At 33.8% G+C, this 121,896-nt stretch overlaps 4 protein-coding genes and 2 long non-coding RNA genes across 17 annotated transcripts in view; 4 read left to right on the top strand and 2 right to left on the bottom strand.

Moving 5' to 3' along the window:
• Window positions 1-1,578: 1,578 nt before the first annotated feature.
• Window positions 1,579-41,488, top strand: LOC143245249 (cilia- and flagella-associated protein 157-like). The gene is made up of 9 exons (XM_076491399.1): window positions 1,579-2,028; window positions 10,431-10,702; window positions 18,350-18,503; window positions 21,067-21,334; window positions 23,704-23,820; window positions 27,987-28,151; window positions 31,073-31,221; window positions 31,632-31,743; window positions 37,166-41,488. The coding sequence occupies exons 1-9, from the start codon at window positions 1,886-1,888 to the stop codon at window positions 37,250-37,252; spliced, it is 1,467 nt and encodes a 488-aa protein (XP_076347514.1). The 5' UTR covers window positions 1,579-1,885; the 3' UTR covers window positions 37,253-41,488.
• Window positions 14,965-42,350, bottom strand: LOC143245250 (uncharacterized). Of its 4 annotated transcripts, none has more exons than XR_013025535.1 (3): window positions 41,668-42,350; window positions 31,593-31,720; window positions 14,965-15,264 (listed from the first exon to the last, which is right to left on the bottom strand). It is a non-coding gene; the product is annotated as an uncharacterized LOC143245250 (long non-coding RNA). The 4 variants fall into 4 exon arrangements; XR_013025533.1 differs by having other exon boundaries at window positions 31,593-31,717; window positions 41,668-42,346; XR_013025532.1 differs by lacking the exon at window positions 41,668-42,350 and adding an exon at window positions 40,859-40,996 and having other exon boundaries at window positions 31,593-31,717.
• A 3,343-nt stretch (window positions 42,351-45,693) lies between these two features.
• Window positions 45,694-65,383, top strand: LOC143245248 (eukaryotic translation initiation factor 3 subunit G-like). The gene is made up of 10 exons (XM_076491398.1): window positions 45,694-45,822; window positions 50,453-50,493; window positions 50,976-51,064; window positions 52,052-52,111; window positions 53,971-54,075; window positions 61,057-61,213; window positions 62,212-62,352; window positions 63,183-63,316; window positions 64,436-64,542; window positions 65,265-65,383. Exons 1-10 carry the CDS (start codon window positions 45,803-45,805, stop codon window positions 65,281-65,283), a joined length of 873 nt encoding a protein of 290 aa, XP_076347513.1. The 5' UTR covers window positions 45,694-45,802; the 3' UTR covers window positions 65,284-65,383.
• A 7,148-nt stretch (window positions 65,384-72,531) lies between these two features.
• Window positions 72,532-74,630, bottom strand: LOC143245247 (uncharacterized). The gene is made up of 2 exons (XR_013025531.1): window positions 74,335-74,630; window positions 72,532-73,191 (listed from the first exon to the last, which is right to left on the bottom strand). It is a non-coding gene; the product is annotated as an uncharacterized LOC143245247 (long non-coding RNA).
• A 232-nt stretch (window positions 74,631-74,862) lies between these two features.
• LOC143245246 (caspase drICE-like) lies at window positions 74,863-85,957 on the top strand. Of its 9 annotated transcripts, none has more exons than XM_076491392.1 (4): window positions 74,886-75,019; window positions 80,416-80,506; window positions 80,783-80,967; window positions 81,409-85,957. In XM_076491392.1, the coding sequence occupies exons 3-4, from the start codon at window positions 80,950-80,952 to the stop codon at window positions 82,300-82,302; spliced, it is 912 nt and encodes a 303-aa protein (XP_076347507.1). In that variant the 5' UTR covers window positions 74,886-75,019; window positions 80,416-80,506; window positions 80,783-80,949; the 3' UTR covers window positions 82,303-85,957. The 9 variants fall into 9 exon arrangements, with proteins under 9 accessions (XP_076347509.1, XP_076347507.1, XP_076347512.1 ...); XM_076491389.1 differs by having other exon boundaries at window positions 74,921-75,140; XM_076491395.1 differs by having other exon boundaries at window positions 74,923-75,140; window positions 80,783-80,898.
• An 18,996-nt stretch (window positions 85,958-104,953) lies between these two features.
• LOC143245245 (uncharacterized) overlaps window positions 104,954-121,896 on the top strand; it is a 141,558-nt gene continuing 124,615 nt past the window's right edge. The window contains exon 1 of the mRNA XM_076491387.1: window positions 104,954-105,774. The gene's annotated coding sequence lies outside the window, so the exon portion shown is untranslated. The remainder of the gene's footprint in view (window positions 105,775-121,896) is intronic.

The raw sequence follows: 121,896 nt of genomic DNA, 5'->3' as shown, positions 1-121,896 counted from the left end.
AGCTTTCTGAAACAATCGTATAAAGCCACACAAGGTTGCCTTTAGGATTCTTATGAAACTGAGTAAATTATGCAGAACTATGTGTGTTTTAAATAGCAAAGCCACATCAGACTGTCTGTTGTGTCCATCGAGTGGAATCGAACTTCTAATTTTGGCGTTGTAAATCCGAAGACTTATTGCTGTCGCACCAGGAGGCCTGAAAAACTGAACCATTCGTATTTCGAAACGCCGTCTTGTCCAGTTTGACATCTTCTTTCAAGACTTTTTGTGGCTTAAGAGACTTTTAAAATTATTTCATTTAGCTCAAAAGATACAAGAAAACAAACTGATATTAACTGACTATATTTTATATGTCACTTTAAATTTATGTCAGGAGAAAGGTGGAAAAATTAAATGGCTTATGATTTTGATTTCAGTTATTATTTCATGTTATTTATGTTTTATATAATTATGTATACAGTCAAATCTTTATTTTCTGGCGTCTTCCGCACTTGGGCAGTGCCAGATGAGCGGACTTTTCGGTTACAAAAGAGTTTCCTTTACAATATTCCAAGGAAATTGCTGACATCTTGTTAATATTCTAAAGCAAAGTATTCATACGCCTATAGAAATAAGTTTTAAACAGAAAATGATGTAACATTCATAAGTTCAATATGTAGAAAATATTTAGAAATAAAGTACATGGATTAACACCGGAAGTTTACCGGTTGGATTTTTTTTTTTTAATTTCGCGCAAAGCTACTCGAGGGCTATCTGCGCTAGCCGTCCCTAATTTAGCAGTGTAAGACTAGAGGGAAGGCAGCTAGTCATCACCACCCACCGCCAACTCTTGGACTACTCTTTTACCAACGAATAGTGGAATTGACCGTCACATTATAACGTCCCCACGGCTGAGAGGGCGAGCATGTTTGGCGCGACTCGGGCGCGAACCCGCGACCCTCAGATTACGAAGCGCACGCCTTAATGCGCTAGGCCATGCCAGGCCCTGGCCAGATGGGTTAAGGCGTTCGACTCTTAATTTAAGGGTAGTGGATTCGAATCCCCGTCGCACCAAACATGTTCGCCCTTTCAACAGTGGGGGCGATATAATGTGACGATCAGTCCCACCATTCGTTGGTAAAAGAGTAAGTCTGAGAGTTGGCGGTGGGTGGTGATGACTAGCTGCCTTCCCTGTAGTCTTACACTGCTAAATTAGGAACGGTTAGTGCAGATATCCCTCGGGTAACTTTGTACAAAATTAAAAAAACAAACAAACAAACTAACATTATCTAAATCTCTCAGTATGTCAGCAGTAAGTTTAAGGTCTTATAATGCTATCTAAAGCAGATAGTCCAGTATGTAACTTTGCAATGAAACAACAACATTAAATAAGATAAACAAATATTGCTCCCTAGTGGAATGGATTGGCTTATAATGATAAAAAAAGAGTTTAGAGAATGGGGTAAACACAACATAAATAGACCTTTGTGTTCTTTTTCACTTAGCAACATCAACAATAACAACTTTTCTTTTTCTAAACATTTTAAAACTTAAAGCTCATAGAAATAATAAAACCAGTAGATGGCACAATAATCGTATTGTCATGGTAGCAAGTGACGCTATGAAAAGTTAAAGAAGCGAGTCTGTCCGCTGTCAAAATAGTCAATTTTTACGCTCCGAATTAAAAAGACAAATTTCTTAAACCGAGCAATTTGAAATTTTACAGAATAATTCAATGTAGAATAACTTTGAATTTGAATACAAAAAGTAGCGTCTTCTTATAATTTTAGTAAATAAGATATCAATACAAGTAAGACTAAGGCTATTTTAATCTGTAAGTGTAACTTAACGTCTTAAGGAAGAAGTAATTACACTTAAAAGTGAATCTTGACCTCATGCACAAAGAATGCCTCCAAAAAAAAAGGGAACATCTGGAAAAAGACCAAGGAAGCCGTTGGGGTCTGCAAAGAGTAAACAAGAAGAACTCAGTGAAGTCGATAGGGAAATATACACAATACAGATAAAAGATTTAAGCAGCAAGCTTGAAAGGTGAAGTTTAAATCAGTCATAAGTTGAAATTTGTATAGATGCTGAGTGGGATGGACAAATCAAGTTAATACATAACATTCAGTGTTACAGTTTAAAGATGGTTTACAAGAATGATACTTGGTAAAAATCATGTAAGCAAATATAACTTTGTAAGGAAAGACCTAAAAGTTTTTTACTAGTTTTCTCAGTAACTTTTAAAGATCAGTGATAATATAATTCAGGTAGTGATTAAAATTGTTAAAAGTTTGTGAAATAACCCTATGTATATTGTATTTAAATGGCAGTATGAAAGTTTGGGAAATACAAGCTTCAATATTAGGGGGAAAAATAGGTTTAATCTTTGAAAGTTGAGTAGTCTACAGTTAGAGCCTAAGAATTTGTTCTCAAATTCTTTACTTTATATATATTACCCAATAATAATGATCTATTTAAATGGTTGAAATTTGCTGTTAAACATTTTTGTAGGATCTTTTCAAGGATACAGTGTTTCATAGTTTAGAATATTTTGTCAAAATAAATGCTTATCTTACATGTAGAGAGTGTAAGGTACTAGCATGCATTTGTTTTATTTGGTCTGACTTTGTATGGCATGCTGTTTCACAGTGTTGGCAGATTATATGTGTAATAATTATAATGTACAGTTATTATGAGATATTTTAATACATTTGAAACTTGTAACAATATTAACTAATGGATTAAATAACTTTTATCTTAGTCTTATAAATTTTAAGTAATTTGTTTGAATTCATTGCATGTGAATGATATTACAGCCCTTGAAGATAATGTTTTTGTATTACATATGAAAACTGTAAGGTGTTGGAATATATTTAATTTGTTTTCAATGAATTGGAACTTCAGTACACACTAGACATTTTGGTAATGCAACTACAGGGTGGTTTGGTGTTTAAGTAATAATTTCAGTAGAATCAAGAATTGTACATTTACTGACAGTTTTGTGTGTGTGAAGATAGGTGTTTTATTGAAATTTACTCAAGGATTTCATCTTCACACTTTTGTTATAAGTATCATGTAAATATAGTCTTATGTGCACTTGTAAACCATTATTATTACTATTTTCATTTTAACATTTTTATGTTAAAAACAACAATGACCTTGAAGCCAGCCTTTATCATTCAAAGATTTGTCAAGTTTTTCCTAGGATTCCCTTAAATCAACTTCATCAACCATATCTTAAGATAACCCATTTCAAAATCCAATCATTCTGTTAGGAAAATAAAGTCATCTTAGCTGAAGATGAACCACTGTCCTGCCAAAATGTACATTTGTATTCCCTAGTATTACCATTCTCACTGTCCTGCCAAAATTTACATTTGTATTCCCTACTCTTACCATTCTTACTGTCCTGCCAAAATGTACATTTGTATTATCTAGTCTTACCATTCTCACTGTTCTGCCAAAATTTACATTTGTATTATCTAGTCTTACCATTCTCACTGTTCTGCCAAAATTTACATTTGTATTATCTAGTCTTACCATTCTCACTGCCCTATCAAAATTTACATTTGTATTATCTAGTCTTACCATTCTCACTGTTCTGCCAAAATGTACATTTGTATTATCTAGTCTTACCATTCTCACTGTCCTGCCAAAATGTACATTTGTATTATCTAGTCTTACCATTCTCACTGTCCTGCCAAAATGTACATTTGTATTATCTAGTCTTACCATTCTCACTATTTCTTGGGAAAAAGGTGGTGTGTCGACACTGTCAATTCCCTTAACAATATTAAAGTCCTAAATTAGATCCCCTCTAACTGTCCTTTTTTTCAAGAGTAAACAAGTTCAGAGGTCTTAACTTATTCTTGTATGACCACCTTTTCAACCTAGATGTCATTCCAGTAGCTCTTTTCTGAACTCCTTCCAACAATTAAATGTTCCTTCTGAGGAAGGAGCTCAAGGCTGAACACAGAACTCCAAATGTGACCTAACCATTCACCTCTGCAATAACATTATAAAAAGTCTTTGGATGTTTAATCAATATTCCTGATTTTCCTACCACTAAGAACAGTACTTTGTTTGGATGGCCCAAGAGACTGATGAACCAGAACACCAAGATTTTTCTCTTCCATAAAACTGTTAAGATTATTTCCATTAAAATTCTATTCATAATTCCAATTGTGATATTACACATGCATTTAATATAACCAAAAGTCATCCGCCTTTTAGTACCAGACACACCAGATAATTGAAATTATTTTACAGAGCAGTAACATTCTCCCCAAAGCTTTTAATGTCATCAGCATATTTAAATAATTGCATTCTCTTGTCCATGTCAATGATATGAGTCAAAAAGAGCAAAGGTTCTAACACCTGAGTCTTCTAACACCTATATTAAGGTCATGACATTAATTCAGTTTGATGAACTCCATTTATAATAACACTGTGATTTTTAGAAAATGAAACTTACTGGTGATCAGTAGATGTAAACAAAAGGTAGTTAAAAGAGTTGTAAAGACAGTAAATGAGTTTGACAGTGTGTATCTTGTAAAGATAGTGAATGGTTTTGAAAGTATGTGATGCAGAACTTCAGATATAATATTTATAGTACACCTAAAAGAAAATGTAAAGCCAAACTGGGTTATCTTCACCTTTGTTTTTTTATGGAGAGAGTTTTAAGAAAAAGTGTTTAAAAATTTTCTCAAGTTTTTATGGTTGAAAGTGAAACGGAGAATTATTTCCTGTACCACAGTGGCTATATACCTAGCCAGGAGAAATAATCTTTCAAATACTAAATAGCTGATAGTCCAAAGATTTGTATATTGATGGGTCACAATAATAATAATAATAGAATTAATGATAATTTCAAAACAATTATATTATCACAAAATATACACATAGATATCAAAATGAATAATGTAAATTATCATACTGGAAGATAATCCATATTTATTTTTCCAATGAAGAGGTTTTATTCAAATCGTTTCTTTGAGTTGAAGACAAATCAGTTCCATAGTTTACTATAACTCTTTCTCTAAGTCAGTGAGAGATGATTGTAGCTCATCAATATTTAAATTTTTGGACTGCTGTGTATTTAGTATTTGTTGTTTGTTCCCAGCTTCCTGATACCTAACCACTGCATTTCTGTACATTTATATAATGAAGGCAGAAATAAATAAATAAAGTGAATATCTTGAAATTTTAAGAAAGAGCAATTTTATGTTACAAGTGCGAAACGTATGAGAGGGTAAAGTTGTATAAGATATATCCTAAATAGGTCAGCTTTAATATCAACACTTTCCTTGCATTAGGAAAAATATTGGAGAACACACATTTTGTAGTATTTAATAACATTAAGATCAGGGACTTTTGTGGCCATTAAAAAAAACAAGAAAAAAGTTGTATATTTTTAATAATTGAATAACATACATCATTATGATATAGACAGAGGAACTAATTCTGCAGTATTTGTTCTTTCATATGTGGTGATCTGTTGTCCAATAATTATCTGTAACTTTCACTCATTATCACTATCACATACAAATTACACAGTAAATTAAATGTATATTAATAATCACTTAGTATTTACCTTATTGGTCAATCTTCATTTCCAAGACTTAAGCCACTAGTACTAGTCAAACTATGATGTCCAGTGGCAGATATATAGTTGTATAGGCCTAGAGGCTAATAATTTTTGTGTGCCTTACATCCCATGTAATTTCACATAGAATAAAATTATCAATGGGCCCCCATTAAGATCATGGGCCCTGGGGCTGAGCTGCCTCTAGCTTCTACCTAAATACACTACTGATGATGTCATATCTTAAATTAAGTAGTATAATGATAGCTGATGTTGAGGTTGGTCATGTAATATGTGTTTATTGTTGCTCTAGTCTTGTAACAGAGATATGTGAAGTACTATAAACATACGGTGATATGATACATATAGATATTTTACTAAGTAGGGAAGCTGTATACGTCACATTGTAATTACTGTTATTGGCAGTTTTAATAAGTAGCCTAGATTAATATGCAAAGTGTAGAATTATAAAATATTTTATCAATCAGTAAACATATGTCATTTGCTCAATGTATATATGAATTGTGGTTTGTGTAACTTCTTAATAAATAGTTCCCAATTCTTGATTGTGAATCGATGTTATCACTTCAGGAGTCACACATGTGACTAGTGCTACATAACAGGCCTCAGGTGTGGGTGACTAGGCAGAAGATATATCAACGTTTATTCCTCTGAAGACTGAACATTACATGGGTCAACATCTATCTTTGGATCTCTTCCCATTTCCTCTTGAGTGCACTGAGCTTGTTCAGGCTGACAAGAACTTGGACTGCCAATTTCCACATCATAATTTGCTGTGTCTTCACATGCCCCTCCTAAGGATTCAGTTAGGCCTACTGTGGTCTCTTTTGACTTTGTTTCTCATGGATTAACATGCCTTGCCCCCACGTACTTCAGTTTAGTTTGATATTGCATATCGTCATGCAGATTGTCCTTTTCTAGACCTACATTTGTTAAGTTCTGTTTCACCAGTTTGGGGGTGGTTCCTGAATCTCCTGTAACTCTGACCCAAGCCCAATTCTGTCAACTTTGTCTTACCCCCACAACTCTCTTATGGTGTATCTCTATCCATATCCTCTCTGAGGCTCTCTACTGATATCCTGAGAGGTTTTTTGGGGACACCCTCTCCCTTCTTTCCTCCTCATTGTCTTAAATCTAACCTTGCATATGTAATTTCACTGTTGATAGAATCTTCTAAGTTGGGATGCAACATTAACTTGTATATGTTTACCAGATTCTTATCTTTGGAATTTACATATTGCCCCATTTTTGCAGTGTCACATTCCTAGAACCCTTGGGGTGTAGAGTTATATCACTAAAACAACAGTCTACCCTTTCAATTTTGTTGCCTGTTTGTCTAAGTTGGAAGCCAGTATGAAACCTGTTCTTGTTTGCTGTTCTTTTCCCTTCCAAATCTATACTTGTCTCTCCCTTTTGGGGAGCCTTGTCTCGTTGTTTTCCTTGACAGCACATCACATTGCCAACAGTATCAGAGACTATGCAGTGGCAGCTTGACTTGCCAATTTTCTTCATCACTAGTGATTTTTATGAATGATCATTGGACTTAAGTTTTATCACAAGGATTTGTGATCCCATTTATTTTCCCACCTCCCACATCTGTTCCTTCCATTCTCTTCAAGATTCAATATCCAGCTGATGTTTATCATAGGCGGTTCAAGACCAACTATCTCAGCTGGCCATTGAACCTGTTCTACATACCTCACTAAGTTTCTATACCAGACTCTTTGTTGTTTCCAAGAAAATTGGGAACTGTAGTCTTGTTATCAATTTATCCCATCTCAATCACTTCGTTCAACTTCCCTGTTTAAGCATGGAGTCATTTCTCACTTTACAGTAGACATTTTCTTTGGGCTTATGGATCACCAAGATGGATGTCACCAATGTTTTTCTTCACATATCTATCTCCTCATTGTTTTTGTCCATATCTTCAGTTCATCCATCACAGAGTGGTTTACCAATTTTTGTGCCCTTCTGTTCAGGCTTGCTTTTACCCCTTATGTTTTCTTTTGTGGGGTCAGAACTTTTGCTTGCCATCTTCATGTTCTGGGGCTGCTACTCCACTATTATAATTATATGGACAACTGGCTTCTTCTGGCTCATTCCAAATTGGAGTCAACTAGCCATACTTATCAACTCCTTCAAGTGGCTGCTCATTTGGGCTGGTTAATCAAATTGGAGAAGTCCTTCTTTTATGCTACCCAATATCTTGTACCCTTGGGGGTATTTTTGAATACTCATTTCAGTTGAGCCCAGTATTCTCCTCTGCAACATCATTCCATGGAATTGTCAAATTGCCATTCCCTTTCAGCTTCCTCACTTTCTGTTTGTGAAGTTCTATTGCTTTTGGGAATTTGATCTTCAATGATGGCACTGATCCTCCTCTGTTGTGCACATATACTATTCTTCCAGTGGGCTCTTCAGGATCAATGGAACCATGATTGGAATTTCTTGGCAGCTCCCATAACCTTTCTTTTTACCCAGAAGGATAATCTGTTTTGGTGGTTGGAAAAGGCCCATAATTGGAGTGTGTCCTGCTTCCTCCTCTTCACCTGGATTTGTATATGTTCATAGATGAATCCATTCAGGGCTGAGGTGCATGAGTCAATCACTAAGAGGCTTTAGGTTGTTGATCTGTCAAGAAAAAGTATTTATATATCTACGTCCTCGATCTTCTCATGGCCCATCAGGTTTAGATTCACTTTTTCTCTCACCAGACATTGTCTGGAAATGATTCATTCCAATAATTCTATGATGGTAGCACATATCAATCATTAAGGAGGCACCCAGTCAAGATCTTTCTGTTTTTGAATATTGGATCTCATATATTGGGCCCACATACAACACATTAATATCATTGTGTGTCACATTCCAGGTTATTTCTTTTTAGAAACAGTCTTTACTTTCCTGCAACATTTACCCAACAGCATGGTCTTTAGACCACTTTATATTCTAGTGGCTACAGTCTCTGTAGACTTTTCCTCCATGTAGATGCATTTGCCACAGTCTTCAATCACAAATTACCACTCTTTTGGCCCCATGGTACATCATCCTCTGGCTGTCGATGCCTTCAGCCAGGATTACTCCCACAAATTCCTTTGTATTTATTCTCCTGTACAATTAATTCATCAGGTGGTTTCTCTTATCCTTGCCACTCTTTGACGAGTCCTTCTCACTGTTCCTTATTGGCCAGCTCAACCATTGTTTCCAAATTTATAACAACTGCAATTTTCTCTCTAGTTTCTTCTTTTCTTCTTTATCAACCTAAGCCACCTGTTCTACAACCAGTCATTCATGTACTTTGTCTTCATGCCTGTTTTTTTATCCAGTTCTTTGTGAGTATATCAGGTTTCTACCAAGGAGTAGTTTTCCTTTTGGCTTATTCCATACACCATTCTTCAATGGGGGTGTATCATTGCAAATGGAAATTATTCCACAGTTAGTCTGTGACTCGTATGGTGAAGTTTCTCTCATGGCTTTTTGACTAGAGGTGTTTTGCCTCCTGGTATTGGGCTACATTATTTTGTACTTTTCATTTTTTTTATACCAGTCTGTACAGTGTAATTGCATTCCTTCATGATTCATTGCCCCTCCCCCCATACTTATAGACTTAGATCTTAAGGTAGTTTTCCATTTCCTCCTTTGAACTTATTTCCTTATGCTCCATCTTTCCTATATTTATCCTCTTAGCCTATAGAGGTTGAGGGTTTGGTATAATTGCCATTGACATTTCACTTGCACTTTACAATCCTGCAACTTTTTCTTTTATCCAAAGACATCAGTGGCTGAGGAGGGTAACTTCTCCTTTTCACCTATTCTCATTCCTACTGTTTTTCATCTCTTACCTCATTTAAATCCAGATAGACTTCTGTATTTGGTCTGTATCTTTTGTTGTTATATTGCTGCATAGTTTCCTTCTGTGGTACCTGTTCCTGACTCTTTATCCCTTTATGGTTTACTTCTGTACTTTTTCTTTCCCCTTCTACTCTCACCAGTTGGGTTCAACATTTGATGCAATTAGTTTGTTCTTCCTTGTCTTTTTTTTGCCAGAATTTCTTCAGGGTGTCTCTTCATCAAATTCAGCATCTCATCTTTTCCCTCGCTTCTAGTTTTCATTGTTCACTGCAGTTCCTCTCATCAGATCTTTCAATGTGGCAATCTATGATTTCCAGGGGTATCCTCTGGATTCTTTTGGGAATTACTTCTGTCATTCCCATGTACTGGTCCTACCTTCTATTCACTGTGAGATTCTAACTAATCTTGTGAATGGCAGAAATTACCATGTCAGAACTTACAACTTCCATATACTAAAAATGTGTTGTTGACAGATACTTACCTCCCCTCACACTTCCCACTCTTCTGTCCCACTTTCCTCTGGTATTTATGTTTTTTTGCCAGACTTCAAAGTGATAGTTTAGTAGAGGCATATATAGGGAGCCACATGTGTCACACAGTAGGTCATGTTCCTATTGGTGAAGAAGCAACACATTTATTTCCATGAGAAACATGTTGGAATCATCTTATTCTAATGGGGTTGTGGGAGCTTGCAGAAGGCTTGAGGTATGTGTAAAGAAAAACATTCAAATATAGAGGGCAGCACTGGACAAGAATAACTAATATTGTGATAGGAAGTAAGTACTCATCACAGATACATTTTCAGAGTAAGAAAAAATTCATTTCCATGACCCACAAATAAGTCTGTATATAATACAGTTTTCTAAATTTGTTACACTGTGATATAGAGATATACATGTTTAAAATTATGCTATTTTAGCATAGTGTGTAATCAAGTGTATATTCATAGTATTTCTGAAGTACTGAATCATTCTTTTAACTATCCAAACAGACAAAGAGAAGAGTGTAGAAATTTATTTGCTTCTAATGAGGAATACCAGTATCAGTATGAAAAGGAAGTTGAAGAAAAACAAGATATTGTTGAGTTCTTGAAAAAGGCTTTGCAAGAGAGAGCCGTGGAAGTGGCAGAGCTTCAGGATCGTTTGATTGGACTTCAACAAACTCATGACTCCGAGAAGGAATCATATGAGAAAAAAATAACAGAAATGGAGGCAGACTTTAAAAAGACAAATGAAAACCTTACAGCTGAGAATCTCACTTTAAGTAACTATGTGTCTTAGTGAATAAGACATATTTAATAATTTACTTTATATAAGATATAAAATTATTTTATTAATTTTGAACTGACCACAAATGACATTAAGCAGGTTTTACAGGTTTAACTGTGTAGAATGATTACAAAAATTTACCTTCACCTTTCTGCACATCAAAGAATCATTACTTCATGTCACTGTTGTGAAGATTTTTTGTGCATGCCACAAACCTTGTGCATTATGTGTACTGTGCCAGCGTATTGTTAGACAGTAGCCCACCACCAATAACAATGTGACGTACCCCCTACACACAGTAATATTCATAAGTACAAACAGTGAAATAAAAGCCCATTCCTTCCTCAGTGCTGGTTGTATTCAGACATGTTGAATTTGTTTCTTTGTATTTAGAATTATAGGACCTTTAAATTACATTTGTTACTTTAACTTTCTGTTACATTTATTGTCCAACTCTTTTTGTTTTGCACTTGAGCAGTTTTATTTTTAACCGAAACTTATCACAATTATAACAAAAAAAAACAATAAAACAAAATAAAACCAAAATAAACAATTTTGTGGATAATTTCGAAAATTAATTTCATAGCCGTGTTTCTGATTTCCTGAGGAATTTCTACTCTGCCATGCAATTTGTCCTCTCCTGTTTAAGTGACAACTGGAGGCACTCTGGTGGTTAGTGATGTCATTGTTTATATTTCTACCTGATTAACCTCACATCCTGTTTTTGATGCTACAGCTGTACTTGTCTTATCTGTCAATAGTTTGAACCATTTGTTCTTACCATCTGCCTTTGCTTCTGGTTATTCTCTTCTTGATGAGATATAAGTAACTCCACATTTTCTTTTGCTGCTTTATTTACTCAGGTATGTAATATTTCTTTTATTTATTTAGTTGTCACTGCTTAGTCTTGAGCTATCTAATAATGATATCACACTCTGTGGTGAATGTTGCTTGGTCAAGTATGTTTTACCTCAAACCTTCATTATTTATTGATTGAACTATAATGCTCACTGTACCAATGGGAAGTTTATGCAAGGTTACTAGTGGCATACAAAGTGGTTTATATATATATACTAGATATCAAAAATTTTCTATCTCTAGTGGACCATCACTCATTGATTTCTTGATTTAAGCAGATGATGATTTCTGCCAATCCTTTAAGTTAATAAATCAGATTTTGTCTACTCTTGAAAATAGGGAATTATGGATATTAATTGCAATTTCTGGAATGTGACATCCTTCTGAACTCCCCAACACATTTATTTGTATCCCCATTTTCGTCTAGTGGAGTACAGGAGCCCTTGCCACTTCCCAGTTCTCAATGTGCTGGACCATGGAAGCTTCCTCCTGAGTGAGTTTAGAAATTTTCCATACATACTTATTACTATCCACACAGTGATAAGAGGGCACAGCTGATTTCTCTCCTTCCCTTGGATTTTTTTTATTAGTTGGAGTGGGTCCAGCCTTCATAGGATCCTCCTCATAATTGTAGGTTTGGGATAACAATGTCTTGTTTCTACAGTTGCGTAAAATAGATATCTTTCTTCTTGACAATTTCAGTTGCTGGAGGTTCTATCCCTGTTCCTGTGGTTGAGTTTGAGAGATTTCATCTACCTTATTGTGCTGACAACAATATGTACAAGCTATGTTTCCATGGTTGGCCAAATGCTCCAAACCATTCTCATAATTCCAGATGCAGGATATCACTGCTCTGAATTTATGGTTGGATAAGTTATTATCTTGCCTGCAGTTACAGCTCTTACTCTGTTCTTACAGCTGAGTTGAGGCAATGCTGTGACCCCATAAAGCTAGGTTTGATTTGTCATACTTCTTGCTCTTATGATTGTTTGAGAGTTTGTCTAGTTTCATCTAAAAGCTCACTTCCTCTTCATAATTCTAACTGCTTGATATATGGCACTCTGTTTACTTGTGGCTGGTGTTCAGGGGTATATGTGCGTACATATATGTATATAACACAGTTTAAGTATCCTAATGTTGAGGAATAATTATGGATCTTCAACTGTATAGTTGATGCTGAATATGTACTTAGCTATTTCTGTATGTGTGTATTTTTGCTACAGCATGCACCTTTCAGAATGCAGTACATTGGTGCAAGTATATCACCTTTCTACTCATTCAGATTAATATCCTACTTCATGGGCAATGCAATGAGCATACCTGTACCAACAGTAGTGTAGTACTCCATGAGTGTGCTTTATTTTCATCTCTGAGCACATCCATTTATTCTAGGTTGTTGCTTTCTGCTTGGTTTCATATTTGTGTGCCTACACCAGCTCCTTCACCTTTACAATGTAGGATTCTACCTTTGTAAGAGCTTGGTAAGACCATATTGAAAGTTCATGCATTTCTGATAGGTATTTACCTCCTCTTCTAAACTCCCCTTATTCCACCCCACTGCTGTTGTTCTTTTGGGGCCCTTTGCAGATGATTTTTGGACCATACAAGTGTTTACCCAGAGGTTTACCCTGTTTATTTACATTCAACCTGCTCTTTCTCATGCTTTTGTTGTTTTTCCACCACCCTCAGGTTGCTTATGTCTTTTGCACCTGGAGGAGGCCATCTCTTCTTTCCAAGTTATAAATCTTGTGGAACAATCCCCAACCACCATGAGGTTTCACTGCCATCCTTTTTATTCCAAAAAACATAAGAGTGTGGTAACCTGTCATAGATCCTTGAACTAATTTCTTACCATCCCTCCTATCAAGGTCAATATTTTTCTCAATCTGAGGTGGATGTTCTCTCTCAGGAAGTGGATGAGTAAGGCTGATGTTTTAGCTACCTTCATCCACATTCCAATTGCCATCCCCCTACTCATACCTCTAATTCATCCATGAAAGTAAGATTTTCCAGCCCTTTCCTTTGGGATACCAATAGCCCCATATAATTTCAACTGAGTCCTGAGAGTTTTTGACTGGAGAACACATTGTTGTGTTGTATTTCCATTTGCACTAATGATGAATGACTGACCCCTTTCTATGACATCCCAGGAATCATCCTTGGCTATCTTGTTCGAATTGGCTGATAAAGTTATTGAAATCCATCCTGATACACCCCTCAGTATTTAATTCACTCCTTATCATGTAAATACTTCTGCAGTACTTTATGGCTTGACATTTTTTCTCGGCCAAACTGTTCACCGACACTAAACCAACAGCCTAAAAAGTAATACATTTGCCCAACTATGCAAACCTTTAGTACCACACAGAAGATTCTTTTACCCATTAATTTTTGCTCTGTCTTGTTTCTTGACTAAAGGATATGTCTTTCATGTGACAAGTTCAGTCTCCCACTAACTGATGCCTCACTAGGCTCTGACTCATTTATGGATGAAACATTCTGTGGGTTTTCCCTATCATATGCTCTGATTCAGAAAATAGTTTATCTTTTGAATTTCTATACCTGCACCAAACTTTCCAACATCTTCTCAGTGTGATATTTTAGTTTATGTTTAGGCAGAGAGGTGTGTATATTTTTCTGAAGTTACACCATTTGTCTTACCAGGAAACGTATTTCAAATAAAAGCCAGTCTCTCTACACAGCCTTTCATGATTCCTCCTCATTTGTGGTCTGTCTTCTGTACTTTACCAAAAATGAACCATTGTTCTCACGCTACTACCTTAAGCAGTAAAAATTAGCATGAAAATACTAAATGTTCTGTTTTAGAATTTCCTATAAATGAGTAAGATTATGAAACAAATGGTGTTATTGTAGCACATTGTAAGTGTCTAAATCATGGTATTATAGTTTTGTTTATATTTTTGTTTTATAAGAGACCATTGACAGAAAGGTCTTAATGAAGTGCCTCACATTTATTTGGAATATGACCTTAGAGTTGCATTCATTTTTTATTAGTTTTTAAAACATATTTTGAAAATAAAATTTTAACTTATTAATAAAAACGTTTAGGAAGGACCTATCTTTGTTAAATGTTTCTTTACAAAGTAGTATTGTCTATGTATCACAATCTCTACAGTCATGAGGGTGTAGCAGAGAAAGAATATTTGTTTATAATGATGTGGAGATATGTTGTCTACTGAATACCATATATGGGAGGGTTTTAATTTTGCCAGAGAAAATTATAAATTTTAGAAACATTGACTGTAAAATTCTCTCAACTGTAAGAAAATGGCATGCAATTATTTTAAATTCATGTTCCAAGTTACTGGATTCTTTACAGTAGGTGTCTGTGACTTGTTGGCAATAAATTTGAATAATAAACGAACAACACACACTCTGCCTGTTTTAGAATGATATATTCAAAACAAGTCAAATGTATATACAAAAATTCTTTGCATTATACGATATCACAGCTGTATCTAAAACTCTAAATAATTCTTTTTTCTTTTCAAAAGTCAACATTGGCAAATTCAATTATTTTAGAACCCAACCGACAAGACAAATTATTTTTCTGTTTCTTACTACACAGGTTATGATAAATTCACTTACATTACCCCATGAGTTACTACTGTTGTGTCCTAAACTTTAAATAATTGTCTCCTTTTCATCAGTGTCTTCACAGAGGCAAGTCCAGTTACTCTAGAATACATTTTGACATTACAAATTATCATCCTTATCTCTATTAAACTGTGAAACTCACTTTAAAATATCACCTGTTACAGCTAAACACACAATCTAACTTCAATTTCACTAATATTTTATGATTTAACTTCTTTAGAAATCTCTCATTGTGCTTAAACTGCCAATCGCTCAGTCGAGATGGGTCTAATTATATCTCATTTAACTTTCTTTCTTCATGGGTCTAATTGTATCTCACTTAACATTCTTTCTTCATGGGTCTAATTATATCTCACTTAACATTCTTTCTTCATGGGTCTAATTATATCTCACTTAACATTCTTTCTTCATGGGTCTAATTATATCTCACTTAACATTCTTTCTTCATGGGTCTAATTATATCTCACTTAACATTCATTCTTTCTTCATGGGTCTAATTATATCTCACTTAACATTCTTTCTTCATGGGTCTAATTATATCTCACTTAACATTCTTTCTTCATGGGTCTAATTATATCTCACTTAACATTCTTTCTTCATGGGTCTAATTATATCTCACTTAACATTCTTTCTTCATGGGTCTAATTATATCTCACTTAACATTCTTTCTTCATGGGTCTAATTATATCTCACTTAACATTCTTTCTTCATGGGTCTAATTATATCTCACTTAACATTCTTTCTTCATGGGTCTAATTATATCTCACTTAACATTCTTTCTTCATGGGTCTAATTATATCTCACTTAACATTCTTTCTTCATGGGTCTAATTATATCTCACTTAACATTCTTTCTTCATGGGTCTAATTATATCTCACTTAACTTCCTTTCTTCATATTTTCTCTGTATCTACACATATTTATAACACATGACAAAATAATATTGAAATCTCTAGCCATATAGTAGCAACAATATTACACACAACTAGAGAAACTTGGAAACTGGAAGTAAGATAACATCAACAATATTACTTGAGTTTAGTACAACACTTTAACTGTATGCACAACACACCTTATCACAACTATCATTTTTAAAATAATTAACTTCTAACACTTTGGTATGAAACCTACAAGATCATTAAATGTTAAATCTAAATTAACTATATAAAAACTCTTATGCTAAACAACCTTGTGTATCCAACAAGGCATTTGTAGTGGAATCTTTCTTGGCACCTTAAGAAATAGAATAAAATATATGTTAGAATGAGGAAAGTAATATTTTGAACAAAGATGCTTCTGATGAGGACAAGAGAAGATGGTAAAAGGAAATATTTGTGTCAGGTCATTGCAGACTTCTGTTAATCTCTGCTTTACCTGAGTAGTTCTACACTAAACAACATATGGCCTGGCATGACCAGGTGGGTTAAGGCACTTTACTCGCAATCTGAGGGTCGTGAGTTCAAATCCCTGTTACACCAAACATGCTTGCCCTTTCAGCTGTGGGGGCATTATAACATAATGGCGAATCCCACTATTTGTTGGTAAAAGAGTAGCCCAAGAGTTGGCAGTGGGTGGTGATGACTAGCTGCATTCCCTCTAGTCTTACACTGCTAAATTAGGGATGGCTAGCACAGATAGCCCTCATGTAGCATTCCACAAAAATTCAAAACACAAACTGAACAACGTTCTTCATCTTAGAATCTTTTAGCAAGTACTCATCACCACAAATGAGACAATTCACCCTGAAGACAAGCACAAGAATATCTAAGACACTGTAGCAAATAACACTTGTTATGAGAATATGTAACTAAAATCATGAAAAGTTCAGGTATTTATGAAAAACAGTGTTAAAATTAGGATGTTATATCTTATTTCAACAGATCTTGTCGAGTGCATTTTGGAAACAAATAGCTTTATATATTTTTCTGTTATCCAATAAACGATATAACAAATTAACAAGATTTATTAGGGGGGCACTGTGTTTTGTCCACACCCTGTATATTGTGCAGTTTTATTGTTAGTTTAAGATCTCTTTCTGATCCTTCTTACAGTTCTGTATGTAGTTGTCTTTTTACACATTGTCAGATGCAGTGGTTTGCTTTATCCTTTTTTCTGTACTAGCAATAATGAACCAGTCACCTGACATTTAAGGAAGCAGCTGGATGGTGTTTTTGTAATGTTGAAGTATTAACAAACATGTAGTTTTCAATAATTACAGTTTATTTTGATACTTATGACATCAATAATATCACAGAATTCTGGAAGCAGCTTTAAAGTATTTATCAGTGGAATCGGTTGTCCATGAAATTCGTTGAACCTTCGATGAGACATCCAAGTGGACAATATGTGTATTTTCTTTTAGAGAACAGCTTTTGTTCTTCACATCTCTTTGCATACATAATTTACTTGAGTGTAGAAAGAAATGCTCTACCATATGTCCACTGGTCACCGTTCAGAATTTTGAACAAGACATATTGGAGGACTCATTTCAGAACAAAAAAAAGCCTTTATTAGTACACTCTTTTGTGCTTAGCTCTATATTAAGGCCCTAATACCCAACTATTTGACTGTTTTAGATTGTTTTTAAGACACTTCTAATCAGAGAATGTTGATGTTGAATATATTTTATTCTATGTATTCTTTCATTGTGTTTGCTCTGCTCTCATTACTACTAATGTTCTTAATTTTGCAGGTTTATAGCAGTAAGCTCAGGTACCCTCTAACTTAATTCTCTGTTCTATTTGTTCCATCTACTATTTGCAGTTTTGCTTATTAGCCAGATTTTTTGTAAGCAACCTCATAGGTGGCATGGAAGATCATTGTTTTTGCTAGTCTGAAAGAAATCTGAGATAATTAACCAATGAGCAAATTACTTTTATGTGGATCTTGACCATTCTTTAGAAATGGCAGGTCCAGTCTTTGATATTTCTTCATTTAGAATTTGAACTTCCATAATTTTATCTGTCATACTTACTTTGTGGAACATACAAAGGTAATTGGTTATTTTAAATTCACTTCATAACTAAAAATGTTAAGATCAAATATTTTTAAAACTATTTTGTAGCCAATTAAAACCCAACATTAGTTTGGAATCAATATACAATGTAATGTAACTGCTGCAAAATAACCAGGTTTTAGTAACATACTAAATTCGTTTTCAATATTAGGTAGTAAACTATCGGCTTTAGAAGAGTTCAGAATGCAAAGGGATGAAATGACAAAAAGACTGAAAGAACTTGAGGCAAAGCTTGAAGAAGAAGAGAGAAAACATTCTGAAACACTTAGTGAACTGGAACGTAAAGCCATTATTGACAATGACAGGTGTGTAGTTATAGTATTATAAAGAAATTGTGTAGTAAGTTTAGAATGTGTGTCAAAATAATTTTTGTGTACTTGAATTTTTTTAAACTATTATGTACATTTCTTACAAATGTAGTTTTGCTTCCTTGGACAACTTAGTTTGATAATGTTTTACAAAATGCTTTGTTTTGTTTTTAAAGTTAGAAGTCACATTAGTGATGCCTTGTTCCCAGCTATTTATAGTAAAATTATGATTAGCATATATATATAACTGATGTTGTAGTGATCCAGAAAGAAAGAGTATATTACTAAGGATTTTTCATAAATGTTCTAGTACGTTATTTGATACTATGTTTTTAATATTTTATGAAAAAAATTAATACTAAGTCAAATCACAATATACTTAAACTTGTAAATGAATTAAACACACAACAGGTTTGTGTAATATGAGCTACCAAACCTTTTGTAGTAATAAATATGCAGTATTTATCTAGAGGACTGAAGAATGACGGCCATTATTTTAAAGTGGAATACTTCAAGGAACAAAATACTGATGAATATATTTTTTCATAGATAATCAAATAATATATTTATGTATGTATTTGTTTATGTATGCTTGCCAAAATTTATTGAAATTACTAACTAATTGGCTTGCTTTGTTTTCAGAGGTGTTAGTTACTAACTAATTGGCTTGCTTTGTTTTCAGAGGTGTTAGTTACTAACTAATTGGCTTGCTTTGTTTTCAGAGGTGTTAATTTCCTTCTTTGAAAAATGAGTTAATATCGTGTGTGTTTTTGCCATGTTATTATATCAATGCTTTATTATTACAACTTACAACAGAACCTCTCACCTTTGTAGAGAGTACCCAAGTTATTTACGAATGTAAAATAGAATTAACTGTGATGTATCAGGTAATTTTTTAAGCACTGTAAATACAGACTTGGTCATAGTAAAGTAACTGCAAGACAATGAGTAAGAACAAGGATATTAAAAGATTATATTAGTGAATACTCATTTAGCAGAGATGTTATTATTGAACACCATTTTTTTTTACTGGATGTTCAAAGGCATCTTTCAATGGAGTCTAATTAACAGTAGCAAACTAAATAGAATGTATCTTGCTACTAATTACTGGAGATTGGTCAAGAGATAACACATTTAACAAATGTTAACCTCTGTTCAAATTGATCAATTCTTTCAATATTGGTCAAGATTTGACTTTTTGTAGCCATACTATACAAAATACATCACAAAACTGTCAGTTGGCATCTGACAATCATTATAAAAACTACATACCTCAGATAAAAAAACAGAAAACTCTGGCTTCAGTAGTGCTAAAGTGTAAACTTTAGATTGCTAAAGACTGGAAGCACACAGAATGTTATAGTGTAGGGTCTTCCAATCTGTAGGTCACAACCTAATATTGTGTTATTAGAATGTGTGAAAGGGTTATAAGTATACTTTGAAAATAGATAACAGTTTAAACACTAAGAAGAAATCTTATCTGTTTAGAAAGTCAAATATTGCTTGGAGTAAAGCTGTTAACTGAGTTGCAGCTGCTCATTGGTGTTTACAAATAAGTTGTGAATGAAAAAAGTTGATAAGCCATTGATCTGATGTCTTCCATTTTACCCTTTTATTTACTTACAGCAGAATAAAAATATGTAGAAAACCATATGAGGTATTTACTTGGCTTGTGGTGTTCTGACAGCACAAAATACAGGAGGTAGTATAACAGTATATAATTACTTTGAATAGTGTTGTTGTCTTGAATTAAGCACAAAGCTACACAGTGGGCCTTCTATGCTCTGCCCACCACGGGTATCAAAACCTGGTTTTTAGCGTTGTAAGTCCGCAGACATGCTGCTGAGCCATTAGGGGGCTTGAATAATGAATAAGGTGTAAGAATCTGCCTCAATATTATTGCTTATTATATTAACCCTACAGTCTTGTATGCTTGATTTGATGGAGAAGCTCTTCTAATGAAACACTTGGGTTATTTTAAATTATGAAGAGAAAGCACAGTCACAGTGTCTGAAGTTGGCATGTTTCTAATCAGCTTGCTCTGTCAGCACAGTCACAGTGTCTGAAGTTATTTTAAATTAGTTTGAAGAGCATGGTTAAACTTCAGTCAACTTGCTCTGTCAGCACAGTCACAGTATCTGAAGTTAACTGAGCATGTTTCTAATCAGCTTGCTCTGTCAGCACAGTCACAGTATCTGAAGTTAACTGACCATGTTTCTAATTGTCATGAACATTTGCATTGTTATCCTCTGTCAACACCACTGAACCAATTGCAGACCAATTTTCTTCACAAATGAATTATGATTAAACAAAACACCTTCTCACATGTTATAAAGTCTATAGTGTTCAGTATTTAGGTATATATTATTATATTAGTTAGAGGTAATAAAGTGAGTAGTTGGTATAAAAAATAGCAGGTAGCACAAAATTTAATAATCTTTTATTTCTCTGGTAAACTATAAAAAGGAATAGCAATAAAATATTTATTACAAAAAAGAATAAGATATTCAATAAATCCAATCAACAGTTGTAAAATATAATGAGGGCTCTGTTCTCTTAGATTAAGGAAAGAAATGGTTCAGAAAGTTTCAGAGGTTGCTTCAGAATTTCGCAAAGTTTCTAACAAACAAGTGGCTGACACAGTTAAGAGAGCCATCAAAGATACAGTTCATATGACTAAGGAACTGAACAAGGCATCTGAAAAAACCCAAATACTATTTGAAGAAAACAGTAAACTACAGAAAGAACTCAGAGACCTTAACCAACAACTGCAGGTTTTACAAGATACGGAATCTGGATTTGCCAACAAAGTTGTAGCTCAACAAAAAGTAAGATACTTACTGGTCTACATTTCCTGAAGATCAAAATTTTATTAAATCAATGTTTTAAATTTCGACATCAAAACTGTAAATACTTCTGCAAAGAAATATAAATGTGTAAGAAACACTAAAAGCAAAAATAAATCAGTGATGAGTTTATATATATATTATAATGTTGCAAAACAGAAAATTAATTAATTTTGAAATACAGTGCATGGAGTGAAGTACTTAACCCTAGAATTCCAGTGTGGTTAGCTTAGTAAACAAGTTTAACTTCTATGGAGTGATGATTACTCTATGTTGACATTCTAGGAATAACAGAATGCATGACACAGGTGATAGTAAAACAAATGTTTGATTAGAATAGTGCAATAGAATATAGTGAAGTCTGTTATCTATTAAGATTGATGATGAATAAAACTCTGTTGTGATTATAATGCACTAACATGTGCAACACTGACATATTTGTTAGTTCAAAGTCCCAGTAAAACTGACATTGGTAAAATAATTTTTCTTCTTGACATTCTGACAGAAATAAAATAGTAGAACATTTTGTTTTTCTATCTATGTAGAACTTTGTATGAGCTGAAGAAACTATAGTTTTAGATGAACATTGTATGAGGTTGAAGATAAAACAATGGTGATGATCAGCTGATGAAAAAGAACACCTCAAACAGTCCTTTATGTTACTTCTGAAGATTTATTTCAAGCAGAAATTTGTCATTAGCATTAAATAATTTATTTGATTAGAAAATGCCTTGATAATGCCACACCTATTTCCTGCTAGTCTTCAACATACAGAAAGAAGATACCGTACTGATCTAGGGATCCCAGCTTAAATGTATAATATTGTTCTAAATATGAAAATTAACTAATACAATAATAAACAAGTTGAGAATTTACTCTTAGACCAGAAATAAAAAACAATTGCATGTACACTAACAATGATCTGAAATTCAGAACTGAGCTCTTAATTGAAGCCTAGAGTATAAATATAAAAGGATATCTTGCATAATACTATTTCATGCAGAAAGATCAATAAAAAACATAATTTTCAAACTAAACACTTTCTGAATAATTTTTATGATTATTGAATATTTGAAGGTTGAAGTAAAAAATGTGACTTACCACATTGAGGTAATGTAGTAATAGAGAGGCAAAGAATGATTTATAACTGTAGGGAAGAGTTTTAATCATGGTGTAATTAGGCCTTGCATGGCCAGGTGGGTTAAGGCATTCAACACACGTAATCTGAGGATTGCGGGTTCAAATCCCCATTGCACCAAATATGCTCAGCTGTACTAATCATACATTAAGAAGTAATATGTTCCATCATTAATAAAACATTTTATTTTACTTACAAACCCTTGTTTGGCCACCTGTTACCATAAATGAGTTACCTGAGATTCACTTGAAGAAAGAAAACCATATTTGGAGGGTTATTTTTATTTGTTATCATTCAAATATAATATAGTTTATATAAGTTGTAAACCTATCACATTCTTTAAAAAAAAAAAAACATTTTCCAGTGACTAAGTTAACATGATAATGATAGAGTAAAGAGATAGAGGTTGTTTGTTCACAGTTACATATGACTTTTGATGCCAAACAGGGAGTGATAATACAGCTTAAAAACCATTGAAAAAATCTGGTAACTGTGAATGATGGCAAAGAATGTTTCTTTAAATCTTCTTGGAGACTGTGCTACTACCCCAAATAGTAATTTAATTTTAAAGATTTGCAGTCATATTTTTTGGTCCCACTTCAATCAAGTTCTAGACCTGTACTCTTCAGTTTTTGCCCAACTCTTGTTCAATTTGTTATTTTTATTATCTATTTTTAGGCTTGAATCTTTAGTTTTATTACACGTAGTTTCTGTTAGGTTTTCTATCTGCTACTATTTTATTGTATCTCAGTTTATTTTTTGTCTGTTTTTTCCATGTGATTTGTTTCCATAATAACTAAATACATATTCAAATTAGGTTTAACTGTAAATTTGTATTAAATTGTTTAGTAGTGTAAAGCTAGAAATAAGTGTTGTAGGATTTCTAATATTATTTTAGTTAGTAAATACCATAGACTTGAATGGGGAACACTTTTCTATTTGGATGGATTTCCAGTGATACTAGCACTTTATTAGTAATTGTTTAAATAATAATTTGTTTAATTTCCCACATTAGCACAGATTCAGTTATTTACAAAACTTCACTCTAGTGTAAGGTGGTCTTTCTTTACCTGCATCTAAATACCTACTTGACAAACTTTTTATTGGTTCTAGGAACTTCGTTTAATTGCAGAAAGAAACATCCTGACCCATTTGAGAATGGTAAGGTCACAGAATAAGTAATTAAAACACAGTAAACTGTTTTCTGTTAAAGGTTATCACGTTATTAAAGAAGAAGTGTGAAGATTATGAGAATCTAACTGCTGAGACAAAGATGCTGGAACAGCTAAACACACAGTTAAGAACAGAAATTACTGCTCAGAATCAACAGGTAAGTACTTTTCTCTAGAACATTTCAGAGGTTAATAATAAAAAACACCAGGCTGACTAACAAATAAAGATTTATAATTCATGATTACTTTGTAATTTTGTAAGTGTACAAGTGTTGCAGAGATATTATATATATTTGTGTATCATATGTTCAATATCAGAGCCAGACTTATGAATATTATTATTCTAACAGTTAAATTATTTTCAATGATAATAATAATAAATAAGAGGAATGTGATAGTTGTATCTGCTTTTAGTGCTCTTTTATAATGCAATGTTTAATTTTTTGGAGGAACACATAGTTTTGTGTCTGTCTTTTGTGTCTTTCAATGATAATAATAATAAATAAGAGGAATGTGATAGTTGTATCTGCTTTTAGTGCTCTTTTATAATGCAATGTTTAATTTTTTGGAGGAACACATAGTTTTGTGTCTGTCAGTGACCTACAGTGGTTGCTGTATAAGTTTGTGCTTAAGCTAGGTTTCCATCTATTACCTCCTCTTTGTAACTCCAGCTTTTTGCTAACTTTTCACTAAATTCAATGGGTTGTTATAAAGTGGAAACAAGTCTTTAGCCTTGGGCCTCTCATGGAGTTATGCTCTCACATCAATTTTATGAGAACTGTGTGCTCCACTTTCTGAGTTTGTCATTTGCAGTCAAAGATTAGAAACCAAGTGATATTACCTCATTGCATCAATACCATTTTGATCTCTTATGTAAGCAAGCAGGGACACATACTTCCAAAATGTACATGCTAATCTTTTTTATTTGTGATCCAGTACTGGAACTTGCATGTTTTCCAACCTTCGTGGGTGATCAGTATTACTGCCAATTGACTTTTTTTTCACTGAAACGAGAATTTGTTCAACTGAATTCACTTTGTTTCCACAGGTCTTCATATGGATTTATTAAGTAAATATCACCTTGATCCCTCTAAGTATCAACCTTTAAAATCCTTTCCAGATAACATATCAGAGGTGAGGGATGCTCTGTCATTGTATTAATTAGATATTTATCTGTATGTCCTTCCTCTTGTTACATGTGAATTGACAAGGCATCAACCAGCATGAGCCAACTCTGCAACCATTTGTGGCAAAACAAGAAACTGACAATCAACACAAATGAAAGTATACAAGGCCTGTGTACTCAGGACTCTGCTATATAGTAGTGAGGTATGGATGACCTACACAAAGTAAGAAATGAGTCTCAATAGTTTCCACAAATGGTGTCTTTTCTTGATCCTGAGGATAACATGGTGGGACAAAATTATTGACACTGAAATGCTTGAGTGCACCAACATGAAGAGTATCTTCCCAGAGGAGACTGAGATGGCACATCAAAGATCAAAGATGAACGATTCTCCAAAGATGTCCTGTATGGGGAGCTGGTGACAGGAAACAAAGATCAACTGGATGCCCTCAACAAGGACATTTACGAAAGGGATATGATAACTCTTGAAATTTGTGTTGACAACTGGGAAAGCAGAAAACTGGAATTCTTGGAAAAGCTGTGTGAAAGAAGGCATCAAAAAAACAAAAAAACTCAGCAAGCAGAAAAAGAAATGACTATCAGAAAGTATTCAGCACAACAGTCTTCATGCCCAACAATGACCGTTACCAGCAACAAAATGTGTTGGTCCCAAATAGGATGATACAATCATACAAGTGGCTGAAGATTTAGTTGTTTTTTCTTTCTTTTATTGATACCTACACTATAGTCTTGTGAGACTTACAGATGTTTACTGGTATGCCTTGTATATTTTCTCAAGTTGGCCATTTTCTTTAGATGAGACTTCAACTTCATAGTTTTGGTAGGTTAGTTGAGTATAAAACTTTTTGCTAGTATTTTTGGTCAGATATGTGGGAGTTACCCATTCCATTTTGCTTTCTGTTCAGTTAATTCCACGCCATAACTTAAACAACTATTCATTAACTGCTACTGTGTATAATAAACCTAAATTCGCTGGTGAAAGCTGTCTTTTCTCAAGACTACAGTTGCTGTAACAGATTTGTTCTGTACAATTTTTAAGTGAATAACATGATGTGAGAGAGGTAAAACAATGAAATGAGAGTTATCAGAAAATAGTGTGGCAAGTTTAGCTTATCACACAAGCTTTTATGTGTATCATTAGGTATGCCTAGTATAGAAGAGACCTAAAACCTAATGCCATAGCCAAACATTTATGTTCATGAATAGTTTACCTGATGAGGTAATTTATGTTGTTACTATAATTATTTTCAAAGAATTACCAAGAAAATTTGATATGGAAGAGAAAGGTTTAATTTCTTTTTGAAAATGGTGTTGTTGTTTATTTCTTTGTTTTAAAGGCTAATAGTTATCTTTGTTTTGGACAGTTTGGTGGAAGGGTAATGGTCTTGTTATTTAGAAGGATGAATAATTTGACCAATATTTCTTTACGGCCATTTAACCTTGTGCTGGAGATCAAAGTACGTTTGCCTTTACCTTCTGCAGAGTGTCATTCAATGTGATGTTATTTTTATTGGTGTTGGAGATGCCAACTACTCCGATTACCATACAGTGTTGATATAATGATAGTTTGTGGTATAGAAGAGCATATTTCATATGTATTATACAGAGACACTGAAAAAAAAAAGAAATGTATTCTGAAGGTTATGTGTGTGCAATGTGCAAACTGTATGATGGTTAGAAGTATATTTACTTTTCACCCGAACATCACGTTGCTCTCTGACTTGTCAGAATCTGTGTCAAATTAATGTTATCAGTTTACTGAGGTATTCTGACTACAAATATATTTGTAACCCATCTGATTTTTTGTCTACAGTAGACATCTAAATTTGACTAACTACTTACCACATTTCATATAGATACGTATAGTAAATTCGGAGCTGTAGTAACATTCTATCACTGGACCAACCCTATGAACATTTGATTAATTAAAAAAAAATGGTTGTATTTGGCTTTTTAAATAGATGATGGAAAGATTGTTCAGAAGGTTGAAAAAAAAATTTCATAATTGTTTAATGATAGAAAATCTTTTTGTTTTTGTTTTGAAGGGGTAATGGATATGTTTTACCTGAAGTTGAACAATATATTTTTTAAACTGGTTTTATAAACAGATGAGGTATAGGCTGTTTAGAAGGATGACAACTACCTTTTTTTGACATTTTGTGATGTGGATGAAAAGAAAAAAAGTAATTCTGAAAATGTTTTAATTAAACAAACAAACACAAAAGATGTTTGTCATTATTTTCAAGGTCTAGGTCACTGGAATAAACCTGTAATTGGGCCCATGTCCTGATACGAGACCACAAGAGAGGAAACAAAGAGAAGTTAACTTGTATGTACAAACTAAATCTATGTAGCAATGAAGTTTGCTTAAAGTATTCATGACGTTGTTGTGAACTTGATGGTATATGTGTGGCAGTTAAGCTTAAAGGTGGGTGCAAGTCAGATGAGGGATGAACTTATTTAAAGATATCACAATCAATTTGACATGGCAATTATATACGAGATTTATCGATTGATAGCAAAACATAAAACAACAGGCACAATAGTATTGCCATCTTCAAAAAGGGAGGATTGGAACCATATATAAGAAATCATTAGTTTCAATGTTTTGTCAAACTAACAGCACAGTAAAACCAAGTGATGCAGTGTTGAAGTTGGAGCAGATGCACAGTGTACTACATATTTTTGCCCTAGTAATCAATTTTCCTGTTACAAATGCCATTTATACAAGGAACAGTAAATATAAAAAGCATAGCATAATGTCCAGTGTGGCACCACCATAGTGCAATACATATTAATTTGATCATTTTATATTTTTATTAACGTTTAATTTTATAAATTCTTCTGAACTTCATTCAGTCAAATCTGTTGAAATATCCCTAAATGACCAGTTTCTAGATTGATCTCCTGTTGACCATCCTAGGTTCAGTAATAAAAGATGTTCGGGGGACTCCTGTGGAAGGTGTTAACATACTGAATGATGACTTGTATTGGGTGAATTGCTTTCAATTACTCTATGGATTTTGTTTTATGTTACAAGAAAACTGCCATGTTTTCACTAATAAAATATTTAAGATCTGAGATTATTGATGAAAAGCAAAATATTTTATCTTATTTTCAGCATCCGTTGTAAAGTAGCTACTTGTATATTTGCTTAAAGGAACTTTCTCTATTTAGGTGAAAGAGAAAGAAGAAACAATAATCAAACTAAATATGGAAAATGATGAGATTAAGAATGAACTGGAAAATCTTGATACAAAACTTGCACAAAGTGAAGAAATGAAAAATCAGTTAGTTGGGGTTATCACTGATACTGCACAAGCTTTAAGATCTGGAATTATAGTGAGTAATTACACATGTATTGGATAAGGTTTTCTTCAATCAGTTAAAAATATGTTTAGAAAACAAAATATTTCTTGTGTGAAAAATAAACTGGCTTGTAAACTAAGCTGAGAGAAAATAGAGGATTAATTTAAAATTATTTCCCTTTTCTGATGTTCATAGTTTAAAATCTTGTTAGTAGAGAGCTCTCTATGTTTAGATGGTGAACAAAAAAGAACAGAAGCTTTAATTTGAAGCACGTGTCACACGTGCCAGTTGTGTTTGGTATTTACAAATGAATGACACTGTTTATTGTATAGGAATTGCGCTTGGTGTCTACATGTGCTATATTTTAAGCTTGTATAGATAGTGGATGTGCCATAGTACATCAGTGACAACAATGCTACAGTAATAAAATCAGCAAGGTTAGGATTTGAAGGCTGTTCTGGCCATATGTTACTTGGCCCCCAGAAACATATCCCAGTAATACCTTGGTGCAATGCGATATAAAGGTTTACTTTACACAAAGGGATTCTCTTTTCTGAGGTGTATAAATAACATTTACACTATTAAAAACTATTATTTGTGTGTTTCTCAAAGAAACAGGTCCTGGTGATGACCTTGATTAAATATCCAACTCATATTCATCATATTACAATCACTGAACAAAATCACATGAATTATTTTCTATCTCAAGTGATACAATTAGTTGGAATTGTTAGCATCATCACTCCATAAGTCAGTCAGTCAGTCAGTAGTTTAGTTAGGAATTGAAGAACAAGGTCTAGCCATGTGTGTGTGTATGTGCAACTCCTAGTAGTAGTTCACGTCTGACCTGTAACCTGTAGGACTACAGCCTCAACATCTTACAGATGACCTTCCATACTGCTGACTGTGGAAGTCCAGTGTGATAGGTAATTTGTTTGGTGTTGTATACTTCATAACGATTTCTTTCTCCACTATCCAGCCATAACAGTCCTTTGTCTTAACTCCAGCACAGTTTAAACACGAGTTGTGTGTGACTGTTATGAATTTAGCAGCACATAATTAAAAAAAAAATACCATATCAGCCTTCAGTAAACACCATTACAGTAGGGTGTTTTTCATTCTCTACTTTCACATCAGCATAACCTCAATGCTCCTCTACCAGTATAATTTCTATTGATAATTCTGTTATTTAGAAATAACCTTTCAACAGCACTTTCTAAAGGAATAATAAATACCAATATGTTTTGTTTTTCCATAGTCTATAGTATAAAAATATTATGATTAATGCCTCCAGGAAACAGTTAATTTTAGCACTAGAATCATTTTTGTTTTATTGTCTCATAATCTTTCACCAAATTTTAGTTTTAGGGCTAAGAATTCTAAGAAATTATGAGTGAAAAAAAAAAAGTAATAATATATCTACCACACTACATCCAGTGCTAACAAGGCTTTTTGGTACATACCAAGAGTCATCATGCCAACTTGAATATAAATGGTCTATTAGTGATCTAAGTTTTAATTGTAGAAGCAGCAAATGTTATGTGTGAACTAGATTAAGTGAAATTATTATACATTTTATGTAAGTCATTAACAAATCATAATTACTGTAAATATTAATAACAATATTTGTTGACATTTGACACTAATTACTTATTGTTATTTTTACTCAAACTAACTGTAGTGTCATTCAAAATAACTAGCAAACCAGTTAGAATAGACTAACAGACTTCTATAAGGACTTTGTATGTTTAACCTTCTCTGTCTTTTAAACCTGCTACATGTTGTAAGGTTTTTCAAAAAGGTTGTAATTTAAAGCACATTACAATTTTGTAGGATTGTCAAGAGAATAAATCCCTGTAAACCTCTAAATTACTGACTTATTTTTTGTAGTTTTTAGTTCACTGCTAGTAAGATTCACATATTGCATTATATCAATTCATTTTGTTTCTGACTGTTACAATAATCACTGTGAGAAAGCTGAACAAAACAACTTGAGTGTCATCCTCATTTTTGTATTTAGGAAAAACCATAACAATAATAATTGGGGTAATGTAATTTTTGCAATGTCTTTGTTTTCAGTGTTTGAGTGTGACCCATATGTCACTGAGACCTTATAACCTACAGATATAAACCCACAAGCAATTTGATGAATAAATACTTCAGCAAAATGTGTCTGAGAAGACAATGAGGTCCCTAGCCTATTTTTAATTCTGGGGTAAAAATTATTTTTCTAGGTTTTAAAAGAAGTGTCTTTTACAGTAATTTTTTGTTGTTTTGTTTAATTTCACACAAAGCTACACGAGGGCTATCTGTGCTAACCGTCACTAATCTAGCAGCATAAGACTAGAGGGAAGGCAACTAGTTAACACCACCCACTACTAACTCTTGGGCTATTCTTTTACCAACGAATAGTGGGATTGACTGACACATTATAATGCCTCCAAGGCTGAAAGGGCAAGCATGTTTGGTGCAACAGGGATTTGAATTTTTACAGTGAAATAAGAATGAAAAATAAAGGCCTTGTTTGTTTATTTATGACAAAGCAACTAAGGCTGTTAACCACAAATAAAGTTTCTGAACAAAATTATCTCAAGATATAATTATATGTATGTAATACTATACTAGCTGAGCTTGATATAAGTGCAAACTATTTTTAAGAATTACGTATCTGAATCAATGAATAAAACAATAGATATTTGTAAGCTAAAACGTCAATACGTAAAACACCATATGATTGATATTTTATTAGATGGTGTATTAACCACAAGAAATACAAAAGAATATTTTTATAAGTATAAAATCTTATTACTAAGTGTAAGAATTATGAAATTTATATGTGGCAAGCTAGACTATACAGTATATTTATTGTTTGGGTCATGGTCATCAGCTTCAAAATCTTAATATAAACACTAATGAATGTGCAGAGAAATTAATTCAATAATATTTCTCACTAGAGAAAACCTCAAGAGGAAGAAGAAACTCCAGAGAGGGTGCTTTTACTTAACCAACTCCTAATATTATTAGATAGAGCCACAGAGCTAAATGTAGAAGAACTTCATATGATGCCAGATGATGAATTGGCATCACAAACAAGTTTTCAAGGGTTTGTTCATTGTGATTAATCTAAAACAAAGTTTGGATAGTCAGTTTCTTTATTAGAAGGTTAATTTATGAGGAACAATTTTATATCAGTCATTAAACTTTAAAATTTTAAAACTTTAAAACATTAGCCTTTAAAATATTTATTAATATTTTACAATTACTATTATTCTCAGTTGTCTTGACATATTAAAAAATGTGAAAATATTGAGTTATTGTAATCTGTTATTTGAACTTAACAGTTGCATGTCTTTCTTAACAAATGTGTGTTTTGTGTATTCAGTAGCATTTCAAGGATATTTTATTGTTTATTTTCCCTTAATAATCAGTTTGTACGAGTATTATACACAAAGTATTATTTTCTAATTTCCATACCTGTTAACAGAATTTGTTTTGTGTTGTAAATCTTGTTAGATGGTTTCCAGAAGAAACTTTTCTTAAATATCAGGCCGGATGCTTAGGTTTCATTCCCAGTGTCAAACGTGTTTCTAGTGGAACACCTACTGGAGAAAATAACCAGAGTGAGGTGAGTTCCGTTAACATGCCAGTGTGTGTGTATAAGTAAATTTGGAGTTTGTGGTTTGATGTGTATTGTTCAGTTGATTGCTTTTATTGTGGCTATAAACTAGGAACTTTTCTAACCAAACTAAGATGTTTGTTACCATTTGAGAAAAGTTAAATCAGATTACACGTACCTGTGTGAGAAGTTTGGTGTGGTTTCCAGTTGCAAGATAACAGAGAGATTCAAACTCCCTTTTTTGTTACAAGTGAAGAGTATATAAAATAATGCTCTATGATATATATTTTCCCACCTCAAGACATAACATTAAAATGGGTTCTTTTCCTTTTGTATATTTAGTTAAGCTGATGAGGGCTCATACTGCCTCAAACTGTATTTTCTATGGTTATAAAATTTACTTTGACCTAACTGTTTCATTTTAAATTGCATTTATCAATAAAACAAATACAACATGATTATCAGATCACAATGAATAGTCTTGAACCCCACTTTAATTTTACAAGTGGCACAATAAACAAAGCGAGAGAAGTGAGTTACAAGCTTATATTTCTTTTCTTATTTGTTCATTTTATGTTTTTTCTATCAACTTCTTAAACTGGTCAGTAAGTAGATGAACACCTCTTATGAATCATTACCAATGAAACCACAGCTGTTTACTGTGAAGAGACTGATGTGATCACAAAAGTCAGTGACACAATACAAACAAACTAAGTTTGACAAGTTGATTGTGACCTTGGAGGTCAGCAGTGAAACCAGAAACTGATGAAGGAATCAGTGATGTGAAAAAAATGCACAACATCAAAAATATTAACCCTTTTGGTGCTGAATAACAACTTTTAATGTTTGGCATGGCGCTGAATATATATGTTTGATACTTCAACTAATTATGGTATCAGTACTAAAAGCATGATATCTCGGCAATAACTCAACAAAAGTCCCTGAAATATTCAGTGATTGTACCCAATACTATATAAGTTAATTTCAATACATAAGCATAACAGGAATAAAGGAAGGTCACCTGCTGTGCTGACCCTTCAAGTTGACTGAGGTCACCAACTGTGCCGAAAGGGTTAAATAATTTGGAACTTAAAATACCTACCCTCTTTTTAATTCTGGTGAAACTGGGAGACACCAGAAACTGATAAAGGAATCAGTGATGTGAAATAGGTGCACAACATTAAATAATTTGAAAGTTAAAACCCCAACCCTCTTATTACTTCTGGTCAAACTGTAAGACACGTGTATGTTTTTAAATAATTTGAAAGTTAAAACCCCAACCCTCTTATTACTTCTGGTCAAACTGTAAGACACGTGTATGTTTTTAAATAATTTGAAAGTTAAAACCCCAACCCTCTTATTACTTCTGGTCAAACTGTAAGACACGTGTATGTTTTTAAATAATTTGAAAGTTAAAACCCCAACCCTCTTATTACTTCTGGTCAAACTGTAAGACACGTGTATGTTTTTAAATAATTTGAAAGTTAAAACCCCAACCCTCTTATTACTTCTGGTCAAACTGTAAGACACGTGTATGTTTTTAAATAATTTGAAAGTTAAAACCCCAACCCTCTTATTACTTCTGGTCAAACTGTAAGACACGTGTATGTTTTTAAATAATTTGAAAGTTAAAACCCCAACCCTCTTATTACTTCTGGTCAAACTGTAAGACACGTGTATGTTTTTAAATAATTTGAAAGTTAAAACCCCAACCCTCTTATTACTTCTGGTCAAACTGTAAGACACGTGTATGTTTTTAAATAATTTGAAAGTTAAAACCCCAACCCTCTTATTACTTCTGGTCAAACTGTAAGACACGTGTATGTTTTTAAATAATTTGAAAGTTAAAACCCCAACCCTCTTATTACTTCTGGTCAAACTGTAAGACACGTGTATGTTTTTAAATAATTTGAAAGTTAAAACCCCAACCCTCTTATTACTTCTGGTCAAACTGTAAGACACGTGTATGTTTTTAAATAATTTGAAAGTTAAAACCCCAACCCTCTTATTACTTCTGGTCAAACTGTAAGACACGTGTATGTTTTTAAATAATTTGAAAGTTAAAACCCCAACCCTCTTATTACTTCTGGTCAAACTGTAAGACACGTGTATGTTTTTAAATAATTTGAAAGTTAAAACCCCAACCCTCTTATTACTTCTGGTCAAACTGTAAGACACGTGTATGTTTTTAAATAATTTGAAAGTTAAAACCCCAACCCTCTTATTACTTCTGGTCAAACTGTAAGACACGTGTATGTTTTTAAATAATTTGAAAGTTAAAACCCCAACCCTCTTATTACTTCTGGTCAAACTGTAAGACACGTGTATGTTTTTAAATAATTTGAAAGTTAAAACCCCAACCCTCTTATTACTTCTGGTCAAACTGTAAGACACGTGTATGTTTTTAAATAATTTGAAAGTTAAAACCCCAACCCTCTTATTACTTCTGGTCAAACTGTAAGACACGTGTATGTTTTTAAATAATTTGAAAGTTAAAACCCCAACCCTCTTATTACTTCTGGTCAAACTGTAAGACACGTGTATGTTTTTAAATAATTTGAAAGTTAAAACCCCAACCCTCTTATTACTTCTGGTCAAACTGTAAGACACGTGTATGTTTTTAAATAATTTGAAAGTTAAAACCCCAACCCTCTTATTACTTCTGGTCAAACTGTAAGACACGTGTATGTTTTTAAATAATTTGAAAGTTAAAACCCCAACCCTCTTATTACTTCTGGTCAAACTGTAAGACACGTGTATGTTTTTAAATAATTTGAAAGTTAAAACCCCAACCCTCTTATTACTTCTGGTCAAACTGTAAGACACGTGTATGTTTTTAAATAATTTGAAAGTTAAAACCCCAACCCTCTTATTACTTCTGGTCAAACTGTAAGACACGTGTATGTTTTTAAATAATTTGAAAGTTAAAACCCCAACCCTCTTATTACTTCTGGTCAAACTGTAAGACACGTGTATGTTTTTAAATAATTTGAAAGTTAAAACCCCAACCCTCTTATTACTTCTGGTCAAACTGTAAGACACGTGTATGTTTTTAAATAATTTGAAAGTTAAAACCCCAACCCTCTTATTACTTCTGGTCAAACTGTAAGACACGTGTATGTTTTTAAATAATTTGAAAGTTAAAACCCCAACCCTCTTATTACTTCTGGTCAAACTGTAAGACACGTGTATGTTTTTAAATAATTTGAAAGTTAAAACCCCAACCCTCTTATTACTTCTGGTCAAACTGTAAGACACGTGTATGTTTTTAAATAATTTGAAAGTTAAAACCCCAACCCTCTTATTACTTCTGGTCAAACTGTAAGACACGTGTATGTTTTTAAATAATTTGAAAGTTAAAACCCCAACCCTCTTATTACTTCTGGTCAAACTGTAAGACACGTGTATGTTTTTAAATAATTTGAAAGTTAAAACCCCAACCCTCTTATTACTTCTGGTCAAACTGTAAGACACGTGTATGTTTTTAAATAATTTGAAAGTTAAAACCCCAACCCTCTTATTACTTCTGGTCAAACTGTAAGACACGTGTATGTTTTTAAATAATTTGAAAGTTAAAACCCCAACCCTCTTATTACTTCTGGTCAAACTGTAAGACACGTGTATGTTTTTAAATAATTTGAAAGTTAAAACCCCAACCCTCTTATTACTTCTGGTCAAACTGTAAGACACGTGTATGTTTTTAAATAATTTGAAAGTTAAAACCCCAACCCTCTTATTACTTCTGGTCAAACTGTAAGACACGTGTATGTTTTTAAATAATTTGAAAGTTAAAACCCCAACCCTCTTATTACTTCTGGTCAAACTGTAAGACACGTGTATGTTTTTAAATAATTTGAAAGTTAAAACCCCAACCCTCTTATTACTTCTGGTCAAACTGTAAGACACGTGTATGTTTTTAAATAATTTGAAAGTTAAAACCCCAACCCTCTTATTACTTCTGGTCAAACTGTAAGACACGTATGTATGTTTTAAATAATTTGAAAGTTAAAACCCCAACCCTCTTATTACTTCTGGTCAAACTGTAAGACACGTGTATGTTTTTAAATAATTTGAAAGTTAAAACCCCAACCCTCTTATTACTTCTGGTCAAACTGTAAGACACGTGTATGTTTTTAAATAATTTGAAAGTTAAAACCCCAACCCTCTTATTACGTGTATGTTTTAAATAATTTGGTCAAACTGTAAGACACGTGTATGTTTTAAATAATTTGAAAGTTAAAACCCCAACCCTCTTATTACTTCTGGTCAAACTGTAAGACACGTGTATGTTTTTAAATAATTTGAAAGTTAAAACCCCAACCCTCTTATTACTTCTGGTCAAACTGTAAGACACGTGTATGTTTTTAAATAATTTGAAAGTTAAAACCCCAACCCTCTTATTACTTCTGGTCAAACTGTAAGACACGTGTATGTTTTTAAATAATTTGAAAGTTAAAACCCCAACCCTCTTATTACTTCTGGTCAAACTGTAAAACCCCAACGTATTACTTCTGGTTTTAAATAATTTGAAAGTTAAAACCCCAACCCTCTTATTACTTCTGGTCAAACTGTAAGACACGTGTATGTTTTTAAATAATTTGAAAGTTAAAACCCCAACCCTCTTATTACTTCTGGTCAAACTGTAAGACACGTGTATGTTTTTAAATAATTTGAAAGTTAAAACCCCAACCCTCTTATTACTTCTGGTCAAACTGTAAGACACGTGTATGTTTTTAAATAATTTGAAAGTTAAAACCCCAACCCTCTTATTACTTCTGGTCAAACTGTAAGACACGTGTATGTTTTTAAATAATTTGAAAGTTAAAACCCCAACCCTCTTATTACTTCTGGTCAAACTGTAAGACACGTGTATGTTTTTAAATAATTTGAAAGTTAAAACCCCAACCCTCTTATTACTTCTGGTCAAACTGTAAGACACGTGTATGTTTTTAAATAATTTGAAAGTTAAAACCCCAACCCTCTTATTACTTCTGGTCAAACTGTAAGACACGTGTATGTTTTTAAATAATTTGAAAGTTAAAACCCCAACCCTCTTATTACTTCTGGTCAAACCCTGTAAGACTGGTCAAACTGTAAGACACGTGTATGTTTTTAAATAATTTGAAAGTTAAAACCCCAACCCTCTTATTACTTCTGGTCAAACTGTAAGACACGTGTATGTTTTTAAATAATTTGAAAGTTAAAACCCCAACCCTCTTATTACTTCTGGTCAAACTGTAAGACACGTGTATGTTTTTAAATAATTTGAAAGTTAAATCCCCAACCCTCTTATTACTTCTGGTCAAACTGTAAGACACGTGTATGTTTTTACCTCATTAATTACACTTAATTAAATTGTTTTTCTGTTAGGTTTACGACATTTTAAGAGGACTTCTGACTAATCAGGATGTTAATTTGTTGTTTGTTTCAGAGTTCATCTAAAGATTGTAGCAAATCCATCTGTACAGAAGAATTAAGTAAACAAGATTTACAAATGTCAAATTTTTATGAAATATGAAAACATAATATTTTTAATACTGTTTTTTAATGTAATTATTACTCCAATGAATACTTCTTTGGTTGTTATGTAAGGTCATATAAGAGATATGAAAAAAATACACGTTTCAGGCAACTAAAATGTTTTTGTACTTAGATCTCTATTTTAATCCATAGCTTTTAAATTACCTGAAATTTCATTTTTGTAAGTCTCACAATTACATTTTTGTTTAGAATACATAATAAATTAGTAAGTAAAACTTCCAAGAAGTATGTAACATAAATATGTACAATTTTATTGTTATATATTAAATATTCATGTTTTAGTTCAGTGTTACATTTCACACAAACTGTTCAGACTGCATACTTGAATTTAAAGCTAGTAACAATATACCAGAAATAGTAACATTTAAAAACTAAATGTTTTAAATTTCTCTGAAAGACATTCCTTTAAGCTCATCAGATTTTACAGAAAAGAAATCAAAGCAAATGTCAAAAATTAGACTTTAAGTTCTTATATCTCAAAGTAACAACGTAAATATATATATATACACATATACTTACCTAATCCATGATGGTTTTATATCAAAGGTTTTAAATACTTTGTTCATTACAAAGAACACAGCTATACCAGTTTGTTAATTATGACAGCCATACTAAGAGAAATTAATGAAATGTTAACTGATTAGAATATTATCCATAGATGTTTCATAGTTGAAATAAATTCTCAAATTTTAGTATAAGCTACTTGTCTTTTATTATATTTGTCATATCACTTGTTGTAATCATTTTCATATCTAAACTTCACAATTTGATATCTACATAACGTCCATCAAACATACGAACGTGTGTCACCTGCTCTTTTACTATCTCTCTCTTTTAAAAAAAACATTATATGAAGCTGACAAAGTTGAGGTTTAACCAGATACAGTGTACCTCTAATACAATGTACATCTACTACAAGTACCTCAAAAACCAGGGCAAATTACACATTCACTAATCCAAAGATTTGTGCCCCAGTATTGGATAGTTGTTTTATAATTGCATTTTTATATTTCTAAGTGTATTTTTTCATTTATTTAGTTATTTTTTTCTTTCCTTCTCCAGAAAATTAGATATATTTCATCTGAGGTTTAGATATGCTGTGTGAAATCCACTCTGTCTTTCCTTTTGTTGTAACATGTTTAAACAGTATTGTAGCTTACTTAAGTATCTATCTATCTATCTGTGTGTGTGTATAATAATCTTACATTTAATCCACACCATAAACTTTCCATCTGTAAATCACTGTCTGTCAGTTATCTTCAGTTGACCAGTTAATTTCTAATTAAAACATTTTTGTTCAACATTTAGAAGACATCAATAATTGTAAGATTCAAACCAAACTATTTTGTCTTCAAGTTTCATTATCTTAAAACATTTTATAAAAAAGGAATGTTTGAAGTTTGTCTTCCTATCCCAACAGGGCTTTTCTTATTCAAAATAAATCCTCCTTTGTGAGATGTTAACATAATTTTTTTTAACAATGTTTAAAGCTTCTTATGTTCTGAATAATTCTAGACCTATGATAGATAAAGAATGAAAGTAATACTACAATGTTATTTACTACTGATCTTTAACACTGAAAATGTTATTTAAAAGTGTATTAATTTTTTTAAGTTAAGGATAAACAGTTGCTTAATATTTGACATAACCTATAATTTAGAATATATTTTGTAATCTAAAGTAAAATTATTTGTTGACAAAAAGACTTGTATGAGCATAAATGTTTCAAAATGAAACAAAATACACATATATTGAATGGAATTAATAAAATTTATCTACAGGTTTGTTTAAATGTTATTTTTGCCAATTTGTCATGAATTCAGTAATTGTAATAAAGAAAGATTAGCCATTTAAAAATGTCTCTTTATATTATATTGAAAATTATTGAACACTTAATGTGGTTACAAAAATTTTTTACATGTTCATTTATATTTCATTATTTGTTGGACAAAAGTTTGAATTATGACAGAATTGCGTGAGTTTATTACTCCAATAATTTTATATGTGTGTCTTTATTAACAGTATTTGTATTATTTTAGTAAACACCAATCTCTCCTTTGTTTAATAATAAGAGAATGTTTGTAATTAATTAGTTAGAAGATAATTTTAACATGCTATAGTTCTGTTACTACTCTTTATAGAAGCTTAAACTATATATAAACTACACAACTAACTGGGCAGTATTATTAACTCCTTTTAAATTTCACTTTCAAACTTATAAAATACTGCAGTGCATTTAAAGTTAATGGATTATGTTAGCTTTTCCCCTAATTATGATTTATGTACACCAGTTGAATACATAAAAAGTTTCAACTTTTTTAAGCTTATGGACTTATAACACTAAAATCCTTTGTTCAGTGTCCTTCAACAGACAGAGTGCAGATAGTCCTATATTTAGTTTTAGTTATTTTTTAAATCTTCAAAATAAAATAAAAAATTCTTTATGCAACAGTAATGATGAATAAATATTTCTTTCAGTTGTAGAGATGTCATTGTTCTTAATGTAATAATTAATGATGTAGTATCACAGTAACTATTTTATTTTTTGTACTAAAGAATGCACTTAATATATCATTCTTGAGAGAAATAAATAACCTGTGGTATTTTCAGGTGAAACTGATTTTCACATACGTATTATATACTTTCATTATTTATAGAATATTCATTTAAAATAATTAGTGTAAATCTGAATGTAGCTACATGACCAAGTTTATGTTATGAAAATAACAGAGTAGACACATAAAGTGAAACTTAATCTTTATTATATGCATAAGCAAACCCTAGGACTATGGCTCACATTCAAACCCTGGGACTATGGCCCACATTCAAACCCTGGGACTATGGCCCACATTCAAATCTTGGGATTATGGCCCACATTCAAATCCTGGGACTATGGCCCACATTCAAATCTTAGGATTATGGCCCACATTCAAATCCTAAGACTATGGCCCACGTTCAAACCCTGGGACTATGGCCCACTTTCAAACCCTGGGACTATAGCCCACGTTCAAATATGAGGCCATTATAATACAAACTGAATGCTTGAACTACTGTCTTGCATCTATTCAGTTTCATAATCCTTACTGTTGAAATACAAACTTAATTTCTTTAACATTTGCTGTAATGCAAATCAATGAAAGATTCGGGGGATTACACTTCTGAGAAATCCCTGTAAAAGTGTTTTTATCAATACCCAGATTCTCCAAGGGGTTGGGAGAAAAGTTTTATCTTTGTATGTACAAATTTGTGGTCCTGTGCCCCACATTTACAGGGCTACAATTCATATAGCTTTCTCTCTGTTATAAATGCATCTGTTTATAAAGTAAACAGTTGATTCTCTATAATGCCTGGAATGCATCTTGTTTAATATTTGACTTATACATTTTGGTCAAGTGTTAAACTTCTTTTATGCATTGATGTGCAATAAGATTATATATCTTGTTGTTTTAAAGCACTTGAAAGTAGCTTAAAATGCTTCATTCCTCCCATTTTAAGGAAATTTTCATCCTTAATAAAAATGTCTCCACCAAACCTGTGTTCTTTTGTTCTCTCATTGCATCGACCAACGCTTGCAATAACCTACCTTAAAATATTCTTACTCCAATGTACGTCATATTCTAAACCGTAATATCGACCAAATAATTGTCATTTTCACTGTTATATAATGTAATAATTTTATGTTTACTCTCAGTAGTGTTATCTTTACTAGCCCTCTCCTTGGTTATTCAATACCCAAACAACGAATCAAAACATAATATTGTTTGGTTGTCTTGATATCATGCACAAAGCTACACAAAGTGCTATCTGGAACCGGTTTGTAGCAGTATAAGTCTGCAGACGTGCCACTGTACCAAATAATAATATCATTAATGTCTTTAATATTAATATAAAATATTAATATTACTCCATAACTTTTAGAAAGGTTATTATAATTTTTATTTTTACTTCTAACACTCAGTTTAAGCCATAACCCATAATATCAAAAAGTAAAATTAAAACACAATCAAAAGGTTCACAACGTATTCTGCCATATTTATGAACTTGTAATAGTCATATGTAAATTAACTTCATGCAACTAATGTAAAACCATAATTCATATTATTTTCAGTAGTCAACATTTTACAGTTAAGCCTTAATTATTAAAATAAATCACTGAAATACAAATTTCATAACATAAGTTCTTAACCCTTATTAAACTACGATTAACATACAATTAATAATCAACGTCAGTTATACCCATCACATAATATACAATTAAAAAATTAATATATCAAATTCTTAAATATGTCATTCTGTTGTCTAAGAAATACAAGCTTTTAACTTTATGTTGTTAATCGTTTGTTTTTAGTTATATAAACTATCAGTGAACTGGTAATAATAAATAAGACTCACTTCAAACTTAACTAGAGTAAACTGAAGACATTGTAAAACAATCAGTCATGGCCTTGTTTCTTCTACACTTTTATCTTCTTTTACTTTAGCCTGGTGGTTAAGGCGCTCGACTCGTGATTCGAGGGTCCTGGGTTCGAATCCCCGTTATACCAAACATGCTCGCCTTTTCTAATGGTCAATTCCATTATTCGTTGGTAAAAGAGTTGGCGGTCTTTACACTGCTAAATTAGAGATAGCCCTCCTGTAGCTGTGTGCGAAATTCAAAAACAAACAAACAAGTTTTGTATCTGCAATAGTTGGATTTGTTCGTGCAGATAAAGTAAATAAATGATTCTCAATAACATCTGGAATGCATCTAGGTTTATTCTTCACAAACACATTTCCTTTGTTTGGTCAAACATCGTTGTTAATATAACTTAAATTCTGGAAATGCTTCATTTTGGCATATAATTAAGCTTAAGGGAAGACGCATCAAGATTCTTATCAGTAATAAAATCAAATTGTTAGGCCTGTCTCTCTTGCTTAGCTTGTTTGTTTTTGGAATTTCGCACAAAGCTACTCGAGGGCTATCTGTGCTAGCCGTCCCTAATTTAGCAGTGTAAGACTAGAGGGAAGGCAGCTAATCATCACCACCCACCGCCAACTCTTGGGCTACTCTTTTACCAACGAAAACTGGGATTGACCGTCACATTATAACGCCCCCACGGCTGAGAGGGCGAGCATGTTTGGCGCGAACCCGCGACCCTCAGATTACGAAGCGCACGCCTTAACGCGCTAGGCCATGTCAGGCCCCATCTTGCTTAGCAGCACAGAAATTCATCAAATAAGGAGACAAATAAGTATAATATATTTTTATTTTAAAAAGATAAGTGGGGACAGATACGTATATGTATATATAAAACCTAGCTAACAGTAGTAATACAGAAAGTTTTAATGATAGAAAATCTGTGGAAAATGGAAGTCAAAACTATTTAAAAACTTTATCCCTACTTCCACAAATCTCAGTAATTATATTTAGTTTGAATTTCGCGCAAAGCTACATGAGGAGTATCTGTGCTGGCCGTCCCTAATTTAGTAGTGTAAGAATAGAGGGAAGGCAGCTAGTCATTACCGCCAACTCCGGAGCTACTCTTTTACCAACGAATAGTGGGATTGACCGTCACATAAAAACGCCCCCACGGCTGAAATGGTGAAGATGTTTGGTGTGACGGGGATTCGATCTTGCGACCCTCGGATTGCGAGTCGAGTACCTTAACCAGCTGGCCATGCCGAACCGGTAATTATGTTAGTCTGAGCCACAGTTGGTACAATTTTTTAAACTTGTAAGTAACTTAGTTTCTCCCCAGTGGTACATCGGCATGTCTGTGGACTTACAACGCGAAAATCCGGGTTTCCATAACCGTGGTTGGCAGAGCATAGATAACCCATTGTGTAGCTTTGTACTTAACTTCAAACAAACAAGTAACTCAGTTTTTGTAGTTTTGACTTTCTTGTTTCAGTACACTTGTATCATTGAAACTTTCTTTATTACCATAGATAGCCCCCCGCTAGTACAGCGGTATGTCTACGGATTTACAACGCTAAAATCAGGGGTTCGATTCCCCTCGGTGGGCTCAGCAGATAGCCAGATGTGGCTTTGCTATAAGAAAAAACAAAACAAACAAACCATAGATAGATATATCGATTCTTATTTGTCTTTACATAAAATTTTAAAACGTTTTATTACGTTGTTGTATAGATTTACAGCTAAAACAAATTGTCCTTAGATGTTCAGATACTGGATGCTCACTTCCTACCCCCGATTAATTAATGGATCTGTTAGTAGCATTTGTATCTCAATATTTCAAGTTAACTAACTCGTGTTACGTACAAACGAAATAGAACTGATGCCCACCTATTGTTCCAAAGTAGCAGAAAATACTACAATATAATAAAGCTTGTTACTTCTAGATATCATGTACTCGACCAGTGAAGAATACTGCAGTTGTTGACCTATTCTGATAAATATATAAGTTGCGGTAATATATCTGCGCTTAAAGCACGTACTATCTGTTAGAGAATAATACAGCAACAAAGGTAATTTAGAACAAAAACAACACATTAGTTTTCTACTTAAGTACCTCGTGTCTGTGCGAAAAATGCTTGGAATAAGATTAAAAGAAACATTTTGAGATTTTCTGTATTAGTAAAAGAATCCAAGTACAAATCCAAGGAAAACTAATTATCAATTGTTTAGATAGCCATGTATTTTAATAATAATTTATGCAGCCAATAAACTACATGGAAAAGTTAATATTGTTACATGACTTCAGCTCATAAAAACTCTTGTGGACACTAATTTAAATATGAATATTAAAGTGCTCAATAGTTTTAATCTCATAAATGGTCAGGATCGAATTTAGACCCTTTGAGGCCCACATTTTGGAGACCCTCTTACCAGGCCACTGTGCAATTGCATAAGTTGCACTCTCTCTAAATCCGCACTGTAAATACCCATTCTAAAATATCTTTGCACCAAACTGTGTCACTAATTTGTTGTTTGCATAACTCGCTAATAATATAATATAATAAGTCAAAAAATGCAAATAAATATACTGTCATATTGCAGTCACCTCTATAACGTGCTAATGCAGATTACAAAGTCTGTTGCATAGAAAATGAGTGATTTCATTCATTTTTTTATACATTATGCGCAGTGAATGCTGTAAGAAGTGAAAACATAAAACGTATTTAATCTAATACAATATCTTAACCATACTGACAGTGAACGGTATGTATAAAAGTTAGTAATTTGAGGATTAAACAAATTGCATCTTTTTCTTCTTAGTTTTTATAAATCTTAACTAAAAGCATGCAGTTATTAAATTGAAATTATCATAATAATTACATTTCAAAGGTTATTTGTAGATTACAAAGAAGTAGTTAAACTGATATTAACAAACTTGTGTTTATATTAATAAGTATATTACAAAGTCCTTAGCCGTCCCTAATTTTGCATTGTAGGACTAGAAGGAAGGCAGCTAGTCATCACCACTTACCACCAACTCTTGGGCTACTCTTTTACCAAAGAATAGTGAAATTGCCTGTAATATTATAATGCTCTCACAGCTGTATAAGGGTGAACTTAATTGTTTTGTGAAAGGTGTTTACATACGAGGTAAATTCTTTAATGATTCAAAACCCACTGTTTGAAAGAAAAATGTGTCATTTATGCAAAGTCTCCACGTATGAGGTATTACAGGGCTTAATTGTAAAAGTTGGTTTTCAATATGACCACGGCAGCTCGGTATGGCCAGGTGGTTAAGGCACTCGACTCGTAATCCGAGGGTCGAGGGTTTGAATCACCGTCACATTAAACATGTTCGCCCTTTCAGCTGTGGGGGCATTAAGTGACGGTCAATTCCACTATTTGTTGGTAAAAGAGTAGCCCAAGAGTTGGTGGTGGGTGGTGATGACTAGCTGCCTTCTCTCTGCTAAATTAGGGCCCGTTAGTGCAGATAGCCCACGTGTAGCCTGTGTGCAAAATTTAAAACAAACCGAATAAATCAGTATGACCAACGATCATATTTATATGATCGACTACATTTGTCTGAAAACTACAGATAGGGACCTTTTTGGGACCGGCATGGCTAAGCGTGCTAAGGCGTTCGACTCGTAATCCGAGGGTCGCGGGTTCGAATCCAAATGCTCGCCCTTTAAGCCGTGGGGCGTTATAATGTGACGGTCAATCCCACTATTCGTTGGTAAAAGAGTAGCTCAAGAGTTGGCGGTGGGTGTTGATGACTAGCTGCCTTCCCTCTAGTCTTACACTGCTAAATTAGGGACGGCTAGCGCAGATAGCCCTCAAGTAGCTTTGCGCGAAATTCAAAACAAACAAATTCGGGGCTTTTATTTTTATGTTTTAAAAATCACTAAATACTGAAGGATTTCTTGATTGTTGTAATATTACAAAAATGTTTTTATCAAAAATAAAATGCATTTCTTTTATTCTATTAAGTAACTTCAATTTTTATTTGTGTTTTATTTTGCCATATTTAACAAAAAATAAACACAAGAGGTCTCTCCCTTCAACTATCTAATTTTGCCACATTTTATAGTAATAATTAATGTCTGTGAGTGTGTGCGTTTTATAAATATGCCATCTGTGGATAGTGAGTAAGTGTTATTGTGATACATTATTGAATATTGATGTTTTTTGTATAAAATTCTTAGTAGACTTTTCGGATAGCAAATACTTGATTTTACAAAGAGAGATGATAATTTTTTTTTGTGCTATTCACACTGCAATGGCACTTTAATTAGTTCAAATTAATAATACCTACAACATTTTAGGTCTGGAGCCTTAAAACAACTTTTTAAATTTCGGTATTTGGCTTACTCTTTGATGTTGTTTATTATAATTTTTCCTATGTGTATGGAAAAATACTGTGAAATTAAAATTATTAGACATGAGTATCTAACGCTAAAAGTTGAACTAATTGATTAATTAGGCTGCCACATGATGGCATGTTAGTGGAAGACTAGCAGCATTCCTGAAAGTATAAAATTAAAATTAAGCTTGAAAGTTCAAGGCAAAAGCACGAAAATTTGAAATTACAAATTAGTTTCCACAATTATTTTCATTATAAAAACCGAATGGACTATTCACCTTAATCCTGTTAATTAAGTTATATCAGTAATAAAACAATAACCATGAGTACATTGTAAATGAATTGTAATCCTAGTTTTTCATTTTTTTTCAACATTTTATATAATTGTAACTAGACACACTGAACAGAAAATAATTAGGCACTACATGAAGCCTAAGACATAATTGAACAGGTGAATTGTTAATATCTAATTTGCAACTGAATTTTTATTCTGTTTTTGTTTTTCCTTTTGGCTAATTTAAATACCAAATTATAAAATAGAAAATTTTAGGGAAATCAGTAAACTCAAAAACATTTACATTTTACTGTTTCTGCATCAAAAATAAGAAACTGCTGCCCTTGAAAATCTACTACAGTGAATAGTGAGGTGCTTGTTATTATCATCTTTACCAAAATAATTAATATTTCCTGATATTAAAACATTTGTCATTCATAAGAACAACTAATTATTCATCTTCTGTATTAATTTAACTTGTAGCTTTGCATGTATAACCTTTTTGAATCTTCTTACATTTGTGTTGGGGATCCCAGAAGCAGGTGTTTAGGGTTGATGAGCCCAAATGTGGCATCAGATTTTGCATTTTTGGTTCCCCACAGCATTCCTAAGGCATATCATTATTTAATTTAGTAGTTATATGTATATTTGGTCAACTAATCCATGTCACAGGGTGGAGGCATCAGAATCATGCTTGACAGGTTGAGTTGATGGAATGAGGATTGTCCATATTTGTATTCTCTCTGTGTGGATTCCTGTACGTGGTGAGGGGACCTCCCAGGGAAGATTCTGTTCTTTCAGGATTGGAAAGAGGAAGTTGTTCTAACTAGATTACACATTGGTTACAGATTTTAACTCATTGTTTTCTTTTGTCTGGAACTGATGCACCAGTGTGTAGTCTGTACAACACTGAGATTACAATAAGCCACATTTTACTTTCTTGCTGTCGTTATGACTCTCAACAATGGCATCATTTTAAACATGTTCTGTCCCAAAGTTTGCTCATAACGTTAGACAGTGTTATTGGTGATGGTGACACTGTTCACCTTGGAAATGTTTTTGGTTTTTTAAAGGCCACCAGTCTTTTTAATGCCATTTAAGTTTTTTTATTTATACATTAAATTTTTTTTAATGTGGTTCCCTTTTAAGAATCAAAGTCCATCTAGTTCAATTTGAAATTAGAAAATTGCCGTAACATTAAAAAACTCGAAACAAGGACTGGAAAGGCCATCTTCAGGTGACTCACACTGCTGTTTGAATTACCCATTAGTCATCCTGGTGAGTTATTATTAAAAGTTTGTTACAAGTCTTTTAAAACTTTTATTACTTTACTTTTTGAAAATGGCCATAACATCAAATAACTCGGAACCAGGACTGGAAAGACCAACTTCAGGTGACTGACAGTGGTTTTGTACTTACCTGTTAGGCTTGCTGGTGAGTTATGATAATTACAGTTATGCTACAGAAAGTCCTTCACAACTTGTATTTCTGTAGTTTTTTCTTACAACTGTAGACAAGATGTAAACATTGGTTTTATGCTATTTATGTTTGTTTTACCTTAATTTCCTTTTATGAATTTTACTAAATTTACTTTTAACTTTTTACCAGATGTTTGACAGATAGCCTAGCTGCTTTGTGCCATAAAACACTAAATCAACCAACCAATCATATTTATATGATAGCTCTTTAGTAGAACATGCCTGGAAGAACACTAGTGATGATGGAAATTCAATAGTTTGTTTTATCCAAACCTGGGATTAAATTCCGGGTTCCTTGCTTTTCTTAAGAACCCAGGGGTGCTATGTTTGTATTTCCTCTCACAAGGTAGCAGGAACAGTTTGACATATATGCTTTGATACCAAGAAAATATTTTGTTTTTTCATATACAGACCGTTCTTGAGATAGTTATAGAAGTAACTGGGACTTGATTGGTACTTTGGGGCTTTTGTGAATTGTGAATCCCTCAGTAGAGCACGAATGTTTTATTCTAGTAGGTATAGATATTGGTTTTCTTCTATACAATTATCTAAATAATAGAAATAATAATTATCAAAACATCCAAATACCACATAGCAACAGAATTGTTTCTCGATATGGATTTTTACCGAACACTGATAATAAATCTTACACCACACAATGAAGACTGCCTAAAAATATAATTCAAAATAGAGCTTATAAAAGTTGTGAGTTTATTTTAGTTGAAAAATGAATAAAAGTATATTTTTCAAACATCATGTAACCACATAATCAAATATTTTTTCTGCATATTACAACTCTGCAAAATATTGAAAGACAAAACCCAATACATCAAGACAATTAATGCTTTTATGTAGGGTTTATATTTCCCTGAGTATAATTTTTTAAAAGAACATTATTCATTTAGTTTATCAAAACATTTTGATTTAAAAAAAAAGGAAATTAAAGGAGTCCGAATTTACTCAAACAGTCGGACTGTATTCCATTCAAACAGTCGGACTCTATTACATTCAAACAGTCGGACTGTATTCCATTCAAATATACTTATTTGATGATGTAGAAAGTGAAACAAATAGTTATCTTATGATGCATGTGTGAACAGAAGTTCCATGAAGAACAGAAGATATGCAAGATGTAGGTTATTAATTGCAGTTGAAGCAATATAATATCCATTTCAGGATATGTTTGGCTGAAAAATTATATTTCAGTTGCAAAGGACCTAGAGATCATTGTTGCTTGTTAGCCAAACCAATCTCCACAAGTTTATAATTGTGATGTAAACCTTTTCCTGAGAACAGCTCAGGACCTTTCCTACACTTGCACATGACTTTGACATCAAATGTTTAAAATTTACAGCAGGTGATTTATTTAAGTCCCTGATATCTTTTAAATCATAATTATGGACAATAATAATCTTCCTTTTAACACTTAAAATGTTACTGGTTCAATTTTGTTTAGCTACGGTCTAAATGAAGTGATTTTCTCAAAATTATATTCATAAACTACCTTCTAGTTTTATAATACTGAATTCAGAGGTTTCTGAGAGGTATAATAACAGCTTGGACCAGCTTGTTTGGAGTAAATATCTGAAACACTAATGACAATTGATTTAATTGTAATTTTGAATGATAAATTATTTTGATGCTTGTTTCTGTAACAGTTGCTTGTAGGTAATAGATTGAGTTAATCGCTTGTGTAAAGAAAGTACTCTAAGTTCCTTTATGATTAAGGAGGTTAGAGAAATGGTAAAATGTAAATTATACTTCACAAGGTTTTGTTTAGAATATTGGAATGGGTATAGATTTTGTAATTTTTCTTGGTTTCCAGTAAATAGATTTGTTAGAAGTTATTCTCAGTGTTACTATGATATAATGGTGAGTAAACAGATTCCTCTTTACTGAGATAAGGTTTTTTTCTCTGTTCATGTATTTATACGTATATCAGAAAAATTTAATCCTGTTTTGTATTTCTATAAACAAATACACATTAAAAGTACAACTCCAAAAATATTGGTAAAACTAAAAAAAAGGTTTTTACACATTTAGAAGCAAGAAATTAATATATAAACTTAATAATTGGAGCTGATAATAAATAAGTTTCTTTAGTGAAAAAAACAATATAAAAAGTGTAGAAAGCAATCGAATTAGAATCCCACTTATTTAAAATAAGTTTTTCATCAAATGTGAAACATTTCGAGTAGTGGCCTTTTTGTTGAAGTTACAGTGAGAACAGCAAATCCAGAAAGTTGTGTTGTTCTCTTTACAAATCTGATGAAGGGCTATTGCCAAAATCATTATTTTAAATTTGTAGATACAGTTAAACTGGTAAGTATAGTTTATCCAACTTAATCATTGGAAATCTAGGAAGTAATGGTTTGGATACTAATTTATATCGACTGTGAACTTTAAAATTAAATAATAATAATATAGCTTTATAAAGTAAATGGAATTATAGGTGCTTTTATTTATTTATTTTTTGGTTACTTGAGCTTTGTGTAGGAATGATAACACTTATCCTACTGTGTATATAACAGTGTAATCTAACTTACACTAAGTGACTTTATAACATCACTGGAATCCATTTAGCTGTAAGATTAGACAACTAAAATAAATATAAATAGTGCAGAAGTTAACTTTGATGTATTTGTTTCATTTTGATATCACAGAATCAAGTCCAGCTGGGCTGATCAAGTGGAACAAGATGAAGGTATGTTGCGTTTGCTGTAGGTGTTGTTAAAAACATGACAATGTATTTTTATAACTTAAAAAAATCCTCCAAACCTTTGAGGAAATAAAAGATAATTATCCTCAAAATATAACTTATCAGTTGTTAAACAGATAGGAGGTACTTGTGACTGAAAGTGAACTCAACTTAGGATTTGAAATAAACACTATTAGCTAACTGCAAATGTTTAAAATTGATAACTGGAATGTTTGCATGTACCATTTTGTGACTGTACCTGAAACTGTGAAATGAGAAAAGTGTCAAATTCATACATTTTTTGTTTATCTGTTTTACAGGAAAAATAAATTTTAAAAATGCTTAGAATGATTTTCTGTGAGTTTGCTAAACAACTGGTGTATGTTTGTAATTTTTCAAAAATGTTTAATGGATTTTCTGAACGACTGGTGTATGATTATAATTGCTCAAAAATTGCTAATGTCCTTACATGGTATTTGCTTTCACAGATGATTTGCCGCCACCATCTGAGTGCATAGACGGTGATACAAAAGTGGTAACTGAGTACAAGGTGAATGATGAGGGAAAGAAAGTTAAGGTACGTTATGTTTGGACCTATCAAAACTTTTGTAAACTGTATTCCATATAATCACTTACTGTAATAATATTTTCCAGTATTTCATTGAGAAAAACTTGTACTACAGACAGTAAAACAAAATAGAGGAACCTTTAACCTGAACCACTTTAAACTAAACTTTTTGATTGTTTGAACCATATGCATAGTTCTTTTCAGCAACATTTTTCCTCTGATATTAGAAATGACTACCAAATGATACTTGTTTTATTATCCATTCAAGAAAAACTTTCAGTGATTGGGTGATGAACAAAGGAAGATGGAAGCAGTTTTGGCTGATAAGTATAGAACAGTGTGACTCACTGTGATGGACATTTAAAGAAAGAATGGATGTGTAAATTGGTAGAAGGCTTGAATGCATAGAGGGGAAAGTGAACCGTGAGAAATGTAAAAGATATTTGGTGACCAGTGGTTTATACAAAAATAGATTGAAGATGTGTCATTATCCGGTCAAATGATTATTAAAAAACTTTTTTTTTCGTGTATAAAAAAAGTAAAACATGAAGGCCACAAACGGAGAAGTAAATCATATAATTATAATTTATGTAAAAGTAGAAAAAGATTGGTTTCTCTGGCTATCAGACTTGATACAAAAGTCATTTTAATTTTGAAGTGGAATTTTCAGTAACCTAGGCAAGCATTTAAAACACTCCAGTTAGCAAGTAAACTGAGCTGGAAAATTAGGCTTCACTAGAGACAAAGTTTCAAGTATATATATAAAATATATTTATAATTTATTCATTATATGATTTTATTATTAATCCTTTATTATTTACATTTCAGTGAACTAGAGTTGTTGTCTTTTCATAAATTGTGCACTTACTCTCTATTATAAGTTACATTAAAAAAAATAAAAATTCAAATAGACTTTCGTAGATGTTGGTAAGTATTTTATAAATGTTGTGGAAAAGGGTTTGTTTGTAAAATATTTGAATGACTTTGTTTGTTTAGATTGTTCGTTATTACAAGATTGAACACAGGAAGGTCTCCAAAACTGTGGCGAAACGGAAGGTGAGTGAACTAAGTGATATAAAACTTTCATAAAGAGAGAATGTACTGCATTTCATAAATATTGTACATTATTAGAAAACAAAATTAATAATAGAATATATTTATATGTTCTCAAAAATTTTTGATACATTTTCAGCTGCCATGGTATTTTCAGGTTAAATTGATTTCCTTACAAGTATCAGACAAGTCCACTAATAACAAAAGATTTGGCCATGAAATATATTTGGGCACTTTATGTGAATGAAGTAATATGAAACTGTCATAAAGAGAGAATATACTGCATTTTATAAATATTATACATTACAAAAAAAAATCTAATAAATCTACTTCTAAAAAATTTTCAATACATTTTCAGCTGCTGTGGTATTTTCAGGTTAAACTGATTTCTTTACAAGTATCAGACAAATCTACTAATAACAAAAGATTTGGCATAATATACAGAGTGCTGTGTTTAATAAGTTGACTGTTTTTCTCAGTGTATGTCAAGTAAGGAGGCTGGACAAGTGTGATGAAACAAAATATTTCTTATTATGTGAGAAAACAAAACTCAGCATAAGTATTTGCATAAATCACATAATTGATATTTCTAACAGGCTATGTGTAATTTACTCTCAATCGGAATATCGCCAGATATTATTCACATGAACATCTCGTAGTCTAACTGAACCAAGAAAGTATGCTTGAATTCAACGAGTGAAAAACTAACAGTGGTTAGATTATACCTTCTTTATTCAGGATGACTTTTCATCAAAGTGCAGAGATTATTTTAATAAGTTTTATTTTACTGTTGAAGGAACCTATCAAGTAATATTTTATTATTTTGTATAATATCCAAAATTAAAATTTTTTATCCCTCCAATTGAAGATTGGTTTTACAAAAATTAGCATTTTGTGGTCATCACAATGCCCATCAATTGAGAAAGAGTACTAAAACTTCCCTTTAATGTTAGAACATCCAAACAACTTTTGTATTCATTGCTTCATCTCTTGTAGAGAAATAATCACTTTAAAAGTTCTTTCCTCACGTGTGGTAAGATTTCAGTGAAGTTTCATTTCCTTTTTCAGATTAATCACCTGTAGACCTTTTTACAGTACTTATCTATTCATGGAGTAATATTCATGATGCCATGTCAATGAACCCTGGTCTTGATTGCAGAGGTGGGGTTGGTAAGCGTGATGCTTGGATGAGATACAAACATTTTAGATGCAATTATGATGGAGTTTTTGTTGAAGGTAAAGCAGTCAAGAAAAAGAGAATTAATTTAAAAAAGACAAGAAAACCAGAAAGAAGGAATAGTGAGAACAGTTTGTTCATTCTAATATAACAACTAACTTTGTGTTACATTCTTCTGCCATTGACAGCCTCAGATACAGTTTATCACACCTCAAGAAACAAAAGTAGCAATAAATAGCCAAAGAGAACACATTGTTTTTATTTAGTATTTAGTGTCCTAGATGTTACAAAAATGTTAAAGAACATTTTTAAAAATGAGCGTGAAGGTCTGGAACAATTCCTAGCGAGAGTAACCTTATTTTAGGATGATTTTTCATCACCACCAAAACAACATTAGTCTCATTGCAGTTTTTGAAGCAAGAGAACAAACTCTAAATACACAAAGTTTTATATTTGAAATTGGCCAAGCAGATTTTTTATTGTTTAGAGTTTCCACTGAAATAAAGATTTATGATTAACTTGTGAATTCAGGATTAAGAACTTAATAATTAGTTTAACTGTATTCATGTAACTTGTACGTTCTAGTAGTGCACAGTGAGCATTACTGGACAGAAATTACTTAACTGGATATCATACTATATAACTTGGAGTATATTTTTGCATATTTCTTTTGGTATTGATACAGACATGGAAAAAATTTGGTGATGCACGAAGTGACCCTCCAGGACCAAATCCCACAAACACTGTTGTTTCTGAAGAAATATTCATGCAGTTTCTAAGCAACAAAGAGGTAATTTATTATCATGTACAGTTTTCCTTAGAGAAATCACCATTTTTTAAGCATGATAATATTTTAAAAATTGGATTTTATCCACTCTGGTAATTTCATTTTCCAGTGTTATGCTATATCTTTAATTAAGAATATTCTTACCACATACAAAGATTTTTTGTAAGAAAATTCATTCGTAAATATCGTCTACCCTGCGAGGGAAGCTTTTAATTAGACAGAGAAGCATTTCATAATTAAGCCTTACATCCTTTAAAAAGATATCTCACTGTTTTTGAAATAAACCATTTTGAAATGTTTTATAAACAGTTAAAAAATGCTCAGTAATTTCCAAGAGCAAGTTAGGGTTAGATATGTAGAAACATAGCATGCATCTAAATGTTTTCTGTTTACATTTGATACTGTTTTTTTTTAAAATCAATAATCTTCCTCTAGCATCTGCAATAGATATTTGCATCCCAGCAGCCTTGAAGCAACTTTCACGGGATTCAAAATGAATTGCACAAGTGTATTAATAATGCCATCATGTGACAAAAGCCTTTTACCATGTGCAATATTTCACCTAAAAACTCACACTTGTGGTAACTTTATTCTTCTTAGCATTGTGCTGATAAAATATTTAAATTTCTCGCTGGAGTTCAAGCTATTGATATTTGTATTTTTAACAAAACTTTGAATTTTTTGGGGGGTGGGGGTTGACAGCTTAATTTTTTTTTTCTTGAATTCATGAATGATGGTGATTTATATTTAGTCATGAATGAGTGATATCCACATTTAGACCGTATTTCTACTATGGCTTTTGAAAGCTTGTTAACTATCAAGGTCATTGCCGCTATGGTCCAGTATGGTATGAACTACCACCTGCTTACTGGGCCTCATACTCCTGACAGACCATCAGCTCAGTATCTCCTCATTTGGAAGTGATTTGTTGGACTTTTATTTTCACCCGATTTGCTTATGTTTCTTTTCTTATTTTTAGCCAATTATTATTTCTTATTCTTTACTCCATGAACTATAATTCTTTAGGTGTAGCTTTTTTTTTCTGGCTTGTTTTTTATACTATTTCCTTTCACCAGTAGCTTGTTTCTTATGCCTAAATGTTTCATCCCCATCTCACATTCATGACTTCTCTTGTCCTGACTGGTAGAATTTCTCCTTTTCTTGATTCCTTGTCTCTGCTGTGTATTTGATTAGACTGGGGAACAGTCTCCTTCTGTTTCACTTCCTGGTTTTCCTTTTCATTATTTCTATTTAGACTCCTGCATTTCTTCTCTTAACTCTCTTATCTGAAGAACTTCTTTGTGCTTCATGCAGGTTTCTGTAAACATTCGTTCCATTCTCTTTACCTGCCTCAACTTCTACTCTAAAATCAAATGTTCTCTAAGAAATTATTATTTTGACGACTGCAGTGACAGAAGCAGCTGTGAATGTGAAAGAACTTATGAAAAGAAAATGGAATGCAACATAAATATTAGAATCAAGTAATAATGCACTTCCCAATTACACATTTATTAATACACCATAGCAAACCTACAACAGCAATCTGGATATTCTGTGTAATGAGAACAACATTGATTGAAGAAAAATGAAAGAATTAATTATTGATGAACTAAAACCTAATTTAAAATTGAAACAAATGTATCTTTTATAAATTGGAACAAAATGTTACTGCAGTGTTTCACATAATAGATGACAGCCACCTAATGATGGCCACATGTGTGGTCAAAATGGTATAATAAAGTTAAACAAAAATGAAAATAAATAATTCACCCAAAAGCTGTACCTCTAGACTTTTATTTTTTTGTACCTTGTTCTCGTGTTGTAGGAACTTGTTGGGTATTTACTGTACTGGTTATTCATATGACTGGAATTTCTTCATTGGTGTTCTTTTCCTCCTGGTGGCGTAAGTTGATGTTATATGGCTTCTGTCCTCTTTGTTTTTTCTCATTTTTCAATTTTTCTCAACCTTATGCATTACTATTATTCCTAATCTAGATCACTCTCATCCCAACCTTCCCATTTTATATTCCAGGACTTCGTTTTTGTTGTCCTTCATATACTAGAAGGCTAATTTGTCTCTCTTCTTGTCATATTTGTACAATTCTGTGGGTACCTATCTTTGCTTCTGGTGTTGGCCTCATTTTCTGACATCAGTTGTTTTTCAGTTCTCCATCTTGGTTTCCTTCCTCACGTCTCTTTTCCTTCCATTTTATTTTTTCCTTTCTATTACTTTATCTGTATACTTTTTTCACCCAGTATTAGCTTGGCCATAATCAGTTTATCAGACACCTTTCAACATGTCATTTTCAGCAAATTTTACATTATTTTATATTTTCTGTCCATTTTGTTTCACCTCATTCCTTGCTCTTCTCTTTTACTTAGTAATTTACTGGGCCTTCTTTTTTGTTGTACCTTCTCTTCATTGGTATCATGTGAGCCGTATTCACAACCTGAGGCTGGCTTTCCAGTTCTTGGACTCTTTCTTTCTGTTAACTCATTTGTGGATGGTTTCCCTTCTCTCACCTCCCTTGTTTTACAAGTGACTACTTAGTTGGAGATAACTTATTTTTGGATAATAGTTCTTTCTTATGCCAACTCAGTGTTAGTGTATTAGGGCATTTTCTTTCTTTTGTTTTCACCAAGTTCTGCCTTAGTTTCTTCACCTGTGAGATTTTTACGTATCTTATTACCAAGTTGTACCCTCCTTATTCTCTTCCAGCCTGAGAGGTTCTTTCACTTTTGGGATTTATGGATTTCTGGAACCATTCTTTTCTTTGGTACATGCATTTTTTTTTCTTCTACAATGGTCTTTGCAAACACAGGTTTTTTTTGTTTTAATAATTGTTGTCTTTATTTCTCAGCTTTTCCTTGTTGTGATGACTGGATCATGCCCATACTTGTTTCAGTGTTCTCTTGTAGACTCTAAAACTCGATCTCTCCCTTCATGGACACTTCCTTCTAATTGAGGTACATCTCTAGTTGTGAGCAGGACTTTTGACATTTGGATGCTAGATAAGCATTCACTCCAAATCCATGTGCTTTATCTTCTTGCTGTTCATTGGTCATGTTCCGATTCCTGCCCTTACTAGTGGATCGCTTTCTCATGTTCCACTCAGTCTATTCTCCCATTGTTTCTTGCTTCAACTCTTTAAGAACTACTGATTCTTGGATGCTTTGTTTTCAAGCATTGGGCATGCTCTTCTGTGCCCATTCATATATGTCTTATCTTCTCATCTGTTGTTTGCCAGGAGCTAAAATCTTGTTGGTGAGATGGCTGTTGTTGCTGATCTTTATTCTATCAGTAGAGTGGTTTGTACACTTGTCCCTATGCCTCATCCCTTGGTTTTGGCCATTGATTTCTCAGCCAGGACTCATCTTGTCCCTTTCTGTATGCCTGTTATTCATTTCGTTTCTCTGATCGTAGACTTTATCCAACTGTTCTCCTTCTTGGATCCTATTGTTGGAACCTCTTTGACCACTTTAACATTGGTCCACTTTACATTTTGACCTCTTCTCCCCACCTTGATGTAACCTCTCTATTTTGCTACATCCTCATGTATGCTTCTTCTTCAAGGGATATTGTCTCTCTGTTCTCAAGTGTGTGATTTCCCTAACCTGTCAACCTTCCATAGTTTTGTGTGGCATTCTTGTCCTTTTTACACTGTTTGTCAGTCTATAACTGTAGCACGTCTTTCTTATTGGTCATCACGCTATGAACCACGTTTCCACCTTTCTTACTTGGCTGTTCACTAATGTTTGTCAGTTTTTGCTTTAACTAATTGTCAGAAGGCCTTTTACATGGATTTTCTTCTTTCTTAGTATGACTAAGTCTTCTTCCTCTTGCTGAGTCTGTGACCTCAGTGAAATACTGGAATAGTAGATCAGATCTGTGCTAGTAGATCAGTCAATGTTAGGGTGAAAAACCACTCTATTAAAATCCTAAGAGAAACTCTGACTATTCAAAGTATTTTTTACAATATATACTAATAACATACTCAAATAGTTGCTAGCATATCCAGTGTAACTTTTTTGTCTCCTACCTACCTATCTGATCGCATCCATGGAAACTAGCCCTCAGATGCTTCGTACTATTGCTACAAGATTTCTCCAGTCCACTTGATTAATCTGTGGATATCTGCCATTTGTATTCTGATAAATGTATGCAGATTTCTCTTTATAAATGGTGAAATTAGCATCTGTATATTTAAATGTCCGTTCATCCCAACAGATGGTGTTACATATCAATGGATATGTACGGGACATTTTCTAACGGTAAAGCATATACCTTATACAAGTATAACATAAAAAGTAAATATCATGATACCAGTATACTAGTTGCATGCATCAAACTCCAAAACTTGCCTTCAAATAAACTACAAAAAGGATATATTTCCATTGGAATACAAAATGTATTTAAAAGGATATATTTCCATTGGAATACAAAATGTATTTATTAGATGATGTTAATGAACTTCTCATATTTATTTTCCTGTAAATCTTTTAAATAAATTAAACATTTAAGGGGAAAACGTGTTATGAAAGGCAAATAAAGTTCATCCTTAGCTCAGATTGTATCTACAGGTGATTCACAAATGTAAATATATTTTAAACAAGATATACAGCCCCCCACTGGTACAGCGGTAAGTCTAGGGATTTACAATGCTAAAATCAGAGGTTTGATTCCCATCGGTGGACTCAGCAGATAACCCAATGTGGCTTTGCTGTAAGAAAAACACACACATACACACAAAATATACGATGTTAGTGCAAGGACCTTAAGTCAACTGCAAAATGTCAATCATTTCCATTTAGTATTTCTTCACTGATGTAAATTCTGTGACAAACCTACCTGCAAATGAAAAGAGGTAGGAGAAGGTATTATCTAATAATAGGTATAACTACCATAGATAAAGGCACTTTTCAAGTGATGCTGGAATATTCTATGGCAAATAAAACTGTGTTGGAAATAGATTTATCTTTGGGAAAAAAATGAAGCAGTTGATATGTATTAGAATGTAACCTGAATTAATGGTCACCAGTATTTGTTTTTTACTTCTCTATGATTGATTTCCTTTTGAGATACCTTGGGAAGTGTTCTGCTCTCTTCTCTGGCTCACACTTGCTGGCTTTTAAAAATAGTGTTTTACAGTCACCCACTGCACTATATTTAAAATACCTTCTGGCTGAAGGTCTGATGGTGATCTGAACATTTTTCTGGATTTCCCTCTTTTATGAAGTGAAGTGCAGAACACCCCTGCTACTTACTAGTTCCTAGCTGCTGGAGTGATGGACTATGGAGAATTGTCACTGACTGGACTTGGTAGGTAGGCTGTAGAAAGGAGTAAATAATAATATGGTGAGAAGTGTGGCAGTGGTTACACTAGTAGTGCAGGCCAATCCTTTTGGACATAACTTGCACCTTTTGTGCCCTCCTTCTGTAGCTTCAAACAATTTTGTAGCATTGTGGTGAGCACACACTATAATACTGTACCATCCTTTTACAGTTTATGACTGTTCAGTAGAGATGAAGTGAACACTTACTTTATAATACCATAATATTCACATGACTGTAAGTGATATGTCCTTCTGTGGTTGGAGTCTAATGGTATGGTTTAGGTAAACATGCATATTAAATGTAACCTTACTACATTAGTGATGTCCTCCTGTGGCTGGAGTTTTACTTTCATAGAGTTTAAGTGAGAAAATACACCATGGTATGGAAACACCTCAACCACATTACACATTTACTGTCCAACTGCTTGTGTGCAAGTGCTTTGATGATCATGTTTTCATCTAACCAGCTCTATGACAAATGGGGCTTGTTTACATTTTCGTTTTTTTTTTTTTTTACGAACAAAGAATTTACCCAGAGCAAGATGAAATGCAGTCTCCCACAGGCATGTTTCTATGGAACTCCTATTAAATATCACACTCCATGGATTTCTTATGGTTCCTTCTGAAGGGGCTCATTTGGGTACAGTTTGCACTAGTCCCATCTCCACTTCAGTATGGGATTGTAGCTGAAATATACAATGAGGTGAATCATCTCAAAAACTAACAATTTCCTTACCTGAAAATATATTTTTGATAGCTACGTATTCACCCATTCCATCCACTTTGAATGCGACTTTATTTTCTTTGTCAAAGAATAAAGTCACCACAAGTGTAAGTACATGGGGGGTATTGTTTATGGAGGTGTTTTGCTCTCCTATTAGTGGAAGGTTTTTGTAGCATCATGGCATTGTGACACAGTAGCATAATTTAGGTAAAATTGTGTGAAATTAGGTGAGAATTGTCTGAGTATCTATCAGAATTACATTTTCAGGTAAAAATTATGTTAACACTCAACTGTTGACTACCTGTAGTAAGCTTACAAAGAGTAATTGTGAGATTGTTAAACTATAAACCTTTCTTGTCAGAAATGTTTTCAGTGTATGAACATAGTCATGTTACATAGGTAGTAATTATAATTCATTTTTATCTCAGTACCAAAGATAATTCTTTCAAGAAAACTTCAGGTATTCTTTGTGTTGTTTCCTGTTCCTCTCCTATTAAATCAACCCATCCAAGCCCGAAGAAGTTTAGAATTTGGTTATTGTAGAGTTTAACACTGTTTATTTATAAAAAATGATTGTGAGTGGTGGTTTCTCAAGTAGGAATTACGAATTTGTGCACGATGTACGTTTAATGGTAAGGAAAACTGTAGTTTTTGGTCGATTTTGTTAGGGGAAACATTCAACTGTAAAGTATTAAATAACTGTTTTATTGATTTTTGTTTGTTTCCATATTTTAACAACTATAACATATCCATTTTTGAAACATCAAATATTTAAACTTCAAAGTGGACATTCATGAATTTTGTAAATGATTAATTTCACTGACTAGCAGTAGTAACTGGAAGAACAATAAAAATGACCTATGTTTTGAGGTGAAATGTGTACTTTGATAACAGAGTAATTTCTTTCATTGATTAAAATATTTCAGGAAGAAAGACAAACCGATGATGATCCGCTTAACAAACTGAAAGGTCAAAAGATTGTTAAATGTAGAATTTGTAAAGATGATCACTGGACCACACAGTGTCCATTCAAGGACAAACTTGGAGCTTTACCTGACTTGTTAAAAGATGACACCAACCCTGGTAAGTACTATATTATATTTTGTTCCTCAACTCGCATCTGGTTTAAGTGATGGGCAATCTTCCAGTAAGGTTTTTTCAACTGGATTTCAAACTGAGTACTTTGATAAGTTTAAGTTGTACATTACTTGGAAATTCTTGTGTTTCGGTTTTACTTAAGAATTTTTTATGATAAACATGTTTCAGTATAGTTTACTTCACCCTTTTAAAGGCTTACATATTTTGTGTTACTGTATTTTAATGGTACAACAATCACCAAGTTATTGATAAATTTACCACCCACCTACCCTTAAATGCTGTATGATTTTGTGAGCAGTTATTTGACTTTTTGATGAATGGGCTACAAACATATTTTACTTACAATAGTTTAAACAAAACCTTGAACTTGTAAGTTAAAGTATGTATTCGTAAAATAAAAAATATGAAAGTGTGAGAAAATGTATGGTCCATAGAATCTTGTTTGATGTTGAAATGATTTCCAGAAACCTGGAAGTTTGTCGTAGCCTAGTGGTTAGGTTATTTGATGTAAATCCTCATCACACCAAACATGCTTATCCTTTCAACTGTTGGGGCATTATAATTAAAAGTCAATCTCGCTCGTTATTGCTAATAGAAAAAGAAAAAGTATCTGAAAAGGTGGCAGTGTGTGATATTAAGTAGCTGCTTTCTCTCTTGTCTGTCACTGCTAAATTAGGGATGGCTAGTACAGATAGCTCTCATGTAGCTTTGTGCAAAATTCAAAACAAACCCTGGAAAGGTTTTCACAGTTTTGTACTTTACGTTCTTGTACGATAGTAAAGTATATTCAAAATAGAGAACATTGTTTTGCTGTAAATGTGATTTAGTGTTACTGTAATATAGTGTGTTGAAAGTTTTTAAACTATTTAGCTTTTGTTGAAAGCTTAATCTTGAAAAGGTCTTAACATTTTTATTCTCATTCCTTGGAGTGCTAACACTAGACGTATATATATACATACATGTAGTATCTTAATACTCCTCAGCTGCTACAGCAACTACAGCTGCTGCAACACCCACAACTTCCCAGGTTGAAGATAAGATGAAAGCTGGCAAGTATGTTCCACCTAGTATGAGAGAAGGAGCCAATCGTCGTGGAGAATCTATGGTCTCGTCACGCAACAGAGGTAGGAGTTTAGTTCTAAAAATAGAACTCTTCAGGAGAATCAAAACCACGATTTTTAAATATTTTATAACATTATTTATTAGAATAAATTTATTCTGGTTAAACCATGTCTATGTTATGTATATTGTGAATTGTTACTAATTGCAATTGTGTTAAGAGTAAACAATTTGGTGTTTTTGTAATAATATCACATGAAATCTAGTTAAAAGTATCTAACGTATATCAGGAATAATGAACTATTAGCTTTCTAAAAACGTGATAGAACCTTTATGTAGAGGAAGAAAATGACATATTTACTCTATGCTATTCTATTCCAGTAAATTTATAACACATGATAACGATTTCATATTAATAATTTTTTAAAGAAAATTGATGGTTTGGTGTTTGATAGTTCTAAAATCTTGGTAAAGGACAAAAATGTAGATCTTGTAAGGATATACAAAACTTTACATATCAAAGTACTTTATATTAAGAAAAGTTTACAATCATTTTAGTAGTTAGAATGGAAAAATGGACCTTAAAACAGTAGCTAATTTTTGTTTCATTTTCAAGAATTTTTACATTTACTAGTTTTTATTCAACTTAGATCCATCTCATGGAAACGAGTATCAAGTTTTTGGGTTATGGAATATAATAAATTAAACTATTGCAAATTTGGGGTAAATATTGGGGAAATTTTTAAAATATATTTTAATTTATTCATTAAATGTTTGAATTGGAGACAGAGTGTTTGTTTGAGTTATTAACATTTTAGTAATTCATAGTGATGTATTGTAAGGTATTTTAAAGTAACATACTTGTGATGGTAACTTAAATCAATTAATGTTGTAGATGATGCTGCTACTATCAGGGTGACCAACCTTTCTGAGGATGTGAGAGATTCGGACCTACAGGACCTCTTCCGGCCATTTGGAAATATTGCTCGCATTTATTTAGCAAAGGACAAGGTTACTGGACACTCAAAGGTAAGTACCCTTAACTGTGTGAGAAATTAACTTTAATGATAAATATTAATGACTATTCTGTACAGTAAAATTACTCAAGAATATGGTTAATTTCATCATCACATTGTGGAAGATGGCAGGATTAACAAAGCATTTTCCAGCCAGTTCTCAAAGTAATCCTTTTATCACGTTTTTTGTCATCCAAGGAGTAGCTTATCCATAGTTTTGCTCTTTAGTTTTCATTTTGAGTGTTATGTTCATCTTGAAATATCCTTAACCCTATTAAAATTGGAGGTAACTTCACTGATGTTTAAGGGATATTTGGACATCAAATTTCACAATTGATGTAAATTGAATTAGTAATTTCAACTCTGTTTTAATTACTCTTTTTTACTCAAAAATATTTGATAGCCTATATTTTGTAACTTTGATCTCTGCACTTGTCCAAGAGGTGTCTGTAAATAACTCGTTTACGATGTTTTTTTTAGAACTTATCTGCCCATCTCAAGTTACGAGTATACTGTAGTTTACCTGGATCCTGTCATCCATTAGAAGTTAGGCTTATTCAAGTTTTTGCTTCTCATCTTACTTTCCTGTCACTAATTATTTGAGGAAGTGGGTTGAACAGTAACTACTAAATCTTGGTGTAAGAAGGATTACACAGAAAATATAGATGTCTATCTTTGTCAGCGTAAAGTGGGGAAAGTAATAATGTAAGGTTTCTGAAAAAGTTAACAACTGAACTTCTGATAAGGGGGGAGAAGTGAGGATTGTAATAAGAAGTCAACAAATCTTTGGAATGAACCAAACACCTGTGGGCACAGTTTATTTGATAAGCAAAGCAATGGAGTATGTGCCCTAGTGAGCTTACAATGAAACTAGTGGGTTTTGGAGTAAGTTTTATGAGTGCCCTCTTTTTGTGAGAGTAACTTTTGATTCACATTTACTGGAATATATTGAAAATACCCCCCACCCCAGCAATGTATAAGGTATGGAATCTGTGGTCTATAAATGAAAAATGTTGAAAGGATTTCACTACCTTGATATTTTGGCTTAATATTTCAGTTTAAACTAAAGTAAGTTTTGTTAGTTTTAGACATAAAAAGTTTCAATGTTCAAGAACAAATGTTTTTATTTCAGGGTTTTGCATTCATAAATTTCCTGCGTAGAGAAGATGCGGCACGTGCTATTGCTGGCGTAAATGGATTTGGTTATGATAACCTTATACTGAACGTCGAGTGGGCTAAGTAAGTACAATTTTATTTGTTTCTGTTAGCAAATTTTGCTCCAATAATTTTAAGCAAAATATGAAAATGACCGAATAGATTATTTAATAATATCTTTAATACAGTAATCATAAATCTTAGCCTTTAGGTGTAGATTGAGGTGAATAAGTCAGTTTTTTAAAAGCTATTTAATCATATTTTTTAAAATATTCCTGTGTATAGTGGACATTCCAGTTTTGTATATTTAGAAATAACTCTTACTTTCTATTGTAACAGACATAGTAAAAAAGTTTCTTTACCATTATAGAGATTTTTGGTAGAACATTTTTTACAAGCCTACAAAACAACTATATATTTTTATTCTATTTATCTTTGGTATTGGTTTTCACAGATAAAATACACGTTCATTATAAGGTCAACATTGTGTAATTCTCTGTCAACAAGGTTAAACTTTTTTTTCTAGCAAGTTTTGTACACATTAATGTATTTGTAGCAGTATTGTTTGTGTTCTCTGAGAATGGTCTTTCTTGTTATGCATCCAAATACCTAAGTGTGTTCTCTTTAAGTAACTTCAATATAATAAAATTCGTAGTGAGAAAGAATATGAACAATGCTATATGTTAATAGTTACAAAGGGGGTGGGAGGGAACAAATTACTTGTCTTAATTTTAAGTCTAACGTAACACAATATCTTAAAATTCATAAAACTTGTTCCTCATGTATCTGTTTTTGTGCTCTTTCAGGCCATCTGGCACTAGTTGAGAGGGATCTGTTCAAGGCAGTAAGCTTACCTCCATGTGAATCAGCAAATGGAATATATAAACTCTTGTATGATTCAGTAATAAAGTTACTTCGAGTCTGACACTCGTTTCTTAATATTCAGTAAAAGCTGTTTATACAATAAGCAGATTCACATAAATCTCTAACAGGTAATGAAATATCCAATATGTAGGACTCAAATCTTTGAACATGTTTACAAAAACATACAGTAATTGGTATTAAACTACTTGACATTTTAACAGCTTTGAATCTGTAATAACTGTAAATTTTACTTTTTTTAACATCTTAAACAAAAATAATTAAATCTGAAATTAAGTTGTATTTTGTCATTTCTTACAAAAGTCTTAAGTTTGTTAAAAGGTTACTATCACTTTCTTACATCAGTTACAGAATATCTATATTAAACAATATTTTTTTAATTGCCAGCTTTAGGTCCTCTCACTGGAGCCATAGAAATGTTTCATTCTTGATTAATACTTAAAACATGTAGAAGTGGCCTTATTTGGTTCTAAACATGCATCTATCCTATCAATGTTTAGAAACATCTTTCTGAGGACAGAGTGCCTTCAGAGAAAATGGACATGATTAAGAATTAATTTCAACACATCTATTTTCAATATACGTCCATAAGCTGAACATCAAAATAAGATTTATAACTCAGATTTACATACGGCTTAATTTGAAAGAGAAATATTCAAAAGTCTCGGTTTTAATTATTCTATCACTCCATGTTTGAGCTGTAATTTCTTGCTTTCAGAATTTTATAACACCAAATATGGACTGCTGCACTTTCATCCACAATTAGCAACAAAAGCTATGTGGATATGAAGTCTTGGAAAACTAGAGTTTGTGTCAAATTATTCAAAAGAAGGTGAATGTAAGTTTGATCTAAAAAATTAATGATCAAAATGTTTTCATTTTCCATTACTAAATGGTGTTCCTCCAAAAATTACAATATCTAGACTTATAAATCAAAGATAGTCAGTAATTGTATGTAATATTATAAAATGTGCAGACTTTATCTATAAAATTATCAATAATTTGAAAAAGTTCTAAAACTACTGAAAAATATAGTGAGTCCCCTAGTTCTAGGATGTATTTAAAGTTAAAAAAATATTCACTGCAACAATGAAGCTTTAGCTGAGATTAGAGATAAACAATTATGCTAACTTGACCTCATGATGCATTGTCCTGAGTACAGTCTTCAAAAATTAGCCAAAAGGTTAAACCTTTTTTTATCCTTTTAAGAAAGGTACTGAAGGATATTATTTTGGAGATTTTGAAGATTTCTTACAAGAATTTCTAAATTGTCAAATGTGGAAGATGAGATTTTATCGAGTTAAAACTCAAGGACTTTCTGTAGCATAATTTTATTTATCATAACTTGCCAGGATGACTAACACGTGAGTTCAAACATAAGCATTTGTCACCTGAAATTGGTCTTTCTAGTCTTGGTTTCGAATTACTTGACGTTATGGCCATTTTTTAATTTTATATCGAACCAGTTACACTTTAAAAAAAAGGGTCTAATTTATGAATTAAAAACTTAAATAGGGTTCAAAAGGTCAATGGTCTTTAAAAAACTAATAACATTTGTAAGGTGGACAGTGTCGTCATTACCAGTGACACTATCCAACGTTTTGGATGAACCTTGGTGCTGTTGTTGAGAGTCATAACAATGGCAAGACAGTAAAATGTGGCTTATTGTGACCTGAGTATCACACAGACAACACATTGGTGCATCAGTCCCAGATAAAAGAAAACGGTTAATAAACAGTGACCGACGCGTAGTCTAGTTAGGACATTTTCCTCTTTCCAATTCTTACAAATGCAAGATGGTCAAAGTGCTATACAGGATTTTATTTGGAAAAGCTTTCACATTGCTTACTCCAAGTCGACTGCCAACTGGCACGGAGCTGAGCCTTGAATATAGGACCATAGTCCATGTATGGAACAGGCACAACAGACAGACGTAGCTGCAGTATTGGCGAGCTCATTTCTGCAAATACCAACATGGCCTGGTATCCAGCAAAACTGGATAGAAGTAGATGTTTAAGAGAAATGGGCCAGCCTGTTTTGAATATCAGAGAGAACAGGGTGAGAACTGACATGAAGCATTTCCAGGGCTAACAGCAAGCTAAGCGAATTGGTATAAATAGTACAGTTGGTGTTCTGCATAGCATCTATATGATCCAGGGCAAGAAAAATGGCATACAATTCAGCAGTAAACACAGAAACTGTAGAGGAGATTCTGTGTGCAACAACTGAATGACGGCAAACAATGGTGGAACCTACAGAGTCATCTGATTTCAATACATCTGTATAAATGGGAATAGAAGAATGGTTTGAAAGATGTTCACCAAATAGAAGGTGATATTTCCAGTCAGGAGTATCTGCCTTCTTCAGATTACTCAAAGAAAGGTCACATTTGGGGATAGTAATTAGCCATGGTGGGATGGGCTGATCTGTGGATACCACTCTGTCATCCAAAGATAGACCCAATTCATCAAACTGCTCCTAGATACGAAGGTTAAGAGGAACAATGGCAAACCATCTATGAATGGTGAAAGCCAGTTAGTCTGGTCCAACTTCCATTGAGGCACGCGGGTTAGATGGAAACAACCATAGCTACTCTTTCTCAAAATGATCACTGTCAATTCTCCAAGGAAATTAAGTGAAAAGTGAAGACGAGCAGATGAAAAGGTCTATAGCAGTAAAAGACTGACTAGGTGCATGAAAATAAGTATAAGAACCAGTATTGAAGAGATACAGGGTGTGGTCCAAAAGCATATACTCTATAGAACAACTCCTCCCATCAATCCTTGCACCACCCCAGCTAGGGTTATGCTCATTAAAATCCCCCTGTAGTAAAAAGGGGATGGTAACTGCTCAATGAGGACATCAGTGACTGACTGATTATAGATTTCTTCAGAAGGGAGGTAGAGAGAACAAATAGTGATGGTACAACCCAAGGAAATATGGATGGCTGCGACCTCTGAGGGTGTATCAAGTGACAAAGAGAGGATAGGCATATGCTGATCAACCAACAATGCCACCCCACCATGCACTGATCCATCACATGACCTGTTGTTTCTGCACAAGGAAAATTGCAGAACGGTGACTATATCAGCAGGTTTTATAAATGTTTCCTACAAGGAGAGGCACATAGGATGATAAGAATTAAAATGTAATGTAATGTATATTTGATTGAAAACCTCGACAGTTCCACTGGATCAGAGTGGCCATTTTTATTTATGTGGAGGAGAATGTGGCAGGGAAACCTGTTTGTGATGCTTTTTTTTTTCTTTATTGGATGAAGATCCATCAACCTCCATGGATTCTGCCCTGGGTTGAGTGGGCATGTCTCTGTCTGTGGACAAAGATTCCATGACTGAGGGCTTGAATGAATGGTCGATTTACTTCTTGGGGCTGCAGAAGAGGATGGGCCCAAGGAAACACTTAAACCTGAAAGCAGTGAAACTGGGCAATCACTGGAAGGAGTGGTAGGGACAGAGATGGAAGTAGATATGGATGCATCAACTTTTTTAATCATGGAGGACACAAGATTCTTAAGATGTTTTGCAAACAACTCTGTTGAAGGCACAGAAAGATCTTTCTGCACTCCCACTGTGGTCGTGGAATGGAGTGCAGCAGCACATATCTGAGACAGAGTTGAAGACAATAATTTCTGAGCCTCTGAAGGTTATATTATTTACATTTTTAAGCATTGCACCTCTTTTTCTTCTACCAATTTAGGGCAAGAAATAGAGTAAGAGGGGTGTGGGCCACTACAATTAACACTGTGGTTCTAGGTTGCATTCGTAAGTTTCATGGTCTTTACCACTACAACAAGCACATATCAAAGAACCACGACATGATTTTTTTGAGCGACCAAACTGCTGACACTGGAAACATCTGAGAAGGATAAAAATCTAAGGCTGTACCTTGCTATTCAGATAACTTGATTTGACTCTGGCAGGAAGATGTGGCGATGTAAACGTTAGTATCAGAACATTGGTAGAATCCATAATTCTCTCTTTACGAGTGAAGATTCAGCACACCACAGAAGTGCCTTAGCTGGAGAAACCAGCAAGGATTTCCAACTTAGGAATGTCCTTTAAATCATTCTCAACTATAATTCCTCTGGAAGAATTCAAAGTTGCATGGGGAGTAACCTCAATGGGAATATCCCCAATGGCCTTTGATTTCAAGAGGAGTTTGGCATGTTGCAGTGAAAATGTTTCCACCAAAATGTCTCCAGAATGCAACTTCTTTACTGGCTTTAGATTGCCAGCAAGTCTCTCTAATCCCTTCTGAATGCAAAATGGAGACATCTGCTCTAAGGATTTCTCAGATAAGGAATGGATAATCAGAAATTGAGGTACAGAATCAGGCTGTAATATTGACTGTACAACAGAGTTGTCCACAAATGGCCATTTTCCAATGATTTGTTTTTCAATTTTATTTATTTTGTCAGATAGAGGAATATCCATAATAAAGAAACTACATTTTAGTGCCCACTGACCCCACCCACCATGGAGCCCTACAAGGGAACACACTACAGTACCAAACAAGGTCACTGCAACAATGCCAGGGTTTCATGAGCACTATACACAAACACCAGCATCAGATACAATGTCCACAATACCTGTTGAGAACATCAAACACTGGTACGTGGTTGATCCTAGCCCAAGTGGACTACCCCAAGACTGCTTGTCTGCAGGAATTCAAGGCCAAAGTGGTGTTAGGATCTGACCACTCAACAATCATTATCCTCTCCTCCCCTTTACAGATTGCCACTCATAGCAAACACAGGTGAATGTTTAGATTCCAGTGGAGGTAAACTGAAAGAACAGAACGACACAGGAATACACACTGAGGGGTTTGGAAATGAATGTAGACACTAATAACCCACTAGCAGGATTTTAATCCTGTTTTTGAAATACTTTGTATGGAATAAACATTCAGTTATAAACACCTTTAAAGTTATCAATAGCATAAAACAGCCACAGTTTAATGATAGCTTTTATTGCACTTGTTATGATATTGAATCATCTGTGAAACCACCGAGTCTTTGTACTAACCTTGCGTTTGCTGAGAACAAAATTGTGTAGGGCATAACTAAAGTTCTTTTGAAAATACTTTTACACTTTGAGGCAAGACAACCATATTTTGTACTTAAGGACTGATTGGTTGGCAATGGGCTCCTGTACTTCCAGGTTCTGTCCTGAAGGTTTTAAACATGTATTCCAGGACATATTTGGGGTTTAACAATACTAAGTCAGTTAAAAAAAAAAATTATAAACGTAAATATTAGAATATAAAACTTACCATTGAAAATCAACTGAATGACAAACTTGTTACTATACACTGATCTTGTAAATTACCAAGGTATAACACCTGCTAATCTGTATCTCAACCTTAATTTGGAATTCATTCACATTTTGAAATCTGATTAAACCCAATGTTTACAGTACTAATGAATCAAACCTGTGTGAAGCAAAAATTCAGAACATAAATGTTGAGAAGCAATTTTGTTATTTTTACCTAAATAATCCACACAGAAACTGAAAAATACTTCATCTGTTCTAGTGAAAACTGTTACTTCTACTTAGGCATCATTGAGATTATTATTAAACATCCATGTCCAAACGTGCTGGTAAAATGTGTATCTATAACAGAAGGGATAAAGGGCTCTCCATCTTTAAACACCTCACGTGAGGGCTCTCCATCTTTAAACATCACACGTGAGGGCTCTCCATCTTTAAAGACAACATCCATTAAACACCTCACGTGAGGGCTCTCCATCTTTAAAGACAACATCCATTAAACACCTCACGTGAGGGCTCTCCATCTTTAAAGACAACATCCATTAAACACCTCACGTGAGGGCTCTCCATCTTTAAAGACAACATCCATTAAACACCTCACGTGAGGGCTCTTCATCTTTAAAGACAACATCCATTAAACACCTCATGCGTGAGGGCTCTCCATCTTTAAAGACAACATCCATTAAACACCTCACGTGAGGGCTCTCCATCTTTAAAGACAACATCCATTAAACACCTCACGTGAGGGCTCTCCATCTTTAAAGACAACATCCATTAAACACCTCACGTGAGGGCTCTCCATCTTTAAAGACAACATCCATTAAACACCTCACGTGCCCAATGTGCAACTAGGAGGCTCTACTGTTAAATAAATGAACCAACAACAGTGTCATTAACAATGTGATGATGTGTCTACCACCACTTTCTTCCCCGTTGTTGTCCATTGTTGGAAATAATTACACTACAGAATGTTAAAATCTTTTGCTAACAAAGCCCAGTCTTAGAAAATGAATGCACTGCTTCATCTTCAGCTGTAAAAGTGTAAAGAAAGAATCTGATACTTTTTGTTTGTTTTTAAATAAAGATGTTCACAATTGATTGATGCCAGTTATTTGGAATAACATTTTCTAGATGTAGTTGAAAACATGCAATATTACTTTGTTGTCCATTGTTGGAAATAATTACACTACAGAATGTTAAAATCTTTTGCTAACAAAGCCCAGTCTTAGAAAATGAATGCACTGCTTCATCTTCAGCTGTAAAAGTGTAAAGAAAGAATCTGATACTTTTTGTTTGTTTTTAAATAAAGATGTTCACAATTGATTGATGCCAGTTATTTGGAATAACATTTTCTAGATGTAGTTGAAAACATGCAATATTACTTTATTTTAGTATTGAAATAACTGGTACTTTAATGGTATATGTTAATGAATTCATTTATAGCCCCAATAATCAATTAGTACTTAGTACAATGTTCTTCAAATCATAGAACATTAATAATGAACCAAACTCATAGATCAGCAGTGTGTGTATTCTGTCAGCTTATCACCTTCTCTTAAAGTTAGCAGTTCAAAACGAACTAAATAATTTCACAATCAGTTGCAGAGAACTGTGCCATAATGAATATGGAGCAAGAAAGCCTTGTGGCAGTTGGAGGTGAATGAAAATGCCCCACCCCAAGTCTAAGTAAACTTGAAGTAAAACAATTGACAACTTTAAAATTAGGCAGAGCTTTGTGTTTAACAACAAAGTTAATTATTTTTGTGACAATTTAACTGTATTTTTGATTAACAGATCAGTTTACATGATAATGTAAATGATACTCAAAGATAATAAATTGCCCAGCTCTATCCTGGAAGTAAAGAAAATTGTATCAGTGTATTTGATAAAGAACAGAACATCCAAGAACAGTATTTATTAAACTCAATTTTACATAATGAAAATATTAAAATAACAACAGACAGTGTAAATAGCCCATTATGCAGTTTTACACTTAAATAAAACTAGCACCTATAAAATATGAAATATGTTTATAAAACTTTTGACAGTTAGGTACATGTCAACTTTAAAAAAGCATTTTTTCTGCTTTTCAAAGCAACACTATTTGTAAAATATGTAAAGATAAATAATTATATATAATAAATCTATGGTCACTTCTCTTGTATCATTTTTGTTTGCACAATATAAAATATGTAGATACCATATTTATCAAGCTTTTTCTTTCAGTACAATAAATTGCAATTAAAGCAAACATTCTCCAACATAATTTAAAAATCGCAAACAATGGTAAAGCTCCAACATCTACTTAAAATGTCATTTGAGAATCGGGGGAGGACGTGGCGTAGATTTTTTGGTTCCTTCCGTTTGTTTGTTTGACGTCTCTGTTGTCGCAAACGTCTGTGATTTAGTTGGTGATGATGAAGATGGCGCTTGTTTAGGAAAAAGAGGCACTTTATAGCGTTGGTTTCTGTTCTGGGGTCCAACACGAGTGGGTTCATTTTCATCATTACTAAAACATTTAAATTCCTCAAATATTTTTTCTGTCATGATTCTTGTACGCCTGAAAGATTTGTAGGATATATTTTATTGGATTCTTAAAGAAAACTGTGTTGAGGTTATAATAACTGCTGCACTATTGCTAAATAGAAAAAATGTTAAATAGTATGTATGAAACATTTTATACAACTAATAAAAAAATATCAGAATAAAAAGAACTAGAAAACATTAATAAATATAAATGCATACATATAGAAGGTTTACTGTACTTAGATTTTTTAAATCTAACTGAAAATGATTGTGTCCATTTTATTTATATTTATGACTGTTTTCTGAATTAACTCCTATTTTACTCAGGCATTAACATCTGGGCCAAAAGTCATTTGTGTGTGTATTTTCTTATAGCAAAGCAACATTGGGCTATCTGCTGAGTCCACAGAGAGGAACTGAACCCCCTGATTTTTAACATTATAAATCCATGGACTTACTGCTGGACGAGCAGGGGACCAAAAGTTAATTGGTTTTACATCTTGTTTAAAAATCTGAAAATGTTCCCACTGCACCAATATTCCATTTGGCATAAATACTGGGTTTTAAAAGTTTGCTGTTAAATGTATAACAATAAAACATAAAAAGATGCAAATACATCTATTCAATAATAATAAAAAAGAAGTCTCACTTATCTGGAATTACACTTTATGCATAAATACAGAAAATATCCTGTACTGTCACTTTATGTAATAGTTTTTTTTGTTTTTATAAGTTATCACAGATAATCAAATAAAACCTTATCCAACTTGTAATTATTTTTAAATTTTAAAAACCATGACACATGTACGTTAATGATTTATTAACATAGCCTACTGCTAATACAAATATCAATATTAATTTGCATGTCATTTTGAAATACCAACAACGGGTCAACTGATGATGTATTTTCCATAAGTTACTTGTATTCAACTTTTAAGTTATAAGTTCAAACAGTTTCTATCACTGGACGAGATATTTGTCTTTACTTTGTAAAATTTGGGCAAATGAAAGGGCTTCACTTCTTTAAGTTTGATTGAAAGCTGTATTCAAGTAACAGTAATCAGGCAATAGAACTGACACATAAAGCTTAACTTTAACAATCATTCATTTATTAAACCTTCTCTAGTTAAGTCTAGAAAATATGGCATAACTCAAATTGGAAGTTAAACACACTTACCTATTCAGTAACTAATCGATAACACTCCGAGTAAGCAACATACAGCCTGACAATAATAATCAATCACTATTATAAACCTCTATAGGCTTTCTTCTACATACATGTAATAATGATATAGAGAAACTTTTGAAACGTACTTGTTACGAATATTAACTTATAACCACTTTTACTAATTTTTAGTACCAGGAAGTTCAGTGAGTTAAAATATGTCTACCAGATTTCAATATTCTACTGCGTAGGCGAACACACTACTTTTTGCGCTATTTTCATTGATTTTGTAGTTAATTAGATTCACACGTAATTTATTTTTATTAATTAGATATTCCATTATTTTATTATTAATAATGACTGAAATATTATTAAAATTTTAATAAAATTATTGAAAATGAATAAAAACATTAAACTTCAATATTTCGATAATAATAAATATTAAAATACACGATATTATAATAAGCAGTTAAATAAAAATGAGCTGTGTGATAGTATCTCATTAATAATAGTTATAAATATCGAGTTTTGTTTCTTTTTCTTTTTTTTTTTTGAGTAAAAGATATCTACTATTGGTTCTTAATTTTGAAGAAAGAAAAGATAGCTGTTGAACACCAACCATCCTTTCCAACTTTTGGGCTAATCTTGTAAAACAAAGTATTGCACTGAATTTTATCTTCACTCATAACTCCAAAATGTGAGACACGATTTTTGTGTTGTTGTTTTTTTTTTGTAATATTGGTATGCGAACCGTAGAATTCAGATTTTAATACTAATTACAGAGTTACGATCGGACCAAACAGAAAATATCGTGCATCGTAAGTGGTATATTTATGTGGATAATTGTATAGAATTGAACCAACGATTTCATATTGTGTGCTAATTTTATTTGAATAGATGCTAGTAATTTTCCTTTGGCTAGATTAGTTTCCCAGTGGAACAGCTGTAAATCTACGGAGTTATTACTCTAGAATGTATAGAGTTTGATTCCCCAGGGTGGACACAACAGATAACCCAGTATGATAAATAAATGGTTAGAGGTAGAGTTCAACGTAATGTGATAAAAGTATCAGTTAGTGACTACAACTTGTTTTGAAAGTGTAGAAAATGACATGAACAACATACAATTGCGGTTTAGCCCAAAGATTAGCGATTAATTAGTGAGTTTGTTACTGTCAGAGTGTTACAACGGTGAGTAAAATAGTTAATTCAGCGCTAAAAATTATAAATTTGTGATTTCAGCAAAGTGATAGAGATATGAAAGTACTATGATTTAAATACGAGAAAATTAACAAGTAGATGGAATTATCTATTTAGGCGATATTTATTTATAAAGTTCGGTATATTATTACCTACACAATACTGTAAACTATTTTAATCCTGCTGTCAGAATTGTGATTATGTTAGGGAAATAAAATGGCTGAAAGCCGTAACATCTATAAGGCATTTCTGGCTGCCTCATAAAACAGGTTTGAAGTGATACCCAAGTAGTAAGTTTCCAGAATAAAATGTAACAGTAGAGTAGGAATTATACTGTCTATCTCAGATGAAATATGTTTTTCTTCATTGAAGGAAGCCCAACCGTCAACAGATTCATTGTTGAAAGGCCTTGCAACATTTTATTGTTTGTTTGTTTTTGAGTCTTGCATAAAGCTATATGAGGGCTATCTGTACTAACCGTTCCTAATTTAGCAGTGGGAAGGATACTAGTCATCACTATCCACTGCCAATTCTTTTACCCATGAATAGTGGGATTGACTGTAATATTATAACACTTCCACAACTGAAAGGGCAAGCATGTTTGGTGTGACAGGGATTTGAACCTGCAATCCTTGGATGATGAGTTGAGCTCCTTAACCTCCTGGCCATGTTGAGCTTGTACATGTTAATCAACAGTTTCCACAAGTAGCATTGTTCAACCCAATTTTATACTGAAAGATGAAATGAGATGAAGCAACAGAAAGTATTGATGTAGATAAATAGTGATTATAAATTTCCAGTATTGTTGAAAACTCCTGTAAGAAAATTATGTGTGAGTTTTTGACATCAAGAAAAAAAATTCATATTGGGGATAGACTTCATAGGAACATGGACACAAAATGGATCTTCCTTCAGAATGTTTACAGTAAATGAATAGGAACTCTGTGTGAACTGCACAAAAATTACAACTACAAAGGGTGAACTTCAAGAAATGAAATATTCATTTGTATCAAGAACAGTTTTAGATCTTGTAAATGGAACATGACAGAACTAAACATATTGTCCTGGGGGAATTACTAGTTAGAAGAACTCTCGTGAATTTGAAAAATAAAGATATTAACACCATGAACATAAAGTGAAGTCTGACTCAACCCAAGAAATACTTCTATATCAAACTGACTCAACCCAAGAAATACTTCCATATAAAACAACATAAGAAACTTTAAAAACAAAATTTAGGGAGTCTGAAGTCCAGTCATCATGTCAATGTAGTTTTTCTACAATGTCTACAAGAGCTGATGACTGTACCAGTGAAATCCTTACAACTGATTAAAACCACAATTTATGTCAGTTACTTGTAGCATACCATGACACTTTCTTCAGTTAGCCATGTGATCATGGCCTTGGGTAAAAATAAAATATCAAATAAGATTGATACTGCAGAGGTAAACCCAGTACATCAATTGGCTACATGATTCCAAATAGAAAAATGAATTGAGACTTTCATAGAGATAGAAACTATGAAAGAAAAATGGATAATAAAACTGAATACTGTCCTTTTGGTTTTTTTTTGTTTATCTGTAGTTAAGCACACAATGGGCTATCCGAGCTGGCCCACCATGGGTATCAAAATCTGGATTCTACAGGTGTGAGTCAGCAGATATACTGCCATGCCACTGGGGGCTTGTCCCTTTGGTATTGCATATAATACTTGAGAATAAGAAATATTAAACCATGACTACTTGAAACTGAATGAAGTTATTAAAAAGATTCCAGCTTACAATTAAGAATTAACCAATTTTAGATGATTTATATGGGTCAAAATACAAATTAACAAAGCAAACTGAAAAATACAGTCTTTAATACAAGAAGTTGATTGTTGCAGTACATTGGATCACCATTCAGGTTATAATGTACATGTTACATTTGAAGACTTAATGGATTGTGTATTCTTTGGAGTACACTGTAATGTACTTATTTACTTAAATGATACATTTGTGCATGAGAAGACCTTCAATGATGCTTATGATGACATACAACAAGTAATGCTTCTGATGAAACAATACAACCTTAAGTTGAATCACAAAAACATGAAATATTTTACCAACAGGTGAGTTTCTAGGAAAAAGCATATTGGAAAATCAAACGTTTACAGACCAAGTCAAGACTGAGGAATACAGCTTTAGCATTACTATTGTTACTAATGAAGAAAATTTGATTTTACCAATATCCTACAAATAAATGACCTTTTTATGGCTTCAGATAATAAACATGAAAGGTTTTATTAAACTGTATTTCTGTTTTCTAACAACAGTGTTCATTATGGTGAACTGGGATGATGTCTCACCTAAATATTTTTATATATTTTACCTTTTTATTTATTTTGTATAAAGTTTCTAAAATGCATCTTGAAAGTTTGTTTGTTTGTAATTTTAGGTTTGCTTGTTTCTAAGTGAGAATTTAATTATGTCAGGAAAATTACTTTAAAGGAGTGTTTGTTTCCAAGTGAGAATCTAATTAGGTCGTTAGTTTGGTAATTATAGCTTGTATTTTTCAAGGTTATTTGTTTGTTTTGGATTTTGTGCAAAGCTATTCAAAGGTTATCTGTGCTAGCCGTCCCTAATTTAGCAGTGTAAGACTAGAGGGAAGGCAGCTAGTCATCACCACCCACTGCCAACTCTTGGGCTACTCTTTTACCAACAAATAGTGGGATTGACCATCACATTATAATGCCCCCATGGGTGAAAGGGCGAGCAGGTTTGTTGCAATGGGGATTCAAACCTGCAACCATCAGATTACTAGTCGAATGCTTTAACCCACCTGGCCGTGTAGGGCCTCAAGATGAGAAATTACACATTGTTGCAAAAAAATTTAGCACTTCATTGCATAAAATTGGCATCTAATTAGAAATAAATGGTTCTATTTTCAATCAGTTATCAAACACATTTTTCTGTCAATTATAAGAAACTAAATATTGTCAATAAAAAAAAAGTAATATACGTAAGACATACTAATGGAATAAAAGAATTTTGTCTCATCAAAACCCCCTAGTGGTTCAGCAGTACATCTGCAGACTTACAATGCTAGAAACCTGGTTTTGATACCTGTGGTAGGCAAAGCATTGATAGCTCTTTGTGTAGCTTTGTGCTTAATTACAAACAACAACAACAATTGATAACAAAACAAAATATGACGATTTAATTCATGTAAAGAAAAGTTTAAAATCAGTTGCCCATGGTTGAAACATCATTCTAAAAAACATCTTGAATATTTTTAAAAATCAAATATATTTTATGGTTAACTTCATTTGATCACATTCAAGTCTTATAAATTTTTCACTGTGCATCTTGTGGTTTATGAAAGTAACACCAAAAGTTTGCAATATGGCCCAGAAACATTTGAAAATTTAATGGTATGAGATTGAATCTTGAGCTGTTTGAACTATAAGTACTGCATATACAAAATAAACAGTAGTAAATTCAGAGAAGAAAATTTTGATTCATAAGTTGTAGTTGTACGTGCCATGCAAAAGTGGTCAGGACTGACCAGTCTTACTGCTTTCTACTGTTTTGTAACAATAGTACTTGTCATTTTGAACTCTGTTATGATTGTACAGCAGTGAAATATATGTCATCTGCTCGATTGTTTCTGTTTCACTTGCCTTGTTAAAGAACAACAAATAAATATTTGTTCAGTGATATTTTACTAAGGGACAAGTGAACAGCACAAGAAGTAAACATTTATTGAATGTTATATCCACTATCGGATGATATGAACAACTTCTGCGACAATTTAATCTGAACCGTCTTTTAAGATTTTGAGTTGCAGGATAACGGCTGTGAGTTAATCAAATACAAACTTTTAGTTAATAGCTCTGTTATTCCTCGAGAGATTTGAGATTTAATTACAGTTTTGGACTCGGAAGATTAAACCCATTCAATTGATGTATAAGTTATGGTCAGTTTTTAATATCAGGTTAATGTTTTCATGGGGTAAATATTGGGTGAAGTACCCTTTTTTTTGTCATTATCTTGTAATTTTTAATTATGTGGCTATTGAAAAAAGATGAAATAGTGATTTGTCTCTCTTGAATTATTGTAAGTAAAAAAAACATACATTTTATAATAACCTATCACTTGCTGTTTAGTAACAACTGAAGTTACAGTATATTGTTAAGAAATTAAGTTAACATTATTTTAGCCTTCTGATGAAGGCATATAGTGGTACATAATATATATATTACTTGTAATATTATCAGGTACATATTACATTACACAGAAATAATTTCTGTTAATAATAACTTATAGCTTGTACAGCCATTCTTTATGAAACAGTAAATTGTGATGTGACTCTACAGTCATGTGACACAGAATGTATATAGTGTTTATTAGTTTGTGTCACAGAATTATTTTGTAAATAGATGGTAACAACTGGTTGATTATTATAGTGGCTTTAAGCAGTTCACTCGTAATTTTACTTTAATCAGTTATCTCACATTTATCCAGCTTTAATTAACATTAATAGTAAAATTAATTAATCTTTTGCCATCTATCCTCGACTGAAAATACAGTAAGGTTTGTTATTGAGAAGCATTTTGTTATTTCTCATGTTTGCTTATTAGTACATAAACTAAGAGTTATTACAATTGGTTTGTTGTAATTAACCTGCTTGTAATGTTTAAGTGTCACTATTTAGTGTCAAGGTAATGTTATTAAGTTTCTGGGGTTTATATGTGGTGAAATGATAATTTCATAATAACGTTGAGTTAGGGTAACTAATGGCAGGTGGATTTTAATTATACTATATGCAAGGCATTGTATGTGGACTGTGGTGGTTTGCAAGTGTTATTTTGATATGAACGATTTGAACAGTGTTGATGTTTTGATTGATTAGTTTCAAGCCATCCAAGCAGTGTTCCAGAGATTGGAGTAATGAAATAAAACAACATTCACTCAAGAGAAAGCTGTCAGGAAGATTACCTTATGTAAAGTTTCATTTCTTTGTTTATTTTTTCTAAACTTAATACATGCAGTATGTTCACTTTTGTTGGTCATAACTTAAAGACTGCAGATTGACCGTGCATTTGTAATCAGGAAAGCCAGCTAAAAAGATGAACTTCTTCAAGAAAAGTTAAATTCCTGGGAAGTATGGGAATGTTATATTTAAATACATGTGATCTGTTGTTTGTTGTAGGGTATATAGGATTTTAGGTTGTATCTATAGAAATATGGAGTACAAGAGATTATTTCTTGTTATATAGGTCATTGGTTAGGCCACATTTGGAGTGTGTGTACAGTTTTGGGCTAAGTAAACTGTATTATTGAAAAGCATTCAGAGAGAGACTACTGGAGTGTGGAAGGTTGACATGAAGGACAGGTCATATTTTTGAAATTGTTTTCTATTGAAAACAGAGGGAATCTTATTGAGATGCTTAAAATTGTTGAGGTAATTGACAGTGTTGATGTATCGTGTTTTTAGTATTCGGTGGCAAGACTGGTAGGAGGGTGGGAGCCATATTCAACTAAACTTTGTATGTGGATGGTTACCTTCAAATGTGGTAGATACAGTTCATTTAAAGAACATTTTGTTAGTGGAGTGGATGTCTGGTGGACCAAGAAGTCCATAGTTGTTGTTAAATCATATTATTTAAAGTATTTTTGTATGAAAATACTGATTTGTTTCTGTTTCAGACTATGTTTGATATATCAGTATTGATAACTGTAAAATTAATGCAAGATGTTTTTACTTTAGAATATAAGTGAAATATCAGTAATACCACATTTTCTTTTCCCTTAACTTATAACACATTTTTCTTTCTGAAGCTTCAATAACTGAATTATTGTGTTTGTATGTCTAAATGATGAGGTATTTATTTTTTAAATACAGATTTGCCACAAAATGTCTGAGAAGGATCAGTTGTTAACGTCCTTCAGCGGTGAGGCTGGCATAGATGAGTCTGATGCTTTAAGGTTACCGTTTTTTTTTAGGAAAAAACCTGTACCCTCTGCTTACTTGTCCAGCTATCTGGACAGTGAAGAATATAACATGAAACATCCAAAACGAGGAAAATGCCTGATATTTAACAACAAAGATTTTGAACCGCATACCAATTTAAAAGAAATAAAGGGCACTCATAGAGATCTTGAACTACTCTCTTGTTGTTTTAGAGAATTAGACTTTGAAGTTATCATACACCATAATTTATCAGTAAAAAAAATTAAAATTCAATTAGAAAAGGTTAGTAAAGAAAATCATACAGAGAGTGACTGCTTAGTTTGCTGTATTTTGACGCATGGAGATCGTGGTTTTTTGTATGGCCGAGATGGTAAGTTTCCTACTGAAACAGTATTTTCTCCATTTACTGGTGACATGTGTACGACCTTAGCAGGTAAACCCAAAATTTTTTTTATACAGGCTAGTCAAGGGGATAAGTTGGACAGAGGGGTCACTCTAGCATACGAAAAGGATGAGGCTGATACTGCTGCACAGTTTTTCAAGATACCTGCCCATGCTGATTTTCTTATAAGCTATTCTACTGTGCCTGGGTTCTGTTCCTTCAGGAATGCCAATAATGGATCATGGTTCATACAAGCATTGTGTGATGTGTTAAAAACTCGAGACAGTGATCTCCAGAGTCTAATGACAGTAGTCTGTCGTAAGGTTGCATACGATTTTGAGTCCTGTAAGCCAGGTGATCCAATGATGAGCAGGATGAAACAAGTGCCTTGCATATGTTCAACACTCACCAGAAAAATCTATTTTCATCCAAAAGTTCAGTAGATCTCTTGTATATAATTTTAAAGCCCATACTTTAATTATTAGGAATTATGTTAATAATTTTACTTCATGTTGGTAGCATACAAATTGTATTAAAGTATCACTTAGTTAGGCACTGGTAGAACTGTCTTCTTCTGTTTGAGTGCATGATTAAACTTTGGATGGGGTCTTGAAAAGAGTTAATTATCCACTAAAGAAAGAAATTTGTAATTTTACTCATTTTTAATACTTTCTCAATATTAAAATTTATTTGTTGTGCTTTTGCTCAGTGATATATGTCAAGAAATTTAAGAACCTTGAGTAATCTCAATTATCACACCATGAGGAAAAGTTTATGTGATACTCTGGGACAGTGGTTCTTGACCTTGCTGGAGGTACTGAACCCCAGAAGTTTCGTACTTGCATTAATTTTACCATTAATGTTAATTAAAGCTGGGTAATTTATAAATTATAAATGACAATTGATTACACCAAATAGTAACTTGAACTAATTAAGATGAAATTATAAGTGAACTGCTTAAAGCCACTATAATAATCAACCAGTTGATACCATCTATTTACAAAATAATTCTGTGACACAGACTAATAAACACTATATACATTCGGTGTCATATTACTGAAGAGTCACATCACAATTTAGGGTTTCAGAAAGGATGGTCTCGAAAAGGATTGCTCGCAAAGATATGTTTTAACAAATGGTATGAGTATCTCAAGGGCTTTCTTAGCAATAAGAGGGTATGCTACGATTTGGTGACACCAAAACGTTGAGAGTGTTGTTGTTCTGAAAAGTTGCTGTTGAACCTGGCTCTACTGAAGTTCAATGATTTCATCGATGTATTCATCATTGATATCTGCTGTCACAACACTAAACGTGAACGGCTTCTCATCCATGCTGGATATGACTCTCTGGTGGGGAAGTATCCATCGAGAGACTTTGCGAGCTCATCGAAGTGCATGGCAATTGCTTGCTTCAGTTCCCCAGGTATAGAAATTCTTCAATTTCAGACACATCTTCGGTCTTACTTACACAGTTGTCCAGCAGGGGAAAGTTAGCAAAGTTATCATTCTCTGTTTGTCGTTTCCATAACATTAGCTTTTTTTGAAAAACCTTCAGGTTTTCTTCTGCTTCGATGATGTTGACTCCACCATCCTGCATCTGTTGATTGAGAGCATTGAAGATATCGGTCACATATGCCAAAATGAGAATGAACTCAGATTTTGCAAAGCAATCTGCATGACAATGTTGGTGCTCTCACAAAAACAGGGCTAATTCCACATGCATGGCAAAAACACGATTCAGCACCTTTCCCCAGGATAATTACTGATTGTTAGAATGGTACAGAAGTACCTCGAATTCAGAACCCATTTCATGACACAGCTCTTTGAAGATGCAGTGCTTCAGGGCACTATTTCGCACAAAGTTCACACATTCCGCAACAATTTTTAATACTTCTGCCACTTTTGAAGGCAAGGTTTTTGTTGCCAGTGCATGCCTGTGCAGTACACAGTGTGTTACAATGATGTGTGGTGCATCGGCTTTCACCAGTGCACCAAAACCAGAGTTTAGTCCCAGCATGACTGGAGCTCTGTCCGAACAAACTGCAGAAACCATATCCCATGAAAGATCGTTGTCTCTGAAGAAGTCATCCACAAGTTTCTTCATGTCAGTTGACTTAGTTGTTGTTGTAGGAGGCTTACAAAATAAAAAATCTTTTATCTCGTTGTTCTTCATATAGCACATGAATACAACAAGCTGACTAAGATTGGAAACATTGGGTGTCGTCGAGTTGAAGGCTGAATTTTGCTGGGCTTGAAATCAGATCTGCAACTACTTGAGCCAAGATGTCATCACTCATGTCATCTATTCTGCTGCTGATGGTGTCATTTGAAAGAGGAATTTGGGATAACTTATTTTCAGCAGCTTTTCCCAGCATGATATTCACCATCTTCAACTCAGCTGGTTTTATGAGTGCTTCACCAATGGTGTGTGGTTTGCCTTGCTTTGCGATCAAGTACGCAACTTTGTACGATGCTGTGAGGATCGGTTTGTTGATGGGTAGAAAGCTGAGAACAGGCAAAGTAGCCTTTTTATCAACCTGCTCTCTTTACCTTGAATTCAGCAAGCATTGTGTTCTTGTATTTCCCATCTCCATGTAGCTTTAGGGAGTGTTCTCTTAGTTTTGTCGGTGCTAGACTAGAATTGTTCAACTTGGCATTGCAAATCATGCATTGAGGATGCTGACTCCCATCATGTTCCTTTATGCACGCGGATCCATATTGTACGTATTCATCTGATCACTTTCTGTTTTTGCTAGACATAGTTAGTATGAATGGATTGAAAGATTAGGAATAAAATCACAAATGATGCATGATTACTACAGTCACAAGTCGAGTGCTAATCGCACAAAGTTCCCTGCAGCACAGATATTACGGCCAAGTGATGTGACGTGATCAGCCGCAGCCAATGATGGCCAAGTGGAGCATGACATCACGAATCATAGGAGTGGGGTGAATGGAATGGACACACACAGAGTGTGTGTGTCTTGACCTTTGCCAAACTCCTGAGACTGACTCATCAAACCCCTGGGGTTCGATTGAACTCAGGTTAAGAACCACTGCTCTAGGATAAACATGATTGTTGCATCAAATGATTATGAGTGCTAAATTGGATAAATCTGATTATAACATTCTGAAGGTTAAAGTTCAATAAATGAAGCACTAGTTTATGATATACATTTTTTTCACTTTTGAGAGCTGTCTGTTTATTTAATTTAATGAGAGATTTTAATTAGTGTTTTATTTGTGAAGATGAACTTTTCTTTGAAAAAAATATAACTTTTGCTGTTTCTGGTGATTTGGGTTTCTTTTTATACTCCTAATTGCATTTATCAAAACACTGCACACAGTAGTAAATTGAAAAGTTCTTACAAAAATATAAATGTATGTCTCAGAGGTGATGTTTTGTATTTAAAAATGACCAGGATGCAGTATCAGGTCAGGACATATCAGTCAAGTGCCACAATCTGTGTATACTGTTTTAGAATGGTTCATGTCAAGAACTATAACCTTTATGCTTGATTGATGCTGACCAAACTGAGAGTTGGATGATAAATCATTTTATGTATTTATAAATTTTACAAGTCATGAATAAAGAAGACTACAAGATGTGTAACGTTTAAATTATGTTGTGGCTCAAATAAATATTGTTCTGTTTGTGGTAAATTCACTTATAAAAATAATAAGGAAGATTTAAATTGTGGTCAGTAAAATGTTTTTGGCTGCTTTATTAAATCAAATCAAAGTTCTTTTTTATATTTTTTCCTTCTCTTTGTCAGAAGTGTATCTTTTTAATGCTATCATACATGTCATTGATTTCTTACAAGAAAACATACAAGTTAAGTTGGTTGATAAGATTGGTTAAATGTTTTATCCCTTGAGGATTTATATTCAGGTCGATTTACCACAAAGTTTTAAGAACAGTCAGAATATGAATCTCAAGTAAATATGATATGCAAGACATTACAAGACTTATGTTAAAATAATGTTTCTGGTGTGTGATTAAAGCATGTATTACTTTTGAAAAATTATATATATGGTTTACTTTATAAATAATTATGATAAAAATTCACTGTAATAAAACTTCAGTTTTCTGGGTCAAGATTTGTTTGATTTGATTGTTTTGAGTAATACGTTACCTTTTGCCAAGTTAGATTTCATTCATCTACTGAGCTGTTTTGTTTAATAAGCAAGACTAAACCAAATTATCAATCTGAGGAAAAATAATTATAGTTGTATTCTTTCTTTAACAGTTAATTAAGTTATAGATAAACCAATTTTAAGATGCTCACCCTTTCAGCCATGGGGGCATTATTATGTTACAGTCAATCCCACTACTTGTTGGTAGTGGGTGGTGATGACTAGCTGCCTTCCCTCTAGTCTTACACTGCTAAATTAGAGACAGCTAGCACAGATAGCCCATGTGCAGCTTTGTGCAAAATTCAACAAACAAACATTTTAAAATATATAAATCCATAAAAAATGGCTAATTTTTCGTAAAAAACTAATTAATTTTTAGCACTTCTGAGAGGTTCATAATGTGTGTTATGTATTAGATAGTCATTTGCACAGAAGCACAAAAGTGCAATTCCCAGTATTCACATTTTACTAGGGTGGAGATGTCCTCAATTTGTGCTTGTATTTGGTAAGTTTCTCTCTCTCTCCACTACCCCACAACTTCATTAATATCCTGTTATGAGCAAAGTATATCCTCTCTTCCATCGTATATTTTACCCAGGAAATAGAATTATAATATTATCTAATAATTAGCTGCTTGCAATAACACACAATTATTTAACGAATTGTAAATGTGATACAATTTCACCTTGAACCCTGTTTTCCAAGTTAGTTTCATTATTCAACTGGGTAGGACCAGTGGAAATGTTTGCAGATGATTATGAACAAGTACCCCATTTGTAAAGTCTCCTGTCATTTAGATTCCAGGTTTTATGTGAAGTAGTTCATAGAATTCATTTGATATCAATGTGGCTAGCAATGAAATAACCAAATAGACTGCTGTTTTATGTATGTTTAAAAAAAAACAACTTGAACATTCACTTGGATAAACATCCCTTGTAGGGCCGGGTTATTAACTGTTACCTTCTTACATTGATTGTTGTCATGTAAAGCAATCAAAATTATGAAAGTCACAAATATAATTGTTTCCAATTGTTATAACAATTTAGCAGTTGAAACAGTGATTGTTAATTAATATCACAAAAATAATAAACTAACATAAATTAATGTTTCTATTTACCCAAGTAATTGAAATATTTGAATTTTATTTGTTGTTAAGTACAAAGGCTAACAGTAGACTGTGCTGTACCCACTATGGGCATTGAAACCCAATGTATATAGTGTTATAAGTAATTGTTTTATGAATTCATAAGCATATTTTGTTTTTTACACTTTGAAAGAATAATTCATTTGTTCAACGTAATCAATTAATAAGCCTAACAGTTAATCCATTAGCAAATTCTACAAACTGTCTAGCAATAACCCCTAGTAACATGTAGCTATCTCATTACTGTTGAAAATATATTTATAAGGGGTAGAAATTCTAAGAGAAAATTGCTTAGAAACAAAAGGGAACCCCTACATATCCATAAAGCTTGGAATGTTTTTAAGTGGGATTATTGTAAATTAATTTATGAGGCCTTTTTTTCCTTTTTATTAGCTGTATTTTGTGTACCAGTAATACCAAGTGTGGGGCATGTGTATATCTGATTTGATTTTATTACTCACCACGTTTTATACTAGCCTACCCCCAAACTGAAATTCTTTCAGGCAAGATTAGAATAAATTAATTTGTAAGACTTTAAGCATGGTGAAATACACTAATCTTGAGTTGGAATTGTAATTAGATGTCAAATCAATCAAAGGATGGTGGAGATTTGATATAAAAGTCTGTTCTTGTAAAAATTAGATCCATCCTGTGAGCTGCTATGCCACGACTAAAAATGTGATGACAATGAAGATTAGATGAACAAAAATATTTACAGATGTAGTGATTTATAACTATTGCAGCAAGCTGCAAATTGGCTAACCCAATTCCAGCAGGATAACATTATCAGTACACTTGCCCAAGTATCTCATCCTTTATTAGAATAAATACACATTGTTGGCAACTCTGTAAGGAAGATACACAAAGTTACATCTTACTCCTGAAGTGGAATCAGGAAGTTAAAGAGACAGTGGACTCTTAACTTCAAGACCAGTCTTGTAAATTTGTACAGTTGTAAAGAGATAGATAATTTAAATGCAGGACAACTGGAACCTAAACAAATGATGAAACAGGGCACTTAAGCACCACTTATTTATTATAAAATAAAACAATAATTACAGTAATTTTCCCCCCTTATATGACCTGTATGTATCTAGCTGTGTAAAAAATTACATGTGGTGGTTATTTAAAGATAGAAAAAAAATATGTTATGTGCTAAACCACCAAAGATAACAAGGTGTTAACCTCAGATTTATGTGTGTGTATGTATACACTGTCTTTGTTAACCTGAAAATGACCCAAGAAGACTGAAACATTGTTCTATATTTTATCTTAATTAAACTTTTTAATATCCATACCAGACATCTTTGGAATACAAACTGTTGGTTTCACAGAGTCTTAGCTATAATGCCATGTTTCACACATGTACAAATGTTCATCCGTTTTTTTGACATCTTTAGCTGGAGTTTTACATTTTATTTGTACAGGATTTTTTCTGCATTCCTGGACAATATATGTTTTTAAACCATACATGAATTGTTTCATTTCCTGTATTCTGGGTGACTAGTTGTATAATTATTTTATATTATTCATAAGGGGAAGTTGATGTGTTTGTTCTAATGATTACACAACCTCTAGATGGTGCCTCTAATTATTGTGTTTTCAGTGGGTTCAAGTGTTCTTACCAACTTCAGGGATGTACACCAACATTACTTCAGCTTGCTTTACACAGCTTCATCTGGTATGGTTCCTTAAGTTGAGCCATGCCAGTGAATCATCAAGGCAATTTAATTGGGCAAGCCTTTCCATATATCATACAAGTTTGGCTAAGGTTTCTACTACACTGACTCTGAACTACAAAAACTAGCCCCATTTATTATAGTTCCTGCTTTGTCAGTTATACCTTCCAATTGTGCCCCTGGTTAGCTTGATATGATCCTTTTTTCCCTATTTACCCCACAGACTATTCTATCCACATATCTTGTCAATGAATCAGCCACATTCTTCTCTGACCCTTTTGTTTTCCCCATAGTTCCTCATTTGGGGAAGCCAAGAGCTGAAATTTGTTGCTTGAAACCTAAGTGTTCAATTATTGGAAGGTTGTGAAATTGCAGATTGCTTTAGAATGATGAGGGTACCAAAGTGGATGTAGTTTCTGTCTACTGGTATATTTCCACTTCTGGAAAATAAGACCTTTTTGTAAGCATAAGGAATCCCATTATTTTTTTTTTTTGCTTGGTTATTGAATTTTGTGTAAAATCTACTTGATTTCCCTAATCCAAAAGGGACCAAAAGGGAGAAAGCTAGTCAGCACCACCCATTGCAAATCTTGGGCTACTCTTCTACCAATGAGAAGTGACATCACATTATAACAATATCAATGCTAAAAAAAGGCAAGTATATTTGGTGGTAGGATTGAAACCAACAACCCACAAATTATGAGATGAGTGACCTTACTATATGGATCAAATTATGTCCTACTCCTTTTCAGGTTGTACAGAGTGAGTGTTTGCCATGAGGATTTTTCAGAATGACTATTAAGGTACTGAATAATTGGTCTTAAACCTATATCTTTTACCTGAGCAGCTTTCAGTCAAATGTTTTCCCACATTAGTTATTCATTGTTACTTACAGATACCACATCTTGGATTATACTTTTCTTTATCCCTTAGTGGCCAAGCAGCATGTTTGTGGACTTGTAATGTTAGAAACTGTTTTTCTTTTACTTTTTTGTGGTGGGCAGAGTGAAGATGGCCCATTTTGTAGTCTTGTTCTTAACTACAAACAAACAAAAACTTTGTTACATTATGGGTTAGTAAACATTTCTATCCTGCATTTCTCTTTTCTCACAGTATTGCCACTATCCATTAAAATATGATCTTATTGGTAATACATCAGACTGTCATGATTCTGTTCAGGGCAATGCATGATGTTCAAGTTGCATCACCAGAATTTCTGGAGCCATCTTACTGTTTGGCCTATACTTCACAAAGATTCTTCTGCCACTAAAATTCTGCATGATTTGCCTGAAGCTTGAAATTTTGACTTCAAGGATAATGATTGAAGTGGCTGTGTTCTAATGAAACTTAGCAGCTCTTTCTGAGTTTTACAGTACCTTATTTTTGTAGTAAATATTTATTATTGCTTCATGGTATTAGACAATCTTGTGTTCCTTTCACTGTTGTACTTGTAACAAAACTGCTCCCACTGTAAAGTCACTGACATCTGTAACATTATAACACTCACTTGGTGAGACAAATACCAAAAGTAAAGCCTAGACAACATGTTTACAAACACACATAAGACTTGTACAGAGTTATGTAATGAAACTTGTCACAACTAATAATTTTAAAACAATAAATCTTCAACACTCATGTCATGAAAAACCAAATAATCATTGAAATAAAAAAAAGGAAATACTAATGTTTATATTAAACAGTCTTGTCTATCAAACACTGGCTAATTCTGGGCATAGTCAATACTCAGTGGATCTGCAGCCACCCATTCTCAGTCGATTATGTGTCCCAAGAAACTCTCTTGTTGTTGGAATAACTAACACTTCTTAGAATTCAACTTTACATTGTCTCTTTTCAATCAATCCAGAACATTCCTTATGTGGAATTATGTCATTCAAGTAGATGAATACAATGTTTCATGGTAGTTCAGAAAAAGCACATTCCATTAATCACTGAAATATTACAGAAGCATTGAATAACTTCCATTATCATATTAAAAATAGCCATGATTCATTTTATGTGGTGAAGGCTATTTTCACTCTACTCATGTTGTCAAGTTGCATATGCCAATATTCACTCTTCAGATCCAATTCTGAAAATGATTTTGACCTGAATAGAGCATCTAACGGACAAACAATCCTTGACTCTGTGTAGGTGTTCTTTGTTTTGTAGCACTTCATAAGTACAATAAGTGATGCCCAATCACTGGAACTTTGTTTAGTCACATTTCATAAGTACAATAAGTGATGCCAAATCACTAGAACTTTGTTTTGTCGCACTTCATAAGTACAATAAGTGATGCAAAATCACAATCTTTAGCCATAATCTATGCAGAACACTTCATAAGTACTTTGTTTAGTCACACTTCATAAGTACAATAAGTGATGACCAATCACTAGAACTTTGTTTAGTCACATTTCATAAGTCACACTTCATAAGTACAATAAGTGGTGCCCAATCACTAGAACTTTGTTTAGTCACACTTCATAAGTACAATAAGTGGTGCCCAATCACTGGAACTTTGTTTTGTCACACTTCATAAGTACAATAAGTGATGCCCAATCACTGGAACTTTGTTTAGTCACATTTCATAAGTACAATAAGTGATGCCAAATCACTAGAACTTTGTTTTGTCGCACTTCATAAGTACAATAAGTGATGCAAAATCACAAGTACTTTGTTTAGTCACACTTCATAAGTACAGTAAGTGATGTCTAATCACAAGTACTTTGTTTAGTCACACTTCATAAGTACAATAAGTGATGACCAATCACTAGAACTTTGTTTTGTCACACTTCATAAGTACAATAAGTGATGACCAATCACTAGAACTTTGTTTTCACATAAGTACAATAAGTGATGCCAAATCACTGGAACTTTGTTTAGTCACATTTCATAAGTACAATAAGTGGTGCCCAATCACTGGAACTTTGTTTAGTCACATTTCATAAGTACTGCCAAATCACTAGAACTTTGTTTAGTCACACTTCAATAAGTGATGCCAAATCACTAGAACTTTGTTTAGTCACACTTCATAAGTACAATAAGTGATGCCAAATCACTAAAACTTTGTTTAGTCACACTTCATAAGTACAATAAGTGGTGCCCAATCACTAGAACTTTGTTTAGTCACACTTCATAAGTACAATAAGTGATGACCAATCACTAGAACTTTGTTTAGTCACATTTCATAAGTACAATAAGTGATGCCAAATCACTAGAACTTTGTTTAGTCACACTTCATAAGTACAATAAGTGATGCCAAATCACTAAAACTTTGTTTAGTCACACTTCATAAGTCAATCACTAGAACTTTGTTTAGTCACACTTCATAAGTACAATAAGTGGTGCCCAATCACTGGAACTTTGTTTAGTCACATTTCATAAGTACAATAAGTGATGCCCAATCACTAGAACTTTGTTTAGTCACACTTCATAAGTACAATAAGTGATGCCAAATCACAAGCCAAATCACTAATACTTTATTTAGTCACACTTCATAAGTACAATAAGTGGTCCCCAATCACTGGAACTTTGTTTAGTCACACTTCATAAGTACAATAAGTGATGCCAAATCACTAGAACTTTGTTTAGTCACACTTCATAAGTACAATAAGTGATGCCAAATCACTAGAACTTTGTTTAGTCACACTTCATAAGTATAATAAGTGATGCCAAATCACTAGAACTTTGTTTAGTCACACTTCATAAGTACAATAAGTGGTCACACCCAATAAGTGATGCCCAATCACTGGAACTTTGTTAGTCACACTTCACAAGTACAATAAGTGATGACCAATCACTAGAACTTTGTTTAGTCACACTTCATAAGTACAATAAGTGGTCCCCAATCACTGGAACTTTGTTTAGTCACACTTCATAAGTACAATAAGTGATGACCAATCACTAGAACTTTGTTTAGTCACACTTCATAAGTACAATAAGTGATGCCAAATCACTAGAACTTTGTTTAGTCACACTTCATAAGTACAATAAGTGATGCCAAATCACTAGAACTTTGTTTAGTCACACTTCATAAGTACAATAAGTGATGCCAAATCACTAGAACTTTGTTTAGTCACACTTCATAAGTACAATAAGTGATGCCAAATCACAAGTACTTTGTTTAGTCACACTTCATAAGTACAATAAGTGATGCCAAATCACAAGTACTTTGTTTAGTCACACTTCATAAGTACAATAAGTGATGCCAAATCACTAGAACTTTGTTTAGTCACACTTCATAAGTACAATAAGTGATGCCAAATCACTAGAACTTTGTTTAGTCACACTTCATAAGTACAATAAGTGGTGCCCAATCACTAGAACTTTGTTTAGAAGTCACACTTCATAAGTACAATAAGTGAACTTTGTTTTGTCACACTTCATAAGTACAATAAGTGGTGCCCAATCACAAGTACTTTGTTTAATTGTTCCTTGTTACTTCACTACTTCTATGTCTTTGAAAGTCTTGTTTTGCAAGTGAAAGTCATCCAGTTAACTAATCCAGTCATATTTAACTCCAGTTTAAATATGTTTTACTTATTTGATCTATGTCATGAAGTCCATTGGAAAAAAGGTTTCTGTAGTTTGTAAGCAACTTACATTACTGTTGCACTGATCAGATGTAAGACCTAAACAGCTCTGATCATGTAAGTTTTGTAAGCAAATAAGGTAAGCTGTTCTACATTCAACATCAAACTTCCTACAGCTTGTGTTGAAGGTGAATATGTCTGATTTTTTCTGACATAAAATTACTTCCTGTACAGCCTCACATTTTACAATTTCCAGTCCAGATTTAATTCAAATTTTATGGATTTTTTTTGTGTTAATGTGCCCTAATGATAACATTTACATCCTCTAGATTCACTCATAATCTATCAGTAAATGTTGAAGTGTGTGATTCTACATGGTGTTTGGAAAGTCACTGTGCAGTTTTGTCTGTTAAGAAATATATAAGTGCACAGTGACTTTCCGAACATCTTGTATTATGACCTAGTCACTGGATACAATTTAAATTTTACTAAGCATGGTATCAGTATACATTTTGGTGGCACAGTGACTGCTCTCTTTGTTGTCATGGGAAATTTAATCTTTGGTGCAGTGCTTGTTGCACAGCATGAAGAGATTTTCTGGTTGGATCCCTGCATTCACATTTCGATACAAACTCACTCCCACTGTTTCTTGATGTCAATTAGCCACACAATGCGAGACACAGAAAAGTTTCCGACAATATGGGTGACTTGTAACTTTCCTCTTGCTGGAGCCTTAGGTCCACTTGTTGTTCACATCACTCTCTCTACTTTATTGATATCTTGAGGCTTTGTTTGTTTGTTGAATTTTGTGCAAAGCTACACAAGGGCTATCTGCACTAGCTGTTCCTAATTTAACAGTGCGAGACCTGAGGGAAGGCAGCTAGCCATCATCATCCACTGCCAACTCTTGGGATACTCCTTTACCAACGAATAGTGAAATTAACTGTAACATTTTAATGCTCTCACAGTTGAAATGGTGAGCATATTTGGTCTGTCAGGGATTTAAACCCACAATCCTCAGATTATGAGGTGAGCACCCTAACCATCTGGCCATGTCGGGGTTCTTTGCAAAAGGCTATTCAAGAACTATCTGCACTAGCTGACTGTAAATTCTGGACTCATGAAAGTTTCTTTTTTTAAAAACCACTTTTTATGTTGTTTTGAGCAAACAAGGTTTCTGATCTAAACTTTGCCCCATAAGCCCAGTTAATTCCCATTTTGCTAACAACTGGTTAATCAATTATAATTCTTTCAATCTAACTGAGCTCAAAGAATTATCCCTGGGTTATTGTACTGTTGATATTGTAACAGCTGTCCATTCATTACATTGTAAGATGCAATGGCTAGGATTCTCACATCTATTAAAAAAAAAAAAAAAGTTCTCTTTCTGGTATCCTTTGAAAAGTTTTCATATCTCCTACAAACTTTCTTAGCAAATTGTTCTTTCAAGTTACACATGAAACATTGTGTAACCAGTCCTTCTAGATTTTCTAGACTGGTGTTAGTGTAAGTTAAGATTTCATACTACTCCATCTGACAATCCTCTAACTTTAAAATAATGTATTTTGTTGTTTTTATCAAAATTTATTAGATCTAGTTACATCATCAAATACCGAGCTTTCTTTAAAGACATGCACTTACTTTGTTTTAGCTTAATTTGCATATCCTCATTTGTTATTGCTTCTATAAATTAATATTGCACCAATTAATTTTTTTTATTATTTTGATAGCAGCTTAAAGATAAAATAATTAAACATGCCCTCCAAATTATTTGCAACTTAAGTTTAGAACTTTTCTCTCTGTTTTGGAACTTTGTTCCAGATATTTCTTTCTTGTGTGATACTCTAAACCTCTTGCTTAAGGTGGCTAAGAATTCTTAAGAGATGTTACAGCTCTCAGTTCGAAGGGTGATATTTTTAAATAGGCCGCTGGATAGATGGCTTGACGTTCACTATTTCTCTGGAAATGTTTTCAAACTGAGTTTGGCATAACTCCCATGGTACAGTCCCATTATAATTCATTAGTTTTACAACTGAACAAATTTCACAATTGACTCGGTCGAGTAATAAAACAAAATACTGACAAAAATGCATTCTGGCTCATAAATTATAATTATGCTTAACAGTTCACTCTGCAAGCTTACTTTATTTGTTGACTGGCTCACTGGTATTTATATCTGAAAATGTTTTTAATATTTCATAATCACAAGGTTTTTTTGATTTCAGTATATTATATAAAAGCCTATTCCTACATACATACTTGACATCATCATAAGGCACCCTCTAGCTAACTAACAAATTACAATATTAAAAATGTAGCTTATAGTAGTATTGTCCAACGAGATACAACAATGAGATGTGAGGGTATTGGATATAAAATTATGAAATATTAGAGTAAATACAAGAAGTTTTGTTGTAGGTTAAGACTAAAGGTCCATTTTCAAAAATCAATTATTTCTACAAAGGTATAAGACCACAAGTCCTTTCATAAATCCTTTATGAGAATAAATCATTCTGACACATGCCATATAATAACCATGTTTTTGTAATAAAACTAGCATTTGATAATCACATACTGTCAGAGCTTTCTAACCACAAATATTTGCTCTATGCACAAGTACTCTAAGTCCTAAATAACGGTAAAAATATTTGGTTTGTTTATTTTACATTTTGCCCAAAGATACACGAGGGCTATCTGTACTAGTTGTCTCTAAGTTATCAGTGAAACACTAAAGAGAACACAGCTGGTCAACGTAATCCATCGCCAATTCTTGGGCTACTTTTTAACCAACGAACAGTGGGATTGGCTGTGACATTAAATAGCTTCCATGGTTGAAAGAACGTGCACGTTGGTATGTCGGTGATTTGAGCTTACGACCTGCAAATTGCGAGTCGAGCCAGGATATAATGAACAAATTACTTCATTTGCGCTTTGGAAAAAAACTAAAAAACAAAACTCTATCAGGTATATAAATTATTAAAAGTAATGAAAATATGGAAGAATGAATCCATAAATGACTAAATTTATACTTAAAACATGCAAGTCACAGAACCACCATATACGTAATTTAAATTCTGCGCTCTAGTTGGTTAGGAAGTTCGACTATATGTGGCGTTAGAGGAAGACTCACCCCACGGGTTTAATGGATGCCCATTGATAATTTTATTCTATGTAGGGTCCATAAAAATGATTAGCCTTAGACCACACAACCACAGTGTATACCCCAAAATACCATGTGGATGTAGAAAATTGCCCTCTACCGGAGTTATGAATTAATCAACAATTGTAGTCTCGCAAGACTTTTAATTGACCAACTCAGTATAAAAATTGTCAGGTTATCTTCTAATATAATACAGTAAAAACTGTAATCTCTGAATAATATTTACTCATCATATTTTCTGTTGTTGGCCTGAGTTACACAACTCGTGAAATTGAAGAGATATTTTAATGGGCGAAGTGGATTGTTTTGTTTTTTTTTAATTTCGCATAAAGCTACTCGAGGGCTATCTGCGCTAGCCGTCCCTAATTTAGCAGTGTAAGACGAGAGGGAAGACAGCTAGTCATCACCACCCACTGCTAACTTTTGGGCTACTCTTTTACCAACTAATAGTGGGATTGACCATCACATTATAATGTGAAGGGCGAGCATGTTTGGTGCGACCGGGATTCGAACACACAACCCTCAGATTACGAGTCGGACACCTTAACCCACCTAGCCATGCCTGGCCTGGGCGAAGTAGAAACTATCTGCTCAAGCATGACAAAGTTAACATGAATTAAAACAACAGTTTTCTTGTTTTCGAAGATGATTCCCAAGGGGTGCGAGGATGCCCTGCAAATCTATATTTTACATAAGATAAATGATTACCAAACACTAAATAAGAACCACTGGCATTAAATACATTAAAACAAACAAACAAAAAACAAGCCTCTCGTATCGTTAAAAGCAGATGGACAACGTATGATACAGGTAAAAGTACATAACAAATAAAAATAATTAATAAATATAAGACAAGTTAAAAGTCTTTGGATATATAATATGGTATTTAAAGTAAATAATATTAAAAATGCAGCTTACATATTTTAAAATGTTATATTGGTGTAGCATAAGTTATTAGTTACAAATTTTATCAATAGATAGTAAGACAGACGTATTTTAATGAAAAGTGTTAATGAAATCACATTATTTTATAATGTTGAATTACTTTTGTATATTTGTGTGTTTGTACTTTAAGCATAAAGCTACAAATTGGGTTGTTTGTGATCTGTTCACCACGGGTATCGAAACTTGGTTTCCAGAGTTGTACGTTCGCAGACATACCGCTATGCTGCTCGAGGGCGTCTTTTGTAATTTATAGTAAATGATTGTTCCAGGGTATTGTTTTATATTAGATTAATTTATGGGTTGCTTAAATTAGGATATGCCCGGCATGGCCGAGCGTGTTAGAGCGTGCGATTCGTAATCTGAGAGTCGCGGGTTCGCATCCCCTTTGCGCCAAACATGCTCGCCCTTTCAGCTGTGTGGGCGTTATAAATTGACGGTCAATTCCACTATTCGTTGGTAAAAGAGTAGCCCAAGAGTTGGCGGTGGGTGGTGATGACTAGCTGCCTTCCTTCTGGTCTTACACTGCTAAATTAGGGACGGCTAGCACAGATAGCCCTCGAGTATCTGTGTGCGAAATTCAAACAAACAAAACAAACTTAAATTAAGAGTAAGTCAATGAAACGCTGCCCTACGGGTGTCTTTTGTGTTTATAGTTATTAATTGTACTATTCATATCTCATTGTAAAAAAAAAAAAAAATTTCAAACTGAACACTTTCACGTGCAGTCATACTAAACATTCTACTAAATTTAAAGCCTATTCGTATCGAACTTATTTATATTTAATATTTCGCTCACTTAGATAGACATCTAAACACCCACGCCATTGCTCCTTATGGTAAAATTTTCTTGTGATACTTTTTGTAAACTTTTAATCCAATAGTTAACATGTCTTTTATTTCATTTGCTTAAATGTGAAATAAATACGTCGACATAAATAATGTACTTCTGATTTAGTTTCATCCGTGTCAACTTTCCCAACAGTATGTGTCAAATTGCTTTGTACTTAAGTAGGGTGTCACACATTACACATGTCCGTTTTGAAAAAAAATAGTAACAAAGACGTAAGTGAGTTGTTTGTGATCTGTATTAGAAGAATATGGTTAGTTGATGTTGGTGTAGGAACTTCTTATCTCAAAATTAACAACTGACTCTTATTTTAAATTTAAAACAAAAGCGAGTCAACCAACTCTTGTCTCCGCTACACATCTGGTGTGTGATTACTGAATATCGCCAGGTTTATAATACTGATAAAAAAAAAATAAAAAACTAGTTATTTAACACAGTGTATTAGAAAAGCATCTGTCTGTACCTGTTATCAAAAAGTCGATTTTGAAATATACATTCATGTGCGCATGAGCGTGATTTGGGACTAAAGTGTTAGGGAAGACATCGTAATTCCGCCTATACTTGTGCGAGTGTGCGCGTTCATTAAATACTTTGAAAACATATATTTAAGACCCACAAATTTCATTATTATAAACTTCATCCTTTCTAAGCTGCAGCAAAACTAAAATATTACTCCATTGTAAAATATCATCTATGCTATTTCTTCAAAAGTATAAGATTTCTGTAAAAACAAATTTAGAAAAATCACGTATACTTTTGGAATTTATGGCAGCCATAGGTGAAAGAACTGTAACTTGTTTATAATAAAAGGGATGATGAACAGAGTAGAACATTCCAACACTAGTGTTAACGACTGTCATACTTTTTTACACGGGGTTCCTTTGCAAAATGAATCGTTAGGCACGCCATAGATGTGAAAGAACTGTAACTTGTTTATGATTTGTTTCTTGGTATAAAGGGATGATGAACAGTCTCACAGGAATAGAACATTCCAACTTTAGTGTTAACGACTGTCATACGAACTTTGCGTAAATTGCACGGGAGTTCCTTTGCTATGCTCTGCCCATCAAAATGAACTCTCGTTACTGGCCAATAATGTTTACGTAACGAAGAAACCAAATTTCTCCCCAATACTTTGTGATCAGCTGAACTCAACATTTCAGCGAAACTTCAATTGCTTATTAAAGTTAACAATCTCACAAACAATGTGTTAATTACCACCAGATCACTTTGAATCTCACATCTGGAATCTGTTTGTTTTTTTAGAAATCTCAAGATGTAAACACTATAATTAATATTAAGAATCTCTCGGTTAGATTGCTAATTAATATTTTATTGACACAGTCGCTAATGTTTAAATCTCTATCATCGAAGACACAAAACACTCTCTCCCACATCTGCCAACAGGGATTCGTTATCATTTGCTTCTTTTTTATTATAGAAATCAAACACCGTGTTTGTAGAATAAATGAACTGCACACTTAAGTGAGCCCAGTGTGTGTCGAAATATTCTGCAACCGAAAGCAGAGCAAAGCAACTGCCTTCATGTTTTTCTGTGTTGTTTGTTTGAAGTTAAGCATAATGGGATATTTGTGCTTTGTCCATCAGGGGTATCGAAATTCGGTTTTTTAGTAGTGCGAGTCCACAGACATATCGCTGCGCGACTATGGGAGGGGCTTTTCTGTTTCGAACAGAAATCAGAGGAATATCAATCCCAGATATTATACCCAGAAAACAGTTACAATTATATGTTTCTCTCTTTTTCTTGTATATTTATTCATTATGAACAGAATTCATGGCTCAGAGAAGCAACTTTCAATCGCGTGACGTTACTTTTAGTAGTTAGTTGGCCCGGCATGGCCAAGCATGTTAAGGCGTTCGACTTGTAATCCGAGGGTCACGGATTCGAATCCCGGTCGCATCGAACATGTTCGCCCTCCCAGCCGTGGGGGCGTTATAATGTGACGTAAAAGAGTAGCCCAACAGTTGGCGGTGGGTGATGATGACTAGTTGCCTTCTCTCTAGTCCTACACTGCTAAATTAGGGACAGCTAGCGCAGATCGCCCTCGAGTAGCTTTGCGCGAAATTCAAAAACAAACAAACAAATAGTAGTTAGTAGCTAAAATTCAGAACACTAAAATAATTCACGAGTTCCCGAGAGTGACAACAGGGTAAAGTGTTACATGTTTATCACGATAACCATAGTGGTTATTATATATGTATAGAGTTATACACGTGTTAGGGATAATGCTTTGTATTAATTACATACAGCTGCAGAGATTGGATTTTATCAGTGCTCTGTTTGCGTGCGAACTCTCGTAGCATTGGAGTAGTTCTGCTGTTCTGGGTCTATTATAATGTAAATAAACGTCCATCAAAGTAAACTTGTGTAGTAATTAACGTTCCTTGGTAAATCTTTGAGAATATAAACAATCATAACAGTTTTACTATATGAATACATGCATTCATTCACATATGTAGCCGTGACGTTGTTAAACCCTATCTTGAGCAAACGTCTTGCCTGTTAGTTTTTACATTTTTGTCTTCCTTACTTTCTAGTGCTGTCTTTCTGTTTATTTATATGTTTAAGTTATTGCTTCTTCGTCTAACAATTTATTTATCTCCAATCTAAAGTATTTTTTTAATGCTATAGACTCATGAAAACCTACAGTTTTCAAAGATAATTATATATATACGCTACTTTTATAACTCAGGTTCATGAAGATTTAGCACATACATATTTTTAGAACTAGATATGCAACTCAGGTCCACGTAGAACCAATACATACATATTTCTAAAACTAGATGTACAACTTGGATGAACCAACTTATTATCTTTACAGAGTAAGTTGTAACCCTGACAGCGTTACTTATTCCCTGGTTGTACATTTACAACCTTGAACGAGTTAATAAGTACTTTGATTTATCGAACACTAAATGACCAGTCCAGAGATAAAGAAGGATCATCGCAGAAACTAACTGACCAGCCCAGAAATTCAGAAGCAAGTAACTGATCAGTCTAGAACGAAAGATAGAAACTTAGCAACAAATAGCCGATCAATCGTAGTGTAGCGTCGTTTCTTTAGTGGATCGTTCTACGTATGTATTTCGTTGTATTTATAACATTACCCTTGACTGTCACTCAAAATAATTTAATACTTATTATTGAAGTGCTTATAAATGGAATTGATTAATGAACTCATGCTTGATTTCAGCTAGAAGGTGTTGTTGTTTTCTGCTTCACGTTACTCGTCTTACCAGAAGATAGTCATAAACGTGAGTTCTGTCTCATAAGTGCTGTTTTTACGTTTTGTACATGTCTCTAGGCCCAATCGTTTATATATCACACTTCGTTAATCAGCAGGATAGATAAGTAATCACTTCCCGCTGCTTTCTCACACTATCAAAAGATATTCCCACGGGTATGTTTTGAAAATCAGCTGACCTGCTATATCATTTTCTATAAAATTTTTTTTCGTGTCTAAATGAACGGACTGATAGGTTGCGAGTTTATTTTTGTGCGTTTGTGCCAAAGAATTATGACTATTTTGACATAGAAAAATAAAATAATTTACCGTTTAAGATTTTAAGACACTTTTTATCACGATTTTGTGAATATTTTCTGCAAACATACCGACTTCGGACCTTAATATTACAAATCCATTCATTAGTAAGTTATGCATAACTGTCGTTCGACTCGTAATCTGAGGATCGCGAGTTCGAATCCCCGTCACATCAAACATGCTCGCCCTTTCGGCCGTAGGGGCGTTATAATGTGACGGTCAATCCCACTATTCGTTGGTAAAAGAGTAGCTCAAGAGTTGGCGGTGGGGTTGATGACTAGCTGTCTTCTTTCTAGTCTTACACTGCTAAATTAGGAACGGCTAGCGCAGATAGCCCTCGTCCAGCTTTGCGCAAAATACAAAACAAACTAAACAAATCAATCAACTGAGGAAACCTGAACGAACGCAACATGTACCAATGTGTTGTCTTTGTTGTCTTGAATTAAGCACAAAGCTACACAATGGGCTATCTGTGCTCTGCCCATCACGGGTATCAAAACCCGGTTTTTAGCGTTGTAAGTACGCAGACATACCGCTGGGCAACTGGAGGGCTGTTGTCTTTATGTTTTACACAAAATAAAAATCATATATCTTATATATAATTTGTAATCACAGATTTGTTTTTTTTTGTAATGTTGGTCTGCAGTATAAAAGACACTGTTTACATTTCGATTTTATGTGTTTCAAGTTTCACCGATAGGGGCCGACAGTTGTCATTGATGAATTGAACATTAAATTAGACTAAAAAGTTTTTATTTAAAAACAACTGATATTTTTATTATTGTGAGAAGAAATAGTTATTTTAATTCTATTGGAAAAATAGAACTACATAAATTTGGAACCGATTTAATTTATACATAACTTGTTTGTGTTTTTTTTCGTATAACAAAGTCACAAAGGGCTAATCTGCTGAATCGAACCCCTGATTGTAGCGTTGTAAATCCGGAGACATACCGCTGTACTAGCGGGGGGCATATAACTTGTTACCTCTTAAAGAATTTGTTCTAGCGCAAAGCTATACAATAAGTTGTTTTCTCTTTGAATACCACGGGGTTTAAAAGTCAAATTTTTGCGTTATAAACCCAATATATGAAAATAATTTACCATACGTAAAATGTAGTGTTTTTGGTATTTATGTTTAAGTATACCACTACAAGAAACTAAAAGCCAGTCATAAATTACTTTAAGTACAATTTATATGTCGTATAATAGTATTATATGCGAGGTGATAAGTAATTTTGACGTAGCAAATTCTGAACGTTAACAAGAAATGTCAACAGAAGCAAATTATCTTGTTTATATTGTTTTTTTCAGTGACGGCAAAGTTCGTCTTGGGATGAACGTTTATAGCTAAATATATACGTAGAGGAAGGTTTCTTGACAACAATAAATTACTTATTCAAAAAGATTCAAATATTGCACTTTTTCTTGATATTACAAATTGTCTCCTTCCTTGTTGTTTTAATATTTATTATTGTGAGAGATTAACTTATTCAACGTTCTTCGTGCTTTAAAATCATAGAGGTCATTACAGACCTTTACCATCTGTTTAGGCCTGGAACTGAAATGCTTATGAGTTCGGCTGACGACAGATTATTGGTGGGTGGAATTTTAGTGTGGGCGATGATTGGTCGGTGGCCTTCGCTGCAACGTCAAAATAAAGTAAAGAATTACGGAAGCAAATGAGAGATCGTTAGACCAATACCAAAAGGAGTGTGCTCTAATTTACCCCCATATCAAATGTATGACACGTTCTGTGGTTATTATTATTATTGTTTGGTTCTACCTCGAAGTTTCAGCAGCGAAACTATTAATTATGGGTTGAAAAATTATATTTTTAAAAATGTTGATAATCTTTTCCGTACAACTTGTAACATACGTAAGGAAAAACACACGTGCAAAAAATAAAACAGAAGCGAGGATATCGTAAAGAAATTTTTGTTTTCCAAAACAATATTTTTCTCAGCAGTGAAGACAAAACTGTAATAAATTTATTAATAGACTTAATATTTGTATAGATTTGGCGTCTGAATATTTTTTATCCTAATAATGAAAGTAAATTTCGTAATAACGATTTTTCAAAGCTAAACTAAGTGCTTTCATTGAAAAATTGTAATCCTAATATTCTGTGAACATTTTTTTGTGTTCATGAAAAAAAAAACACACTTATCTCGTTTAGAGTTTATCACTTATAACTTAGAAGTAGCCTGGAAATTTAATGTTTTCATCATTATATAAAACAAGGATGTAAACAAAGATGATAAAAAAAATTATGGTCTTCCATACTCTTTCAAATACTGCATCGAATATACCTTGCTTCAGAGTTGTGGTTCCATGTCTTTACCTACCACTAGGTAATTTGTTTGTTTGTTTTTTTGAATTTCGCACAAAGCTACTCGAGGGCTATCTGTGCTAGCCGTCCCTAATTTAGTAGAGTAACACTAGAGGAAAGGCAGCTAGTCATCACCACCCACCGCCAACTCTTTGACTACTATTTTACCAACGAATAGTGGGACTGATCGTCACATTATAACGTTCCCACGGCTGAAAGGGCGAGCATGTTTTTGTAATTTCGCACAAAGCTATTCGAGGGCTATCTGTGCTAGCCGTCCCTAATTTTGCAGTGTAAGACTAGAGGGAAGGCAGCTAGTCATCACCACCCACCGCCAACTCTTGGGCTACTCTTTAACAAACGAATAGTGGGATTGACCGCACATTATAACGCCCCCACGGCTGGGAGGGCGAGCATGTTTGGCGCGACTCGGGCGCCATTTCCTTTCAAGCCATACTATGCATTAGTTTTCTAATGGACTGATTGAATTAAACCCTGATCAAATACCAATGAAGTGGAAGTCTGGTGTTTAATTTTTCATGAATATATTTTAGCTTCAGGAAAACTAGTCTAACAAAATATAAAAGAGATTTCACGATGGTCAATTGCAAATTCTGGTTATTTTAAATAAAAATATGTATTTTGTTACACGAGTGGAAAAAAACGAAAGTTTTCTGTTGTTTTTTTTTAAGAGAGGAGAAGAGGGTTCAATACTTGTACATGAGCAAAAGACTCCAGCCACGCGGCGCGCGCATCAGTTTCTAGTCTGCCATCACTCCTGTGACATCTGCGATCCATCAGCAAGCCTACCTACTCTGTGGCGACACTTCGAAATGTTCTGAATATTTAACTTCTTTTTTTTTTTTTTTCACTCTGTTGTGTGTGTTGAAGTGTAATGTATTAATACAGTACCTTTAAATGTTTATTTGTAACCAAATATGAATGGTTAGTGTTATTTATACCAGTCACGACCGAGCTGTTTGTTACTTAATTTGATAGAATATTGTTCGTGATATTTCTCTCCGTTAAACACAGTTTCTTGTTAGTAACGTGCGTAGGCAGGGTGTTGGATACACATATATATATTTTTTTCTGTCATTGCGCTGGCGTGTTTCTGTCCACGTTCATTATCGCACTGTCACCAGTTTGTACTCGCTGATTTAAGGATACTTTCTAGTTGAACATAACCTAAGGCGCACCAACAGAAACAGTGAAGTGACTACACAGTCGTCCTGTCGCGGTAATGACCATGCGGGTGTCCACGTTGGAAGGTTCGTCGAAGTGAACGAGCGTCTTCTTGAGGTTGTGTGGCCAGGAAATCTGTTGGAAATCCTGTGTGTCTGAACTTTGAGGAAGCTTAACGCTGTTAGTAACGAATGAACTGCACCAGATGAGAAAAGACAGTGTTTGTGTTATGGCTCGGCCGAAGTGTGGAAGTCAGTGTTATAACAATGTCAACCTTCGGTTATTGTCACGCAAGACTTCTGTTCACAGAGATTTCCCAACACTGTGCATCATAACGTTTGTTGTCATATCAACAGGTGTTTTTAGGCCAGTGAAAGGTGTTCTTCCTTCAGGTTTGTCGTTTCTAATTGTTCTTTGTATTTCAAAGATAAAGTCATTTTTCATTATCACATCGACCGTATTTGATGAAAGCAGTGACTAATGAGTGGCGTTAATACAAGAAAATGTGAAATGTAATTACGAAAGAAACAGTAATATCCTGTTAACATATTTCTACAGTAGGATCTTCGAATATGACTGAATAGAATGAATACTAGTTGGAACAGCAAGATAAACTGTAATGTTTATGTGTCATTGTTTTAATGTGAAACATGGAAAATGGTTTAGTTTGTTTTGAATTTCGCGAAAAGCTACTCGAGGGCTCTCTGTGCTAACCGTCCCTAATTTAGCAGTGTAAGACTAGAGGGAAGGCAGATAGTCAGCACCACCCACCGCCAACTCTTGGACTACTCTTTTACCAACGAATAGTGGGATTGACCGTGACTTTATAACGCCCCCACGGCTGAAAGGGTGAGCATGTTTGGTGTGACGGGGATTCGAACCCACGATCCTCGGATTACGAGTTGGGTGCCTTAACTGCCTGGCGATGCCGGGCCCATGAAAAAGGAAAAAAAACATTTCCCATAACTTATGCTTGAAGCCGTCGGTACTTGGTGAAATTCCATAATTAAAGAACTGAAGAAAAACAAGACAAGTGTACGTTTCTCATCATTCAGCAGCAAAGGCATCGTTGCGAAACCATGGTTGTTACAAGTGATGCATTTGTGAAACGTACATTTGTATCGTTTTCCTCAGATCTGTTAATTTTACCCTTATGTTTTTCAAGATAAGGTAATATCTAAAGAAATTTGATAACGTGACAGAATTCTTTATTTATATCGGACTCATAATATTTTTGGTGGCCTCAGAAGATAGCCTGATGTGGCTTTGCTGTAAGAAAAAAACACACACAATAATTTTATATCTTATTAATTTTATAGCACTAGAATAAAGTTTTTATTTGTTACAAATTTTCTTCCAATTCGGTATAATTTATGGATAGCGATTTACATGCCATTACAAGGATAAGACCACTTCTTCACACAGTTCAGTCGATTTTACCAATAGCGTATACATTAAGAAATTTGAAGCAGTTGTTACAAAGGTTTTATATACAGCAATTTAACTCTCCATGGTATTCTGAAGTAGCCACTTCTAACAATGGATTGACCATGGCTGTAGCTATGGAATAGTGATTCCATGGAACATGAACTAGTTCGGTAGATGTTCAACAACAGTAATCGATCAGTTTTTCTCCTCTGTTCAGTGAGGCCATTATTAACGACCTAGGTCCGGCATGGCCAGGTGGTTAGGGCGCTTGACTCGTAATCCGAGGGTCACGGGTTCGAATCCTCGTCACACCATACATACTCTCCCTTTCAGCCGCGAATGTGTTATAATGTCACTGTCAATCCCACTATTCGTTGGTAAAAGAGTATCCCAAGAGTTGGGGGTGGTTGGTGATGAATAGTTGCCTTCCCTATAATCTTACATTGCTAAATTAGGGTCGGCTAACGCAGACAACCTCAGTTTTGCGCGAAATTCAAAAACGAACAAACAAACAATATTAAGAATTAGGAACTCTTACGATCGGTTTCTTTATTTTGAATTCCGCGCAAAGCTGCACGAGGGCTATCTATGCTAGTCGTGTGTAATCTAATGGTGAAAGACTTTAGGAAGACAGCTAGTAATTACCACTTATAAACAACTCCTGGGCGACTACTTACCAAAAAATAGTGAGATTGACTGTAACTTTATAATGTCCTCACGGCTTAAAGGGTGAGACCGTTTGGTGTGACGTGGATTTTACTTAAAAATGAGAAAGTTTACAGTTTTTTTTCAGACTGAAGTAAACAAATAAAGTCAATCTGACTAAAACGTAACAATGAGATCTTATTGAAATATAATTATTTATATTCTTCTTACTTGAAACGATTGCTCATATCCTGTGTTAGCATAATTACAGTTTCAATAAATAAATGCATAGAAGTTAACGAAAACACTGGATTTTTAACATTTTTCTGGACAGCACAATCCAGAAATTCTCAGCTATGCTGATATGTATAAACTGTAAAAAAGCCTGAGAAATAGGTGATTAAAAGTACGGGTTGCACACAGCGCCCCTTTGCGTTAAAAGTAATCACGCAATTAAGATTTTATTAGAATAAAACGTACATAATTAATTTACATGAGATTACAGCCGGATGAGCTAGTGAGGGAAGTAGAGAACAAAGGGTTCAGGTTCGATTTTCTAAACGTTGTAAAGGGAAATAAAGGTGTAAGAGAACAAAAGGCTTTAGGTGAGCCTTTCTAAACATTGTGATTGCTTATAGTTAGGGTTAAAAAATACCCGAGAAAAATCTGATATTTTGAATGTTCATGTTGATTTCTTCTTCAGTATGAAAGAACGTTTTTCTTCAATTCCTGGCCTTAAATCTGCGTGTTGCGAGTTAGAATCCTGTCACCAAACATGCTCAACTTTGGGAATGTTTTGTTATGACAATTAATCCTACCGTTCGTTCGTGAAAGGTTTGGTTGGCTTGTCATGGATTTCATGCGAAAATACACGAAGCCTATCTGTGCTAGCTGTTTCTAATTTACTGGTGAAAGGCTAGACGGACGACAGCTAGTCATCACCACCCACAGCCAACTTTTGGGCTACTATTTTACCAACGACTGAAAGGGCGAGCATGTTTGATGCCGCGGGGTTTCGAATTCGTGACCCTCATATTATGAGCCGAGCGCCTTAACCACCTGGCTGTGTTAACTGTTACTGGGAAAGCAGCTTGTCATCACCACCAACCGCCAACTCTGGGCTACTCTTTTACCAACGAATATCGGGATTGATAATAACATTATGACGCCCCCACTGCTGAAAGGCCGAGCTTGTTTGGTGAGACGCGAATTGTGAGCCGAGCACCTCACCCACTTGGTCATGCCAGGCCCGCTGGTAAAATAGTAGTAGTCCTAGACTTCGGGGTTTGCAGTGTTGACTGGTTCTACTTCCTGTAGTCTATCGCTTCATTGGCCCCGCATAACCAGGTGGGTTAAGGTGTGCGACTCATAATCCGAGGATCACGGGTTCGAATCCCTGTCACACCAAACATGTTCGCCCTTTCAGCAGTGAGGGGGGTTATAATATTACGGTAAATCCCACTATTTGTTGGTAAAAGAGTAGCCCAAGAGTTGGCGGTGGATGGTGATGACAAGCTGTCTTCCCTCTAGTCTTACACTGATAAATTAAGGACGGCTATCGCAGATAGGCCTCGTGTTGCTTTGCGCGAAATTCAAAACAAACAAACAAAACTCGTCCCTCTATTCAGAGACACCACTGGAATCGAAGGGTTGGGAAGGCTGAACCATGTTGGGTGAAACCAACGTGGTGCTGATGTTGTGGTAAAGAAATATTTGAAACAGAGCATTAAAAATGACTTAAATAAGCAGACCAAGTAAGCGCTGTGTGTATGTGTGTTTATGTATGTACTACAAGAGGTTGTTCAACCCCAAATTAAAACAGATGTGTTTAGGGTATGCACATACACGTATACTATTTTATTAATGTAAACTTTCTTAAATTGACGTTAAGTGTTTGTAACAGCCTCTTTTTTTACATTGACGTGTTTAGTCAGCTGTAACGTATTTTTCTTGTTAGGAGATGTGTATGTTGTATCGTGTAATTAACACCGGCTTGGTGCAATGGCGCTATATTAAAGTAATGTGTCTTAGACATTATCGGACAGATTTTGATCACGTATTTTCAATGACAACAAGTTATGGTTTAAGACATCGTGTGTGGAATTCAGGAAGACCTAATTACCTAGTTGACGCAGTTACATCGTCAAGGGCCCCACAGTGGTTCTGCAATAAGCTCTATTGCTTACAACGATAAAATTTGAGGTTCGATATCCACGACACGAATAACCCGTTTTGCAACTTTTCGCTTGAGCATAAAAAAACAACAAATTATGTTAGCTGTGGTATAAATGATTAAATTCAGGTCACAGTCCAAGGTCACAGCAAAGAATATTGCTTTTTCTACAACTAGGTCCTCCTACGTGAAAGACTGATTACTTTGTTAATAAGTTAGTGAATTCTGTGGAACAAAGACAAGTGGTCTTTGTTAGAATCAGTGACAGGGATTTAGTGATCTCTAAGAGATTTATTTGATCAACTGTTTATGTTTTTAAAACGTATTCTACGAAAAAAAAAGTTCTTCAAATTGTTAAAACGTTCGAGTCGGACGGCATGGCTTCTCTCTGAAGGAACAACCAATAAAGTACGTGTGTTATACCCCTCGCGATATTCCCGATATGGAATTTTTATTGGGCAGTTTCGGATAAAATCTCGGAACATTTTAGTTTGTTATTATTGTTTAGAGCAAGACTGTAGAGTGTTGTTTACCCACATTGGGTGTCAAAACTCTTTTGGTAAGTGTTAGAAATCCTCATAGTTGCAGCTGAGTCACTGGGCGGATCTGTTTGTTTGTGAATATCGTGCAAAGCTACACGAAGGCTATTTGCGCTAGTCGTCCCTAATGTAGCAGTGTAAGACTAGAGGGAAGGCAACGAGTCATCATCATCCACCGTCAACTTTTGGGCTACTCTTTTACCAACGAATAGTAGGATTGACCATCACAATATAACGCCCTCACGACTGAAAGGGCAAGAACATGTTTGGTGTGACGGGAATTCGAACCCGCGGCCCTTAGACTACGAGTCGAGCGCCCTAACCACCTGTCTATGCCAGACTTAGGGGGAAGGTATCTGGGAAGGTGAGCTGGTATTGTGGACACAAACACGTGGTATTAGTTCTTAAGAGGAGAATACCGTCACACCAGTAAGCACGATTCGTTTACGAACATCGTGCTTATGGCTCTAATTGTGCTTCATGTTTACTCCTGCAGTCTGTTTTTCCTAAACTTCACGAAATTCAAGTCACCCAAAAACAAATCCTCGTCATTAGTAGATGTAAACTGTTAAGACATCTTTACTCCACGCACGATCATTAGCACGTGCCATGTCCACATTAATTAGGTCGTTGACATTCTTACCCCCACTCCATTTCAGCCTTTATTTTGTTACTGTTATTGAAAATGAAAATTGATTGGTCAAATTATTTTGCCATTCTGTGTAGAAAATCTACTTTTATATATTAAGCTACATTTAAGTGTATTTTAACGGGTAGTTCCCATAATATATGTAAAAAAAACAAACCAACAACAAACCATACATCACTCTGGTTGTATGAAGTAAAATTGGGTTGCGTGTGATAGTCTGAGAAGTAAGATTATTATGTTGCAGTTAAATATATTTATGAAAATTCACACTCGCTGTTCGTTTGTTTGTTTTTGAATTTCGCACAAAGCTACTCGAGGGCTATCTGTGCTAGCCGTCCCTAATTTAGTAGTGTAAGACTAGAGGGAAGGCAGCTAGTCATCACCACCCACCGCCAACTCTTGGGCTACTCTTTTACCAACGAATAGTGGGATTGACCGTCACATTATAACACCCCCACGGCTGAAAGGGCGAGCATGTTTAGCGCGACGGGGATGCGAACCCGCGACCCTCAAATTACGAGTCGCACGCCTTAACCCACCTGGCCATGCCGGGGCCTCACTCACTGTAAATGGTTTTAGAAAACTTTTTAAATTTATTCATTCAGAAAGTTTCGTATTAGCTAAGAAATGGTTAAAAAAAATGAACGTTGCCATGTATAGTAATAAGTTTATTATCGTTTGTTTTTCGAACTAATTTTATTTTTAAGAGCAAATAACACTTCTTACAAAACAGGTTTGATAATTTTCATTTAACGCTTCGATGTTTATCGAAAAACGTAGACAATTCTGATATAAAACACAGTATGTATATATAAACCAACTGAAAATAACATTTCAAACTACTTGATTTGCTGTTCAAAGTTTACGAACTTACAACTCAAAAACAAGGGTTAAATTCCTCACGGTGGACACGGATGATATCCAAACGTGGTTTTGGTCTAAATCACACATATCGATGTCTTTAAATTAAAGTATAGTTCCTGTGAACTGTAAATAGACGCATCGTTTTCTCGCATGCGCAGTTAAAGGATATTAATATGGTTCGTGTTAAAAATATTGGTCACTTGCAAGTGATGTTTCAGAAAGTAATAAACAAGCAAGCTTATGTACATGTATATATAACTTCAAGAAATAGAAGTGATTCAAGGAGAAATCCTTGTACTAAGTAGATGTAAATTACGAGGATGTTGTTAATCCAAGTACGTTTTGCGTGCTTCGAATGGTTGTTAACACGTGCTAACGTGAACATGAAGTGAGTGTCATTTAGACGAGGCAAATCACTCATGTTTACCTTTGTGTCCGATTTCTTTTTTGTTTTCGTTATGTTCGGCATTTTTTAATGAAAAGGTTTCTGATAAGACTGCTTCGAGATTCTGTTGAGAAAATCTACACTATTAATAAGTTATTGTTTAACAGTTTTTAATGATATTTTTAACAAGTGAGGCAACTGGAAAGTATTTTAACATAAGACTCCAGGGTTTAACTAAAACTAACAACGAACCTCACGAGAATTTTATTCACGGGTTTATAATTGTTATAGTAATTCAAAACGGACATCAGTTAACATAGGTAATAAAACAAAGTTACTGATTTTGTCATCCAACCATAGATAAAGCCGCATGTGCAAAATCAGCTGGCGATTAGGGCAAACTTTAGTGAGTATCCCACAATGGCACAGCAGTGTATCGCGGACCTACGACTCCAGATTTCTATACCCATGGTGGACAAAACACAAACAGCCGATTTTGTTTAATTTCAAACAAACTTTAACGACCTATTTGTTTAATAAAATAATGTGAAAACCATGAAATAAATTATTCAGTTTTACCAATTTGTGACACGTGATTTATGAAATATAGCTGGTACTTAGTACAAGGTTGTGATTTGTGGTTTGTAAGATACAGCTGGTATTTAGGTCCAGGATGTGACATATAGCTTGTAAGTTACAGCTGGTACTCAATACTAGGTTGTGATACGTGGTTTGTAAGATACAGCTGGTACTTAAAACTAGGTTGTGACATGTAGTTTGTAAGTTACAGCTGGTATTTAGGACCAGGTTGTGACATGTGGCTTGTAAGTTACAGCTGGTACTCAGCACCAGGTTGTGACATGTGGCTTGTAAAATACAGCCGTACTGAGAAATCAAGGATCTTCCACAACACATGAATGTAAATGTGCTAACATACACTCCTGAGCTCTTACTGAGAGATGGATTTATTTCATATGTGCAGAAGTTCCATTTTAGAATACAAAACCACCCTGGACAGCTTAGCTAATATTACACCTTGGTTTGTTTAATAGTTTCATACGTTTTGACATATTACCTACAGTAAAGATGTCAGTAAAACGTCTTGAAAATTCATTCACACACGAATTCACATACCTGTTATTAGCTAATAATTTCTGTTCATATGTTTATGATATAATTTACGCAGCCAAACTAAGTATATAATTTATTTTTCTGGTGTATGTTTCTTATAACTGCACTGATAAGAGATATTCTGTGCTCTGCAGTTGCGTAGCTAGGGTTTTCAACGTTCGGGGACATAGTCAGTTTTCGCGCCCCCTTGTGACAAACAAAATGTAAGCCATAATTCCTAAATATTTAACATCAATTTGGCGCCCCACTCCAGATGCTGCGCCCGGGGACAGATGTACCCCTTTGCCCCCCCTTCTCCTAGATAAAACACTGGTGCTCTGTCGACCATAGAATGTTCATTGTGCAACTTTACACAAAAACAATAAAAGAAACTATGGGTTCTATTTACTACTTTTTCTGTTTATAACAATACAACAGACAACAGACCCTATTTACTAACTATTTATTCATTTTATAACAATAAAACAAACAATGTGCACTATTTGCTTACTAATTTCTCTGTTTATAACAATACAACAGACCACAGGCCCTATTTACTAACTATTTATTCATTTTATAACAATAAAACAAACAATGTGCACTATTTGCTTACTAATTTCTCTGTTTATAACAATACAACAGACCACAGGCCCTATTTACTAACTATTTATTCATCTTATAACAATAAAACAAACAATGTGCACTATTTGCTTACTAATTTCTCTGTTTATAACAATACAACAGACCACAGGCCCTATTTACTAACTATTTATTCATTTCATAACAATAAAACAAACAATGTACACTATTTGCAGTTGAGCATTACTTGTTATGAATTTGTTTCATCCAGTTGTTAAATTAAAAATTTATAAAGTACATATTGTATATTATAAAAAAATACAAGTTTTGACAACAGCCAGAACTGTACGACCTTCGATGATCTTGTGTGACAAGGTAAAAAGGTCATTACGCCCACCGCTATCAGATCTATCTTACTGTGAATAGTTTGCCACAGCTGAAATCTTGACCACCGAATAAACTCCTCATTTTAGTCTCTCTTTGATTTACCCAATATTACTGTTTATCCTCATTTCAGTTCCTCTTTGAATTGCCCTATATTACTGTTTATCCTTATTCTAGTTCCTCTTTGAATTGCCCTATATTACTGTTTATCCTCATTTTAGTTCCTCTTTGAGTTACCTAATATTATTGTTTATCCTCATTTCAGTTCCTCTTTGAATTGCCCTATATTACTGTTTATCCTTATTCTAGTTCCTCTTTGAATTGCCCTATATTACTGTTTATCCTCATTTTAGTTCCTCTTTGAATTGCCCTATATTACTGTTTATCATCATTTTAGTTCCTCTTTGAGTTACCTAATATTATTGTTTATCCTCATTTCAGTTCCTCTTTGAATTGCCCTATATTACTGTTTATCCTTATTCTAGTTCCTCTTTGAATTGCCCTATATTACTGTTTATCCTCATTTTAGTTCCTCTTTGAATTGCCCTATATTACTGTTTATCCTCATTTTAGTTCCTCTTTGAGTTACCTAATATTATTGTTTATCCTCATTTCAGTTCCTCTTGAATTGCCCTATATTACTGTTTATCCTTATTCTAGTTCCTCTTTGAATTGCCCTATATTACTGTTTATCCTCATTTTAGTTCCTCTTTGAGTTACCTAATATTATTGTTTATCCTCATTTCAGTTCCTCTTTGAATTGCCCTATATTACTGTTTATCCTTATTCTAGTTCCTCTTTGAATTGCCCTATATTACTGTTTATCCTCATTTTAGTTCCTCTTTGAATTGCCCTATATTACTGTTTATCATCATTTTAGTTCCTCTTTGAGTTACCTAATATTATTGTTTATCCTCATTTCAGTTCCTCTTTGAATTGCCCTATATTACTGTTTATCCTTATTCTAGTTCCTCTTTGAATTGCCCTATATTACTGTTTATCCTCATTTTAGTTCCTCTTTGAATTGCCCTATATTACTGTTTATCCTCATTTTAATTCCTCTTTGAGTTACCTAATATTATTGTTTATCCTCATTTCAGTTCCTCTTTGAATTGCCCTATATTACTGTTTATCCTTATTCTAGTTCCTCTTTGAATTGCCCTATATTACTGTTTATCCTCATTTTAGTTCCTCTTTGAGTTACCTAATATTATTGTTTATTCTCATTTCAGTTCCTCTTTGAATTGCCCTATATTACTGTTTATCCTTATTCTAGTTCCTCTTTGAATTGCCCTATATTACTCTTTATCCTCATTTTAGTTCCTCTTTGAATTGCCCTATATTACTGTTTATCATCATTTTAGTTCCTCTTTGAATTGCCCTATATTACTGTTTATCCTCATTTTTGTTCCTCTTTGAATTGCCCTATATTACTGTTTATCCTCATTTTAGTTCCTCTTTGAATTGCCCTATATTACTGTTTATCCTAATTTTAGTTCCTCTTTGAATTACCCTTTATTACTGTTTATCCACATTTTTGTTCCTCTTTGAATTTTCCTGTATTACTGTTTATCCTCATTTTAGTTCCTCTTTGAATTACCTAATATTATTGTTTATCCTCATTTCAGTTCCTCTTTGAATTGCCCTATATTACTGTTTATCCTTATTCTAGTTCCTCTTTGAATTGCCCTATATTACTGTTTATCCTCATTTTAGTTCCTCTTTGAATTGCCCTATATTACTGTTTATCATCATTTTAGTTCCTCTTTGAATTGCCCTATATTACTGTTTATCCTCATTTTTGTTCCTCTTTGCATTGTTCTATATTACTGTTTATCCTCATTTTTGTTCCTCTTTGAATTGCCCTATATTACTGTTTATCCTAATTTTAGTTCCTCTTTGAATTACCCTTTATTACTGTTTATCCACATTTTTGTTCCTCTTTGAATTGCCCTGTATTACTGTTTATCGTCATTTTAGTTCCTCTTTGAATTACCCTTTATTACTGTTTACCTTCATTTTAGTTCCTTTTTGAATTACCCTTTATTACTGTTTATCCGCATTTTTGTTCCTCTTTCAATTGCCCTATATTACTGTTTATCCTCATTTTAGTTCCTCTTTGAATTACCCTTTATTACTGTTTATCTTCATTTTAGTTCCTCTTTGAATTACCCTATATTACTGTTTATCCTCATTTTAGTTCTTCTTTGAATTGCCCTATATTACTGTTTATCCTCATTTTAGTTCCTCTTTGAATTACCCTATATTATTGTTTATCCTCATTTTAGTTCCTCTTTGAATTGCCCTATATTACTGTTTATCCTCATTTAATTTCTTCACAAACTTTAAAATTGTCCGATAATGTTGTTTACCCTCATTTTCGTTCCTCCACAAACTTAAAATTATCCAATATTATTGTTTGTTCTAATTTATTCCCTCCACAAACCTCAAATTATCTTATAATATTGTTTCATCTCTTCTCAGCTGGAAACCAGATTCCCTGCTCCATCCCGATTTTAACCACTTCTTTCAATACTATATAATATGTTGTTTAAGGCTAATACAGCGCGTTAACAAATACTGTAAAAAGACTGATACAAATATTTTCCAAGTGTTTTGTTTGTTTTTGAAATTCGCTCAAAGCTACAAGAGGGCTATCTGCGCTAGCCGTTCCTAATTTAGCAGTGTAAGACTAGAGGGAAAGCAGTTATTCATCACCACCCACCGCCAACTCTTGGACTACTTTTTTACCAACGAAGAGTTGGATTGACCGTCACATTAGAACGCCCACATGGCTGAAAGGGCGAACATGTATGGCGTGACGGAGATTCGAACCCGCGATCCTCGGATTGCTAGTCGAGCGCCTTAATCACCTGGTCATGTCGGGCTTTTTCCAAATTATTTCTGTACAATATCAAGGAATCGTTCGAGAAAACATATTCCGTTTGTAGTGTGCTTTTGTTTTAGTTATTCATATAAATACTTAAATCTAATGATTTAATAGAACAGCTCTGAGTGCAGTATATTTTTTTATAGATTAACGAGCCATATAAAGACGTTTTATTCAAACCGCAAAACTAAGTTGGGTCCGGCATGTCTAGGCACTCGACTCATAATCTGAGGGTCGCGGGTTCGAATCCCCGTCTCACCTAACATGTTCTCGCCCTTTCAGCCGCGAGGGCGTTATATTGTGACGGTCAATCTAACTATGCGTTGGTAAAAGAGTAACCCAAGAGTTGGCGGTGGGTGGTGATGACCAGCTGCCTTTCCTCTAGTCTTACACTGGTAAATTAGGGACGGCTAGCGCAGATAGCCCTCGTGTAGCTTTGCGCGAAATTCAAAACAAACAAACAAGTACATAAAACTAAGTTAAGATGGAACTTTATTGTATTCTAGTGGGTGCATGTTGGCATATTTTATAGTTTATACCATGTTCAAGCTCCAGTCTTTATCGAATTTTTTATTTTCATAAAGAGGGTTTTAATGGAATTTCTTAATATCGTGGTGGAGGTGACATGTTATTTTAACATGGTTGTGTAATAACAAATGTTTGTGTTAGTTTTTTCTGTAAAATTACTTCTTTCATAGGTATTACAAGATATTATTTTGTAAGGCAAATATTCGTTGATTATTTTAGATTATTCGGTCAAAGGGCAGCCTAGTTGACGTTTGAATGCAATAACTATGTTTTTGTGGTACTTTCAAGTAATACAACGCTAAAATCAGGGGTTCGATTCCCCTCGGTGGGCTGAGCAGATAGCCCGATGTGGCTTTGCTATCAGAAAACACACACATACTTTCAAGTAAAACCAGTAAGTAACGGTAGATTCGCAGAAATAAGAAAAGTAGTCCTGAAAATGATAGGTTAAGCTTTACAAGTGTGTGTTTGTGAATAATTAGATCAGATAAATTTTATAGAAATGGTTATAACCTTTGTTATTCAACAAATAAAAATAATACACGCAGCGCACGCACTTAACGCACCCAAAAAGACAGTGGTTTCTACCACTTAATTATGTTTAGATCCACTGCTTGAGATCTACATCTCTTGAACTCAACATAATGACCTTCTAGTACAGCCTAACTAATAAACACACATGAGTTCAACGGGTTTCATTGTTAAATTGACAGCATCGTCTCAGAACATTTGTTTTCTTACAGCGTTGGTCAGCTGTTAAATGTAGACAGTACCAATTCGGCCGGGAAAGGATATTACAGTCCAGATCCTATGTTTTACTGCAGTATCTTCTCAAGCAGAGTAGGCACCATCTATCATGGAGAACAAAGAAAGGAAGAAACGAGAACATGACAATCTCAGCGAGTTTCTCGACCATGAGCCCATGCGAAAAGAGCACACAAACTGTATAAACGTAATTCTCATATAAAAAAGGAGGTAAAAAATATCCGGTATACACTGCTGGTCAAAATCTTAAGGCCAATGAGCATAAAGAAAAAACGTGCATTTTGCGTTGTTAGACTCAACCACTTATTTGAGTAGAGCTTCGAAAGTTGCAAATAAGAAAAGGGAAAATAAAAATATAAAATGTTTTTAGCATTTAATAGGGAAAATGTGAACACTACAAAATTAGCCTAACTAATAGCTGGTCAAAAGTTTAATACCATACCAGAAAGAAGTCATAAACAGGGTAGGAAATGCCCAACAAGAGGTCTCAGTAGTGAGTTGCACGGCCGTCATTACGAATAACTGTAAACATTCGCTTTGGCATGGTAGATTTAACCATTCGCAGAAGGCTGGCGGGAATGTTATTCCAAGTGGAGAAGATGGCTTTACGAAGATCATGCACTGTTTGGAATTTACGTCCATTTCTATAGACTTCCCTTTCCATCCACCCCCAAACATTTTCAATGGGGTTCAGTTCGGGCGAACACGCTGGATGATCCAAAAGAATCACGTTATTCGCCATGAAAAAGTCCTTTGTCCTGCGGACGTTGTGGATTGCAGCGTTGTCCTGATGAAAGATCCCGTCATTTCCACACAAACGAGGGCCTTCAGTCAACGAGGATGCTCTCTCTAACATGCCAATCTAGCCAGCTGCTGTTTGAGACCCCTGTATAACCTGAAGCTCCATTGTTCCATGGAAAGGAGAAAGCACCCAGATCATGATGGAACCTCCTCCACTGTGTCGTGTAGAAAATGTCTCTGGTGGAATATCCTTATCGTGCCAATAACGTTGGAAGCCATCTGGACCATCCAGGTTATTTTTTTTCTCATCAGAGAACAAAACCTTCTTCAACTTTTCTACGTCCCATGTTTGGTGCTTTTCAGCAAATTTTAACCGAGCTGTTTCGTGGTGTGTAAGAAAGCGTGGCCTTTGAAGACGTTTACGACTTTTAAAGCCTTTCTCTCGTAGATGCCGTCTTATAGTTCTTGAGCTGCATTCTGCGTCCGTAAGGGCCTTAACCTGGTTCGACGATCGGCTGGTCGAATCCTCCTGCTCAACGCCGGCGAAATATTATTTGGCCGACCACGTAAAATTCTTGTTCCGTATCCCTCAGGGTCTTTTAATAAATTTACAACAGCAGTTTTACTACACCCAGTCTCACCAGTGATGACACGTTGAGAGAGACCTTGCTTTTGCAGCTCGACAATTCTGTCACGTTCAAGCTCTGTCAACCTTTTAGCCTTTGTCATGTTTTTACCCAATATAACACAGGAGATGTCAGTGGGAGATGTTGACAACGCTAATGCTTGAACACAAATGACTAAATTTCGTTACGTGTTTACCGATTAACGGTTCGTTTCAGTATGGTCTTAAACTTTTGACCAGCTAGTATTTAGACTAGTTTCATTGTGTTCACATTTTTCCGTATTAAATGCTAGAAAGTTTTTTATTTTTATTTTCCCTTTTCTTATTTTCATCTTTCGAAGCTCCACTCAAATAAGTGGTTAAGTCTAACAACGCAAAATGCATATTTTTTCTTTATGTTCATTGGCCTTAAAATTTTGGCCAGCAGTGTACGTACATATCACAGTTTTTCTGGAACATCTGAAAACGACTTCGCTTACAATGATTTATATGTAACAATAAATTTTTAAATAAAGCTATTATAAAAGAAACTGATTAAAATCAAATAGAGAACTTTACGAAAACTAAAGAGAATTTTCGTGAAACGAGAGAGAAAATGTTTGTCCATAACTGGAAAGTGAAATGCAGTATGCTCAAAAATAGGGTTAAGAAAGCCGCGTGCGTAAGTCTGTTGATGTAATTAAATCATTTGTGAACTTTTTTAAGCATCCCTACCCATCTTCAAGTACTTGACATTTGCCCAAGCGCGGTCATTGACCCAAAAGAATCCATGGAACTGCAAAAGAGACAGCTTAGTACGTTTTCTATGATGCTTCAAATTATCAATTCACTCCTCACCCTTGCATCCACCCCTTTAAGCACTATTTAGGCTTAGTGAATCAAACTGTTAAGTTTATAAAATTCCACTTCGTGATTATTTTGAGAAAACATTACGTTTTAATTCCTGTAATGTAATAAAGTAAGTTAATCCAATGAGCTGTGGAAAACATAATAAGTTTTTAGCTCCTTGAAAAATGGTTTTATATTTTCAATAAGTGTGTGAATCTTCCGTTTGTTTAATTCAAATATATTGTTTCATGTCAACAAAGTTTGTTTGTTTAGAATTTCGCACAAAGCTACTCGAGGGCTATCTGCGCTTGCCGTCCCTAATTTAGTAGTGTAAGACTAGAGGGAAGGCAGCTAGTCATCACCACCCACCGCCACCGTAACATTATAACGCCGCCACGGCTGAAAAGGCGAGCATGTTTAGCACGACGGGGATGCGAACCCGCACCTCTCAGATTACGAGTCTCACGCCTTAACACGATTGGCCATGCCATCAACAAAAGAAAACAAACTTAAGCTTTTAGCGAGAAAACCTTTTAGAGACGACTCAACAGAATCTAAGCCTAGAATTGCAAAGTAAACTAAATACTGCAAAGTAAACTAATGACAGATGAATATCTGCTGGTCTTGAAGAGAAAAGCACCAATCAGAAACACGACTATATTAATAAAGCCAACCCAGTTAGAAAAACGTTTCGTTTTCGTAAGCATTACACTATGTAACACAAATTTTGTTCCTGGATAGTATGCGTTATTTCTTAATTGCTTATGTTGTAAGAGTACAGAAAATGACCATTGTTCCCTTCAAACTTTGCTTTTGTGACCTAGATAATGAAATTAATCTATTTTCTATGTAAAATCGGGCAAATTAGTACATTTTTATTTACATAAGGTCTGAATAAAACAACATATGAATCAAGATTTACATGTATTTATACTAAAGGTATACAAAAATGTTTAGAAGTGAGTAGTTTTTCGAGATTTGCAACGGAAATGTAAATCACTTTCACATATCAGCCCCCAAATATAGTCTCCCATCATGTTTTCGTAAAACGCTCCTAGGTCACAAAAGTAAAGTATAAAGAGAAAAATAGGTCTTTTCCATTTACTTTAGGCATAAGCAATTGGGAAATAACACTTTCTGCCCAGGAACAAGAAAAAGTAAAAATTTTGTTAATAGTGTTATTGTTAAAACACTTAAGGGTCTGGTGATTAGAGGGCTCGACTCGCAATCTTCGAGCCGCAGGATGGAAACCTGTCACTGAATATGTTCGCCTTTTCAATTAGGTACCAGCTAATTAGGTACATGATTTGAGTGACGAACAAGCGTTGAAAGAACATGGAAAACTATTTCGTATTTACCTACAGTCTGTTGCCCAAGCAGT

This window comes from Tachypleus tridentatus, chromosome 2, assembly GCF_004210375.1.
Source record: "Tachypleus tridentatus isolate NWPU-2018 chromosome 2, ASM421037v1, whole genome shotgun sequence".
In the NCBI taxonomy this organism is placed as follows: Eukaryota; Metazoa; Arthropoda; class Merostomata; order Xiphosura; family Limulidae; genus Tachypleus; species Tachypleus tridentatus.
The sequence above is the reverse complement of the archived record's forward strand: the minus strand, read 5'-3'. Positions and strand labels throughout refer to the sequence as shown.

Coding starts and splice junctions, on each gene's coding strand:
- LOC143245248 (XM_076491398.1), top strand. CDS start 45,803: ATGCCATCTGTGGATAGTGA. Junction 61,214..62,211: donor AAAAGATGACACCAACCCTG/GTAAGTACTATA, acceptor AATACTCCTCAG/CTGCTACAGCAACTACAGCT. Junction 63,317..64,435: donor AGGTTACTGGACACTCAAAG/GTAAGTACCCTT, acceptor TTTTTATTTCAG/GGTTTTGCATTCATAAATTT.
- LOC143245249 (XM_076491399.1), top strand. CDS start 1,886: ATGCCTCCAAAAAAAAAGGGAACATCTGGAAAAAGACCAAGGAAGCCG. Junction 23,821..27,986: donor TTACTGCTCAGAATCAACAG/GTAAGTACTTTT, acceptor TTCTCTATTTAG/GTGAAAGAGAAAGAAGAAAC. Junction 31,744..37,165: donor GAGAAAATAACCAGAGTGAG/GTGAGTTCCGTT, acceptor TGTTTGTTTCAG/AGTTCATCTAAAGATTGTAG.